This window comes from Hemiscyllium ocellatum, chromosome 14, assembly GCF_020745735.1.
Source record: "Hemiscyllium ocellatum isolate sHemOce1 chromosome 14, sHemOce1.pat.X.cur, whole genome shotgun sequence".
Lineage (NCBI taxonomy): Eukaryota > Metazoa > Chordata > Chondrichthyes > Orectolobiformes > Hemiscylliidae > Hemiscyllium > Hemiscyllium ocellatum.
Window position 1 is genome coordinate 1,100,569 of NC_083414.1, and position 144,179 is coordinate 1,244,747.

Here is a 144,179-nt window from a genome sequence, read left to right on the forward strand (position 1 = left end):
AGAGGGGAGAGGATTGTGGGAAGGATTCCAGGATGGTGATGCAGCGACGAAGGAACAGCAACATACAATCAGTCAGGAGTGCTGGTGCAGAATCCATGACAGTCAGTATCCTGGAGGAAAGCCATCCCAACTGTTTGAAAATGCTGCAACCTCCTGGCCTGAGTCCCAGGCCAGCTCTGCACCAGCTGATCCACTTGCTAAGCAATTTCAGAATTTATTGCTTTGCTCTAATCTTCATTATTTTTGGCACCAGAGCAGCAGCAGCTCCAACACCAACATCACTGACACTGTGGCGTCTGCCACATGGCACTGCACAGAAGAATAGAATACAACACCTTTGGAAAGCACCAACCAAATGTCCCTTCATAGCAGATTTTATCATAACCATTACAATAGAGAGGGCAGCATAAAATTCCTTTTTATTTCAGTAAAGCTGTTACAAAGCCCAAAATTAATCCTTGTCATTCTGATAGCTTGAGTTGAACAGTGGAAGTAAACGGGGGATGCGAGAGCCAGAGCAGAGAGAGCGAGAAAGGGAGTACGCCAATAGGGTAAACAAAGAGAAGGGGATAGGAAGTGATGGGGAAGACAGAGAGAGAGAGAGAGAGAGAGAGAGAGAGAAATAGAAAGGAACTGGTGAGGTGAGGGCACCGGAGCAAAAGTGACGGGGGGTGAGGAGGGGAAAAGAGAGGAAATAGAGGGATCAAGAGAGAGGAAGAGGAAGAGTTTGATTACTCGGGTTTTACGGGAATAATTATTTTAGTTTTGAGACAGCAGTGAAACTAGTTTTAAGGCATGATTGGACATTGCCCATGAGGGTGAATTGTGCCTGGCACAATTATATGTATTAACTGTACCCCTGACACCAAGGCAAATCTGTGCTCTAATCCACTGTAAACGAAACAGATGTGACATCTCACCAGCATTGCAAATCACAGGGGCCCAAATAATGACCATCAATCATTCACTTATTGAATTCATCAGCACTCTGTCTGCAAGAGAATCAAACCATTTGTTTAAATGGTAAATGGAGTGCAGTACAAGGCACTCTCTTCCAGCTCACACTTAACTAGAAATGTCAGAACAAGTGTGACCAAATACCTGAGGTGTCCAAACAACTTGCAACAGGCAATATCTGTAGCTGCCACTCCAGTCACTGACTGTAAACTGTCCCCTTTGTGCCCAAGCTCCTTAGGGCACTGACAGAGGTAACCCTGGGACACTGCACTGTGGTGCTACAAACATTCTGACTGCTCTTGGCTATGGCTGAGCACGGAACAGGTTCAGGACATCACACATCAGCGATCAGCCAAAGATGAGTAAATGTTCCAAACACTTGACAAGGTAATGAACCTATCTCAGGATTAACTGACAGGCTGCATATTTCTAGCACTGTCCCTTTTCATTTCTCCATATCTGAGATTTTTATGAAAATTTATCAGAGTACAATCAATTTACGTTGGTTCATTTTTCTGCAGCTTGATGTCTGTGTTTCACTCCAGATCACAGCCAGAGCTAAATCTGCTGGGTTCAGCAACGTCAGCAAAAGGGGCAGGAGTGGAAGGGGCTGACTATCCGAGTTTAATAAAGAGTAGATCATTTGAAAGCAGAAAAGTTGTCACTGCTTCAACTTGAACGCTGAACTCTGATTTTGAATTTTTTGGGCAAGGAACAGGAAGTGAGTTTCTCCATCACTCGTGTCAGCAGCAGCAAGGCCAGGAAAACACCATGACGTTTGGTAAAAGATTGAAGCATCTGGATGGAACTCAAGTGTCATATGGACATGTAGCACTTCAGATCTTTCCAGGATCCTCCTTCAGCATCACAGTCCTGTTAAACACCAACTGTAGAGGAAGAAACATTCACAGACGTTAACTTGAGACAGAAAATCAGACAATGCAGAAGAGACTAGATGACTAACAACATGAATACCTGCTTCAACATTCTCCATCCACTGCTAGTGCTCAGCAGCAGTGTGTGCTATCTATGAGATGCAATGCAGAAATTCACTAAGGCTTCTTAGACAGCACCTTCCAAACCCATGATCACTTCAATCTGGACAAGGGCAGCTATTACATAGGAACACCAACCCCTGCAAGTTCACCTCATCATCCTGAATTGAAAATGTATTGGTGTTCATTCATTGTTGCTGGGTCAAAATCCTGAAATTCCCTCTCTAAGGGCAGATGGACTGCAGCAGGTCAAGGCGGCAGCTCACCCCCACCTTCTCAAGGGGCAACTAGGGATAGGGTAATAAATACTGAGCCCAGCCAGCGAAGACCATATCCCATGAGTTAATTTGAAAACAGTCTGAGCATTTGCTGAATCTTGGGAGGCTGGTTACAACTATAATAAGTCAGAGATTGTGCTCGGGGTGGGGTACACACACAGGAAGTGATTTTAAATTGAGCATAAACTGATTTCCAGGTCCCCATGCAAATTGATGAAACAAATAGAAAATTGGTGAGTATCTCCAATGGGCACTTCAACTGGATGCATATGTCACCATGGGTGTATGTATGTATGCATGCACGGAGGTGACTATGAGGGGCCAGTGGTGACACTGGTATAAATACATTATCACTTTTACAAGACAGTTTCTCAAAATTGTGCAGTTGAAGCCCCACTAGTGAGCCTGATGAAGATACAAACAAACACTACACCAACCTTCTGGTCAGTGCTGTCCAGATCCACAGAGAAGTAGCCAACACGCTCAAACTGAAACTTGTCAAATGCCTTGGCATTTTTTACAGATACATCCAGCATTGCATCTTCAATAATCTTCAGGGAGTTCTAGAGAAAGAGAAATGACCGAGTTGTTTTCTGAGGCTTTTATTTGAGAGAAGTATCTGAAGCATTTTCAAAATGTTCAGGAACAGGTATTTTGGATTTATATAGTTCTAGCCCACATCCTCAGGACATCACAATGCACTTTACAATCAATTAATTATTGCTTTTGCACACAGTTACCCCCACATACAGGCAAGTGATGGTGATCATCTAAAACAGCCTCTGTTACAGCAAGTGGGAGTTTCCACACTCCTCAGACTACGATGCAGCTTACCATAACTTTGTCCAGTGCAATTAGGGATGGGCAGTACTGTAAACACTGACCTTGCCAGTGATGCCAACACCTCAAACAAATAAAAACTTGCCAAATTCTTTACATTCTTCCAGAAACAGAATGCAGATACAGCACGCCATGAAGTCAGACCTGTACTTTTTTGATCAACTTTTATATAAATGTCCTTGCACTTGACTCGAAGCCCTGGATCTCACATACCTTCTTCAGCCATTTCTCAATTGTCTCACCATCTTCAATAATTTGTTCACACATATCCCTATGTCTCATTGCTCCTGGAGCGCTTACAGAATTACAAACAGCAAACATTATTTAATCTGTATCTTACAAACTGGCACTCTCGATAAATTGGCAAACATTATACAACTCAAACACCACAAAATTTACTGTATTATCGCAATCTCTGCGATGTACAAGGAGTCAGTTGAGGGTTTAACTGAGAAGGTTCTCTTTATTTATGTTGTAAGTGTAACAGTGGTCTGCATTTGCCCTGCATTAGAACATAGAACATAGAACAATACAGCACAGAACAGGCCCTTCGGCCCACGATGTTGTGCCGAACATCTATCCTAGATTAAGCACCCATCCATGTACCTATCCAATTGCCGCTTAAAGGTCGCCAATGATTCTGACTCTACCACTCCCACGGGTAGCGCATTCCATGCCCCCACCACTCTCTGGGTAAAGAACCCACCCCTGACATCTCCCCTATACCTTCCACCCTTCACCTTAAATTTATGTCCCCTTGTAACACACTGTTGTACCCGGGGAAAAAGTTTCTGACTGTCTACTCTATCTATTCCTCTGATCATCTTATAAACCTCTATCAAGTCACCCCTCATCCTTCGCCGTTCCAACGAGAAGAGGCCGAGAACTCTCAATCTATCCTCGTACGACCTATTCTCCATTCCAGGCAACATCCTGGTAAATCTTCTCTGCACCCTCTCCAAAGCTTCCACATCTTTCCTAAAGTGAGGCGACCAGAACTGCACACAGTACTCCAAATGTGGCCTAACCAAAGTCCTGTACAGCTGCAACATCACTTCACGACTCTTGAATTCAATCCCTCTGCTAATGAATGCTAATACACCATAGGCCTTCTTACAAGCTCTATCCACCTGAGTGGCAACTTTCAAAGATCTATGTACATAGACCCCAAGATCCCTCTGTTCCTCCACCTGACTAAGAACCCTACCGTTAACCCTGGATTCCGCATTCTTATTTGTTCTTCCAAAATGGACAACCTCACACTTGACAGGGTTGAACTCCATCTGCCACTCCTCAGCCCAGCTCTGCATCATATCTAAGTCCCTTTGCAGCCGACAATAGCCCTCCTCACTGTCCACAACTCCACCAATCTTCGTATCGTCTGCAAATTTACTGACCCACCCTTCGACTCACTCATCCAAGTCATTAATAAAAATTACAAACAGCAGAGGACCCAGAACTGATCCCTGCGGAACTCCACTTGTAACTGGGCTCCAGGCTGAATATTTACCATCTACCACCACTCTCTGACTTCGACCGGTTAGCCAGTTTTCTATCCAATTGGCCAAATTTCCCTCTATCCCATGCCTCCTGACTTTCCGCATAAGCCTACCATGGGGAACCTTATCAAATGCCTTACTAAAATCCATGTACACTACATCCACTGCTCTACCCTCATCCACATGCTTGGTCACCTCCTCAAAGAATTGTTTTTATTACTTAGTGTGTGTTTTTACAATGATCACCTGGAACCCCTAATAGCCAGAATATTTGATCAACCAATACAGGGATGCTGGTTAATAAAAGGTTTGCTGTACTTTATTTTATAATCCCTCTCTCCATTCATTTTACGAAAATGCTTCACTTCACATTTCCTTACATGAAATTTCATCTGCCTCATTCTGATCATTCCTCCTACCTTCCATCATCCTTCTCACATTAGCTTTTGGTTCTCTATAGATTTTGAAATTATGCCCAATAAACCCAAATCCAGGTCACTGATATAGATCAGAGCCCTGGGCAATCCCACCTCCAATCAAAAAACAGCCATTCATCACTGCTCTCTTTTTCCTGTCACTCAGCCAACTTCATATCCACGAACCCACTGTTCCTTCCATTTCATGGGCTTTAGCTTTGCTGGCAGGCTGGTTCTGAGGCCCACTATTGTCAACCACATCAATCCCCTCTGTCACCTCATCAAACGATATCACGAGCTTCTTCAGTATTCTTGAAAAACTCCAGCAATTCTGTTTACAGCATTAGCAAAACAGGAGTCAATGGGAATGATGGGAGTGAGGGGAAATCTCTGTAGTGGCTGGTGTCTACCTGAAGCAAAGAAAGATTGTTGTTTTGGGAGATCAAACATCTCAGCTCCAGGACATCGATGCAGGAGTTCTTCAGGGTAGTGTCTGAGGCCCAAACCCCTTCAGCTGCTTCATCAATGAGTTTCCCTCCATCATAAAGACAGAAGTTGGGATACCTCTGATGACTGCACCATGTTCAACACCATTTGAGACTTAGATACTGAAGAGGACCATGTCCAAATGCAGCAGGACATCCAGGTTTGGGCTGACAAATGGCAAGTGATGTTTGTGCTACAAAAGTGACCATCTCTAACAAGAGAGAATCTAACCGTCATACTTGACATTGAATGACAGAGTTGATAGTGTAGTGCTGGAAAAGCACAGCAGGTCAGGCAGCATCCGAGGAGCAAGAGAATCGATGTTTCGGACATAAGCCCTTCATCAAGAATCTGATCATACAATGACATCGCCATTACTATATCCCCCACCATCAACATTCTGGAGCTTGCCATTCACCAGAAACTCAACTGAATTCGCCATATCAACACAGTGGCTACAGGAGCAGGCCAGAGGCTGGGCATCCTACAGCAAGTAACTCAGCTCTGGACTCCCAAGGCGTGTCCACCATCTACAAGATACAAGTCAGGATTGTAATGGAATACTCTCCACTTGCCTGCATGGGTGCAGCTCCACCAACACTCAATAAGTTTGTCATTGTTCAGGACAAAGTAGCATGCTTGATTTGCATTATATCAACAAACATCTACTCCCTCAATCCCCAATGTTCAGTAAGCAGCAATGTGTACTGTATTATCTACAAGATGCGCTGCAGAAATTATTCAAAAGATCCTCAGGCAACACCTTCCAAACTCACAATCACTTCCATCTAGAAGAGAAGGGCAGTAGATACATGGGAATGCCACCCCCTGCAAGTTCACCACTAGGCCACAGGTGGACCACTGGGCAAAATCCTGAAACTTCCTCTCCATGGCACTGTGGGCCAACCTACAGCACATGGACTGCAGCAGCTCATCCCCACCTTCTCAAAGGCACTATGGATGGACGTTAAATGCTGGTCTTGCTAACTACATCTACATTCCATGAATATGTTTGATCGACAATGATGGTAGATGACTGGAACACACTGCCAGGAGGTGGTGGAAGCAGACAAGCAAAGTTTCAGAGGCATTTAGATAAACCCATGAACAGATGGAAGAGGCGGGATACAGATTATGTGCAGGCAGATGGGATTAGCTTAGAATGGCATCATGATCAGCATGGATGTGGTGGACCAATGGATCTGGTCCTTGGCTGTACTGTTCTACGTGCTAATCCTCAAGCCTCCAGCACAGAATGATCCAGTCGACCCAAGGATAGCAACACATCTTCCAACTGTTCATTTCCAAGCATACACACATACCACCATTTACCATGAATCTCAAACCATTCCAAAGGACCCTACACTGCTCACTTTGCAAGTTCAATAAATCCTAGTCCAAATGTTCCACTAGTGGAACAGAAATGTAACCTTGGATAAGCATCAGTCATTGGGACACTCACTGGGTTAATATCACTGAGGAAGCCTCCTGGCACATCGCTGGGGTCCTCAGGACATTTATGGAGGAAGCTGCAAATACAAAATAAACAGGAATTTAATGTCAACTTCAGACAACAGCTAACAGTTCAAAAATAACACCATAAAGACCCTTTGAATTTAATATTGCTTTGAGGACTGTGAAAAAATCAAGTTATGTGAGCAGAACTGGAGTGATTCCTTTAAAAGAGGTGTTGAAACTATGGACATTGGAATTTTTAAAAAAAAGGCTGTGTGTAAATCATGTGACTGGCATTAACTGCTTGATTTTCATCAGACCCTCGCTGGGACGGTTTTGGAGAAGTTTTGCTTCATCTGGCTCAGTTGTGGGAAAGCTTGCTCAGAACAAGTTGGTCAGCTGAATTCTCCCATTGTTTTTATAAAAAGCCCTCTTGTTGAGTGCAAGATGAAACCTATCTGTCTGACCCAAAATCTACTGTAACCCCTGATCTTTGCACTTCCCTTAATGTGGAGAAGATGTTTGTCTATGTTACCTAAACCTCTCAGTCTTGTACACCTCTTAAATCTCCCATGCTCCAAGGAGAACAGCACCAGGTTTTCCAATTTAACTCAAAGTACACTGGGGATAATATGATGAAATTACAAGGATGGCACACACAGTTGTATTCCCTCGGGTTTTGTGATGAGTGATTTATATATATTAAATTCATTTTCTTTTCAAGAAGAGTTTGTATTTCAAACTAGTGTTTCTCTACTTTCTGATGAAGTTGTTTAACAATGAAATAGGCTAGTCTTTTCAAATCTATGAGTTTGAATCAGTGTATCAAAGAGCAGACAATTGCAGGTGTCCTAAAACATTAATGAAAGATGGTTTATGTTGTGAGATACACAGTGGGCGGCACGGTGGCGAGCACTGCTGCCTCACAGCGCCAGAGACCTGGGTTTGATTCCTGCCTCAGGCAACTGTCTGTATGGAGTTTGCACATTCTCCCCGTGTCTGTGTGGGTTTCCTCCGGGTGTACAGGTTAGGTGAATCGGCCATGCTAAATTGCCCGTAGTGTTAGGTGAAGGGGTAAACGTAGGGGAATGGGCCTGGGTGGTTTGCTCTTCGGAGAGTCGATGTGGACTTGTTGGGCTGAAGGGCCTGTTTTCACACTAAGTAATCTAATCTAATTTTACAACAGGCACAGAGAAAACATTAGTTCAGAAGCTAGAATGAGCACCTTTTATAAAAAGAAATGCTGTAAGCTTCTGAATTCAATTCAAAGGAGACTTGACTAAGTAAGATGCAAGAATAATTGTGTACAATTTACACTCCCTCAGATACAACTTACAGTCTCTCATAAAGTCGTAGCTCACAGACGAGAGGATTTGACACCCAGTGAATAAAGGCCTTCGGTTTCTCAGAAGTCTCCGATTTCGTGCAAGTTGCCTCCAACTCAACCACTTTCCCATTTTTATTCTGTTAAGTGCAAAATACAATTAAGTGAAACTTTTCCTGTTGATTGGATCCCACCAGTTTGAATCTCCCCAGAGGGGTTGTGACAGTCTTGTCGAATGAAAACTGTTAAACAAGTTAGACTGTCTGCTTTCTGTAATTTATAACCAACCTGAGGACCAGCCAACCTCCAAACATCACATTATTGCCGTCCCAAACAGCAGACACTACAGGCCAAGGGGAGCCCGTGTATGAGGCCTATGGATGATACAGCATAAACACAGCTGATAAGCACAACCCACTGAGGAGGGAACAGACTGCTACATGGGAACTAAGAGGCTGGAACAGAGGCAGAAAGATTCTTAGCTTCTGATTAAGAAACTATACTTCCCACGCTGCTGGTTGCTTCCACGGACATAACACTCCTTTCAGTCAGTGCTGTACTGTTCTGTGTTCTAAGCCTAGACCAGTCTAAAGAACTGCAGACAACGTCCATCACCAAGACCCAAGCCCATTGGTTGAGTGGTCTGTCAATTAGAATAGTCAGTGTCTAAAACAACCAGTCAAAGCAGACAATTGGGTGGCACAGTGGTTAGCACTGCTGCCTCAGTGCCAGAAACCCGGGTTCAATTCCTGCATCAGGCAACTGTCTGTGTGGAGATTGCACGTTCTCCCTGTGTCTGCGTGGGTTTCCTCTGGGTGCTCGGGTTTCCTCCCACAGTCCAAAGATGTGCAGGTTAGGTGGATTGGCCATGCTAAATTGTCCGTAGTGTTAGGTGAAGGGGTAAATGTAGGGGAATGGGCCTGGGTGGTTTGCTCTTTGGAGGGTCGGTGTGGACTTGTTGGGCCGAAGGGCCTGTTTTCACACTAAGTAATCTAAGCTAATCCAATTTGACAAGTGACCCAGCCAATGACTACTGTTCTGAAGCCTGTTTCCATGCTGTATGACTCTAAGGGTGGTAATTGGCCAAATAGAATGTATAAGATTTCCAGGTCTTTCCTTTTTTGACCTTATGTTGGACTATTCCATTAGATCTGGTTTAAAGTTGATACAGCATGAGGTGAGGCGAAGTACAACCTCGTATCATGCCTCATCTCTACCCTAGAAGGTTCTTCTCGATCCCCACCATCCACGCTGCATATGGTATTGTCTTGGGCTATGCCAATGCAACCCATCATTTCCATCTTCTCATTTACTCTCAATGACCCACTGACCCACACCAAACCCTGTATCCCAAACCAACCTCTTCCCACCTTCTCAAAATAAAAGCAAAGATGAGAGAGGGCAAGTGAATGAGTGGGTGGAGAGAGCATGCGAGAGAGAGAGAACCTGGAAACTGGTAATAATCTGGAAACCCATGTTTACACAGACACACTGAACCTGGGCAGCTGCTTCAGGGCTTCTTGCTGAAAGGGACAACAAGAGACTTGCAAGAAGTCGGACTGCTTTAGAGAAGCGGCAAAAAAGGTCATTTTCATTCAATAGAAACAAGAAGTGTTAGAACTGTTCAGCATGTCTGGTGGCACTATAGAGAGAGAGAGAGAGCGAGAGAGAGCGAGAGAGAGCGCGAGAGCGAGAAAAGACACACCGACACACACACGTGTCAGTCTCCCTGTTAGATTTTGGAGCTGAAATGTTAATCTTGTTTTTCTCTCTCCAGGTGCTGCCTTGACTGCTGAGTATTTCCAGTACTTTGCTTTCCCTTAATGTGCTGGACCCTTATAAGCATGGCTCGTTTCAATTTAAAACAAGCAAATCTTTATCAGTCAACCTGAAATCTAATTTTTGAGTTTTGCTGAAAGACGTCTGGCACTCATCAGGACATTTTGCAAGAATAACAATTCACGGGGAAAGCTAACACTTATTGTATGTGAGTAGAATGCCACTTGGTTAGTCTGTGAACTCTGACTGGTAGTGGGCTTTCCTTGGAGAATGCACACATCAGTGCTGATTGACAATTAACTGCCAGGAGAAAGTGAGGGCTGCAGATGCTGGCGATCAGAGCCAAAAATGTGTTGCTGGAAAAGTGCAGCAGGTCAGGCAGCATCCAGGAACAGGAGATTCGATGTTTCGGGCTTGGACGTTCCTTGGATGCTGCCTGACCTGCTGCGCTTTTCCAGCAACACATTTTCAGCGAATTAACTGCCAGGATTTATTTAAACCACAGGGTGTCTGGTTGGTCAGGAGGGCCAAATATATGTAAGTGCACCAGAAAGTGAAATAATCGGACAATCCTAAATTGTCAGCATAGGTCTTTGCGCACACAGAATTATTCAACAAGTGTTGTCCAATTGTGGAATCATACCTAATGTTTGACAATCTGTTGTGAGTTTTGAAAGCATGTGTGGGTTGGTACTTTGCTTACTGCAAACAACAAAGAGATATGCTTTTTGATATGATCTATCAGTCTTTCAGAGGTACAGCTTACATTCCTGACATCACACCAGCACAAAACGTATATTCTAGATTACCGATTTCAGAGATAGACCGAACATTGTTCTGCCTTGACAGCCACATCCTATTAGTGACAATCACCATTCAGTTCACATACTGCAGCAGTGTGACACAGCCATCGTTCACACGTCTGAGATACCTTACACTTACAAGGTCCATCGGAGGTGGGCTGGACACTTTTCAGGACCAAGTGCAACCACCTTTGGATCTTTCCTGAGTTTGTGAGTAATAACCGTCACCATGGTAACCATTCTGCTGCAGGATAACCTGGATGTGCTCTATTTCAGCATCACATTTTCATGGTAAACATATGGCCTGGCCTCTACTGAAAAGGTTGCTAAAAGGCCAATATTATGTGCAAGGAACTCTTGGTATCACAGCATGTATACTGGTTAATAATGTTCTGTTTTTAATAGACACCAGTAGAGAATCTCTAGCTAATTTCTCAGTTAGGACATTGAGGAAAGGGAGCTCCTTTGACCATATCGTTTCAACCATGATCCGTTTATCGAACTGAGTTGCTTCAATAGATGATCACATTGTAAACAGTACCCATTTAAAACACTCATTATAAACTCAGTTAGACAGATGTAGTTTGGCAATGTAATTACAGATACCACTAATCACATAAATCTCTCTAACCATACTTTGTCTCCGAGCATGGAGTCTGCCTTTGCACACAGTTTTAATTTTGGTCTGCTTTCATCCTTTATCAAACGGAAAAAGAGTTATTTGCTGAATTTGAACTTCTCGACTCCAAGCTATCCCACCACACACTCACGTCCATTGAACACGAGGAATCCCTGAAGGTTTGCCTATCTGATTGAGTGCGTGCATACTCTAGAATTCCAAATGACTTGTCCAATTTTCACACACGATGTAAGTGCCTGGCAGAAACACAACAAACAGACTGCAACAGTCATCCTTAACAAGAATGACTATACCAATCAATTACATGCTCTTCCGAATGACAGGTCTGAATTTGTATCCATTGGAACTGTCACGCTGCATGAATACAGACTCAACAGCAACTATTTGAGTTTTTTTTCTGGACTTTGCTGGCTCATTTCTCAGGGCAATGCTCCGAGTTAAAGTCAACCTGTCTGGTTTAACATTTAAATAAATAACATTTAAATTGGGGGCAGCACAGTGGCTCAGTGGTTAGCACTGCTGCCTCACAGCACCAGGGTCCCAGGTTTGATTCCAGCCTTGGGCGACTGTCTGTGTGGGTGTCCACGTGGGTTTCCTCTGGGTGTTCCGGTTTCCTCCCACAATCCAAAGATGCGCAGTTAAGTGAATTGGCCATGCTAAATTACCCATAGGGTTAGGTGTATTAGTCAGGGGGAAATGGGTCTGGGTGGGTTACTCTTCAGAGGGTTGGTGTGGACTTGTTGGGCCGAAGGGCCTGTTTCCACACTGTAGGGAATCTAATCTAATCTAATCCAAAGCATTGGTCAGTGCATTCTCCATGGCAACAACTCCTTCAATCAGAATCCATTGTCAATAAGGAACACACTTCCTTCATGCTGTACAAATGTTGGCTTTCCCCCTAAATTGGTATTCTTGCAAATCGTCCTGAAGAGTCCAAGATGAAAAGCATCAACAGAATGTTATTTACACCAATACAGTTGTGTGTAATTGTTTGCAAAGCCATGGTTGGAAGATGCATCATACAATCAAAGAGCTTTGTTAAAAGAGACACAGGGTAGAGAGGCCTGAGTTTGAGAGATATACCGTGAGTAATATCTGTCACCAGGGTAACCATTCTGCTGCAGGATAACCTTGATGAGCTCTATTTCAGCATCACGTTTTCATGGTAAACATATGGCCTGGGCTCTACTGAAATTTAGCTTCGCTAAATCTCCATAAACATTTCAAATCCTCAGTGACTATCGTTCCCAATCCTGAGCACCTAAAGATTTTTTTTTGGTTGGGGGTGGGGGGTGGAGGGGACCAAGAGAATTTTGGGGTGAGGGTCTGTATAGGCAAGGGTCAGGGATGCAGACAAGGGTTAAGGAGGCAGGAGAGTTGGGTGCGAGGGGGAGAGATGGTTAAGATCAGACATACCACTGCCCCATGATTTCTGTCCCTAGCTGTACCTGCGCTCACTGACAACAGACACTTACCTTGATAACTCTCTGCACTGAGATGACAAAGCCAGCATGTCGCAGTCCGACTGATTGCTCAGGGGTCAGTCGCTTATAGCCCTTCTCTGTCACCTGAACACAAAGCAAAAGTGGATCAATGTCAGTGGCATACAGAAAACACCAACTAAGAGAAACAGGAATCTCAGCCCATAGACTCCAAGTGATCCAGGCCACCATGTAACATATTACCAGAAGGCATGGTGCTCACGTGGAGGACTCAGTTGCTGCACAGATGAAGAATTGCAGCCTGACCAGGCAAGCTCGTAGTAAATCACCCAGTTACTGCCAAAGCTGATTCCGAGTCACGATCACTTGCTGAACCCAGAGCTTGGGTCAGCACAGCACGAAGAAACAGACCCCACAAGTGCAGTGCCTTACCTCCCGGAAATCAGACTGCTCAATGTAGATGGTGGAAGTGATCAGCACCGTGTGGAATCCCTTATTTTCATCTGCTGGGAAGTTTGGAACAGAGATTTTCAGTGGCTGAGGGAAAGAAAGGACAGTATCATGAGGAGCAGCAGCACAACATTCTCATACGGTTGCTGCCCTGAGGAAGCAATGCACATATACCTATTGCTCCGGTCAGTCTGGGCACGTGCAGACAGGCACACAGACAGATACTGGGTGTACAGAGTGGTCAAGGCTGGATCCTCAGGGTCTCAGAAAGAAGGGAACAAAGGGCTTGGGAGGTTGACAGCTGGGGAAGAGGATGAGTGGCTGGGTGAACAGCTATGTGGGGACACATTAATGGGTTGGGCACATGGGGATGAAGGAGTCAGAAGAATTGGCAAGCAAAGCAGCAGTGTTTGAAAAACATCACACAATGTCCACTTGCAATGTGGTTCTTGGTGCGTAACTATGCTAAAACATGGAGGCAGCACTACACTGCTACATTATTGATCATACATGCTCACTTGAAAATGCCTCGCTGGAATGCCCTTGGTTTCGGGGGCGGGGGAGGAGGTGGCGTGGAGAAGAAGTGGGTTGGTGGTGTTTGTATTTTAAGAACAACATGTACTGAGGAACAGGAGCAGACTGCCCAGCAACATAACACACAGATATTACCTGGTCAGATGGGAAGTTTGTAATAATCACTTTCAGTGGTTCAAGAATAGCCATTGCCCGAGGTGCTGTCTCATTTAGAATGTCTCGTACACATGACTCCAGCAGATGAGGTTCCATTGTTGTCTGAGCAACTGTTACCCCAACCTGTGGGAGAAAGAGGGAAAGTAACCATCGACTGACATACCATAGCAGCTGAGTTCCTCCAGCACCTCCTGCTTTTATTGCAGGTTGCTTTTAGTCAACAGAAGTGTAAGTCAGTCTGGGTGAAGCTAAGAAGCAACACAAGGTAAAAATAAATTAGTAGGAATTGTCGATAGTTCGCCAAACAATAATCAAGTCACCACAATCTTACCAGACCATAGGGCTGCTCTCTCAAGAGAGACAACTAGTATTGACTTAATCTGACAGCCACCACACATCTGGCAGGGGGAGGGGGTGGTTGAGAAGGAGAATCCTTCACGGTAACCCCTGCTGGTGTGGGGATTGAACCCACACTATTGGCATCACACTGCTTTGCAATACAACCATTCAGCCAACTGAGCTAAACTGGGGATGGAACTACGTAGGAAATATGAGGTGCATGCGACAAGAGTGCAAAAGTAATCATTCATGATTTTAACTATATATAGACAGGGCAAACCACAGCTACAATAATAATGGTGGAAGAATTCCTGAAGTTACACAAGATGGATTTTTAACCAAACTGTTAAGGAATCAACTCAGGGACAAACTTTCCTAGATTAAACCTCTCTCATTGCACAGAGTCAATGAATAATTTTGAAGTGAGAGTCCTTTAGGGAAAAAGTGACTGTAACATGATAAAATTTTTTTACTGGTAAAGAAACTGAAGTAATCCAATCCAACCTGGGTTCTAAATCTAGGACAATAGATAAACAGTTGCAACAGATAAAAGTGGATAGTGGATAGGCAATGACTAATACTTTAGGAATGAATGCATTGCATCAGTCATACTTTCACTTTGGGCTAAAGCACCCACAAGAAAAGTGGCTAACTATGTCTAACAAAACAAATTAGGGATAGTATTAGATCCAAAGAGCAATAATATTCCTAGAAAGTTGTGAGAAAAGTAGCAAGCCTGAGGATTGGGAGAAGTTTGGAATTCAGCAAAGGAGGACCCGGAGGTTGATTAAGAGGGGAGAAATAGAATGAGATTTAACTTCCAAAGTACATCAAAGCACAGGGCAACAGCTTCTGGAAGTATGTAAAAAGAAAAAGATTAGTGAAGAGAAATATAAGGCCCTTACAGTCTAAAGCAGGTGAATTGATAATGTAGAACAAGAAAATAGCAGATAAACAACTACTTTAGTTCTATTTTTATAAAAGGCAATAGAGGTAACTTCCAGGAATACTAGGGAATTGTCTATTAGAGAAGGCGATATTAACAGAAACTAGTATTGCTTTAAAAAAAGGTTGAGTAATTATTGGGACTGAAAGTTGCTAAATCCCCAGGGCCTGCTAATCTTCACTGCAGGGTGCAAAGGGGAAATGGTGGATGTACTTATCGTTATCTTCTAAAACTTTTATCTTTGTAAACTGTGGAACAGTTCCAGCAGATTGGCGGATAGAAATGTAACCCCAGTGTTTAAAAAAAAAGGAGAGTGAGTGAACAGAGGCTGATAAATGAGTTAGCCAAGGGAGGAGGGAATATGCTGGAATCCATTATAAAGGGTGTGATAAAAAGGACATTTAGAAGTGACAAATAGGATCAGACAAAGTCAACAGGATTTATGACAACAAACTCACTGGAGATTTTTCTTCTTAAGGTCATAACCAGGAGAATAAATACAGGTGAACCAATGGGTGTGGTACATCTGGATCCTTAGAAGGCTTTTGATCAAGTCCCATACTGGTTCCTGCGTAGTACCAAAGCTCGTAGGATTGTTGGTGATATATTAGCACAGATTGAAATTTGGATGTAGGTTTGCTCACTGAGCTGGAAGATTGAAACTTGAATAGCAGACAGGAATAAATGGGCCATTTTTAGAGGGGAAAGGAGCAGCTGGGGATCATTACCTGAGCCCCAGCTATTCACAATATATATCAATGATTTGGATGGGGGATTCACATGTAACATTTCCAAGTCTGCTGATGGCACTAAACTGGGCAGGAATGCGAATGGAGAGGTGCATATTATGAGCCTTCAAGGTGATTTTAGACAAATTGAATGAGTAAGAAAACACATGGCAGATACAGTACAACGTGGCCAAATGTGAATTGTCCACTTTGGTCCAAAAAACACAAACAGCAGAGTGTTATTTAAATGGTGATAAATTGTGAAGTGTTGATGTACAAAGGGACCTGGGTATCCCTGTACACCAGTCACTGAAAGCAAGAACTCAGAAAGCAGTTTGGAAGACAAATTGCCTTAATTGCAATAGAATTCGAGTACAAATTCAAGAATGTCTTGTTGTAGCTGTACAGGGCCTTGGTGAGATTACACCTGGAGTATTATGTGCAGTTTTGGTCTCTTTACCAAAGAAAAGATATACTTACTTGTCTCATGAGAGGGAACGCAGTAAAACGTCACCAGACTGATTCCTGTGATGGCAAATTTGATGTATGATGGTTAACTGGACCTGCATTCCCTGGGGTTTAGAAAAATGATCCCAATGAAATGTATCATAGGGCTGGACAGACTGGATGCAAAGATGATGTTTCCCCTGTCTGGGGAACCAGAACAAGGGGTCACAGTCTCAGGACACAGGCTAAGCCTGAGGTGAGTAGCAGTCTCTTTATTTAGAGGGTGGTGAACCTGCTCTATAACAAAGCTGTGGAGGTTAAGTCACTGAATAAATTTAGGAAAGAAAATGTGTGGGACACCATTAAGAAAGAGGATCAATCCTGATCATAGCAAATCGTACAGCGGGCTCAACAGATGAATGGCCTACACCTGCTCCTATTTTCTTCAGGCCAAATTACCTCAATCTGAGGGCTAGAAATCATTTAGAAGAATATCCCAAGGCAAAATGAACAGACCCTACCACTGTTGCTGACAATGGCTATTTCAAATTGTGCCTGACAGCAGTCGGAGTTAGAGTTGAAAAGTGTGGCACTGGAAAAGCACAGCAGATCAGGCAGCATCCATGGGGGGAGGACAGTCAACGTTTCGGGCATAAACCCTTCACCAGGAATGACATTCCTGATGAAGAGCTTATGCCCGAGCCATTGACTCGCCTGCTCATTGAATGCTGCCAGTCCTGCTGTGCTTTTCCAGCACCACACTTTTCGACGTTGACTCTCCAGCATCTGCATTCCTCACGTTTCCTCAGCCTGAGTTTCTCGGTCATACAGCCTCCAGTGCATTCAAACAGCAGTGGTAATTCAAGTTGTAAACAGGTAAGCAGGTCAGGTATCTAATAACATCGAACACCTCACCTTTGCACAGAAGCTGTTGATTGCCTCAGGAGGGAAGCCTCTCCTACGAAGTGCGGTCAGTGTAAACAATCGGGGATCATCCCAGTCCCTGCAGGAGACAAGACACAAACAAACAGGAACAGCTGTACACACAGCAGCACTTCCAGCTCCTCCTTTACTCAATAGGTTTTTGGTTTATTTATCAGATGGGAGTTGTTGACTAGGCCTGAGTTTATTGTCCAGTCCCATATGACAATGAAAAGATGATGGTGAGCCACCTTTTTAAACTGTTTCAGCTCTGTGTGGTGGGGGTACACAAACAATTGTTATTTGCCACTATTTATTGTTGAAAGAAAAAAGATATTGTCAAATTTTTCACACGACACTTGGAGTCATCAAGATACACAGCACATAAACAAACCTTTCTGTCCAATGCATCCATGCCGACCAGATATCCTAGGTGGCACAGTGGCTAGTACTGCTGTCTCACTGCACCAGGGACCTGGTTTCAATTCTAACCTTGGGCAACTGTCTGTGTGGAGTTTGCACATTCTCCCCGTATCTGAGCGGGTTTCCTCTAAGTGCTCCAATTTCCTCTCACAATCCAAAGATGCGCAGGTTAGGTGAATTGGTCATGCTGAATTGCCCAGTGTTCAAGGATGTGTAGGTTAGGTGCATTAGTCAGGAGTAAACATGGGGGAATGGGTCTGGGTGGGTCAGTCTTCAGAGGGTCAAAGTGGACTTGTTGACGTCTACTCAGTCATGGGTAGAATGTGAAAATTCCACACAAAGTTGCCAGAGGCTGGAATCAAACCTGGGTCTCTAGTGCTGTGAGCCACCGTGTCACTCAAAAAGACAGCATGGTCAGGAGAGAGAGAGTGCGTGCGAGAGAGTGAGAGGGGCGCACTCTCTGTCTCTCTCTCTCTGCGCGAGAGTGAGTATAAAACAATAGGAGTTGAGCTTGCAGAGAGCTGGGAGCTGAAAATTTCTTCTGCTTCATTGAATGAAAATTAATCAGAGCCAAGAGCCAGGGCAAAGATTTAACAAGAGCTGGCGTTAAGAGTCAAAGCATAAGTTTGTTTGCAAAGAAAATGGAAAAGTGACATTTTGTAATTTGTCCTGATCTTTTTAAACTAAAAGTGAACTATCAACACATCATGCACTCACATGGCTATCTGTTCCTGTAGCTCGTCAATATTATCTTCCATATTTTGCACATTTAAAGCAGATTAATACACCTTATTTATACTTTTAAAATATTACCTCACTCTGAACACAAAATCTTCTTGCTTCTTGTTCTAATGCCATGTGACTTTTTTTGCACCAAATACAATACCTTGTATACTTGTCATGCTGCCAATTTAGTTCAAATTATTTCCAATAATACTAGCAAACTGAGAGGGCATTGTTCCTGGTTCTATAAAGCTGCTACACATCCCTATTGCAAGAATATCAGAACTTCCCCAGAACTAGAAGTCCCAGCAATATGCATCCTCCGTCCAGAACCAGTCCTCTAGCAACACACCGTCTTTCCAGAAATAATACACTGACCCTGTTCAATCAAAGCAAAATACTGCAGATGTGGTAGCGGAGGTCATGAATGAAAACTTTGCTTCAGTATTCATTCTGGAGAAGGAGCTTGATGTTTGGGAGGACGGTGCAAAACAGACTGATGTCTAGAACAGGTTGATGTTGAGGTGGAGGATTTGCTGCAAATTTTGAAAAAACATAAGGTGGGATAAGTCCCCTCAGCCAGATGGAATATACCCAAGGTTCCTACAGGAAGCGAGGGCAGAGATTGCTGCACCTTTGGTAATGATCTTGGCATCTTCACTGTCCACTGGGGTAGTGCCAGATGATTGGAGGGTGGCAAATGTTATTCCCTTGTTCAAGAAAGGGAATAGGGATAATCCTGGGAACTACACACCAATCAGTCTTACGCCTGTGGTGGGCAAATTATTGGACAGGATTTTGAGAGACAAGATTTTATCACTTGGAAAAACATTGCTTGATTAGAGATAATTATCATAGTTTTGCGAGGGGCAGGTCATGCCTCACAAACCTTATTGAATTCTTTGAGGATGTGACAAAACACATTGATGAAGGTAGAGCAGTGGATGTGTTGGACATGGATTTTAGCAAGGCATTTGATTAGGTTCCCCATAATGGGCTCATTCAGAAAGTGAGGAGGCATGAGATACAGGGAAATCTGGCTGTCTGGGTACAGAATTGGGCAGAAGTGGGTACTGCAAATGCTGGAGATTAGACTCTAGACTAGTGTGGCCCTGGAAAAGAACAGCAAGTCAGGCAGCATCAGAGGAGCAGGAAAATCGATGTTTCGGGTAAAAGCCCTTCATCCCTGCTGTGTTGTTTCAGCATCACTAATCTGGATACAGAATTGGCTAGAAGACAGAGGTGATGATAGATGGAAAGTATTCAGCCCGGAGCTCGGTGACCAGTGGTGCTCCACAGGGATCAATTCTGGGACCTCTGCTCTTTGTGATTTTTAGAAATTACTTGGATGAGGAAGTGAAAGGGTGGGTAAGTAAGTTTGCTGCTGACACAAAGGTTGGTGGAGTAGGGGATAGTGTGGAGGGCTGATGTATGTTGCAACAGGACATTGAAAGGATGCAGAACTGGGCTGAGAAGTAGCAGATGGAGTTCAATCTGGAAAAGTGTGAAGTGATTCACTTTGCAATGTCAAATTTGAATGCAGATTACAGGGTTAAAGGCAAGATTCTTGGCTGTATGGAAGAACAGAGGGATCTTGGGGTCCATGTCCATAGATCCTCAAAATTGCCAACCAAGTTGATAGGGTTAAGGGAATGGTGTGTTGGCTTTCATTAGCAAGGGGATTGAGTCTAAGAGCCGCAAGGTTTTGCTACAGCTCTATAAAACCCTGGTTAGACCATACTTGGAATACTGTGCTCAGTTCTAGTGGCCTCATTATAGGAAAGATGTGAAAGCTTTCGAGAGGGTGTAGAGGAGATTTACCAGGATGTTGCCTGCACTGGACAGCATGTCTTATTAAGAAAGGTTGAGGGAGCTAAGGCATTTCTCATTGGAGTGAAGGAGGATAAGAGGTGATTTGATAGGGGTGTACAAGATGATGAGAGGCATAGACAGAGTGGATAGCTAGAGACATTTTCTCCATGACGGAAATGGCTATCACGAGGGGACATAATTTTAAGGTGATTGGAGAAAGGTTTAGGGGCAATGTCAGAGGTAGGTTCTTTACACAGAGAGTGGTGGGTCTGTGGAATGCACTGTCAGAAGTGGTAGTAGAGTCAGATATGGGTGTAGGTTTGCTCGCTGAGCTGTAGGTTTGATACCCAGACGTTTCATTACTTGGCTCGGTAACATCATCAGTGGCGACCTCCAAGTGAAGCGAAGCTGTTGTCTCCTGCTTTCTATTTATATCTGTCTCCTGGATGGGGTTCCTGGGGTTTGTGGTGATGTCATTTCCTGTTCGTTTTCTGGGGGGGTTGATAGATGGCATCTAGATCTATGTGTTTGTTGGAGTGCCAGGCCTCTAGGAATTCTCTGGCATGTCTTTGCTTAGCCTGTCCCAGGATAGATGTGTTGTCCCAGTCAAAATGGTGGTTTTTTTTCATCCGTGTGTAGGGCTACAAGAGAGACAGGGTCGTGTCTTTTTGTGGCTAGCTGGTGTTCCTGTATCCTGGTGGCTAACTTTCTTCCTGTTTGTCCTACGTAGTGTTTGTGGCAGTCCTTGCATGGAATTTTGTAGATGACGTTGGTTTTGTCCTTGGGTTGTACTGGGTCTTTTAAGTTTGTTAGTTTTTGTTTGAGAGTGTTGGTGGGTTTGTGTGTTACTAGGATTCCAAGGAGTCTTAGTAGTCTGGCTGTCATTTCTGAAACTTCTTTGATGGATGGTAAGGTGGTTAGGGTTTCTGGCTGTGTTTGGTCTGCCACTCCAACCACAACGCCATAAACAAACACGTAGATCTAGACACCATCTATGAACCCCTCAGAAAACAAACAGGAAGTGACATCACCCCAAACCCCAGGAATCCGACCCAGGAGAAAGATATAAATAGAAAGCAGGAGACAGCAGCTTCGCTTCACTTGGAGGTCGCCACTGATGATGTTACCGAGCCAGGTAATGAAACGTCTGGATATCAAACCTACAGCTCAGCGAGTAAATCTACACCCTAAACCTCAACCTGAGCTACAAACCTTCACAAACCTTGCAAAAAAAGTCAGATACATTAGGAACATTTAAGCGACTCTTGGATAGGCACATGGAAGATCTACAATGAAGGGGACGTAGGGGAGTTTGATCTTAGAGTAGGATGAAAGGTCAGCACAACATTGTGGCCTGAAGAACAGCAATGCACAGTGCAAGTTCTATGTTCTGTAGTCAGTTGGGGCCGAAGAATATCGCCCAATCCTTCTGTCTCTGGTCAATGCTCAGTGACTCATGTCATCACTGCTGTGTTATATGGAGCTCAGAATTTGGAGATGCCGGTGTTGGACTGGGGTGGACAAAGTTAAAAATCACACAACACCAGGTTTTAATCCAACAGGTTTAATTGGAAGCACTAGCAGCTACCTGTTGAAGAAGCGTCACTCCGAAAGCTAGGGTTTCCAATTAAACCTGTTGGACTATAACTTGGTGTTGTGTGACTTTTAACTATATGGTGCTCAGGCATTCTTTGTGTTTGACTAAGAATATCCCTCCAATGACAACAAGCAGGAGATAGAAGGCAACCTTCAGGTGATGATTAAAGAGACCCCATTCCTAAGTATCAAGGGAAAGGGTTCCTTGCAACTCTCAGATGATGAAAAGAAAATTGAAAAGAATTTCAACTGCACATTTCATGAGATTTGTTGCTCAGCAGGAACCCAGTGAGCTACCAGATGCCCTGAATATTTATTCGACACTCCAAATGACTGGGCGATGATGGAAGGAATGCTGTACCCCTCAGGGTCTGGTTGTGTCCTCTGAACAGGCTGGATTCAAAAGCTGCCCAGATTATGTGCGAGATTAGTATTGGACTGGTCAACTGGTGCCAGCTACTCTTAGACCAGCTTCATGTCAGAGATGAGATGTAATGATCTTATGAAAAATGTAGCTGCCAGAAAATCCCCCCAAATTAAAAGTTAAAATCCATATGCTCAAGAGCGTGTCCAGAATACTAAACCGTCGATAGGAAAGATCTGGGGAAAGTGCTGACATCTATCTGGGAAACAGGAGAAGAGGGAGTGATTGAGCATGTTGTCTGCTTTACCTTCACTTCATTGTGGGATGAAGACAGCTATTTACAGGAACTATCCAACTACTTCAAGACCACTCAATCTTCAACAGAATCTGGCTGTCCATCACAAATTAACACAAGTCAACTAAGCGAAGATTGGTTCCCTACAGGATCAGTCTCTTAGCAAATGAGGAAACAGGCGAAGATTTTTCTGCAATTCACCCAGTCTAACACGTGTTTGTGAAAACAACAGACTAACAGCTGCTGCAGATTTGCAATGCTTCAGTAGATGACAAAAGTATTACAAGACAATGTCAGAATTACTGGAGGAAAGGGAAAACAATATGCAGTTTATATTCCTGATAAATGCAATGCAAAACACATCAATAAAATGCATCTTTTTCCAACAGTATTCAAGGATTCTCAGTACTATTAGAGTGGAATGTAAAGACGTCAAGAGGAAGTAGTCTTGGCAAATCCTAAACTGAACATTGGTAAATATTTATTGTTGATTAAATATCACTTGATAGAATCAGAAGATGGTTGGAATTCAGACACTAACCCAAGGAACTCCTGCAGTGATGTAAACTGATGTCACACTAATCCGTGGGTCTGGATTTGTCTTATAATCTTACCACAGTACTCGTTTCATCACAACGTTCACTGTGATCATATTAACACTGTTACCATATCTTTATCTGTGACTTAAATCTACAGTGACTAAAGTGGTATTATCACTAATGCAAGGTGCTGCATTTTGGGAAAGCAAATCTTAGCAGGGACGTATACATTTAAATGGTAAGGTACTAGGGAGTGTGGCTGAACAAAGAGACCTTGGAGTGCAGGTTCATAGCTCCTTGAAAGTCGAGTCGCAGATAAATAGGATCGTGAAGGCGGCATTTGGTATGCTTTCCTTTACTGGTCAGAATATTGAGTACAGGAGTTGGGAGGTCATGTTGTGGCTGTACAGGACATTGGTTAGGCCACTGTTGGAATATTGTGTGCAATTCTGGTCTCCTTTCGATTGGAAAGATATTGTGAAACTTGAAAGGGTTCAGAAAAGATTTACAAGGATGTTGCCAGGGTTGGAGGATTTGAGCTATAGGGAGAGGCTGAACAGGCTGGGGCTGTTTTCCCTGGAGCGTCGGAGGCTGAGGGGTGATCTTATAGATGTTTACAAAATATGAGTGGCATGGATAGGGTAAACAGACAAAGTCTTTTCCCTGGGGTCGGGGAGTCCAGAAATAGAGGGCATAGGTTTAGGGTGAGAGGGGAAAGATATAAAAGACACCAAAGGGGCAACGTTTTCACACAGAGGGTGGTACGTGTATGGAATGAGCTGCCAGAGGAAGTGGTGGAGGCTGGTACAATTACAAAATTTAAGAGGCATTTGGATGGGTATACGAATAGGAAGGGTTTGGAGGGATATGGGCCGGGTGCTGGCAGATGGGACTAGATTAAGGGTCTGTTTCCATGCTGTACATCTGACTCTAATTAATCTAGAGATCTTATTTTTTGGGCAAAAAAAAAAGTCTGGTTGACTAATGTCCCTTAGGGAAGGAACTCTGCTGTACTTACCCGGTATGACCCACATCAGCCTCCACACCCACAGCAATGTGGTCAATTCTTAACTGCTCTCTGGGCAATTAGGGACAGGCGATGAATGCTGGCACAAACAACAACGCGCACGTGAATGGGAAAAAGCACCGCTCCCTGCAACTTGAATTGCAGCCAGTGCCCAGTACAATGTTTCTGTGTTACATTCTCAACCATAAATCGAATAGGATAAGTACAATCTGTTACCTTACAATACCAGACTCTACCAGCTTGATAATCTTTCTTTTTGATACGACTGTATAGTGCAGATTCAGCCGTCCATATTCCCACTGTACAGGACAGTACAGGTCCAGAGCATTACACAGCCAGTAGTAGGAGGACCGTCTGCAGAGAATACATTGGGTAAAGTCAGCACCTCAAACACAGTCTCCCACACAATTTCCCTTCCCTGTTAGGATATCAGTTTACTGTACAAGGAACCAATTCCTTCAGAACTGAGAAGGCATCAAACCAATGCTATCCTGATCAGACGATTTTGAATACAACAGCAAATATTACTTTAAAAAGTCCTTTCTGAACAATTTTAAAAGCCTGGCCCTTGCCACACAGCTCTTCCTTGATTGCAAGGAATGAGATGTTGTCTGATTAATTGTTCCTATCTAAAAACTGTGGACATTCATTGCAGTGGATTAAACAGTACAATGACTTTGAATCCAAGCTGTATGACAACATTAACATGGGATGTGAGGATTGCTGACTGGGCAGCATTTCTTGCCTGTCCCTAGTTGCCCTTGAGAAGGTGGGGGTGAGCTGCTTTCTGGAGTCCACGTGCTGTGGGTTGATTCACAATGCCATAACCAAGGGAATTCCAGGATTTTGACTCAGTGACAGTGACACTACATTTCCATGCCAGAATGGTGAGTGGCTTGGAGGGAAACTTGCAGGGGTTGTGTGTTCCCACATAGCTACTGTCCTTGTGCTTCAACACGAAAGTGCTGTCTGAAGATCTTTGGTGAATTTCTGCAGTGCATACTGTAGATGGTAGACACTGCTGCTACTGAGCGTGGGTGGAGGAAGGAATGGATGCTTATGGGGATGGTGCCAATCAAACAGGTTGCTTTGCCCTGGATGGTGTCAGGCTACTTGACTGTTCTTGGAGCTGCACCCATCACTCAAATGAAGAATACTCCATCACACCCTGACTTGTGCCTTGTAGATAGTGGACCGGCTCTGGAAAGTCAGGAAATGAGTCAGTTGCCAGTTTTCTTAGCCAATAAACAGCTTTTGTAGCCGCAGTATTCATATGGCTAGGCCAGATGGGTTTCTGGTCAATGGTAACCCCAGGTGTTGATAGTGGGGGATTCAGTGATGGTAACACCATTGAATGTCAAGGGGCAGTGGTGAGATCGTCTGTCATTGGAGATGATCGTTGCCTGGCATTTGTGTAGCACAAAAGTTATTTGGCATTTGTTCAAATGCAAAAGATTTGGAGAACATCAAAGCTTGGGCTGACATGGATGGATTCAGTGGATGTAGGTTTGCTTGTTGAGCTGGAAGGTTCATTTCCAGACGTTTCGTCACCATACTAGGTAACATCTTCACTGGGCCTACAGGCAAAGCACTGCTGATGAGTCCTACTTTCTATTTTTATGTTTAGGTGATTTAGGTCGGTGATGTCATTGCCTGTTCTTTTTCTCAGGGGGTGGCAGATGGGAGTCTAATTCGATGTGTTTGTTGATAAGAGTTCCAGTTGGAATGCCACGCTGCTAGGAATTCTCGTGCGTGTCTTTGTTTGGCTTGTCCTAGGATGGATGTGTTGTCCCAGTCGAAGTGGTGTCCTTTCTCATCTATATGTAAGGATACTAGTGAGAGGGGATCTTGTCATTTTATGGCTAGTTGGTGTTCATGTATCCTGGGGTTAGTTTTCTGCCTGTTTATCTAATGTAGTGTTTGTTACAGTTCTTGCACGGTATTTTGTAAATGACATTAGTTTTGCTTGTTGTCTGTATAGGGTCTTTCAAGCTCATTAGCTGCTGTTGTAGTGTGTTGGTGGGCTTGTCGGCTGCCGTGATGCCAAGGGGTCTGAGTAGTCTGGCAGTCATTTTCGAGCTGTCTTTGATGTAGGAGAGAGTGGCTAGGGTTTCTGGATTGGACTTTGTTTGCGCGTTTGGGTTTGTTCTGAGAAATCAGCAGACTGTGTCATTGGGTACTCGTTTGTTTTGAATACATGGTATAGGTGATTTTCCTCTGCTCTGCGTAGTCTCTCTGTGCTGCAATGTGTGGTGGTTCATTGAAATAATGTTCCAATGCAGCTTCATTTGTGGATGTTGGGATGATTGCTTCTGTAGTTCAGTATTTGGCCCGTATGTGTTGTTTTACTGTAGACGCTGGTTTGAAGTTCCCCATTGGCTGTTCACTCTACTGTGACATCTAGGAATGGCAGTTTGTTGTTGTTTTCCTCCTCTTTAGTGAATTTTATGCCAGTAAGGGTATTATTGATGGTCTTGAAGGTTTCCTCTAATTTGTTTTGTTTAGTGATGACAAAGGTGTCATCCACGTAGCAGGGCCAAAGTTTGGGTTGGATGGTTGGCAGAGCTGTTTGTTCAAGTCTCTGCATTACTGTCTCTGCTAAGAACCCTGATACCGGAGATCCCATGGGTGTTACATTGGTTTGTCTGTAAGTTTTGTTGCTGAAGGTGAAGTGGGTGGTAAGGCATAGTCCACTAGCTTGACGATACTGTCCTTGCTGATGAAGTTGGTGTTGTTTGGTGCATGTGTCTTTGGGTCTTCTAATAATGTAGTCAGTGTTTCCTTGGCCAGGTTAATGTTGATGGATGTGAACAGGGCAGTTACATCAAAGGAAGCCATTATTTGATCCTGGTTTGTGCAAAGATTTGTAGCTCGTTGTTGTGGTTCTGTTCGCTGAGCTGGAAGTTTTTGTTGCAAGCGTTTTGTCCCCTGGCTAGGCGACATCATCAGTGCTTTGGAGCCTCCTGCGAAGCGCTTCTTTGATGTTTCTTCTGGTATTTATAGTGGTCTGTCCTTGCCGCTTCCGGGTGTCAGTTTCAGCTGTCCGCTGTAGTGGTTGGACCCGATATACCAACCACTACAGCGGACAGCTGAAACTGACACCCGGAAGCGGCAAGGACAGACCACTATAAATACCAGAAGAAACATCAAAGAAGCGCTTCGCAGGAGGCTCCAAAGCACTGATGATGTCGCCTAGCCAGGGGACGAAACGTTTGCAACAAAAACTTCCAGCTCGGCGAACAGAACCACAACAATTATTTGATCCTCTTCTTTCTTAGGGTGTTTGATGAACTTCAGGAATTCTTGGGTGGAGTGGATGGAGTGGCGTGAGTCTTCTACTAAGTGTTTTAGGCTTTGGTGTAGTTCCTTGGCCAGTCTGTAAGTTGGTGTTCCAGGTTGCGAGACTATGGGTCTGAGGGGGCCTCCTGGTTTGTGAATTTTGGGTAATCCGTAGAAGCGTGGTGTATTGGATCCGCCTGGTTTCATTTTTTTGGCAGTCAGGGTTATTTATTTCTCCAGATTTCTAAAGTTTTTTGAGCAGGGCTGTGATTCGGTTCTCTAGTTGTGGGGTTGCGTCTATCGCCACTTGTTGGTAAGTGTCGGTATCTGCAAGTGGTGCGTTCACTTTTTCAATGTGGTCTCTTCGATTAAGAATGACTGTCAAGCGTCCTTTGACTCCAGGTAGGATAACAATGTTTTTATCTTTTTTTAGTCTTTCCAGTGTTTTCCTGTGTACTGAGTGTGTTTCCTTCCTTTTTTCTGCTTAATGTTGTTGTGACTACCTGTCCGATAGTTTGCTGGGTTTCTTCTGTGAGTTGGGTCTTTCAGTGTTGTTTCTAATGCTGCTAAGAAATCTTTCCTGTCTGCATCCTGGCTGTTGTAATTTAATCCTCTTACGAAGGCAGCTTTTTCAGTGTCTGTTAAGGGTTGGTCAGATAAGTTTATTATCCATGCTTCTGTGTTGTCAGTGCTGTTATTTTGTGTAAGTTTGTCTAGTTTTTTCATTTTCTGTCACTGTCTAACATCCATTGCTTGTTGTACTGAGTCTGTCCATTCATGGTCTGTTGCATGTGAGTAAAGATTTTCCCCGTTGTATTTACGGAGTCTGTTGTGGACTTCATTAATCATTTCTCTAAGTATTCTTCGGCCGTTTTGCTCTGCTATTCTTTTGGTTAGTGGGTATTAAGGGAAGGTTTGTTTTTAAGACCCATAGTCTCACTACCTGGAACACCAACTTATGGATTCAGTATCTGAAGAGTCATAAATGGCACTGAACATCGTGCAATCATCAGCAAACATATCCATTGCTGACCTTATGGTGGTGGGAAGGTCATTGATGAAGCAGTTGAAGGTGGTTGGTCCTTGGACATTAACCTGAGGAACTCCTGCAGAGATATCCTGGAGCTGAGATGACTGACCTCCAATTACCACAATCATCTTCCAATGTGCCAACTATGACTCTAACCAGCAGCGTGTTTGCCCAGACACCCAATGATTCCAGTTTTGCTAGGGCTTCTTAATGCCACTCTCGGTCAAATGAGGTCTTGATGTCAAGGGCAGTCTCTCTCACTTCCCCCCTGGAAGTTTGCTCTTTTGTCCATGTTTGAACCAAGGCTGTAATGAGGACAGGAGCAGAGTGGCCCCAGGGGAACCCAAACTGGGCATCACTGAGCAGGTGCTGCTTGATTGCAGTGTTGATGATACCTTGCAATCACATTACTGATATGCAAGAAAAAAAACTGATGGGGCAGTTTTGTTGGATTTGTCCTGCTTTTTATGTATAGGACAGAATTTGGAAATCTGTCAGATAAAAGCCAGTATTGTAACTGTACTGGAAGAGCTTGGCTCGGGGACTAGCAAGTTCTCAAGCACAAGTCTTCAGTACTGTTGCAGAAATGTTGTCAGGGCCCATAGCCTTTGCAGTATCCAGCACCTCTAACCATTTCTTGATATCACACTGAGTGAACTGAATTTGCTGAAGAATGGTATCTGTAATGCTAGGGACTACTGGAGGAGGCAGAGATAGATCATCTGCTTTGCAATTCTGGCTGAAAGTTGCATCTACATGTCGATCCTTCTTCTGTAACTCCTTTTCAGTGAAACTTTGCTTCTGTCTGATATCCCTTAAAAACATTTGGTGCAGCGTGGAAACGGCTGATATGAGGGACAAGCTATCAGATTTAGGCTGTAACAAGACAGGAGTTACATTACCTCATTTCCACCACAAATCTCCATTCCCAAATCTACTACCTTCTCTCGCCACTTAAGAGGATCCATTCTCTCCCTTACACACCTTAATTTACACTCATTTTACATCTCTTTCTCCACCTTTAACAACCCCTTTGTCTTGAGCTCAGGGTCTCTGCCTCTGTCAAAAATATATAAAAAAAGATTTTCGAACAATTTTCAGTTTAGAAGATGATTTATACCGGAGTCAAAAGTATGAACTATTTCTCTCCCCACAGATGTTGCCAGGCCTGCCAAGTTTATCCAGCATTTTCTGTTGATCCTGAACTAATCCCACTACTGCACACTTTCCCCACAGACTTCTATCAATTCCAAACTAATCTCTCTGCTCCATTCCATCCCCATAGATTTATATCAATCCCAAACTAATCCAACAGCACTGCTCTCTCTCTCGATAGTCCTGTTTGTCCTCTCCCTCACATATTTATGCAATTTCCCTTTAAAGGGTTAATGGTCCCTGATCTCAACCACTATCTGTGCTAAACCAATGTTCCATTATTCTTCTTGACAAATATATCCCTCAAAACCACTTTCCTGGTGACAATTTTAAACTGATGCTACCTCAAGCTCTAATCCTCACCACTTTCCCCACCTTCTAATAGTTACCAAGGCAAAACCTTTTAAAGGTGCCCCAAATCAGAAGCATTGCTGGGACTTCTGCTACATGTGCGCAGACACCTGCTGGTCAAAGTCTTTTCTCTAAACTATGACTTACCGAGCCTGGAATTCCTTGGTACAAAGTGAATGTGTGATGTGTTCAATGGAGTCACACAAACAGTGTGTGTAGTCATACGTGGGATAGATACACCTTAAAAAAAACAAAACAGGTAAAATCAGAATAAATTCAGGGTACATGGTACTCCTACATGTTACAAGCAACAAGATGCCTCAATGTTCTTCATATCAGGACATAGGACAGTGCAGTGAATGTTGAGCAAGAGGAGAAAGTGGAGTGTGTCAGATTAGGGCAACCCACAGCACGGCTGAATGGAATTGGATAGTTGCAGCTTGAGCGGTGTCCACTAAGAGTTGAACTCTCAGTGACAGCTTTTAATTCTTGGCACTTTAACACTATAAGACACCGCACCGAGTTAAGCCCCTCACTAGTGATACAGGAGACAAATGAAGGTGATGGTGGTGAGAAGAGAGACCTGAGCTTTTCTACTTAGCTGTAAGGGAAAGATAATCACCCAGAAGAGTCCATTCTGTTGCCAACTCCTATGTCCCCTTTTCCCACACCGAGCAGGGTCTCAAGTCTGACTCCTACTTTCAGAATGTTACTCTTTATATTTTACATCAGTTTGTCAGGAGGGGTCTGAACAGAGCAGAAAGGGAAATTCTATTCCCATTGGTGGATGCGTTGAGAACCAGTGGGCACAGATTTAAGGGAAGTGGCAAAAGCAGCAATGGTGGCTGGAAGAAAAATCTTTTCAAGTTGTGAGTGGTTAGGGCCTGGAAAGTGTAGTGCAGACAGACTCAATTGGAGACATTCAGGAATGAATGTAATTATCTGAAAAGGGAGAACGTGCAGGTTTCAGGGAGAAAGCTGTGGTGATTGCAGAATGTGAATCACTCTTTTGGAGAGCTAGCACAGCCAGGATGGGCTGAATGACCTCTGTGTGGTAACCATTCAGATTCTATTTACTGCTATTAAATAGCCATTCCTCCTCATCATGGCTTGCATTACAAGAACAACCTGCATTTATATTGCAGCATAATGAAATGAAACATCCAGAAGCACCTCACAAAACACGAGTATCAGACAAATTTAAACACCAAGCCAGGTGATAGAAAACTTTGTCTGACAGACAGTTCATAAAGGAGGCAGGGAAACTTAGATAAATAGGAGGTTGGGGTGTGGGAAAGCGATAGATGGATGTAGATGGGGGGTATGATGGTGATAGGTCAGAGGGGAGGGTGGAGTGGATAGGTGGGAAGGGAGATGGACAGGTAGGGCAGGTCACGGGGGCAGTGCGGAGTTGGAGGGTTGGGTCTGGGAGGAGATGTGGGAAGGGGAGATAAAGAACCTGGTGAAGTTGACGTCGATACCGCGTGGTTGGAGAATCCCAAGACAGAAGATGAGGTATTCATTTTCTAATCGGGTGGCTTGGATTTGGCAGTAGAGGCAGCCCAGGACTTGCATGTCCTTGGTAGAGTGGGAGGGGAAGTTGAAGTGTTCGGCCACATGGCGGTGGGGCAGGTTAGTGCATGCATCCCAGAGAAGTTCCCCGAAATGTTCCACAAGTTGGCACCCTGTCCCCCCCAATGTAGAGGAGCCCACATCTATAGCAAGGGCCACCCCCAACCTCCTGTTTATCTCTCAGCTCCTTTCCCTCCACCCACATTCCTCATGAAGGGCTTATGTCTGAAACACCGACTCTCCTGCTCCTCAGATGCTGCCTGAGCTTTTCCAGCTCCACACATTTTGACTGATTTCTCCAGCATCTGCAGTCCTCACTTTTCCAGTGAATAGCAGAGAAGGCGGCTGACAACCTGGACTCCTGGTAATGGCACCAAGGTCACAGAATGCTGGCATCGAGGGCTGGCATCGGGTCCTTGGTCCCTCCATTAGATAGTGATTGCTGGATCTGGCTCAGTAACTCTTAATTCATATAGCCGATTCGGATTTCACAGTTGTTTCTTCAACACAAATCGATTTAACGCAATTGAAGAATTTAGACCATTATTTGCAGAACATGAACATTCCTTATCTGGATTGGCTATAATGGAATTCTGGCCCTGTTAGTTTAAATGATGTGGCTATTGCACGATTTTCTTATAACGCAAGTTCACATGAGAATGGAATTATTGTGTTATATCAGAACCCTGTCTTCATGGGGCACCACAGTCCTATCAGACCATAGGCTGCTCTCTCATTAGACAGAAACAGTGAGGAGGTTAAGCCAAAGATCACCAGAAGGGGAGATATTGAGAAATTGGGATCTTCACGGTAATCTCAGCTGGTACAGGAATTATACCCACACTGTTGGCATTTCTCTGCACTACAAAACCCTCTGAGCCAGCTAAGATATCCAGAGCCAATGAGTGGATATCTCATTTGTGATGCAGACTGATGCCAACAGGGTGGGTTCAATTCCTGCACCTGCCTGAGGTGATCACGAATGACTCTCCTTCTCCACCTCTCCCCTCGCCCGAGGTGTGGTTAAACCACTACCAGTCGTTGTTCTCTTTACTGAGAGAGCAGCCTTATGATACTCCAGAACTACGTTGACTTTACCTGGCAGTGTACAACACACATTGCAAGGCAGAGGGAACAATAATTGGAACAAAACTCAACCAATGTAACCTCCATGGAGGCAAAGGAAGAGCTGGACAAACTGAACTGGGTGAAAGTGTGGAAACCACACAACACTCAAACCACTTTTAAAGAATCCAGCTGGTGCCAGAGTCATACCCTCCTGCTGTTGACATTATGTGAAGACAAACACAATGAGTGACATGCTTTTTGAAATCTAGAAACCTCAGGGTAAACACCACCGACAGTGCATTCCCTTTGTACACTGTGCTAACAGGAAGTGTGAGCAATCCCAATCTCCAGTTTACCAGCGATCTCCCGTACGATGGTGTGGGGTGTATTTGATTCTGTAAGCCACTGGATCCATCTTGCCATCCTCCATAATCAGCTTCATACGAAGAGTTACCTCACCCTCTGCAAACATCCCTTTTCGCATTTCCTGAGAAACAGCAGAGAAAGAATGGAATTTAGTCTCAAGCAGAATGACTAAAAACTTCAGTCAGGTTGATCCAGAAAAGTCCAGGAAATCTAAATATTCTAACAATGAAAGGTGGAGGCCAGTAATGAAAAAGCATCATTCTGCTGAGACCAGGTCTGGAGGGACTAGCTTACAAGGAGAATCAGAACGTTGGGGCTGGGGTAGTACGTAATTAAAGCAGGATTTGACAGTTTGTTTTCCTGTGAGAAAGTCTAGGACCAGACAACATAATTTCAAGATAAGGGGGTCACATATTGAAGACAGAGATGAGGAGGAATTTCTTCTCTCAGAGGGGAGTGAATCTGTGAAATGCTTTACCACTGAGGGCTGTCGGGGCTGAATCATTGGGCATATTCAAGACTGAGATAGACTTTTAACCAGTCAGAGAGGCATTTGTTACGAGGAAAAGGCAAGAAAGTAGAACGAAAGATTCTCAAGCCAGCCTTGAACTCATTGCAAGGTGGAACCTACATAATTCAGTCACTGAATTTGGGGAATTCAGTTTGATCCCTTGATTGTAACAGAATTGTGCGACTGACATCCCGATTACTGCCACTAGATGGAGCAGTTATAAGAAACTGATGTAATTTGGTGCAGCATATTGTTGAGAGTAAAGGGAACCACTAAAACTTTTACTCTCCCAGCTGAATCATGTAACAGTCACTGACCATAAGCACCAGGATTGACTCGGGATGATGGGTTTCAGGTTACTTTATCTGGGAGTTCATCTGGATAACAACAGATTCCCAAACCTCCTTAGTGATTAGAGCATGGCTTTCCCTGCAGTTACTGACAATCCTTGAAAAGTTTTTGTTTAATTTTGAAAGTAAAGGTGAGGTGGGGAGGGGCTGTGCACTGAGATGAAGGTGCTGTCCACTCCATTGATGGTGAGAGAGTGCTTTGCCAGGCTGTCTGGAGAATATGCCTGAAGAAGGGCTTATGCCCGAAATGTCGAATTTCCTGTTCCTTGGATGCTGCCTGACCTGCTGCGCTTTCCCAGCAACACATTTTCAGCTCGTGTCTGGAGAATATAGCAACAGTAAACCTCGAGTCTCCAGAAGCTGAGTAAAGACTAACTGGAAACAGAATTTTACAGTCTTTGTTGCTGCCTCCTTTTCTGAAAAACATTTCATGGGATGTAAGTGTCACTAGAAAGACATTTAATTGGCTCTAAACTGAGTAGTTTGCTAGTGTTGGGCCTGCCACAGTGGTTTTAAACTCTGATATCCAGCAAAGAACAAAGAGTTGACTCTTATAAACAATAATATTCATTTATTGAATACAATTAATACTAGACCAAATATACTACGAACTAAAGATGTACACAACTACTCCATCTGTTACTGAATTTTGTATGATCATATCCCACAATAGAACTTGGCCGGGCTCTACATGGCGTTGTCTTCCGATTGTTATTCTCGAGTTACCGCCCTGGGTGGGGTTTTGCAGTGATTCTCATCCCTCAGAGTCTTTGTGCCCTTTAGGGAGGGTTTGATTATCCTGACCCGGAGTTAGCACATTGATGGCTGGTTGGTCCTTAGGTGTCCATTACCGGTAGGTGCTTGGTGCATGTAGCCTCCTCCAAATAAGAGTGCTAGGTGCCACCGTGTCTAGCAAATGACTATGTTCTCAATTGTCTGGAGGGTGACATTCCAATGTCCCACTCAAGTCCAACTTCAGGTGTGTTTTGCAGGTCTGCAGCTGTCAGGTTTGTTTACAAACCATCGGTGGACAGCTGCAGCCTGTGGATTGACACTGTCACTTTGTTCAAGGCAGGCTTCCATTTCCCAGCATGCTCCAATTTTTGACCACTTTATCGAAGATCATAGAGCAATTTTTTTGGGTGGCTTGCCCAGTCACACTAGGATCATATCCAGGGTGACAAGTGCAGTTGAGAGTCAACCACACTGCAGAATCACATGAGGCCAGACCAGATAAGATTTCCCTCCTGAAACGACTCAGTGAGCCAAACTTCTTTTTCTGTCCCCAACAACTAATGATGGACCCATGGTCATACCAGGCTGAGTGTTCAGTTCCAGGTATTTTAGTAACTATTCAAATTTGAATGCCATCGTGGGATTTGAACCAACGTGCCCTTTCTGAATTACTAGTAACATTACCACTACCACGCCCCTTTCCCTTACCTCAAAAAGAATGAGAGACTCCTCGATGGGCCGATCTCTCCATGGGGATGGGGGTGGGTTATGTCCCTTGATCTCGTCCACCTTCTGGTGACATGCATATGCCTGACCCCTGCAGAACAGAGAAAGTAATAACAAGGTTCTCAAAACTAAACATTTCTAAAAATCCCTCAGTGAATCTGCAACTTAACTTTCCCATTTAATTGGCTGTTTCAAGGAGGAAATTATAACACCGACATGGCCTCAGATATTCAAAAGCACATTCCATAGTGAAACCCACTGGAAGGATGGTCAGTGTTGTTATGTAGGAAACAATTTGGGCACAGCATGATCCCACAAACTAATATTACTGATGAGACCATGTATTTTGCGATAAATTGCTCAAGGATAAATAATGAGGGGGGGATGTGCTGTTTTTCTTCAGAATGATGGCAGAGAATCTTTTATGTTGATCTGAGGTTAAGTACCATAGTTTAAAATTTTACCAAAAGATGAACTCTCTCTTCGTCTCTTCCTGCCCTAGTGGTAAACAGCCACAGACCCATTGCCTCACAGGACTTTCTCTGCCAGCTTGCACACACACAATGTCATTCACTTAGGCATGGATAAATAAAACGCTGCAGTACATTTGTGTACGATGAAACTCCTCCACCACCATTCTCTCTGTCTGGGGATCTACAATAAACCACAACCCCTCCCCCCACCTCCCATCCCAATAATGCTGGTTTTGCTACGTTGAACACGCTTATCACACGCCCTGTGCAATGTAACCTGTAAGACTCTAACCTTTTCTTTCACCCTATGACCTGGGTGTCCTTGCTACCAAAATCTGCCTGTACTGCTCGTAAACAATGCTTTTCACTGGAATTAGGTACACGTGACAATAAACAAATCAAATCAAACTAAACATAATGGCTTATTACTGACATAGTGATTCAGACAGAGTTTCAAATTCCATGATGACAACTCAACTGTAGATTACATAAATCTGGAATAAAAGCTTGTGTCAGTAAAGGAAAACCTGAAACTACTGGACTGAAACATAGTCATAGCAATTTACAGAATGGAAACAGACCCTTCGGTCCAACCTGTCCGTGCCTACCAGATATCCCAACCCAATCTAATCCCACCTGCCAGCACCCGGCCCATATCCCTCCAAACCCTTCCAATTCATATACCCATCCAAATGCCTCTTAAATGTTGCAATTGTACCAGCTTCCACCACATCCTCTGGCAACTTATTCCGTACATGTACCACCCTCTGTGAAAATGTTGCCCCTTAGGTCTCTATTATATCTTTCCCCTCTCACCCTAAACCTATGCCCTCTAGTTCTGGATTCCCTGACCCCAGGGAAACGACTTTGTCTATTTATCCTATCCATGCCCCTCATGATTTTATAAACCTCTATAAGGTCACCCCTCAGCCTCCGACGCTCCAGGGAAAACGGCCCCAGCCTGTTCAGCCTCTCCCTGAAGCTTAAATCCTCCAACCCTGGCAACATCCTTGTAAATCTTTTCTGAACCCTGTTAAGCTTCACAACATCTTTCCAATAGAAGGAGACCTGACCTGCTGTGCTTTTCCAGTGCCACACTTTTTGACTCTGATCTCCAGCATCTGCATTCCTCACTTTCTCATAAACCTAAAGGATAAAATGGCAGTCGTTAACACGACCCACCTTTTAATGAGTTCCACCGCCCAATCATACAGTTGGCCAAAATAGTCAGAAGCGTGGGTGACAGCATACGGCTTGTAACCTGGGGAGAGAAATGAAGTAACTGCAGTTAGGAGCAGCCCGACACCACTGTAGCCTTAGGGCACCCAGCCGGCATTCAATCACCACCAATAACTTCAATCAGACTGTCCCAAACGCAGGAATCTCTCTACTGTGTGTTATAACTGGATCTCTCACCTTCATTTTTACCCAAATATCAAACTGACCGTGGTCAAGAATCACCAGAACAAATCGACTTATCTTAGCCAGCTGCAGTTTCAAAGGGCTGTTTTCCCTTCTCAGTCAGACAGACAGGGGCACGGCCATGAGCCCAGTGCTCCCCTGGTTATACCACCAGAGGCATCTTTAGAGATGGAACTAAAACTTTCAGGCCACTCGTATGTACTTCAGGGTAACGGTTCATCAGACATGATGACACAGTTAGCTAATTACAGACAACACATCAGAAAATCAAGACTACTGTTCCAGCTCACCACCATCCACCAGCCCTGACCGGGAACCACACCCGACTCAAGTCAGAATCAGACTCAATGTCAACCCACAGTCAAAATGCCTGGACCTCATATTGGCTGTACACATGAAACAATTACTGGGTGCCTAGGAAAATGACATTTCCTTTACAACTGAGGGGAACAGGTCACTTAATAAAGGGTAGGAAACTGCACTGAATTATAGGGAACACAAACAAATTATCTGGGATGTGGAATCGGTGATCAGGGGTTTGGGCAGTGGGGGGAATTGAGCAGGGAAGAGGAGAATCCCAGGGGTTAGCAGTGTGACTTCTCTTCCAGGAGCCAGTTGAGGCCTAAGCCAGGACCAACACCGTGACTGCATGGGTCTTTGTTCTGTTACAAATCCACACACACAATTAAAATGTCCGAAAGATTCAGAACAAAAATAAACTGCATCCACCCAGGAATGATTTTCCACGTCTACCAGTCTCATTACATACCCAACCATTCCACCATGTCCCTGATGCCCCGGAAATATTTCTCCTCCTCTTTCTCTGGGTTTGTGTCATCATAGCGAAGGAAGCAGATCCCATCATTTGCCTGTGATTAATGTACAATTTGATAAATACAAATTCATAATACAGACCAGTGTGAGCCCTCAGCCCTAAGAGAAGCTGCCAAATGACAAAGGGGGATGTGACTGAAAACCTCACCAGAAGATGCTTCTGGTTCTGAGCTGAACAGGATGGAGATGAGAACAGCAGGTTAGTCGATTTCTTGTTCAACTATAGAATGTGAACTTCACTGGCAATTACCACCTTGTTCCTACCTCTGCACATGAAGGTGGTGCTGAGCCACATTCTCAAACTGCTGCAGTCAACAAAGTGTAGGGGCACCCCGTGCTGTCAGGGAGGGAATATGAAGACATTGACCCAGTGACAGCAGATGAACGGTGATATATTTCCAAGTTGTGATTGTGTGGAGGTGGTGTGGTGAGTAGCCGTAGTGCACTTTAGAAATGGCAGCAAATCAAGTGGGCTGCTCTGCTCTGCATCATGCTTCTTAAGTATGGTGGAGCTTCAGTCACCCACTCAAATAGTGAGCATTCTATCATACTCTTTACTTAGATCATACTCAGATTACAACAGGATCTGGACCAGATGGGCCAATGGGCTGAGAAGTGGCAGATGGAGTTTAATTCAGATAAATGTGAGGGGCTGCATTTTGGGAAAGCAAATCTTAGCAGGACTTATACACTTAACGGTAAGGTCCTAGGGAGTGTTGCTGAACAAAGAGACCTTGGAGTGCAGGTTCATAGCTCCTTGAAAGTGGAGTCACAGGTAGATAGGATAGTGAAGGCAGCATTTGGTATGCTTTCCTTTATTGGTCAGAGTATTGAGTACAGGAGTTGGAAGGTCATGTTGCGGCTGTACAGGACATTGGTTAGGCCACTGTTGGAATATTGTGTGCAATTCTGGTCTCCTTCCTATCGGAAAGATGTTGTGAAACTTGAAAGGGTTCCGAAATGATTGACAAGGATGTTGCCAGGGTTGGAGGATTTGAGCTACAGGGAGAGGCTGAACAGGCTGGGGCTGTTTTCCCTGGAGCGTCGGAGGCTGAGGAGCGACCTTATAGAGATTTACAAAATTATGAGGGACGTGGATAGGATAAATAGACAAAGTCTTTTCCCTGGGGTTGGGGAGTCCAGAACTAGAGGGCATAGGTTTAGGGTGAGAGGGGAAAGATATAATAGAGACCTAAGGGGCAACATTTTCACAGAGGGTGGTACATGTACGGAATAAGTTGCCAGAGGATGTGGTGGAAGCTGGTACAATTGCAACATTTAAGAGACATTTGGATGGGTATATGAATAGGAAGGGTTTGGAGGGATATGGGCTGGGTGTTGGCAGGTGGGACTAGATTGTTTTTGGATATCTGGTCAGCATGGACAGATTGGACCGAAGAGTCTGTTTCCACTGTACACTTCTATGACTCTATGACTTATGCCTTGTGGATGGCGGACATACTTTGGGAAGTCAGGAAGTGAGTTACTTGCCGCAGTTTCCCTAGCCATTGACCTGCTCTTGTAGCAGAAGTATTTAAATGGAAACCAGTTAAGTTTCTAGTCAATGATAACTTGCAGGATGTTGATAGTTGGGTGCTTCAGTGATGGTAATGCCATGGAATGTCAAGGTAATGTCAAGGGATGATGGCACTCGAGATGGTCGGATGCCTGGTATGTGTGGTACAAATGTTACATATCACTTACCAGGCCAAACTATAAGGCCGTAAGACACAGGGGCAGAAATTAGGCCTCTCAGCTCCACCATTCAATCCTGGCTGATAAATTTCTCAACCTCATTCTCCCACTTTCTCCCCATAACCCTTGATCCCGCAACAATCAAGAACCTATCGATCTCAGTCTTAAATATACTCAATAATATATACTGAAATATGCTCAAACCTGGGTATTGTCCAAATCCTGCTGTATTTGGGCATGGACTGCTTCAGTTTCTGTGGAGTCATAAATGATGCTGAGCTTTGTGCAATTATCAGCAAACATCCCTGCTTCTGACTTTATAATGGAGAGGTCATTGACGAAACAGCTGCAGATGGATGGGTCTAGTATACTGCCCTTAGGATCTCCTGTAGAGATGTCTTGGAACAGAGATGACTGATCTCCAAAAACCACAACCATCTTCCTATGTATTAGGTATGACTCCAACCAGCAAAGAGTTTTTCCCTCCAATTCCTATTGACTTTCCAGCTACGTTCAATATTCCACAAACAGGAATACAGATCCAGGGAGCTCTCACCTTAGCATAGCCAAAGTTGAAGTTGATGGCCTTTGCATGGCCAATATGGAGAATACCATTGGGTTCTGGTGGAAACCGTGTTCGTACCTGAAACGATGAGAGGAAGAACAATAAATTCATAAGCAGTGTAAAATCCAACAAAGTGAATACTCTTAAAGCCACAGAGTCTTTAATGTAAATACATTGCCATATGACAAACAACTGAAGACACCTGGCATGGGAACCAACTTTCACCCAATTACTGCGGAGTTAAACATGAGGGAGAATTTTTTTCTGGGGTGTGGGGGACAGTTAGTGGAGTGAATGAGGTACAACAGTGAGGTCTGTCTTTACCCATCAGGGTTCACTGGACCTGGGTGTCACTGGCTGAGACAGCATTCCTCATCCTTGAGGAAGTTATGGTGAACTGCCTTCTTAATGCCGACCATCTGCTGTGGGTACACTAACAATGCCACGAGGGAGGGAATTCCAGGATTTTGACCCAGCAACAGTAGGGGAATGATGATATCTTTCCAAATCAGAATGGTCACTGGCTTGAAGAGGAACTTGCAGCTGGCAGGCAGTATCTGCTGCCCTTGCCCTCCTAGATGGCGGTGGGCGTAGGTAGGAAGGTGCTGTCTGAGCTGCCTTGGAATGTTTGCAGTGTATGTTGCAGATAGTACATACTTCTGCTCCCGTATGTCAGTGAAGGGAGAGCACGTTTATGGATGGGGTGCCAAACAAGCAGGATGCTTTACCCTAAATAATGTCAAGCTTCTTGGATGTTACTGGTGGTCAGGCCTAGGATACTACCCTGAGGAACCGCTGCAGAGAGCTTCTGGAGGTGGTGACTGGCCTCAACCACAACTCCCATCCTTTGTGCCACATGACTCTGGGCCTCCTCGATGCCACACCAGGTCAAGTATAGTCTCGATGTCACAGGCTATCACTCTTCCCTCCCCTCTGGAATTCAGCTCTTTTGTCCATCTTTGAACTAAGGCTGTAATGAGATCAGAAGCTGAGTGGCCCTGGCAGAACCCAAACTGGGTGCCACTGAGCAGGTGCTGCTTGGTAACACTGCTGATAACCCCTTCCATCACTTGACTGATGATTGAGAATAGTGTGTATGTGGTGGATGAAGAGGAGTAATTGGCCAGGTTGGATTTGTCCTGTTTAGTGTACAGGGCAGAACGAGACAATTACCCAATATTGTTGGGTAGATGCCAACATTATAGCTGTACTGGAACAGCTTGGCTATGGATGCAGCAAATTCTGGAGCACAAGTCTTCAGGACTGTTGCAGGAATGTTATCAGGGCCCATGGCCTTTGCAGTATCCAATTCCTCCAATCATTTTTTTGATATCACATGGAGTAAATCAGATTGGTCGAAGGTTTGCATCTGTGTCAGCCACAGAGTTGACTCATTACGCCTGTGCTAGTGCAACTACTGCAGCCCCACCTTACCTCAGGGTGGGCAGAACCATCTCCTCCTGCGCTGCAATTACTCAACATTAATTGAACTCTTAAGTATTTTCCTTCTGAAGGCGCAAATGCTCACTCTTTCCAAATGGCCCTTCCACATGAAGAATGTTTTCCTCCCACTCCTGGTAAATATCCAGGTTTGCAGTCACAGATGTACAGCATGTGGTCCCTTTGGTCCAACCCATCCATGTTGACCAGATATCCCACCCCAATCTAGTCCCATCTGCCAGCACTTGGACCATATCCCTCCAAACTCTTCCTATTCATATACCCATCCAAATGCCTTTTAAATGTTGCAATTGTATCAGCCTCCACCACATCCTCTGGCAGCTCATTCCATACACATACCACCCTCTGTGAAAAAGTTGCCCCTTAGGTCTCTTTTATATCTTTCCCCTCTCACCCTAAACCTATGCCCTCTAGTTCTGAACTCCCTCACCCAAGACTTTGTCTATTTATCCTATTCATACCCCTCATTATGCCTCTATAAGGTCTCCGACGCTCCAGGAAAACAGCCCTAGCCTGTTCAACCTCAAATCCTCCAACTCTGGCAACATTCTTGTAAATCTTTTCTGAACCCTTTCAAGTTTCACAACATCTTTCCAATAGGAAAGAGACCAGAATTGCATACAATATTCCAACAATGGCCTAACCAATGTCCTGTACAGCCGCAACATGACCTCCCAACTCCTGTACTCAGTACTCTGACCAATAAAGGAAAGCATACCAAACGCCTTCTTCACTATCCTATCTACCTGTGACTCCACTTTCAAGGAGCTATGAACCTGCACTCCAAGGTCTTTGTTCAGCAACACTCCCTAGGACCTTACCATTATGTGTATAAGTCCTGCTAAGATATGCTTTCCCAAAATGCAGCATCTCATCTATCTAAATTAAATTCCACCTGCCACTCCTCAGCCCATTGGCTCTTCTGGTCAAGATCCTGTTGTAAGCTGAAGTAATCTTTGTTGTCCACTACACCTCCAATTTTGGCATCATTTGCAAACTTACTAACTATACCTCTTATGTTCACATCCAAGTCATTTATATGAATGATGAAAAGTGGTGGACCCAGTACCGATCCTTGTGGCACTCCACTGGTCACAGGCCTCCAGCCCGAAAAACAACCCTCCACCACCACCCTCTGTCTTCTACCTTTGGAGCCAGTTGTGTGTCCAAATGGCTAGTTCTCCCTGTATTCTGAGAGATCTAACCTTGCTCACCAGTCTCCCATGGGGAACCTCGAACGCCTTACTGAAGTCCATATAGATCACATCTACTGCTCTGCCCTCATCGATCCTCAGTTATTTCTACAAAAAACTCAATCAAGTTTGAGAGACATGATTTCCCACACACACAGCCATGTTAACTATCCCTCTCTGTACCGGATGCCACCCTGACCATACTTTAACAGACTGACTAAGCTCAATTATAACAATAATCTAGCAATGGTTTGACCACTCTCCGCAGGGATCAATAGTCTGCCCTAGGCATCATTTCGAAGTCATTTACAGCATGGAAACAAACTCTTCAGTCCAACTTCCATATGCCTCTAAACCCTTCCTATCCAGTTATCTTTTAAATGTGGTAACTTTACCCATCTCTACAACCTTCTCTGGCAACTCCATCCATACAAGCACTAACCTCTGTGTGAAGACGTTATCCCTCATAGAGGTCACAATGAGGCAGTCACATCCATTGCTGTGAATGTTACAGCCTTCGCAGCATAGAACCAGTTTAATCTGATCCTGCGCCATGTCAGCCTCTGCCAAACCTCTTCATCTAATCCCAGCAATTTATCAGGAACGTCACTACAATATTCATGGTCTCGGTCCTAAGTATTTGGAAGACAGTGAACAGTTGGGAACAATAACACAAAGCTGACTTGAGCCCCTCACACTGCTTCAGACAGCAGCATTGACTGGAGGGTGACAGTGGGACGCTGATAGATGACAGTAGACTGAAAGGAGAACAGCCTGAGGTGGTTGACTAAAGGCATCGTACCTGGCCTCCTGTAAATTTCAGGTGTTGCTGCAACAAGCCCATGGTGTTTGCAGTGACAGTGTAACCCTCAGTCTTAAAATTTTCACCTGGAATTGACAGGAGAAAAACACAAGACATTCCGCATTAGACAGTGAACAATCCAGGTGACAGGGTTAAATCTAGATTCATTGAAAACCGCATATCAGGAATCATGTGACCAGTGAAGTACACACAGCTTCTCCCTGCCCATTCCTAGACTGAATACTAACTCCATTCACATTATCCATCTCCATAGCCATGCATCAATTCCCAATGAGGTGGTATTGTACGCACTGATGGACTTAAAACCACACCAGTCCCCTTGCCCAGATGAATGGTATCCCAGGTTGCTGTAGGAGGTGAGGCAGGAAATCGCAGGGGCCCTGACACAAATTTTTATTCCCCTCTGGCCACGGAGGAAGAACCAGAGGATGGCTAATACAATTCCACGTATCAAGAAATGTAGAGATGAACTTGGAAATTATAGACTGGTGAGTCTCACATCAACGGTAGGGAAATTACTGGAGAAAATCCTGAAGGAGAAAATTCACTTCAAAAAGCACGGGTTAATTAGGGATAGCCAGCACGGTTATGTCAGACAGACACCCATGCCAAACAAATTTGTTAACTTGTGATCAAGTGTGTGGATGAGGAAAGTTCAGTTGATATACTTTATATGGACTTTAGCAAAGCTTTTGACAAGGCACCAAATGGGAGACAGATCGAGGTTAAAGCACAAGGAACTGAGAGAAACTTAATGAGATGACTCAGAAACTGATTTAGTCATAGGACACAGTAGTGGCAGAAGGCTGTTTGAGTGACTGGAGGTCAGTGTCTAGCAGTGTACCACAAGGTGCAGTGCTTGTACCCTTATTGTTTGTTTTATACATAAATGATATACAGGATGACCCCCATATCCACAGAATCATTTTCTGCGGTTTCGGTTACCCGTGACCCAAACATATCTCAGGGAACCTTCTGGAACCAGAGACACCAAGGCTGCCAGGAAGATACGTTTCCCATTGAAGTAAACAGGTTTGCTCCTATCTGCGGCTTTGGGCTTCCGTGGTAGGCCATGGAACATATCTCCCGCAGGTAAGGGGTGGGGTGTGAGGGGAACTACTGTAGGTGAAAACGTGGCAGAATGTCAAACAAGTTTGCAGACAACAAGATTGGAAGAAGGGTTTAGAGCCAAGAAAATGATTGTAGGTTACAGAAGGATATAGATGGGTCAGAGTTTCACCCTGATAAGTGTGAGGCGATACACTTTAGAAGAAGAAGAATCAAGATTAAGGAGTATTTAATGAATGTCAGGACATTGGGTAGCTCTGAGGAATCTTGGGTGATGATTCACAGATCCCTGAAATCAGCAGAGTGCGTGAACAGGATAGTTAAGGCAGCATGTGGCATACTTGCTTTCATCAGTTGTGGCATGCAGTATAACAGCAAGGAGGTAATGTTGGTGATGTACAGAGCGTTGGTTAGGTCACAACTGGTCACCTCACTACTGGAAACTTGTGAGGCATCTTAAGGGGTTACAAAGGAGGTTCACCAGGATGTTGCATGGGGTGGAGAAATTAAGCTATAAAAGGAGAGTACAAACAGGCTTGACTTATTGTCTTTAGAGCAGAGAAGGCTGAGGTGGGAGACATAACTGAAGAGTCTGGAGGGATATGGGCCGGGTGCTGGCAAGTGGGACTAGATTATCTTGGGATATTTGGTCAGCATGGATGAGTTGGACCGAAGGGTCTGTTTCCATGCTGCACATCTCTATGACTCTTATGAGGGGTGCAGATATGGTCAGTAGGGAGCAGCTGTTCCCCTTGGTTGAAGGATCAATTAAGAGGGGGCATAGTTTTAGGGTAACGGGCAGGAAATTCAGAGATTTGAGAAAAAAAACTACTCAAGTGAGTGGGAATCTGTATGCACTGCCTGGGAAGGTAGTGGAGGCCAGAAACCTTACAACCTTAAAAAATAAAATTTGGATGAGCACTTGAAATACTATAACATTCAAGAATATGGGCCAAGTGCAGGAACTTGGGATTAGCGCACCTTTAGTGATAGTTATGTCAGTATAGACCTGATGGGCCAAAGGGCCTCTTCTGCACTGTCTGATTCAATGACTCTAATTAATCCCAGTGTCATTCTCTCTCTCCCCTCCTAAAAAAACTAGTTACTGTTTTTATCTGACAGGTTTATTTGGAAGTAAAGCTTTGCTCTGTCAGGTAGCTAGTGGGGCAGGACCACAGGATATCAGAGCAGACTTCGGGATACACAATCACACAGGGTCGCTGAGCAGAGACTGATAGTCAGGTTCGGTACCCACGAGGACAGCCTCAGCCGGGATCTTGGGTTCATGTCACACTACAGGTGACTCCACTACACTATAAACTTTCACACACAAGCACACATACACACGATCACACTCTCACACTCACTCAGATCCTCTCTCATACACATGCTCTCTCTCCCAGATACACACTCACTCTCACAGGGATATACTATGTCACACCCATGCACACGCACACTGTCAAGCAGGCACACACAGACCCATCCACCCACCCACCCACACACAGACCATGGGGTGAATTTGCAATTGCTTATTTGTATTTGCAGATACATTCTATTTTGTTCAAAAAGCACACAATCTGTAGACACAGTCAATCCATGTGAAATTTTATAAATTCCTACTTCAGAAATAGACCTGAATTAAGGTTGGAATACAGACAGACTCTAACCGTACATGTTTCCTGCATTGTCTGAGCTGAGATGTCACTTTTCTTTTAATAAAACCTTAAATCATCTCGGGATGTGACTTGAAAGAAGTTCTGGGATTTAAATATTAATGAATCAAAACCTGCATCCCCATTCTAAGTGATTAAAGATTTAACAGTAATCTAGGTTTGTTCAATATCTAGGTTTGTACGTATATCAGTCACGTGACACTTTAACCTTTTGTTATAAATGTTGATTGCTATGATCCTGCCCCACTAGTTACCTGATGAAGGAGCAGCCCTCGAAAGCTTGTACTTCCAAATAAACCTGCTGAACTATAACCTGGTGTTGTGTACTTTTTAAACTTTGTCCACCTCAGTCCAACACTGGCACCCACATATCATGCTTTTACCTGGACTCTAATTTTGTACATGTATGAAACAAAGATAGCGTCTTCTGAGCTTTTCAACCACCACTCTCTCCAACGTACAGAATTATTAATGCTTGCAGACTTCTTCTGAACTCCTTACAACTTCCCCCAGAGGGCCTGACCATCCCACTTTCACAACTCCTCTTTTGAGTCCTGGCTTCAACTCTTAGCTGCTAATGCTCCTTCCTAAGATTATGTAAGATCACAGAGCCATTCAACAGCTCCTGGTGCATAACCTGCAAGCCAGCTAATAATTTTAATCTAAAGGAATCGCAACATGGTTTCTGCCTGTCTGCCCTTTCTCCAATTAAACAGTGTCGCTGGAACTGATGCTCAGAGACCAGACTAATTGCCCTGCCCCACTGTCTCGCTGTAACCATATATCAATCATGTAACAGTAGCTAACAGAACAGTAGGCAATCTCATGCTCCTGAGCACTGTGGTGAGCTGAGGGTGTGCTGAGTACAGTGAACAGTTTGTCAACACAGAAACAGCAGCCACCTGAGTGAGGAACCGCAGGCATGCTTCTCCTCCATGCTTGGAGGCAACAGCACGACCTCATCACACTGTGCAGGAAGAAGAATACCAGGGAGGCAAGAATAAACAGATCATTATCCCTGGTGTTATTGCAGCCAGTCCAAGTTCACTGGCCTTGCTCTGCCTCTCCCTTATTCAGACACAACAGCAATACACTTTGCAGGCATTAAATAGAGTTGAATGTTTTATTTCAAAGTGCATTTGAAAGTAGCTTGTTGGTTGAACATTCTGATGTTATATTGTGAACAATAACTGTTCCACTATGTGCCTGGCCACCAGTGATTCAGCATCCAGTTTAAACTAAAGCATTGAAAAAATTATATTTCTCTAGCTCCTTTTACTACCTCAGGATATTCCAAAGTGCTTCACAGCCAACCAATATAAACGGCAGCCGCTGCTGCAGATCAAAAACAGCGGTGTACAGTTATGGGATACCTAAACATCCCACTTTGAAATGATAGAAGGTCTGTGCCTTTGATGTTTCTAGCTGTATTCCACCAGCTCATCTATGGCTGGTTCACGTGGGGTTTGCTTTAAATAAACAAGGGCTTCTCTCATGTGCTTTGTTCCATTGGATTCAGGATCTATAAATATTTGGCTCAGCAACAAACTTGAGGTACAATTTTTAAAGATCTATGAAGTCTTCAGTGGAAAGCAGCATGAAAGGCTAATATGAAATCCCCATTGTGAAAGGACCACCAGACGGCACATCAACCTGCCAACATGCCAGCAAATCCACATCGACTCATTGCGAGTCAGAGTGCCACACAATACCATTTTACTGTCTCAGCATCATTAACTGTTTACTCATTGTGTTTACTTTATTGTAGTCGGGTGATTGGCATTAACTCTGAATTCACTTATATTCTCGTAGAAGTAAATTAAAACTTAGAGATTGTGTCCAGAACAAAAAGCAAGCTATATTGTAAAGAAGTAGGGAAATGGATAAGGATTGACCTTGTTTGCTTGAAAAACAAATTGCTGGAGAGAAAGTCAATCTGAAATGTCTATGAATATGGAGAAGCTTTGCTTTCATTCATTTGACAGTTTGGTTATACATATGAAGTCCAATTTTTATTTAAAAAGAGAGAAAGGAATCTATTAACTGTGTACAGATGGTGACATTAACTGCAGATTCACTTGTGTTTTGAGAACTAGGAAGAGACTGAAACGACACCTGTCGTGTTTAGAAGTGTATGTTTGCAACACAAAGATAAAAGCTTATAGAACAATACGGTTTAAGGCTCTGGCTCTGAAAGAGGTAAATAGAACATAGAACATAGAACATAGAAAAATACAGCGCAGTACAGGCCCTTCGGCCCTCGATGTTGCGCCAATCCAAGCCCACCTAACCTACACTATCCCACTTTCCTCCATATGTCTATCCAATGCCCGTTTAAATGCCCATAAAGAGGGAGAGTCCACCACTGTTACTGGCAGGGCATTCCATGAACTCACGACTCGCTGAGTAAAGAATCTACCCCTAACATCTGTCCTATACCTACCACCCCTTAATATAAAGCTATGTCCCCTCGTAATATCGGACTCCATACGTGGAAAAAGGTTCTCATGGTCATTCCTATCTAAACCCCTAATCATCTTGTACACCTCTATCAAGTCACCCCTAAACCTTCTTTTCTCCAATGAGAACAGCCCCAAGTGCAATGCTGAGGTTTCATTAGCTTCATCCAATCTGATCGTGTCTCTCAGTGTTTGAATGCAGAATAAATTAGTGAGGCCCCGGTGGAGACAAATGTGACACACTTGGCTCCTGATCGTTGTAATTAGGCCAAACTAGTTAATGATCGTATCCACTGCTATGATGCAATAGCTGGGACTGTTACAGCACAGGTATCTTTGGGCCAGAAGGTTTAAGTGTCATCTGTTTTGGAAGTAAGTGTGTCATAACATGCCTGAACAAACTGATTAAAATATAAGACATAAACATAAAGTATACCTCGTTATCTAAATTAATTGCTTCACTTTGTTAAGACTCTATAATTGTCTTTTTTCTTTGTTCATTCACACAATGAATGCATCACAGTCTGGGTCAGTATTTATTGCCCATTCCTAATTGCCCAGAGGGCAGTTATGGGTCTGGAGTCACATGTAGGCCGGGCCGGGTAAGGATGGCAGTTTCTTTCCCTAAAGGACATTAGTGAACCAGATGGGTTTTTCCAACAACTGACAATACATTCTTTCATTCCAGATATATATTGAATTCAAATTCCACCATCTACTGTGGCAGGATTCGAACCTGGCTCTCAAGAATGTTATCTGGGTCTCTGATTTAACGGTCCTGCGATTATATCATAAGGCCGTCTCCTCCCCCAGATCTATAGCGATCTATCATTGACAACAGACAGGCCTTTCAGCCCAATAGGAAGGAGAACTGTCACAAACCACCAACGTTTGGTAACCAGAAGACAGGACAAAGATTGATCCTAACTCTATCGCTCACTACGTGACTTTCTCGAATGTAACCACTTACCAGGTTTGTGGAACTTCATTGCCTCTCCACGCAACTGTTCCATGAGAGAGGCAGACTGCACCTCCACTTCACCTGCAGACAGCACAAGAGGAAGAACAAATATTTAGATTTCAGGAGGTCTTGGCTCATTGTATTACTAATACAGTAACAAGAGTAAGCCATTCAGTGCCTCAAGCCTGTTTGACCACATTTAGATAAAGCACGATCTATTTATCTGCCTTGATTCAGTAACCTTTAATGCCAGGCTAAAATTTCACATGCAGATTAATTCTGAAGAAATGTCCAGCTGGAACAATACAGGAAGTTTTTTTGAAAAGTCACGTATCAAAACAGAATATGTGAGAGGAACTCGTCAGCTAAGGTAGCATCGGTGGAAAGATGTCACTCTCACTGTCTTTCTCTGCAGTAAAAGCTGAAGCTTAAGCTGAATCACAAGTGAAGGGATAACTTATAATCCCAAACTAAATTAAAAATAAGATGGTGCTGCAGATAAACCAATGGCTGGAATAGAATGATAGGTATAAGGGTCTAACCAAAGTAAAACATTAACTAAAACTGTACAAACTAATTAAGGCAGAGAAATCATAAGTTATTAAAGTGACGGTGTCAGAACAGGACAGTAAGGAAGATTTTACAAATGCAGAACAGTCTGGTTGGGTTAGACATAACATGACATGAACCCAAGATAACAGTTGAGGCCACCTTCATGGGTACTTGGCTAACAGTTTCTGCTCGGCGATTCTGCAGTGTTGTGTATCACTGAATGACTACACAACAATATCAACAAATTTCACCCTACCATCAGACTTACCATGGTGGCTGAAGAAATAGCGGAGGTGTTGGTTGTAATCTTTCAAAAGTCACTGGAGTCAGGGAAAGAACCAGATAATTGGAAAATTGCTGTTGTAACCCCTTTGTTCAAGAAAGGATCAAGACAAAACATGGAAAGTTATAGGCCGGTTAGCCTAACTTCAGTTGTTGGTAAAATTCTAGAATCCATTGTTAAGGATGAGATTTCTAAATCCTTGAAAGTGCAGGGTCAGATTAAAACAAGTCAGCATGGATTTAGTAAAGGGAGGTCATGCCTGACAAACCTGTTAGAATTCTTTGAAGAGGTAACAAGTAGGTTAGACCATGGAAACCCCGTAGATGTTATTTACCTAGACTTCCTAAAGGCCTTTGATAAAGTGCCTCACGGGAGACTGCTGATTAGATCAGATTAGATTCCCTACGGTGTGGAAACAGCCCCTTCAGCCCAACAAGTCCACACCGACCCTCTGAAGAGTAACCCACCCAGTCCCATTTCCCTCTGACTAATGCACCTAACACTATGGGCAATTTAGCCTGGCCAATTCACCTGACCTACACATCTTTGTGACTGTGGGAGGAAACCGGAGGAAACCCATGCAGACACGGGGAGAATGTACAAACTCCGCAGAGGCAGTCGCCCAAGGCTGGAATGGAACCTGGGACCCTGGTGCTGTGAGGCAGCAGTGCTAACCACTGAGCCACCATGCCGCCCGAGTGAGTTGAGGGCCCATGGTGTTTGAGGTGAGCTACTAGCGTGGATTGAGGATTGGCTGTCTGATAGAAGGCAGAGAGTTCGGATAAAAGTTTCTTTTTCGGAATGGCAGAATGGTTTCCAGTGACAAGTGGTTCCCCGCAGGGCTCAGTGTTGGGGCTGCAGCTGTTCACATTATGATCTGGATGAAGGGACTGGGGGAATTCTGGCGAAGTTTGCCAATGATACGAAGTTAGGTGGACAGGCTGCAGAAAGATTTAGACAGTTTAGGAGAGTGGTCCGAGGATGATGAAATTCAGTGTGAGCAAATAAGAGATCTTACACTTCAGAAAAAAGAATACAGAGATGGAGTATTTTCTGAATGGTGACAAAATTCCTAAACCCAAAGTACAAAGGGAGTGCTAGTTCAGGATTCTCTAAAGGTTGACTTGCAGATTGAGTCCGTGGTTAAGAAAACAAATGTAATGTTGTCATTTATCTCAAGAGGGTTGGAATATAAAAGCAGCGATGTACTACTGAGACTTGAAAAAGCTCCTGAAGAAAGGGCTTATGCCTGAAACGTCGATTCTCCTGCTCCTTTGATGCTGCCTGACCTGCTGCGCTTTTCCAGCAACACATTTTTCAGCTCTGATCTCCAGCATCTGCAGTCCTCACTTTCTCAAAGCTCTAGTTAGGCCCCATTTAGAATCTTGTGTTCAGTTTTGGGCCCCACACCTTAGGAAGGGCATACTGGCGCTGAAGCATGACCAGCAGAGAGTCACATGGATGATCCTTGGAATGGTCAGCCTAACATATGATGAACGGCCACGGATCCTGGGATTGTATTCATTAGAGTTTAGAAGGTTGGGGGAGATCTAATAGAAACTTACAAAACAATGCATGGCTTAGAAAGGGTGGATGTTGGGAATTTGTTTCCGTCAGGCAGGGATACTACCCATGGGTACAGTCTTAAAATTAGAGGGGGTAAATTTAAAATGGAAATGAGGAGACACTTCTTCAGCCAGTGGGTGGTGGGCCTGTGAATTCATTACTACGGAGCGCAGTGGATACCGGGATGTTAAATGTCTTCAAGGCAGAGATCGATAAATTCTTAATCTTGCAAAGAACTAAGGGCTACGGGGAGAGTGCGGGTAAGTGGAGTTGAAATGCCCATCAGCCATGATTGAATGGCGGAGTGGACACAATGGGCCGAATGGCCTTACTTCCACTCCTATGTCTTATGGTCTAATCGCTAGACAGGAATGTCCCCTCCCCGTTGGGGAACACTTCAGCTGTCAAGAACATTCAGCTTCCAATCTTCGGGTAATCGTCCTCCCAGGTGGCCTGCGAGATACACAACAATGCAGGATTGCAGAGCAGAAACCGATAGCCAAGTTTCATACTCATGAAGATGGCCTCAACTGTTACCTTGAGTTCATGTTGTACTCCATGTAACTCCACCACACTGTTCTGCATTTGTAAAATCTTCCTTAATGTCCTGTTTTGGCACCATCACTTTGATGACTTGTTAGGATCTCTTCCCCCTAAATTAGGTTGTACAGTTTTGGATTACTTGTTACTTTGGTTAGACCCTCAGCATGTGGCTCTTATACCGATCATGTTATTCCAGCCTTTTGGAATGTCTCCAGCACCACCTTTTTTTTTTGTAATTATCTCCCTGCCTCAATTAATTTGATCGCAGGTTATCCCTTCACTTGTGATTCAGCTGTTGATACTTTACTCACACCGTCTGACACTTTTGATCACCTGCAAAGACTGGTTATTCAGCCTATTGACACTCCACTCACACTAATTGGTTGATCTTTTCATCTCAGTGCCTTTAAATTCTGCTTGTGTGCTTCGCTTCACTCTGAAAGTTTATTATTTCAAATAAATCTCAACTATAACCTAGTCTCACATGACCTCTGACCTTGCCCAGCCTCGTTCAACACCAGCACCTCCACATCACAAAGAAAACTAGTTGTTTTAAAGAAATAAGTCAGAGATTTTACAATTTGTGAACCAGTAACTTGGCACCTTGTGAAGAGGAGAAAAGGCATCCAGAAGAAAAGCTCAGAGAAACAAAGGATTTGCGAAACAAAAGAAACCCATCCATTACATTAGGAAGGCACTTGATAAGGATCCCCACGGTAAACTAATGGAGAAAGTGAAGTCACATGGTGTGCAGGGTGTACTAACTAGGTGGATAAAGAAATGCTTGAGCAATAGGAGACAGAGAGTAGTAGTTGAAGGGAGTTTCTCAAAATGGAGAAAGATGACCAGTGGTGTTCCACGGGGATCAGTGTTGGAGCCACAGTTGTTTGTGATATACAGAAATGATCTGGAAGAGGGCAATAATGGTCTGATCAATAAGTTTGCAGGTGACACGAAGATTGGTGGAGTAGCAGAAAGCGTAGGGGACTGTCAAAGAATACAGATAGACTGGAGAGTTGAGCAGAGAAGTGGCAGATGGAGATCAATCCAGGTAAATGTGAGGTGATGCGTTTTGGCAAGTCTAATTCTAGAACCAACTATACTGTAAACAGAAGAGCCTTGGGAAAAGTTGATGAGCAGAGAGATCTGGGAGTTCAGGTCCATTGTACCCTGAAGGTTGCTGCGTGGGTGGATAGAGTGGTCAAGAAGGCATATGGTATGCTTACCTTCATTGGACGGGATATTGAGTATAAGAGCTGGCAGGTCATGTTAACATTGTACACAATGTTGGTTCGGCCGCATTTAGAATACTGTGTACAGTTCTGGTCGCCACATTACCAAAAGGATGTGGACGCTTTGGAGAGGGTGCAGAGAAGGTTTACGAGGATGTTGCCTGGTATGGAAGGTGCTAGCTATGAAGAGAGGTTGAGTAGGTTAGGATTGTTTTCATTAGAAAAAAGGAGATTGTGGGGAGACCTGATTGAGGTCTACAAAATTATGAAGGGTATAGACTGGGTAGATACAGATATGATTTTTCCCAGGGTGAGCGATTCAAATACAAGAGGTCACACGTTCAAAGTGAGAGGTGAAAAGTTTAAGGGGGATATACATGGCAAGTACTTTACACAGAGGGTGGTGGGTGCCTGGAACGCTTTGCCAGCAAAGATAGTAGAAGCAGGCACGATAGATTCATTTAAGATGCGTCTGGACAGATGCATGAGTAGGTGGGCAGCAGAGGGATATGCTTTAGAATTGGACGATAGGTTTAGACAGTGGATTTGGATCAGCTCAGGCCTGGAGGGCCGAAGGGCCTGTTCCTGGGCTGTACATTTTCTTTGTTCTTCTTTGAATCCTAGGAGACAAGTGCCACTGAACTGTTTCCCTCGTCAATATGTCTTCCATCTACAACACAAGTGTAATTTAGTGTGCTTGCATCTACTTGTAGGGGTGTTTTACAAAAAGAGAAGGGGGTAGGGTTTAAAGCGTTTACATTTAACAGTTCAAAGCTGATTACGTGGAAACTAGCAGAAATAGGCCATTCAGCCCTTCTAACCCTGCTCCAGTATTCCATATGATTAGGGTTGACCCTCTATCCTGATGCCATATTCCTGTTACCTCCCCATACTCCCTGATGCCTTTAAAGTCTAAAAATGTATCTTTCCCTTTCTTGATTATATTAACTGACTGGGTTTCCTGTGAAGGAGAATTCCACAGGTTCACCAAACTTTTGGGCGAAAATGTATTCCCTCATCTCAGTCATAAACAGTCTACCCCGGACTGAGATTGTGCCCCTGTCCTAAACTCCCCAGTCAAAGAAAAAGCGGTCTCTCCATCCCGGTCATCTTTAGAATTGTACTGTGTATGTGTTTCAATCAGATTCTAGTGAATACAGGCCCATTCAAACTAATTTCTCCTCAGAGGACAGTACTGACATCACTGGCATCAGTGAAGTGAATCTCTGCAGCACTCGCCCAATGCCAAGTGTATCCTTCCCTTAGTTAGGAAGGTCAAAACAGCACGCAATACTCCTCATATAGTTTCATCAAGGTTCTGTATAACTGCAGGGAAAAAGTGAGGACTGCAGATGCTGGAGATCAGAGCTGAAAAAAATGTGTTGCTGGAAAAATGCAGGTCAGGCAGCATCCAAGGAGCAGGAGAATCGACGTTTCAGGCATAAGCCCTTCTTCAGGAATGAGGAAGGTGTGCCAAGCAGGCTAAAATAAATAGTAGGGAGGAGGGACCTCCTTTGGAACTCAAATCCTCTTGCAATGAAGGCCAGTTTACCACTGACCTTCCTAATGGCTTGCTGCAGCTGTTTGTCTACTTTCACTGACTGACATACAAGAACACTCAGATCCTTTTCCACAGACACGTCCTAATGTATCACCATTTAAATAATACTCTGCTTTTGTTTTACACGTATTTGAATCAGTTTATTTAAAATTAAGTGTTTTTTGTTAAATACACAAACCTTAACTATGTTTTCTGTTCGCCTGGTTCTACCAGACACGTAAATGGGGACTGTGCATTCTTGATAAAATCTTTAACTTTTATTACAACTCTGTGCAGAGCAGGGCTTAATTTACAGTGAACTTCCCCCAGAGAGGCATGATCCAGATTAGACCAGCAAATTAAGGTTTTACAGCCCCCACATTCACTAAGGAAAAGAAATGGAGAAAAACAGAACAGAAACTTCTCTGAAGTTTGGTATATGCTGGACATTACAGAGTAACAGGATTATAGTGCAGGGACTACCACTCATCGGCATTGACGTTCACTAACAGAGGGATCTAGTTTAAGAGCCATGAGGTTTTGGTGAGACCAACTTGGAATATTGTGTCTAGTTCTGGTTGCCCTACTATAGGAAAGATACAGAGGCTTTGGAGAGGGTGCAAAGGAGGTTTACAGGATGCTACCTGGACTGGATGGCTTGTCTTATGAGGGGAAGTTGACTGAGCTTGGACTTTTCTCTCTGGAGGGAAGGAAGAGGTGATCTGATCGAGGGGTACAAGGTAATGAGGGGCATGGATAGAATCGAAAGCCAGAGATTTTCACCACTGCAAAATTGACTGGCAGGAGGGGTCATAGTTTAAAGGTGTTAGGAGGAAGCTATAGGGATACGTCAGAGATGGGTTCTTTACGCAGAGAGTTGTGAACGCACGGAATGCGTTGCCAGCGGTGGTGGTGGAAGCTGAGTCATTAAGGACGTTTAAGAGAATGCTGGACATGCACATGGATAGCAGTGAACTTAAGGGAAGCGTAGGTTAGGTTATTTTATTTTAGATTAGGATTAATTCCCAGCACAACATAGTGGGCTAAAGGGCCTGTACTGTGCTGTACTTTTCTATGTTCTATTGTTATAACATTATTTCTGGGGACCTGGTGAACCACAAAGCCAGAGAGTTGGCAGAGTTTCCAACTAGAGGTGATTATGCTTTTTTCTCCACCACACACACGCCTGCCTCATCCACCCACAGAGATCTGTGACTCTGAAATGAAATGTATCAGTTGGTTAAATGCTATAACTCACCATTAATTGTTGATTCTTCTTTGCTTTCTGTTGCCACTTTTTGTGCCTTTTGCTTTGGAGCCTAAAGCAAATTAAAAACAACATGCTGTGAGAGACACCAAACTGTGCTGATACGGAGCTGGTTTGGGCCTGAAGGACCCAGAGATAGCGACGGATCTCTCCTTGCCCATTAATACCTCACCATGTACGAGTGAAAGATAGTGGACAGCAATTCATGTTACTGGCCCTGAAAAACCCAACATTCATATTTGCAAGATGTCAGATATCTCCATTCTATGCTAAAAAAATTATATAAAATTTTAAAATAATGACTTGTCATACACGTGGGATTTGGGTAGAACCGATGTATTGCAAAACTTTTAATTTGATTTCTGAGAAGTTATAAAATTTGAAGGAAAGACGTGCTAGTTATTTCCTGGCTTGCTGTCCGATATTGTCCTTGGATGCACCATTATTCCTAGATGCTGGAGAATCTTCTATAGCTAGAGGCAGAATGGAATAGACACTCAAAAGAGAAGACCTTACCACAGAATTTTGTGGGAAACGTTCCGAGGTCAGTAGTGAGCAGTCACTATGTCACTGACGGAAGAATTAAACAATTACACAAAGGAGCAGAGTGGGCCATTCAGTCCATCTAGTCTGTCCCACCATCAATGAGGTCATGGCTAATTTGATAATCCTCAACTCCACTTTCCTGCTTTTCCCCCAAAACCTTAATTCCATAATGATTAAAAATCTGTTTTTCTCACCCTCTTGAATAAACTGAACTACCCAGCCTCGAAAGCCCCCTGCAGTAAAGAATTCCACTGTTTCAGCACCCTCAGTGACAAAACTCTGCAGCTGAACCAGATCTATAATAAAGCAGCTCACATGATCTGCACTTTCTCCACCAACTTCAACATTCATTCTCCTATGATTAACGCAAGATGCCAACAGTAATATCATCTACAAGATATGCGACAACAACTCAACAAGGAATTCACTGACAGCACCTTCCAAACTAATGACCTCTGTCAGCTCGGAGAACAAGTGCCTTAGACACCTGGGAACTTCACCTACAAGTTGCCCTTGTCTCAGAACTAAATCGCTCATCCTTCATGATCATTGCCAAACTCCTGAGCTCCCTAACAGCACTGAGTGGTTGGACATCACATGCAGACGTCCAAGCATGGGGTGGTGCTATAGCACATGCACTTCAGCCGTTCAAGAAGGCAGCTCCCCACCACCTCCTCCTGGGCAACTAGGGAGAGGAAACTGTTGGTCTGGCCAGCGATACTCATAACCTGGCAATTATAGAATAGAATCAACACAGTGTGGAAACAGGTCAATTGATGCGTTGAGTCCACATCGACCCTCTGAAGAGCATCTCACGCAGACACCTCCCCTGCCTTCCTTATCCCTGTAACGCTATTCTCCATTGCTAACCTACCCAGCCTGAACATCCCCGGACACTATAGGCAATTTAGTATGGCCAATCCATCTTAACCTGCGTACCTTTGGACTGTGGATGGAAACTGGAGCACTCGAAGGAAACACACGCAGACACAGGGAGGTTGTGCAAACATCTCCCTGCACAGTTGCCCGAGGGTAGAATTGAAGCCAGGTCACTGGCTCTGTGAGGCAGCAGTGCGAACCATTCAGCAGCTTTGACAGGCAAACCGGCACAACTGTTTACAAAGATCACAGAGTGCAAAACACTGCAGTAACAGCAATACCTTCGCCTTCTTTTCCAGATCAGCTTCAGTCTTTGGACCCAGTAAATTCAAAACCTGAAAATCATAAAAAGTAAACATTAAAACATATTTGAGAGAGAGCATAATTTAACCATTAATCCAGGATTCCACCCAAGGCAGGCTGTTAACATACATTTGAACTTAGGCTTTGAACAGTTGACTGAGGTGATACATTGGGGAAAAAAAGTACGAGTTAAAGTTTCAAACAAGCATCTAAATTTCTACCTGCCGAGAGCAGAGAGAAACTTATTCCAATTCCCCGCTCTTGCTCAGACCCTTTAAAATGTACAAACACCTGTTTATGGTGAATTTTAGGAATTGGCTTTTAATGAACACCCAGACAGTAGTCTCAGTAACAGTCCATTCTGGATTCATAACAGAGACAAGAATCTGTCATTATCAACTAATGTGTTAAAGTACATGGAGATCACATGACCCTCAGGAGTATATACAAGGAATGGTGACTGGTGTTACTGAGTTATTATACAGGTAATGAGAACTGAATCAGGCTGTCAATCAGCTGTAGCTGAGTGGGCAGCACTTGCTCGCTCTCTCCTCCTCCCTCCCATGAGTTTGGAGATTCAGAGATCAAAGCCTACTCAAACAGCATCATGCAGAATAACACTCAACGCAGCGTGGGAGATGGCACTGTTGGGGCTGTTATCTTCCAGGTAGGATGTTAAACTGAGCATTGGTTTGAGCACAAGATAAATGGTTCACGTTCACTGACTAGAACAATCTGCAGCACTTACCTGGAGATCCACTTCATTTTTGATAATCTTCCCATCTGCCCACTTCAGTTTGTTTCTCACTTCACCTGGGAGAGACAAACCACAAACATTAACCCCTCCTCACAAACTCAGCAATTCACACATTTCTTGTGATTGTTATGAGAGCTGTTAACTCCATTCTCAATCTAGTTAGATTCAAAGAATTTACTTATTCAGTTAGACCACATAGTCTTAGAGATGTACAGCACGGAAACAGACCCTTCAGTTCAACCCGTCCATGCCGACCAGATATCCCAACCCAATCAAGTTCTACCTGCCAGTACCCAGCCGATGTCCCTCCAAAGTCTCTCGGAAGACTTCGCGACGGCTGGTGGGTAAGTTTGGTCGCTTATTTATTAGTTAAAAATTTAAAGTTTTCCTTCAAAAAAGCGGTAGCAGACCCGGAAGGCGCGCTAGGTTACCTGGGTAAGGTTTTTTTCTCTCTCCCCTTATTTAAACGCGGGCTCCGAGTTGTAGGCCTCAGTCTCTCGGAAGACTTCGCGACGGCTGGTGGGTAAGTTTGGTCGCTTATTTATTAGTTAAAAATTTAAAGTTTTCCTTCAAAAAAGCGGTAGCAGACCCGGAAGGCGCGCTAGGTTACCTGGGTAAGGTTTTTTTCTCTCTCCCCTTATTTAAACGCGGGCTCCGAGTTGTAGGCCTCAGTCTCTCGGAAGACTTCGCGACGGCTGGTGGGTAAGTTTGGTCGCTTATTTATTAGTTAAAAATTTAAAGTTTTCCTTCAAAAAAGCGGTAGCAGACCCGGAAGGCGCGCTAGGTTACCTGGGTAAGGTTTTTTTCTCTCTCCCCTTATTTAAACGCGCAGGCGACTCACCCGAGGCACTACACGAGTAGTGCCTCCCACCCTTCCACCTCCTCTAACCTAATAATAAGACCAATTGTGACTAGCGGGTAAGTGCTGCATTTTCCTTGTTTGTTTCTTTAGATTTAGTTGGTTTTTGTTGTTTTTTTTTAAGGAAAGCTTACTTTTAGAGGGATGGCAGTGCAGAGAGGGCAATGTTCCTCTTGCAACATGTATGAGGTGAGGGAAGCCATTAGCGTCCCTGCTGAGTACACTTGCAAGAAGTGCACCCATCTCCAGCTCCTCCAAACCCGTGTTAGGGAACTGGAGCTGGAGTTGGATGAACTGCGGATCATTCGGGAGGCAGAGGAGGTCATAGATCGGAGCTATAGGCAAGTAGTTACTCCGAAAGTTCAAGATAGATGGGTGACAGTGAGGGGGAGTGGGAGGAGGAAGCCAGTGCAGGGACCCCCTGCGGTCATTCCCCTCAAGAACAAGTATACCGTTTTGGATACTTGTGGGGGGGATGACTTACCAGGGGCAAGCAACGAGGTTCAGGCCTCTGGCACGGAGCCTGGCCCCGTTGCTCAGAAGGGTAGGGTGGAGAAAGGTAGAGCAATAGTTCTTGGGGACTCGATAGTGAGGGGTACAGACAGACGGTTTTGTGGGGGTGACAGGGACTCACGTTTGGTATGTTGCCTCCCAGGTGCAAGGGTACGTGATGTCGCTGATCGTGTTTTCCGGGTCCTTAAGGGGGAGGGGGAGCAGCCCCAGATCGTGGTCCACGTTGGCACCAACGATATAGGTAGGAAGAAGGGTGAGGATGTCAGACAGGCTTTCAGGGAGCTAGGTTGGAAGCTCAGAGTTAGAACAAACAGAGTTGTAGTCTCTGGTTTGTTACCCGTGCCACGTGATAGAGAGTCGAGGAACAGGGAGAGAGAGCAGTTAAATGCGTGGCTACAGGGATGGTGCAGGAGGGAGGGATTCCGGTTTCTGGACAACTGGGGTCCTTTCTGGGGAAGGTGGGACCTCTATAAAAAGGATGGTCTACACTTGAACCTGAGGGGCACCAGTATCCTTGGGGGGAGGTTTGCTAGTGCTCTTTGGGAGGGTTTAAACTAACTCCGCGGGGGCATGGGAACCAGGACTGTAGCTTTAGGGTACAGGACCTTGAGTGTAGGGAGGTTAGGAATAATGCAGCGATCTCTAAGGAGGGTGCCTGTAACCAGAAAGGTGGATTGAAGTGTGTATACTTCAATGCCAGAAGTATAAGGAATAAGGTAGGTGAACTTGCAGCGTGGGTTGGTACCTGGGACTTCGATGTTGTGGCCATTACAGAGACGTGGGTAGAACAGGGACAAGAATGGCTGTTGCACGTTCCAGGGTTCAAATGTTTTAGTAGGATCAGACATGGGGGTAAAAAAGGGGGAGGCGTGGCATTACTTGTCAAAGACAGTATCACAGCAGTGGAATGGACGATGGAAGAGGACTTGCCATCTGAGGTAGTTTGGGCTGAGGTTAGAAATAGGAAAGGTGAGGTCACCCTGTTAGGTGTTTTCTACAGGCCTCCTAATAGTCCTAGAGAAGTAGAGGATAATATTGCGAGGATGATTCAGGAAAAGAGTGAAGGTAGCAGGGTGGTTGTTATGGGGGACTTTAACTTCCCAGATATTGACTGGGAGAGCTATAGCTCGAGTTCATTAGATGGGTCGGTGTTTGTACAATGTGTGCAGGAGGGTTTCCTGACACAATATGTCGACAGGCCAACAAGAGGGGAGGCTATATTGGATTTGGTTCTAGGTAATGAACCAGGCCAGGTGTTAGACTTGGAGGTAGGTGAGCACTTCGGGGACAGTGACCACAACTCGGTGACTTTTACTTTAGTGATGGAGAGGGATAATCGTGCGCCGCAGGGCAAGAGCTATAGCTGGGGGCAGGGAAATTATGATGCAGTGAGGCATGACTTAGGATGTGTGGATTGGAAAAACAGGCTTCAAGAGAAGAACACTAATGAGATGTGGGGAGTGTTCAAGGAGCAGCTACTGCGTGTCCTCGATAGGTATGTACCAGTCAGGCATGGTGTAAAGGGCCTTGTGAGGCAGCCGTGGTTTAGTAAGGAATTGGAGTCCCTTGTGAAAGGGAAGAAGGCGGCATATGTAAAGATGAGGCGTGAAGGTTCAGTAGGGGAGATTGAGAGTTATAAGGTAGCCAGGAAGGAGCTAAAGAGGGAGCTAAGAGAAGCGAGAAGGGGACATGAAAAGTCTTTAGCTGGTAGGATTAGGGAAAACCCAAAGGCTTTCTATAGGTATGTCAAGAATAAAAGGATGACTAGGGTAGGTATCGGTCCAGTCAAGGATAGTAGTGAGAAGTTGTGTGTGGAGGCAGAGGAGATTGGAGAGACATTAAATCAGTACTTTTCATCAGTATTCACTCAGGAACAGGACACTGTTGCTGATGTGAATATGGAATCACAAATAATTAGAATGGATGCCCTGGAAATATGCAGGGAAGAGGTTTTGGGAATATTGGAAAGGATGAATATAGATAAGTCTCCTGGGCCTGATGGCATTTACCCCAGGATCCTATGGGAAGCTAGGGAGGAGATAGCAGAGCCATTGGCCTGGATTTTTATGTCGTCGTTGTCAGCAGGAATAGTACCAGAGGACTGGAGGATAGCGAATGTGGTCCCATTGTTCAAGAAAGGGAGTAGGGATAGCCCTAGTAACTATAGGCCAGTGAGTCTGACTTCAGTGGTGGGCAAAGTCTTAGAGAGAATGGTAAGGGATAAGATTTATGAACATCTGGGTAGGAATAACGTGATCAGGGATAGCCAGCATGGTTTTGTGAAGGGCAGGTCGTGCCTCACAAACCTTATTGAGTTCTTTGAGAAGGTGACTAAGGAAGTGGATGAGGGTAAAGCTGTAGATGTTGTGTATATGGATTTTAGTAAGGCGTTCGATAAGGTTCCCCATGGTAGGCTAATGCTAAAACTTCGGAGGTATGGCATTGAGGATACATTAGAGGTTTGGATTAGGAATTGGCTGGCTGGAAGGAGACAGAGGGTAGTAGTTGATGGATTATGTTCATCTTGGAGCGCAGTTACTAGCGGTGTACCACAAGGATCTGTTTTGGGACCATTGCTTTTTGTTATCTTTATAAATGATCTAGAGGAAGGACTTGAAAGCTGGGTAAGCAAGTTTGCGGATGACACAAAAGTCGGTGGAGTTGTGGATAGTGAGGAAGGAAGTGGTAGGTTACAGCGGGATATAGATAAGTTGCAGAGCTGGGCGGAAATGTGGCAAATGGAATTCAATGTAGCTAAGTGCGAAGTCGTTCACTTTGGTAGGAATAACAAGATGATGGATTACTGGGCTAATGGTAGGCTACTTGGTAGTGTGGATGAGCAGAGGGATCTTGGTGTCTATGTACACAGATCTCTGAAAGTTGCCACCCAGGTAAATAGTGCTGTGAGGAAGGCATATGGTGTACTGGGCTTTATTGGCAGAGGAATTGAGTTCCGGAGTCCTGAGGTCATGTTGCAGTTGTATAAGACTCTGGTGCGGCCTCATCTGGAGTATTGTGTGCAGTTTTGGTCGCCATACTATAGGAAGGATGTGGAAGCTTTAGAACGAGTGCAGAGGAGGTTTACCAGGATGTTGCCTGGAATGGTAGGAAAATCTTATGAGGAAAGGCTGAGGCACTTGGGGCTGTTCTCATTGGAGAAGAGAAGGTTTAGGGGAGATCTGATAGAAGTGTATAAGATGATTAGGGGTTTAGATAGGGTAGATACTAAGAACCTTTTACCGCTAATGGAGTCAGGTGTTACTAGGGGACATAGCTTTAAATTAAGGGGTGGTAGGTATAGGACAGATGTTAGGGGTAGATTCTTCACACAGCGGGTTGTGAGTTCATGGAATGCCCTGCCCGTATCAGTGGTGAACTCTCCTTCTTTATGGTCATTTAAGCGGGCATTGGATAGGCATTTGGAAGTTATTGGGCTAGTATAGGTTAGGTAGGATTCGGTCGGCGCAACATCGAGGGCCGAAGGGCCTGTACTGCGCTGTATCCTTCTATGTTCTATGTTCAAACCCTTCCTATTCATATACCCATCCAGATGCCTTCTAAATGTTGCAATTTTACCAGCCTCCATCACATCCTCTGGCAGCTCATTCCATTCACACACCATCCTCTGCGTGAAAAAGTTGCCCCTTAGGTCTTTTTATATCTTTCCCCTCTCACCCTAAAACTATTTCCTCTAGTTCTGGAATCCCACACCCCAGGGAAAAGATTTTGTCTATTTATCCTACCCATGCCCCTTATGATTTTATAAACCTTCCTAAGGTCACCCCTCAGCTGCCAACGCTCCAGGGAAAACAGCCCCAGCCTATTCAATCTCTCCCTATCACTCAAATCCTCCAACCCTGGCAACATCCTGATAAACCTTTTCCGAACCCTTTCAAGTTTCACAACATCTAGACCATAGGAAGGAGACCAGAATTGCACGCAATATTCCAAAAGTGGCCTAACCAATGTCCTATACAGCCACAGCATATCCTCCCAAATCCTACACTCAATACTCTGACCAATAAACAAAAGCACACCAAACACCTTCTTCACTATCCTATCTACCTGCGACTCCACTTTTAAGGAGCTATGAACCTACACTCCAAGGACTCTCTAGGACTTTACCATTAAGTGTATAAGTCCTGCTAAGATTTGCTTTCCCAAAATGCAGCACCTCGCATTTACCTAAATTAAATTCCATCTGCCACTTCTGAGCCCATTGGCCCATCTGATCAAAATCCCTTGTAATCTGAGGTAACCCTCTTTGCTGTCCACAACACCTCCAATTTTGGTATCATCTGAAAACTTACCACCTATACCTCTTATGCTCGCATCCAACTCACTTATGTACATGACAAAAAGTAGAGGACCCAGCACCGATCCTTGTGGCACTCCACTGGTCAAAGGCCTCCAGTCTGAAAAACAACCCTCCACCACCACCCTCTGTCTTCTACCTTTGAGCCAGTTCTGTATCCAAATGGCTAGTTCTCCCTGTATTCCATGACAAAAAAACTCAATCAAGTTTGAGAGACATGATTTTCCACGCACAAAGCCATGCTGACTATCCCGAATCAGTCCTTGCCTTTCCAAATACATGTACAGCCTGTCCCTCAGGATTCCCTCCAACAACTTGCCCACCACTGATGTCAGGCTCACTAGTCTATAGTTCCCTGGCTTGTCTTTACCGCCCTTCTTAAACAGTGGCACCACGTTTGCCAATCTCCAGTCTTCCGGCACCTCACCTGCGACTATCGATGATACAAATATCTCAGCAAGAGGCCCAGCAATCACTTCTCTAGCTTCCCACAGAGTTCTCGGGTACACCTGATCAGGTCCTGGGGATTTATCTACTTATGTGTTTCAAGACATGCAGCACGTCCTCCTCTTCAATATGGACATTTTTGAAGATGTCATCATCTATTTCCTGACATTCTATATTTTCCATGTTCTTTTCCACAATAAATATTTATGCAAAATACTTGTTTAGTATATCCCCCCATCTCCTGCTGCTCAACACAAAGGCCGCCTTGCTGATCTTTGAGGGGCCCTATTCTCTCCCTAATTACCCTTTTGTCCTTAATATATTTGTAAAACCCCTTTGGATTCTCCTTAACTCTATTTGCCAAAGCTATCCCATGTCCCCGTTTTGACCTCCTGATTTCCCTCTTAAGTATATTCCTACTTCTTTTATACTCTTAAGGATTCACCCGATCTATGCTGTCTGTACCTGACATATGCTTCCTTCTTTTTCTTAACCAAACCCTCAATTTCTTTACTCATCCAGCATTCCCTATACCTACCAGCCTTCCCTTTCACCCCGACAGGAATATACTTCCCCTGGATTCTTGTTATCTCATTTCTGAAAGCTTCCCATTTTCCAGCCGTCCCTTTACCTGCGAACATCTGACCCCAATCAGCTGTTTGAAAGTTCTTACCTAATAACGCCAAAAGTAGCCTTTCTCCGATTTAAAACTTCAACTTTTAGATCTGGTCTATCCTTTTCCATCACTATTTTAAAACTAATAGGAATTATGGTCGCTGGCCCCAAAGTGCTCCCCCCCAACACCTCAGTCACCTGCCCTGCCTTATTTCAAGAGTAGGTCAAGTTTTGCACCTTCTATAGTAGGTCCATCCACATACAATCAGAAAATTGTCTTGTACACACTTAACACTATAGCAGTCCCAGTCTATGCTCAGAAAGTTAAAATTCCCTAACATAACCACCTTATAATTCTTACAGAGATGAGATCTCCTTACAAGCTTGTTTCTCAATTTCCCTCTGACTATTAGGGGGTCTATAATACCATTTCAATAAAGGTGATCATCCCTTTATTATTTCCCAGTTCAACCCAATTAAATACCCTGGATGTATTTCCGGGAATATCCTCCCTCAGCACAGCTGTAATGCTGTCCATTATCAAAGATGCCACTCCCCCTCCTCTCTTGCCTCCCTTTCTATCCTTCCTGTAGCATTTGTATCCTGGAACATTAGGCTGCCAGTCCTGCCCATCCTGGAGTCATGTTTCTGTAATTGTTATGATATCCCAGTCCCATGTTCCTAACCATGCCGTAAGTTCACTGCCTTCCCTGCTGTGCCCCTTGCATTAAAAAAAAGCAGTTTAATTTATCAATCCTACCTTGTTCTCTGCTTTGTCCCTGTCTGCCCTAGCTGTTTGACTCAATTCTGTTCTCAACTGTACCAGTCTCAGATTGTCTCTTCACTATCTCCCTGGGTCGACAGCAGATTCAGTCAATTGTGTCAGTGCTGGCTCGTTGAGAAAGCTATTAGCCCCACAGCCCCTGCTACTGCTCTTTCAACACCCTTTCAAGCAGCTTGATACAGGTCACTGCATGTTGCTACAGATCAGCGTCAAGACATCTGCTTTATACTCATTCTACAAGTGACAAGCATCTGAACCCTACCAATACCATCCAGACAAGGTGCAGGACAAGGTATTTTCAATGAAGTAAGGAATTATTTTCCATTTCCCTTGCAGCAATACCTTGTTCTTCAGGGTCAGGGCATTTAGTAGTGTCTGTTGTAGTACTTCAATGGTCCCACATTGTCTCAAAGTGATTGAGATTTCCAACAGACATGTCTTTCGAGGTTACAGAGCAAAGCAACTCGCAGCAGCCTCACACTATTTTCAAAAACTTATCTAACAATGCTAGCTTGTTTATTGACTACCCCAGTCATCCAGAGGAGATGCCATCTTCACATATCTCTTCCAAGATCATCTCATCTGGAGCTCATCCGTCTATTTTTATTCTTTTTCTTTCCCTTCTTTCCTCTTGGTGACATCCTGAACTTCTGGCCTCAGCGCAGACTTGGATCCTCAGCCTCAGTGTGGACCCAGTGAAGCATCCTTTCCCCTTGGCATGGCAGTCACCACTGACTGGGACAACACATCCATCCTGGGACAAGCTAAACTAGCAGCATACACATGAAGTCCTAGAGGCATGGCATTCTAACCAGAACTTCATTAATAAACACATCAACTTGGACCCCATCTACCATCCTCTGAGAAAAAGAACCAGAAATGATATCACCCACACTAAGAAACCAAGACACATAAATAGAAAGCGGGATAGAACACTAGCACTTCACCGGAGGCTTACTGATGATATTACCTAGTATGGTGAAGAAACACCTGGGAACAAACCTTCCAGCTTAGTGTGCAAACTTACAACTATCAGGTTGTTTGTAAGAAACGCTGGAGAGAATGAAAGGTTTCCTCACACTCACCCATTATTAGCCCCATATTAAAGTGGTATCGGTCCAACGTGAGCTGGTTTCTGTACTTGTTGACTGTTGCTTCAACCTAATAAGGACAGAATACGAACGTTAAAACATACTCCTGTTGGCTAAAAGGAATGTCTGTATCAGAAACACTGTAGGCATGAAGCTATTATTCACCTCCTATCGTTTATTTAAATGACAGAGATTCCATATCAATATGGCCCACAACACGAGGACCCCAATCTCAAACAACAGACACACTTGAATTTTTAGGTTGTTCTTTAACTGTGTGGAGTATTTGAAAAGATGCTGACTCACTGCTGGATGAACTCAGAATCTGAATGCCAAGATTTCTTCCAATCAGAACCTTGAGAAAATTGGGATTTTTAAAAGTGTTTTCTTGGGATGTAAGGATCACTGGCTCAGCCATTTACTGCCCATCCCTAATTGCCCTTGAGGTGTTGGGAGGAGCTGAGCGATTTATTGTTGGTTTAGTGCAGGGATGGATTCTTGGAATTCTGAATTAAGCATATGGGCTTGTTTATGTGTTCAAAGTTAACAATTAGCTTTTAAAAACAACACCTATCATTCTAAAAAGCAAAGAACTGCAGATGCTGGAAATCCAAACTAAAAGTACAAATTTCAGAAGAAACTCAGCAGGTCTGGTAGCATCTGTGCGGAGAAAGCACAGACAATGTTTTGCATCCAGTAACTCTCTTTCAGAGCCAACTGTGGCTAAGAAATTGTGTTTATATATACTGAAGTTAAAAATCACAGCTCCAGATTATAATCCAACAGGTTTATTTGGAAGTACTAGCTCAGAGCACTGCTCGTTCATCACGGGACTAGTGGGGCAGGATCATAAAACAATCCATATAACATTTTATAAATTCCTCCTTTAGAACCAGTCTGACTCTAGACTGGGATACAGACAGCCTCTAACCTCATACATTTAATGCATTGTCTGAGCTGAGATATCACTTTTTTTAATAAAAACTTAAGTTATCTTGGGACTTAAAAGTAGTTCTGGGATTTACATATAGAACATAGAAGAATGCAGCAAAGAACAGGCCCTTCGGCCCTCGATGTTGTGCTGACCGGTGAACTAATCGAAGCCCATCCCCCTACACTATCCCATCTTCATCCATGTACTTATCCAAGGACTGTTTAAATCTCCCTAATGTGGCTGAGTTGACTACATTAGCAGGCAGAGCATTCCACGCCCTTACCACTCTCTGCGTAAAGAACCTGCCTCTGACATCTGTCTTAAATCGATCACCCCTCAATTTGTAGCTATGCCACCTCGTACAAGCAAATGTCATCCTAGGAAAAAGACTCACTTATCCACATTAATGAACAGAAACCTGCAACCCATTCTAAATGATAGACTTAACAGCAATCTAGGTTTTTTTTTTAAAGATTAGATTACATTACAGTGTGGAAACAGGCCCTTGGGCTCAACAAGTCCACACCAACCCGCTGAAGCGCAACCCACCCATACCCCTACATTACCCCTTACCTAACGCTACGGGCAATTTAGTATGGCCAATTCACCTGACCTGTTGGAGGAAACCAGAGCACCCGGAGGAAACCCACGCAGACACGGGGAGAACGTGCAAACTCCACACAGTCAGTCGCCTGAGGCAGGAATTGAACCCGGGTCTCCGGCACTGTGAGGCAGCAGTGCTAACCACTGTGCCACCGTGCCGCACACAAATGTTTGTTCAATACATTATTTCAACTGCATGACACTTTGATCTTTGGTCCTGCCCCACAGATACCTGATGAAGGAGCAGCATTCTGAAAGGTAATACAGGTAGACAACCCACTATCCAAAATCTGAAAAGCTCCAAAATCCAAGGGTTTCTCCGTGAAGTTTTTATCTCATTAACAAGGTTGTTTGGCATACAAATAGTTAACCCAACTCCCCACCCACTGAATGTGTCACTCAGATGCAACATTGGGCGTGGCCCGTTACTCACAGTGAGTCTGCTGTTCGGTAAGGTTTTTTAAAATGATCAAACTGTCACTTATTCTGAAATTTGAACAATTCTGAATTTCGAAAACCGCTGGTCTCCAGCATTTCAGATAAAGGATTGTGCACCTGTGCTTCCAAATAAACCTGTTGGACTATAACCGGGTGTTGTGATTGTTAACTTTGTCCACCCCAGTCCAACACCGGCATCTCCACATCATCTAAAGACAGGGGTGGGGTGGGGAAGAAAAGGAGTAAACAATAGGTGAAGATGGAGCCCAACAGAGAAAACAGCAGTTGGACAGGGATGGAGATGGGAGAGCCACGGAGATAGAAAATCTGCTAATGGGGACCATTAATGGGTGAAAATAGGTTGGCTGTGATGAAAGCAGCCATCAGTTCTGATGGAGGAGTTTTACATAGAGGGAAACAGGTAACATGGAACGTGCTGCCAGGGGAGGTGGTAGAAGCAGTTATGACAGCATCGTTTAAAATGTTTAACAGGCAGAGAATAGAGGGATATGGACTATGCGCAGGCATGTGGCATTAGTTTAGAACAGCATGGTCAGCACAGACATGGTGGGCCATGGGGCCTTGTCCTGTGCTCTGTGTTCGAAGGATCACTGGACCCAAAATGTTGACTCTGCTTTCCCTCCACTAATGCAGCCAGAGTTGCTGAGTTTCTTCAGCAATTTCTGTTTCTGACCCATAATTCCAAGGAGGATGAAGTAACACACGGCTTCTACCTAAAGAACTTTTCAGATCCTGGTTTTAAATTTTAGTCTCTGCTGGAAGTCATCCGAGAAGCATATATTTCAAGCCTCAAAATGGTGAGCTGTCTTTTGACGGAGTAATATGCTAAGCAGTATTCCTACGAAAAGGAGTTTAAAACCATCATATGAGAGATCCAAGATGGCGGTGACTCAGCAAGTCTGAGTCTACAGAGCCCTTCCCAAAACCTGGGAAAAGTGGGTTTCCTGTCCCCACCACACTTGCCAAACCACCCAAAAAATTTCTTTAATCTTAATTAGCTGCTGAATATTATATTTAAATAGTCTAATACTGAGTGGATAATGAGTAAATCAAAGGGACCCCGCAGCTCTCAGAAAACAAAGACCCCTCCCCCACCCTCCTCTCCTCCGGCTGCAGCTGATGTAAAAACAGGCCTTGAAGAGATGATTGCCAGGCTGGAAACGACACTCGTCAATTTCATCGCAGAATCCAGACAGAGATGGAACTCATTCGAAGAAAAGCTGCAGAAACAGAATCAAACCATGGAGGAGCTGCAGGGCCAAGTGAAGGGGGCGGAACTAAAGGCCACGACCTCCGAGGCTGCAGCTCAAACAGCTGCAGAACAGGTGAGAGCTCTGGAGCAGAGAGTCCGGGCCTTTGAAACCTACATGGATGATATTGACAACAGAAATCGGAGAAAGAATATTCGGTTGCTGGGCCTCCCTGAACAAGAAGAGAAGGGACAGTTAGCAGCATTTCTGGAGCGATGGCTGCCCCAGCTTTTAAACCTGGGGGCTGAAACTGACCAGGTAAGGGTGGAGTGGGCCTACCGGGTCGCAGTACGCGGATCTGGCCCAAACCAGCGCCCACGCCCGGTCCTGTTCCGACTGCAGAGTTATAGGGAGAGGCAGATACTCCTGGGTGCCTCCAGAAAGCTTGGAAAGGATCCTAAAGCTATGATTCATGAAGGATCCAAGATTATGTTATTTCAGGACTTCTCCCCGGCTTTGGCACGAAGGAGGAAGGTGTTTGATGAGGTGAAGAAATGTCTAAGGAACTTAAATATTCAATACACCTTACGCTACCCAGCGACGTTATGCTTTACCCACGAAGGATCCGAGTATAATTTTAGATCATCGGAAGAGGCCAAGAAACTTTTAGACTCGGTTAAATAAATTGTAAGAGACAATTTATGTTGGCTTGCCTCTCCCACACTCCGTGGGGAGAAATGGATACTTTATTCTACTTTACTTTTGCCTCTGGGAGCGGGGTTGTCTTCCTTGCTATGTTATTATACTTAACTGTAATCTGTTGGAGTTGTAATTTTATAGTTATGTGTGTTTGTACGTGGCATTGATGCTATTAGATATACTCAGGTATGGGTGGGGAGGGGTGGGGGTGCGGCGCTCACTGTTAACTCTGGCTCGATATTATATCTAAATCCTATTAAGGAGCCCCCGGGTCGAGGGTGGGACACTGTTTGGGAGAGGATATGGTGGAACGTTGGAAAGGTAGTAAGGCCCCCTGAGAACAAGGGGGAAGATCTCCATTCAAACATGTTTAATTTTTTTTGTTCTTATTGTTTGGAAATAGCTTCCTTTTTATCATACTGTTATGAGTGTATTAGAGAACATTTTCTCTTATTTGAAGGATGTAAGCGACTCAACTATACACTCTGGATGATTGTGGGTTAGTTGAATTTTGATGATTATATATTTAAGATCTATTTTTATATTAATGTTTGTGCTTGAAAATTCTGCTTATTTTTGTAAATTTGTCAAAATGTTAAATTCCCAATAAAAATATCTATAAAAAAAAACCATCATATATTCATAGAATAAAGAGTTATTTATCCCAGAACTGAGTGCCGGAGCACAGCAAGTGGAAAAGTTGTTAAGTTTTGGAAGTTTAAAAATTAACGGCAAGAAGGAATTGAAGCTGCATCAGGGATAATACAGCACTGGAATGAAGCTAAGTAACAGCATAGTAATAAAGTAAGAAAGATTTATCAATAGTTCCAGAGGAGTTGAAATGTTAATTTATTTTTAATATTTCAATGCTTGAGGAGTCTCTTCTCCCACCTCCTCCCTCCTCTCCCCCCAACCTCCTTTTCTCTCCTCCTTCCCCCCCATCTACACTCCCTTCCGAAATAAACTGAACTGGATCTTGCTAGAAGCACCAGATGTTCTTAGAATTGTAACAAAATTTGTAAGCTGGACTGGGTTATACCCATTCCAAGACAAAGCTGTAGGGAGTGCTTGGGTTATCACTGCAGATAAATTGGTCTACCCAACCAGGAGGAAGTGAGGACTGCAGATGCTGGAGACCAGAGTTGAAAAATGTGGTGCTGGAAAAACAGAGCAGGCCAGGCAGCATCCGAGGAGCAGGAGAATCGATGTTTCAGGCATAAGCCCTTCTTCAGGAATCCTGCTCCTCGGATGCTGCCTACCCAACCAGGTACCAGTTTGGGATTTGACTCATCTGGTACTAACATTATTTAGGCATAACCCCATATCAATTGTTATCAGTGAATTATAATACAGTCCATGTGCTGTAGGTAAACCTACAGTGCTGTAAGAGAGAGACTTCCAGGATTTGGACTTATTGACATTGAAGGAACGGTGAGTAACTTGGAGGGGAACCTGCAGTGGATGGCGTTCCCTTGTATCTGATGCCCTCGTCCTTCTAGATGGAAGTGTTGTAGGTTTGGAAGGTGCTGTCAAAGCAGTCTTAGTGAATTTCTGCAGTGCATCTTGTAGATGGTGCCCACTGCTGCTACTGAGCGTCAGTGGTAAAGCAAATGTATAATTGAATGTTTGTGGATACAGTGAAATTCAAGGGGGCAGCTTTATCCTGAAATGTGCCAAGCTTCCCATGTATTTCCAGAGCCGCACTTATCCAGGCAAGTATAGAGCATTCAATAACTCTTAACCTATGTCTTGTAGATGCATACAGGCTTTTGGAAGGTTATTCATTGCAGGATTGCTCTTGTAGCCGGAATGTTTATACAGCTCATTCAGGTCAGCTTCACGTCAAAGGCCACCCTAGGATATGGATAATGGAACTTCAGCTTTGTAACATTTTCTCCTGTTGGAGATGGTCATTCCCTGTACTTGCTTAATGTGTTACTTGCCACTTATGAGCACAAACTGGAACATATTGCCAATATAAATAACTTGACTGGGTTGGATTCTTCATTTTGTGTATTGGACATTCCAGAGTAATCGTGTCCATTTCTGGGCAGACAACAGCACTGTGGCTGGACTGGAACCGTTTGTTTAGCAGAATGGTTAACTCTGGTGGCCAAGCCCTCAGTACTGTCGCCGGGATGTTGTCAGCATTGATAGCCTTTGCAACATCCAGTGCTTGCATTGAATTGCCAAGACCTCAGAAGGAGGCAGAGATAGATCATCCACTCAACACTTTTTCAGTCTTATCTTTTGTACCAAACCTGTGGTTACCCAACATTGTGAAAACAGGGATTTTAATTATATATTTTGCAGCATATACTATGTCTCTAATTGTGTGAAAGTCATTCTCTAAATCTCTGTTTCTCTTCCCTCTTTTGGAGAGGCAATAAATACTATTTCCCAACCAAGGGTTTCCTACCCTGACCGTTAAAATATTGAGAGACTTGGTGTCAAATACTGTCCATACACATTCCTCTGAGGCTCCAGGCACATTAGACTGAAAGAACTATCCAAACAGAATCCCTACAGTGTGGAAGAAAGCCATTTGGAACATCAAGTCCACAGAGACCCTCCGAAGAGCATCCCACCCAGAAGCACTCCCCTACCCTATCCCCTGCAATTCCCATGGCTAATCCACCTAGCCTTGTACATCCCTGGATTACAGGGGTAATTTATCATTGCCAATGCACCCTAACCGGCACACGTTTGAACTACGGGAGGAAACCAGAGCACCTGGAGGAAACCCACGCAGACACAGGGAGAACATACAAACTTCACACAGTCAACCAAGAGCGGAACTGAACCGGATCCCTGCCACTGTGAAGCAGCACTGTTAACCACTGAGCCACCATGCCACCCAGAACAAATGATTACTTTGAAGACTTCTCAGCAATTGTGAATTAGAGTTGTGCTGTGGTTTGGAGGAGAGAATTGACACATTAAAGGACGCCCACTGCATTCAAATATACCCATCACCTGGCAGCAAGAATCAATCTGTGGGCCATCAGAGCCAATGTCACCTCCAGCAACCCCACACACAGGCAGCAAGCCACACATTGAGATGCTATCACAAGCAACCAAAGCTGACGATACTTAGAGTTTGAGAAGAAACACCCATTTCCTGCAGATTTTATGTTGCAACAGGATGGGCTGAGTCCACTCACCACTTCCTCAATCTGTTCCGGTGTCACCACTACTCCAATTCCACATTCTCTCTCAAAGTCTGCACTGTCAATTGGACCCAGCTGATGGTTTTTAATATAATCGAGAGAAGCTAATTGAAAGAGACAAAATAAAGTTAATTAATCTCCTTCCTAAATGAAGAAAGTCAGTTTCTGATTGGTTGGATGCTAATGTTTTGGGGGAGAAAGTGAGGTCTGCAGATGCTGGAGATCAGAGCTGAAAATGTGTTGCTGGAAAAGTGCAGCAGGTCAGGCAGCATCCAACAAACAGGAAATTCAACGTTTCGGGCATCAGCCCTTCTTCAGGAATTCCTGAAGAAGGGCCGATGCCCGAAACATCGAATTTCCTGTTCCTTGGATGCTGCCTGACCTGCCACTAATGTTTTGGGTCAGTGAGTGCAAAAGGAGAGATGAAAAGGAAACAAGGCAAAGAAAGTCCAAGGGAAAGACAAAAAAGCAAGTCTCTAACGGACTTGTTTTAAAAACCCAAATTGTCGCAAGAATTAAGACAATAAAGGATGCCATGTGGGAAGTCAAAACAAACCGGCACAAAGTTCAAAGGTATCAGTGTGTTACAGAATGGATATAGCTGGGATGGTTCCCCGAGCTGCGGAGTCTCTCAGCATGGGGAAGCCATTTCAGGCTGATAGGAGGAGGAATGTCTTCACTCAGAGGATGGTGGAACTTTGGAATTCACTATCCCAGAGACACATGGAGGATCGGTCATTGTACATTTCAAGACAGATTAATAGACTAAATAGTAGAACTCCATCAAAGGGCTGAATGATCGTTTAACGTTAGGAAGAGCAGTCAAATTCTTACTGAGCCCACAGCACCCTGCGCCACCTCTCCCCACCATTCACACACACACCTCATTGATTGTAATGTGTTGAGGGGTCTGGTGGCTGTGTAAAAACTCCAAATAAATGCAAGTCTTTCTTTCAGAGCATCAAGGCCATTGACTGTAGCTGGTGAAAACACACATTTCCGATCAAGATATGTGCAGCGTCAAAATGAGTTTAATTCTGTCCTTTGCAATGGGACTGTGCCAAGGTTATTAAAAAAAATCTATGCAACATCGAGTCATAGAGATGTACAGCATGGAAACAGACTCTTCAGTCCAACCCGTCCATGCCGACCAGATATCCCAACACAATCTCGTCCCACCTGCCAGCACCCGGCCCATATCCCTCCAAACCCTTCCTATTCATATACCCATCCAGATGACTCTTAAATGTTGTAATTGTACCAGCCTCCACCACATCCTCTGGCAGCTCATTCCATACACATACCACCCTCGGAGTGAAAACATTGCCCCTTAGGTCCCTTGAATATCTTTTCCCTCTCACCCTAAACCTATGCCCTCTAGTTCTGGACTCTCCAACACCAGGGAAAAGACTTTGTCTATTTACCCTATCTATGCGCCTCATAATTTTATAAACCTCTATAAGGTCACCCCTCAGCCTCCGACACTTCAAGGAAAACAGCCCCAGCCTGTTCAGCTTCTCTCTATAGCTCAAATCCTCCAACCCTGGCAACATCCTTGTAAATCTTTTCTGAACCCTTTCAGAGTTGTTGCACTGAATTCAAAACATAAAATCTGTTTCTCTCTCCACAGTTGCTGCCAGACCTGCTGAATTTCTCTAGCACTTTGTGTTTATTAAAGAGTTTAATCTTTTACCTTATATCTAAGAGATGATTAGAAGCTAACTATTACAAGCAGTTTGTTAGATACAACAACTATTGGACTCTCCTGCAGATTAGATTCATACATTTTCTGTCCATACAGCACCCCACAGTCAGTCACAAGGAGATTTCTGTCAGAACATGCAGAAGAAATTCATCTACAGCAACAAATCACCAACAGCTGATGTAGTCAGAGTGAGGCACACAGCCTGCATAGTTAATCGCCATTTTACCAATCAGCTTTCTGAAGCAGAGACAGACTGAGCTTGTTCATGAAAAGAATTCCCAGGCCAGGGGTTGACCTTACCATTGAGCTGTAGGTCTGAGGTCACTTCCTTTTTTGCAATGTACTTGACCAGGAAGCCCATGTGAGTCTGGTCCTTGAGCCGAGTGGCTGCATTATACAGAAGTGTGCCTGTTGCTTTGTCTGGCGTAGAACCCAAAATCGCCTGTGCCTGGTGTTGAAAAAGAGAGACAGAGCGAGCTATGAGTTGGGAGGACATCTGGAAGTTAAAAGGTTTTCCCCTCAATTAATTCCTGGAGATATCAGGCTGCCCTCAACACATGGAAAACCAAATGTGACTCAGAAAACACAAATACTGACTATTCAGCTCCTCAATGGAACAAACACTGACCCCATTCTTACAACCATGGCCAGCTTGCGTTCTATCAGTTACTGGGTCTCATTATTCCTTTAAAATTCTTACCCCAATATCATCCAACACATTTCTCCTTCATTAACTCGTGTATTTTCTTCTCAATCTTCCTGACATTTATGAAATGTAATAAACAATTATACCATGTAAAAGCTGGTTTGACAGAACCATTTATGACAGCATTCATTAGCTGATTAGCGGTCATAAATATTTTCACCTGAACTTAATAAACTAATTGCAAAAATGTTTACAAATTTATCAGTCCTAAAATTGATAGTGACATCACCTAATATTACGATAATGCTGAGCACTTAAACTGATTGTTGCTTCCACATTACCTCCATTTGAGAAGAGTATTCATTCCCAAAGCTAATATAATGAAAAAAATTGAAATCTAATTTGTATTTTTACAACACTATTAATGCTCAAACATCTGGGATCAATTCACACAGCGAGCTGCCTCACATCCCACAAAGAGTACTCAAACCATCAAATGCAAACTCTGGTTTGGCTGATATGGTTTATTAGAAGCATCGCCCAGATCTCCCACAGATTTCTTCAAAAGATGGTTCAGTACCTTACACACACTGAAAACGACGCACTGACCCTGCCGACAGCACGGCACTGACCCCGCCGACAGCACAGAGCCAGGCCATCCATAAACCCCTATATCTGACAGCACAGAGACGGGTCATTCATAGAGTAGGTCTCGCTGATGCTGCAACTGTTTGTATCAAGTGTTTTTACAGCATTGAGAGGGGCCATTTAGCCAATCATGTTCATGCATCTATTCATATCCCCATTTTCCAGCACTTGTATTTTATGGTTGCAAAGTTCTCATATGAATACTTTGATTTATTGCAGTGATGTGTACCTAAATACAGTGAAAAGCTTTGTTTGTGAGCATCACAGGCAGATCATAGTAACAAAGGTCATATAGATCATAGGGTGTTTAGACAGAGTAAGGCACACAGACTACACTGCACAGGAGGTGCACAAAGCAAGATCAATATGAACAAGATCACATCATTTGAAGTTAGAGAAAAGAACATGAGTAATTTTATAGCCTTGGAATTTAGATTTAAAAGTGTGGAGCTGTTAAAATTAATATTAGAATAAGGTCTGCTGTTGGGAGCTCGTGAGGAATCGCTTGGTGTTTCTATAAGATCCCCCAAAATTCGTCTAAATTCCAATAAATATAATCCCAGTCTAGTCCGCCTCTCCTCATAAACCATGCCCTCAACTCCAGAGTCAACCTAGTGAACCTCCTCTACACCCCCTCTAGTGTCAGTCCATCCTTTCTCAAGTAAGGAGACCAAAACTGCACACACTACTCCCGGTGTGGCCTGAACAACACCCTGTACAACTGCAACATAAACCCCCTGCTTTTAAACTCAATCCCTTTAGCAATGAAGGACAAAATTCCATTTGCCTTCTTAATTACCTGTTGTACCTGCAGACCAACCTTGTGATTCATGCACTAGGACACCCAGGTCCCTCTGCACAGCAGCATGCTGCAATTTCTTTTACCATTGATGTAATAATCCTTTTTACAGGTATTCCTACCAAAATGGATGACTTCACATTTATTAACATTGTAATCCATCTGCCAGACCTTTGCCCTCTCACTTAAACTACATCCCTTTGCAAAATTGCACAGTCCTCTGCACACTTTGCTCTACCACTCACCTTAGTATTATTAGCAAACTTTGACACACATGGTTCCCAACTTCAAACCATGTACATAAACTGTGAACAATTGCAGTCCTGACACTGATTGCTGAGACACACCACGAGTCACCGATTGCCAACCAGAAAAGCACTCATTTATCCGCATTCTTTGATTCCTATTAGTTAACCAATCCTCTATCTGTGCTAATGCATTGCCCATAACACCTTTGCATATTAACCTTATACAGCAGCCTTTTGTACAGCGCCTTGTCAAATGCCTTTCAGAAATCTAGATACACTTTTCCACAGTAAACACTGATGCAAAATGCTCGTTCAGTACATCCCCCATCTCTTGCAGATCCAGGCAAAGGCCGTCTTGCTGATCTTTGAGGGGCTCTATTCTCTCCCTTTTGTCCTTAATGTATTTGTAAAAACCTTTTGGAGTCTCCTTAACTCCATTTGCCAATGCTATCTCATGTCCCCGTTTTGCCCTCCTGATTTCCCTCTTAAGTATAATCCTACCGCTGCTATACTCTAAGGATTCACACGATCTATCCTGTCTATACCTGACATATCCTTCCTTCTTTTTCTTAACCAAACCCTCAATTTCTTTAGTCATCCAGCATTCCCAAACCTACTAACCTTTCCTTTCACCCTGACAGGAATATACTTTCCCTGGATTCTCGTTATCTCATTTCTGAAGGCTTCCCATTTTTCAACCGTTCCTTCACTTGCGAACATCTGCCCCCAATTAGTTTTTGAACGTTCTTGCCTCATTCCATCAAAATTGGCTTTTCTCCAATTTAGAACTTCAACTTTCAGATCTGGTCCATCATTTTCCATCAGTATTTTAAAACTAATAGAATTATGGCCACTGGCCCCAAAGTGCTCCCCCACTGACACCTCAGTCACCTGCCCTGCCTTATTTCCCAAGAGGAAGTCAGGTTTTGCACCCTCTCTAGTAGGTACCTCTACATACTGAATCAGAACATTTTCTTGTACACACTTAAATTCCTCTCCATCTAAACCCTTTTGGAATATTGTGTGCGATTCTGGTCTTCTTCTTATCGGAAAGACGTTGTGAAACTTGAAAGGGTTCAGAAAAGATTTACAAGGATATTGCCAGGGTTGGAGAATATGAGCTATAGGGAGAGGCTGAACAGGCTGGGGCTGTTTTCCCTGGAGCACCGGAGGCTGAGGGATGACCTTATAGAGGTTTATAAAATCATAAGGGGCATGGATAGGATAAATAGACAAAGTCTTTTCCCTGGGGTGGGGGATTCCAGAACTAGAGGGCATAGGTTTAGGGTGAGAGGAGAAAGACATAAAAGACACCTAAGGGGCACCTTTTTCACACAGAGGGTGGTACGTGTATGGAATGAGCTGCCAGAGGAAGTGGTGGAGGCTGGTACAATTGCAACATTTAAGAGGCATTTGGATGGGTATATGAATAGGAAGGGTTTGGAGGGATATGGGCCGGGTGCTGGCAGGTGGGACTAGATTGGGTTGGGACATCTGGTTGGCGCGAAGGGTCTGTTTCTGTGCTGTTAATCTCTATAACCATATCTACTGGGTTCACGTTGTGCACCATGCTCGTAATGTCTTCACAGAATTCCAGTAGCTTAGTTAAGCATGACCTGCTCTTCATGAACTCATGCTGCATCTGCCCAACAGGACAATTTCTATCTAGATGCCCTGCTACTTCTTCCTTGATAATAGACTGAAGCACCTTCCCCCTACAGAAGTTAATAAACCAGTCTATAATTTCCCACATTTTGTCTACATCAGGTTTTACATAGTTACATTTGCTGTTTTCCAACCTGCTGCAACTGCCCCAGTGCGGTGAATTTTGGAAATTTACCACAAGTGCATTTGCTATTTCTCCCACCATCTATTTGAGTACCCTGGGATGTGTCACATCAGGTCCAGGCAATTTGTCTACCCTTAGCTCCATTCGCTTGCCCAACACTTCCTGTTCCAAAATGATTATTGTTTCCTGGTCCTCACCTCCCTTTGTCTCTTTGTCAATTACTAGCATGTTATTAGCATCCACCATTGTGAAGACTGACACAAAATACCTGTTCAATGCCTCAGCCATTTCCTCATATCCCATAACTAAATCCCCCTTTCATCGTCTAAAGGACCAACGTTTACTTTATGCACTCTTATTCATTTTATATATTTATAGAAGGTTTTGCTATCTGTCTTTATATTCTGTATTAGTTCCTTCTTATAATCCACGGAGTGATTCAGCTCTGAAGGTTGACTGGGGTTGTTTGCCTCGGAGCAGAGGGACTGGTTGAAATGTACAGAATTCTGAGGGGCGTAGACACGAAGATAGAACATTACAGCGCAGTACAGGCCCTTCAGCCCTCGATGTTGCTCCGCCCTGTCATACTAATCTGAAGCCCATCCCATCCACACTATTCCATGTACATCCATTTGCCTGTCCAATGAAGACTTAAATGCACTTAAACCTGGCGAATCTACTACCGATGGAGGCAAAGCATTCCATACCCTTACTACTCTCTGAATAAAGCAACTCCCTCTGACATCTGTCTTATACCTATCTCCCCTCACTTTAAAGTTGTGTCCCCTCGTGTTTGCAAGTATGGGAACAGCAAAAAGGCTCTCCCTGTCCACCCTATCTAACCCTCTGATTATCTTGTATGTCTCTATTAAGTCACCTCTCAACCTTCTTCTCTCTAATGAGAACAGCCTCAAGGCCCTCAGCTTTTCCTCGTAAGACATTCCTTCCATACCAAGGAACGTCCCAGTAAATCTCCTCTGCACCCTTTCTAAAGATTTCACATCCTTCTTATAATGTGGTGACCAGAACAGTACACAATACTCCAAATGTGGCCGTACCAGAGCTTTGTACAGCTGCAGCATAACCTCCTGGTTCCGGAACTCAATCCCTCTATTAATAAAGGCCAAAACACTGTATGAAGGAGAAAGTGAGGTCTGCAGATGCTGGAGATCAGAGCCGAAAATGTGTTGCTAGAAAAGTGCAGCAGGTCAGGCAGCATCCAAGGAACAGGAAATTCGACGTTTCGGGCATAAGCCTTTCCTGATGAAGGGCTTATGCCCGAAACGTCGAATTTCCTGTTCCTTGGATGCTGCCTGACCTGCTGCACTTTTCCAGCAACACATTTTCGGCCCAAAACACTGCATGACTTTCAGGGATCTGTGTACATGGACACCGAGATCTCTCTGCTCATCTGCACTCCCAAGAATCTTACCATTAGCCCAGTACTTTGCATTCCGATTACTCCTTCCAAAGTGTATCACCTCACACTTGTCCACATTAAACTCCCAGCTCTGCATCTTATCTATGTCTCTCTGCAACCTACTACATTCTTTGTCACGATCCACAACTCCACCAACCTTAGTGTCATCCGCAAATTTACTAACCCCCTTTCTAAGCCCTCATCCAGGTCATTTATAAAAATGACGAACAGCAGTGGACACTACACCGACCCTTGCGGTACGCCACTAGTAACTGGACACCAAGATGAACATGTTCCATCAACTACAACCCTGTTTTCTTTCAGTAAGTCAATTACTGATCCAAACTGCTATGTCTCCCACAATCCCATTCCCCCGCATTTTGTACAATAGCCTACTGTGGGGAACCTTATCGAACACCTTGCTGAAATCCATATACACCACATCAACCGGTTTACTCTCATCTACCTGTTTGGTCACTTTGTCAAAAATGTCAATAAGATTTGTTAGGCGCGACCTACCCTTCACAAAACCGTGCTGACTGTCCCTGATCAGATTATTCTTTTCTAGATGGTTATAAATCCTCTCTCTTATAACCTTTTCCAACACTTTACCAACAACTGAAGTGAGACTCACTGGTCTGTAATTACCAGGGCTGTCTCTACTACCCTTTTTGAACAAGGGAACCACATTTGCTCTCCTCCAGTCCTCAGGCACTATTCCTGTAGACAATGATGATTTGAAGATCAATGCCAAAGGCTCAGCAATCTCTTCCCTTGCTTCCTAGAGGATCCTAGGATAGACCCCATGCAGCCCAGGGGACTTGTCTATTTTCACAGTCTAATTGCTAATTCCTCTTCCTTATGAACCTCAATCTCTTCTAGTCTAGATACAAGTATCTCTATATCTTCCTCGCCAACATTTTCATTTTCATTTTAATTTTCTATAGTGAACACTGTCAAAAAATGTTTATTTAGTGCTTCCCCTATCTCCTCTGACTCCACACACAACTTCCCACTACTATTCTTGATTGGACCTAATTTAACTCTCATCATTCTTTTATTCCTGACATACCTGTGGAATGCCTTAGTATTAACCCTGATCCTATCCACCAACAACTTCTAATGTCTCCTCCTGGTCTTCTGAGCTCTCTTTTCAGGTCTTTCCTGACTTCCTTGTAATCCTCAAGCGTCTTAACGGAGTTTTCACATTTTGTCCTAACATAAGCCTTCTTCTTCTTCTTGATCAGAGATTCCACTTCCTTAGTAAACCACGGCTCACGCGCTCTATATCTTCCTCCCTGCCCGACAGGTGCATACTTATCTAGGACACACAAGAGCTTTTCCTTGAATAAGCTTCACATTTTTAATGTGCTCATCCCCTGCAGTTTCGTTCCCCATTCTACGCTTCCGAAATCTTTCTTAATTGTATCGTAATTTCCCTTCGAGTAAAAAATGAGGTCTGCAGATGCTGGAGATCACAGCTGAAAATGTGTTGCTGGTTAAAGCACAGCAGGTTAGGCAGCATCTCAGGAATAGGGAATTCGACGTTTCGAGCATAAGCCCTTCATCGTAATTTCCCTTCCCCCAGCTGTAACTCTTGCTCGGTGGAGTACACCTATCCCTTTCCATCACTAAACCTGACAGAATTGTGATCGCTGTCTCCAAAGTGCTCACCTACTTCCAAGTCTAACACCTGGTCGGGCTCATTACCCAGTACCAAATCTAAAGTGGCTTCACCCCTTGTTGGTCTGTCTACATACTGTGTCAGGAAGCCCTCCTGCACACACTGGACAAAAACTGACCCATCTATAGTAGTCGTACTATCGTGTCTTGCAAGGATGCCTGTCTTGAAGTTTTCCTCCTCTCTCTACAAGAATCTCAGGGAGTCCCTCTCCCACTGCAACTACTCTATGCTACTCTCTCCCCACCCCCACCCTCCTCTAGCTTATCTCTCCACGCTTCAGGCTCTGCCTTTATTCCTGATGAAGGGCTCTGGCCCAAAACGTTGATTTCGCTGCTCCTCGGATGCTGCCTGACCTGCTGTGCTCTTCCAGCCCCACTCTGATCCAGCATCTGCAGTCGGTGTTGTTACCCGGTGTGATCCCAGTCAGTATTTGGAAAGCTGAAGTCCCCCATGAGAACCCCCCCAGTCTCTCTCAGTCCTATCGAGAACCAGGAGAGACCAGGAGGAACCTTTCCCGTTGGTGGCGGGTTTACAGGAGATGTAGGCTCATATTTAACACGTGCATACACCTGTCTCTGAGCTGCCAAGGGCAAGGAAATAGGATCACATCTGTATCCAGCACAAGACTCGATGGGCTGAAGGGCCGCTGTCCGTGCGGTAAAAGCTCTGGCCCCGCCACATGCTCCGGGGACCCTCTCTCCCCCCGGGACCCTCTCTCCCCCCCCCCGGGGCCCTCTCCCTCTCCCTCTCCCTCCCCCTCCCCCCCCGGGGCCCTCCCCCCCCGGGGCTCTCTCTCTGGCTCGCGCTCTCTCTCTCACCCCCCCCCCCCCCGGGGCCCTCTCCCTCTCCCTCTCCCTCTCCCTCTCCCTCCCCCTCCCCCCCGGGGCCCTCCCCCCCCGGGGCTCTCTCTCTGGCTCGCTCTCTCTCTCACCCCCCCCCGGGCCCCCTCCCACCTGCTCGATGGCCTGGATGAGGAGGCCGCTCAGCGCCTGGTTCCTCAAGGTTTCCTTCGCTTTCTGTTCGCTCAGGCCGATCCCGCACAGCAGCGCGAGGCCCGAGGCCGCAGCCGGAGCCGCCATTACCCACTCTGACCCCGCGCTGACCCTGCCCCAGACCCACAGGCCCCGCCCCCTAGGCAACTAGCCAATCACCGCCCCGCTACACGGTTCCGCTCCTGGGACTAGCCAATCACTGCCCCGCTACACCGTTTCGCTCCAGGGACTAGCCAATCACTGCCCAGTTTAAGATCCCGCCCCCTAGATGTGACCAATCACTGCCCGCTACACGATCTCCCCTCCTCAGAATTTGGCCAATCATTCCCCGAAGTAGTCTCCGTGCACAGGCAAGTCCCGCCCATTCCGGCGCAGATGACCAATAGCCACTCGGACTGTGGTCGAGCCTCTTCAAATCTGACCAATCACATTCGTCTTCCTATCCCCGCCCACTACTGGCCGTGAGCAACACGCAGATTGACCAATCACGCGCCGATAGGATGACGCTCTTATTTCTGATTGGCTCAAGATGATCAATCCTGGTATGACCCACCAATCGGAGTGACAGTGTATTGCATCAGCCTGCACCAATTAAAGGTACAGTGTCCTATTCGAGGCCGTTCAGCCCATCAAACCCATCCTATATTTTTTAATGCTTCTCCTTGTGTTTCAGACCATTTAAAGTTCATCACAGTCCCAGGTCCTACACGCTTTATTCATCCTCAGGTAATTTCCCTCCATTCCATAAAACATGGGAGCAGAAGCAGGCCATTCAGCCCATCTGCTGCACCAATGATGTCATGGCTGATCTGATAATCCACTCCACTCTCCTGTCCTCACCTTTAATTCCCTCACGGATTAAAAAAAGCCTATTTAAGCCTTCAATATACTTAATGACCCAGCCTCGACAGCCCCTTGTGGTAAAACAAATTCCACAGATTTACTCCCCTCTGAGAGAAGAATCTTCTAGGAGAAAGTGAGGACTGCAGATGCTGGAGATCAGAGCTGAAAATGTGTTGCTGGAAAAGCGCAGCAGGTCAGGCAGCATCCAAGGAGCAGGAGAATCGACGTTTCAGGCATATTCCTGAGGAAGGGCTCATGCCCGAAACGTCGATTCTCCTGCTCCTTGGATGCTGCCTGACCTGCTGCACTTTTCCAGCAACACATTTGCAGCTCTGAGAGAAGGATACCCACATTCCCCATCTCTGCCTTAAATGTGTGACCATTATTCTGCGATGATGTCCTCTGATCCTAAACTCACCCAAAAGAGCGAATAAAGCCCTTCAGCATCTATGGAGAAAGAGCATGGATGCTGTCTGACCTGCGTGATCTCCAGCATTTGTTATTTTCAGTACAGATTTCAGCATATGCAGTAAATCTTTTTCTTCTGTATCTGCCCTGTCAATCCTCTAATAATCTTGTATATTTCAATAAGGGTGCCTTTCATTCTTGGAGAAAGTGAGGACTGCAGACGCTGTCATCAGAAAGGGCTTATGCCCGAAACGTCAATTCTCCTGCTCCTCAGATGATACCTGACCTGCTGTGCTTTTCCACAATGCCTTTCATTCTTGTATATTCCAATGAGTACTGAGTCAATTTACAAAAAGTCTCATAAGACATTCCCTTCAGACACATAGTGAAGATCTCTGGACAGCCTCCAATGCTAGTATATACTTAGAAATGGGACCCAGAACCGTGCACACTATTCCAGCTGTGGTTTACTAGTGCCTTATATGTGTTTTTTTTAACAAAATCTTTCTGTTTTTAATACTCCTGGCCTTTGAAATAAAGGCTGGAATTCTATTTAGAATATAGAGACACTGGTCAAAAACAATCACCTAACAATTCTGATCCCATTTCCCAGCACTTGGCCCATTGGCTCGTATACCTTGGCATCACAAGTGTACATCTACATACTTCTCGAATGTTATGAGACTTTCTTCCTCTACTGCAGTAATGGGCATTGAATTCCAGATTCCAACCACTCCCCGGACAGAAATGTTTTTCCTCACATTTCTTCTAAACCTTTGGCTTTTATCTTAAATCTATGCCTGCTGTCAATGATCACTCCATCAAGGAGAAAGTTTTGCCTTCCCAATTATCTGTGAAATTTAGATGGTCGCCTTTCCTGGATGAGGACTCCTAAATCCCTCTGTCTTGTAGTATTCTGTAGTTGCTCCAGTTTAAATAATCAAGTCTGCAGCCCTCCACAATTGGATCCTTTATTTAAAATTGTCTTTCCAAACCTCTTTCCCACATCTTTCTCTGAATGTTATCACAGCTACCACATTCTGCCAACCTGTCTACCCTCTTGAATTTTACCAATATCTTCCATATTTTTTTGTGAACTGTAAGGAGGATAATGCAAAATTTCAAATTTGAAAGTAAGCTGCAATCTTTACCGATTATTTAATTTTTGTTGTTAGTCGTGTGATGGGCTCCCTCAGGATTGTTCAGCAAATGCTGCACAATCACAGGCTCAAACCTGACTTTATTCCAATTATGCAACCTTGGATTTAATTTTCTGAAGGTACAACGGTGCTGAGCTGTTAGAGATTCACAGTTAATCAGATGTAGCTTGTTAACTTCCTCTCTACTGAGCCGCTATCTCACTAACCAACTCTCTGTTTCACTCAGTTGCTGGTTATTCAGCATTTTCTTCACAATAAGCCTGGCCATGAATGGACTGGATCTCTCTGGCATGGACTATATTCTAAGGCAGTTCCGAAGTGAAAAAAACTCAGCGAGTCATCCCATGAAGCTGCATGTGCCTGAGGTTTGTGTGAACAATCTGTGATGAGTCAGCTGATTTGATACGGTGTGCCTGGATGAGTTTCAAAATGTCAGTATCTTTGGGGCAGTTCAAGGAGATAGGCCATTCAGCCTATGTAGCCTGTGCCAGCCCCCACACTAGCAAACGGGCCCAATCATACTCACCCACTTTCTGTCTTCCTTCACCTACTTTGCCTTCAATCCCATTCTATCCAGTTCTTAGTGTTATCATCATCTCCATCTCACTCTGGGAGTGAATCTCACAGCCTCTGTGTGGGGATGTCTGTTGTAAATCTTTGAACACTTAATCCTCTATCCATGGTCCCACTGTGGAAGCAATCTATTCTCCCCACTCTGTCCCATTCTATCATAATTTTAAACACTCAGAATCATAGAATCCCTGTAGTGTGGAAAGAAACCATTCAGCCCATCAAGTCTGCACTCACCCTCCAAGGAGCATCTCACCAGATCCCTATTTCTATCATATTGTCATGTGACCTGGGATGTTCTCACAGAAACAGAACCAGTTTTTATTGTCTTTTGTTAATATTTGTAGTTCCCCATTCCAAACAGGTGGTCATAAGTCTGGCTTAGACCCTGTGTAAATCCTTCACAATCTTCCTATAGCATGGATAACCCATCCCTCTAACTGAGGGCCTACTGAGTTCATACAAGCTCTACATCACCTCTCAGCTTTAACAATGTACCAGCCTTAAATTCCTTTCACCTTGTACTTTGTAAACCTGAGCTGTAGCCTTGGATTTGACCGCATTTCCAACATCCCCCTGCTTTTGCCCCAGTCACCACGTCGTCACCTCCCTCAGCTTGACCAGATGCATCACCGTGCACTTATTGACCCTGAATTCCTGTTGATACTTTTTAAGCCATAGTAGTCTACTATTATAACACCCTCCAATTGATTCTCAGCTAACCCCACTGCCTTCACTAGGCTCCTTCCCATCTCCATCCAGTGACCCAGCACACACAGAACTGATCTGTTATCTTTATCAGTAACAAGGGAACCTGGATTGGAAATAAGGATCTGTGAGAGTGGGAAGAGAGGTAAACAAAAGAATCTTTACACAGAGGGTTCTGGAGAATCGGTGGTTGCATCATCACCTACCACTTGGACTGATGGCCTTTGATGCTCATTTCATCTGGAGTTCAGATAAATGGGGGAGATCCCATAGAGACTTATAAAACTCTAACAGGAGTAACCAGGGTAGATGCAGCGAGGATGTTCCCGATGGTGGGTGTGTCCAGAACAAGGGGTCACAATCTGAGGATTAAGGGTGAACAGTTTAGAACGGATATGAGGAGACATTTCTTCACCAGAGAGCAGTAAGCCTGTGGAATTCATTACCACAAGAAGTAGTTGATACTGAAACATTGAATGTATTCAAGAAGCTGCTCGATGTAGCACTTGGGGCAAATGGGATCAAAGGTTATGGGGAGAAAGCAGGATTAGGCTATTGAGTTGGACAATCAGCCATGATGGTGGAGCAGGCTCAAAGGGCCGAATGGCCGCCTCCTGCTCCTATCTACTATGTTTCTATCTCAAAAAGTGCCTCAGTGAGTGGGAGTATCATCACATGAATTAATGAAAGGATCATGACTGCAAATCAGGTAGACATTCTGACTGACCAATGGTGAAAGAGGACTCTCTTTGGTGTGTGAAGCCAATTGGTGATCTTAAAATCCTGTGATGTCAATGGTTTATGATTGTCAATTCCGCTGGGATTGGCTGGAGCCTGGAGTTCCACTGACCAATCACAGTGCCTCAGACCCCAGTCAACGGTTGAGTTATCATTGTAAGGCCACAGCTGAGTGAGTGACGATCAAAATAACTTGACCAGTTGATGCCTGTGACACATTTATTTTATTCAGTCATGGGACATGGGTGTCTCTGGCTGGGCCCAGCATTTATTACCCGTCCCTAGTTGCCCCTTGAGAAGGTGGGGGTGAGCTGCCTTCTTGACCCGCTGCAGTCCATGTGCTGTAGGTAGACCCACAGTGCCCTTAGGGAAGGAATTCCAGAATTCTGACCTAGAGACAGTGAAGGAACGGTGATATATTTCTAACTCAGGATGGTGAGTGGCTTGGTGGGGAACCTGCAGGGGCTGGTGTTCCCATGTTTCTGCTGCTGTTGTCCTTCTATATGGAAGTGGTGGTGAGTTTAGAAGGTGCTGGCTAAGAAGCCTTAGTGAATTACTGCTATCTGATCCCAGTTAGATGTTGCTATCCTGATACCTGCCCCCACAATGTACTGCCAGTGATCGAGGCTAGACCAGACGCTAGACGAAGCTGTGAGCTGTCAGAGACTTATTGAGAGAAAGACCTTCAACCCACACCCGGGGAGGGGTCAGTCTGAACTCAACAACTACTCTCCTAAAGCAGACAGTCCTCTGGAGGTGAAATCAGGAGATGAAGACGAGGATCAGACATCACCAAGAGTTTGTGAGTGTAGTTTGCCCAGTTTCCCTGTGAGCACAGGCAGATCTGAGGTCCTGATGAAGGGCTTTTGCCTGAAATGTTGATTTTTCTGCTCCTCGGATGTGACCTGACCTGCTGTGCTATTCCAGCACCACTCTAACCTTGACTCTAATCTCCAGCATCTGCAGTACCCACTTTCATCTAGATCCTAGGTTCGTTGGAGTGTTGACTCTCCCAGCAGGGGGCAGCCATCTCCACAGGACCGTCCAAATGTTGCCCTGGAGTTTATAGTTAACGCTGTGCAACCAGAGAAAGGTGAGGAAGAAGAAGGTGGTTTTACAGAAGTCAGGATAGCCAGATTGCACACAGCAGGATTCCACGGAAGCACCACTGTCACTATAACTACATAACCAGTTGTTTAAGGGATAAAAACTGAAAGAACTGTGGGAGCTATAAATCAGAAATAAAAACAGAAGTTGCTGGCAGCATCTGTAAAGAGAAATCAGAGGTAAAGTTTTGGGTCTCATGACCCTTCCTCACCGGACCCTGAAACATTAACTTTGATTCCACTTCACAGATGCTGTCTGACTTGCTGAGTTTTTTCAGTATTGTCAGTTTGGTTTGAAGGGATAAAGATTGCTTAAGAAACAGGGGTCAACACCATTCCACTTCCTCCAAATATTTGCAACAAGCAACAACATCAACCTGACCAGCAGCAGGATCTGTTAAACCTCTCATCTAAAAGACAGCAGCTCAGAAAATGTGGCACTCCCTCAGCACTGACCCTCCGACAGTGCGGCACTCCCTCAGCACTGACCCTCTGACAGTGCGGCACTCCCTCAGCATTGACCCTCCGACAGTGCGGCGTTCCCTCAGCACTGACCCCCTCCAATATTGCGGCACTCCCTCAGCACTGACCCTCTGACAGTGCGGCACTCCCTCAGCACTGACCCGCCGACAGTGCGGCACTCCCTCAGCACTGACCCGCCGACAGTGCGGCACTCCCTCAGCACTGACCCTCCGACAGTGCGGCGTTCCCTCAGCACTGACCCCCTCCGATAGTGCGGCACTCCCTCAGCACTGACCTTCCGACAGTGCCCACTCCCTCAGCACTGACCCCCTCTGACAGTGCAGCACTCTCTCAGCACTGACCCTCCGACAGTGCGGCACTCCCTCAGCACTGACCTTCCAACAATGTGGCACTCCCTCAGCGCTGATCCCCTCCGACAGTGCGGCACTCCCTCAGCACTGACCCCCTCTGACAGTGTGGCACTCCTTCAGCATTGGCCCTCCGACAGTGTCCACTCCCTCAGCACTGACCCTCCGACAGTGCGGCACTCCCTCAGCACTGGCCCTCCGACAGTGCAGCACTCCCTCAGCACTGACCCTCCGACAGTGCGGCGTTCCCTCAGCACTGACCCCCTCCGATAGTGCGGCACTCCCTCAGCACTGACCTTCCGACAGTGCCCACTCCCTCAGCACTGACCCCCTCTGACAGTGCAGCACTCACCCTCCGACAGTGCGGCACTCCCTCAGCACTGATCCCCTCCGACAGTGCGGCACTCCCTCAGCACTGACCCCCTCTGACAGTGTGGCACTCCTTCAGCATTGGCCCTCCGACAGTGTCCACTCCCTCAGCACTGACCCTCCGACAGTGCGGCACTCCCTCAGCACTGGCCCTCCGACAGTGCAGCACTCCCTCAGCACTGACCCTCCGACAGTGCGGCGTTCCCTCAGCACTGACCCCCTCCGATAGTGCGGCACTCCCTCAGCACTGACCTTCCGACAGTGCCCACTCCCTCAGCACTGACCCCCTCTGACAGTGCAGCACTCACCCTCCGACAGTGCGGCACTCCCTCAGCACTGACCCCCTCCGACAGTGCGGCACTCCCTCAGCACTGACCCCCTCCGACAGTGCAGCACTCCCTCAGCACTGACCCTCCGACAGTGCAGCACTCTCTCAGCAGTGACCCTCTGACAGTGCGGCACTCCCTCAGCACTGACCCCCTCCGACAGTGCAGCACTCTCTCAGCAGTGACCCTCTGACAGTGCGGCACTCCCTCAGCACTGACCCTCCGACAGTGCGGCACTCTCTCAGCAGTGACCCTCTGACAGTGCGGCACTCCCTCAGCACTGACCCTCCGACAGTGCGCCACTCCCTCAGCACTACCCCCTCCGACAGTGCAGCACTCCCTCACCACTGACCCTCCGACAGTGCGGCATTCCTTCAGCACTGACCCTCCAACAGTGCAGTACTCCCTCAGCACTGATCCTCCGACAGTGCGGCACTCCCTCAGCACTGACCCTCCGACAGTGCGGCGTTCTCTCAGCACTGACCATCCGACAATGCCCACTCACTCAGCACTGACCCCCCCCAACAGTGCGGCATGCCCTCAGCACTGATCCTCCGACAGTGCTGCACTCCCACAGCACTGACCCTCTGACAGTGCGGCACTCTCTCAGCACTGACCCTCTGACAGTGCGGCACTCCCTCAGCACTGACCCTCTGACAGTGCGGCACTCCCTCAGCACTGACCCTCTGACAGTGCGGCACTCCCTCAGCACTGACCCTCCGACAGTGCGGCGTTCCCTCAGCACTGACCCTCCGACAGTGCAGCACTCCCTCAGTACTGACCCTCCGACAGTATGCCACACGCTCAGTACTGACCCTCCGACAGTGCGGCACTCCCTCAGCACTGACCCTCCAACAGTGCGGCGTTCCCTCAGTTCTGACCCTCCGACAGTATGCCACATGCTCAATACTGACTCTACGACAATGCGGCACACCCTCACTATTGACACTCCTACTGTGCGATACTCCCTCAGTACTGACCCTCCGACAATGTGGCACTCATTTAGCACTGACCCTCCGACATTGCGGCACTTCCCCAGTGCTGACCCTTTAATAGTGCATCACTCATTCACTGACTATCCGACAGTGCGGCACTCCCTCAGCACTGACCCTCCGACAGTGCGGCACTCCCTCAGCACTGACCCTCCGACAGTGCGGCATGCCCTCAGTAGTGAACCTCCAACAATGTGGTACTCACTCAGCGCTGACTCTCTGACAGTGCGGGATCCATTCTGGCTAATATGCTCAAGTCTGTAGAATGGTGGTGGAATATGCAATCACATTTTGTCAGGTTTGGGTGCTGGGTCCACTGCAGTTTGTCATTTATATCAATGATTTGGATGTAAAAATAGAAGGCATAGTTAGTAAGTTTAAAGATGACATCAAACTAGATGGTGTAGTGGGCAGTAATGAGTTTTTCAGAGTGCAATGAGACTTTGATTTGATGAGCCAATGGACCACGGAGTTGCTGATGGAGTTTAATTCAGGTAAAGGCAAGGTATTGCATTTTGGTAAGGCAAACCAGGGCAGGACTTACAGTTTTTAATGGTAGGGTCTTGGAGAGTGTTGCCGAATAAAGAGACCTAGGGGTGCAGGTGTATAGTTCCGTGAACGTGTAGACAGGGTGGTGAAGAAGGCATTTGGCATGCTTGCCTTAATTGGTCAGAACACTGAGTTCAGGAGTTGGGACATCGTGTTGCGGCTGTATGGGAAATTCAGGAGACCACTTTTGGAATTCTGTGTACAATTCTAGTTGTCCTTCTATAGGAAGGATGTTGTTAAACTTGAGAGGTGCAGAAAAGATTTATGAAGATGATGCTGGCTGGGGCTGGATGGTTTGAGCTATAGGGAGAGGCTGAATAGGCTGGGCATCAGAGGCTGAAGGAGGACCTTAGAGAGGTTTATAAAATCATAAGGGGCATGGATAGATTAAATAGACAAGGTCTTTTCCCACAGTGGGGAAAACTAAAGTGCATACGTTTAAGGTGAGAGGGAAAAGATTTAGAAGGCACCGAAGGGACAGTTTTTTCATGCAGAAGGTGTATGGAACGAGCTGCCAGAGGGAGTGGTAGAGGCTGGTACAATTGCAACGTTTCAACATTTAGAAGACATCTGGATGGGTACAATATTGGTACCACAGCTATTCACGTTATACATTCATAATCTGGATGAAGGAACTGAGGGCTTTGTTGCTAAGTTTGCAGATGATACAAATTTAGACAGAGGGACAGCTGGTGCTGAGGAAGCAGCGAGCTGCAGAAGGACCTGGACAGGCTGGGAGTGTGGGTAAAGATGTGACCGATGGGATACAGTGTGGGAAAGGGTGAGGTTATACATTTTGGTAGGGAGAACAGGGGTCTGGACTATATGGGGTAGGCGGCAGGAAAATGAGGTTGAGAAATACACCAGCCATGATTGTACAGAGACTCTATAAGCTGAATAACCCAACTCTGCTCCAATACCTTATGGTCTTCATGGGAACTTTTCTGAACAAAGATTTTATTTCTTGACTTTTAAATAGAATTGAAATTTTCACCTGCCTTGAAGGCATTTGAACCTAAATTCCAACCCAGTAACACAAAACTGCCTTCCAATTCTGACATTTACATTCATTGCTGAACTATCTTAATTTAAATTGTCTTGTTGCAGGATGGAGAAGTGAGACAGAGGCTGTCACAGCATCAATAATTTAAATCAGGCTGATTTCCTTGAATGGGACTGTAGTGACTGTTTCTCAGGGATGCAGTAACTGTATATTTGCAATCTTTTAGTCAATGAATGATCACAGCGAGTCAGGCAGCAGCAGTGGAGAAAAAGCAAGTTAATGTCTCAAGTCTGGATGGCTTCATCAGAGCTCCGATGCAGGAGTTGACCTCAGCTCTAAAGAAGAGTCATCTCGACTCAATATGTGAGCTTGCTGTCTCTCCACGGATGCTGCCTGACCCGCTGTGATCTCCAGCATTTGTTGTTTTCCGGACAGATTCCAGCATCTGCGGTGATTTACTCCTAGTTAACCAGTGGTCTTTAGTTTGGAAGTTATATTGACTTTTATTTAATGTAAACTTTTTATTTTGATTTCAGGTGTGTTTTAGAGATATGCTTAAACCCTGACTAAAACAATTAGCTTTTCACATACCAAATTCAAATTTTATAAATGATCTAGAGGAAGGACTTGAAAGCTGGGTAAGCAAGTTTGCGGATGACACAAAAGTCGGTGGAGTTGTGGATAGTGAGGAAGGAAGTGGTAGGTTACAGCGGGATATAGATAAGTTGCAGAGCTGGGCAGAAATGTGGCAAATGGAATTCAATGTAGCTAAGTGCGAAGTCGTTCACTTTGGTAGGAATAACAAGATGATGGATTACTTGGCTAATGGTAGGCTACTTGGTAGTGTGGATGAGCAGAGGGATCTTGGTGTCCATGTACACAGATCTCTGAAAGTTGCCACCCAGGTAAATAGTGCTGTGAGGAAGGCATATGGTGTACTGGGCTTTATTGGCAGAGGAATTGAGTTCCGGAGTCCTGAGGTCATGTTGCAGTTGTATAAGACTCTGGTGCGGCCTCATCTGGAGTATTGTGTGCAGTTTTGGTCGCCATACTATAGGAAGGATGTGGAAGCTTTAGAACGAGTGCAGAGGAGGTTTACCAGGATGTTGCCTGGAATGGTAGGAAAATCTTATGAGGAAAGGCTGAGGCACTTGGGGCTGTTCTCATTGGAGAAGAGAAGGTTTAGGGGAGATCTGATAGAAGTGTATAAGATGATTAGGGGTTTAGATAGGGTAGATACTAAGAACCTTTTACCGCTAATGGAGTCAGGTGTTACTAGGGGACATAGCTTTAAATTAAGGGGTGGTAGGTATAGGACAGATGTTAGGGGTAGATTCTTCACACAGCGGGTTGTGAGTTCATGGAATGCCCTGCCCGTATCAGTGGTGAACTCTCCTTCTTGGTCATTTAAGCGGGCATTGGATAGGCATTTGGAAGTTATTGGGCTAGTATAGGTTAGGTAGGATTCGGTCGGCGCAACATCGAGGGCCGAAGGGCCTGTACTGCGCTGTATCCTTCTATGTTCTATGTTCTATGTTCATAAATCTTTTTCAAAGGAGCTCAGGATTGGGATAAAGACAAAACTCCAAATACATTCAGAGCCAAATGCAGCAGACAGACTGCACCCAAACCACTGTGACCATTTTTCTCCAAGTTCTGAAGAAGGGTCACAGGACTCAAAATGTTAATTCCAATTTTCTGTCCACAGTTGTAGCCAAATCTGCTGAGTTTCTCTCTCCCTCCCTCTCCTCCCCCACCCACCCATCTGCCTTTTTGATTCTCTCTCACTCCCCCTCTCGGTCCTGCCACCCTCCCATACTTTTCCACCAATGACTGCCTCTGGCTGGTAACTTAAACCTTTCCTGTAAATATATTAGCTGAAGAATTAAAAACCTGGCATTGATTTACCACAAACAGATGAGATGTCATCTGTAACTTTTAAATGCCCTTCAGTGAATCTGGTTTAACTCATGCTAAAGCTGAAAGTGCCATTGCTGTACCTGCCCTGAGTGTTGCATTTATGTAGCACCATTCAGAACTTTATTTAAAGCCCTTTGCAACATGTTTAGTGTTTTTTCCAAAAAAAATGAAGGGAGGAATCTGGAACATAAACATTCTAATTTGTCATACGGTAACCTCCAACCTCAGAAAATCCTAAGAATAATCAGCTGCTCATGCTGGTGTGGGTATCAGTCTTCTACAGTCCAACCATCTTCTGAATCAGGCTTGGTGGTGGGAGAGTGTAGCACAAATCTGCTGATACTCATACCTACTGCTTACAAACAGCACTGTAATAAGGGGGTGGAGTGCATTACAGATGCATTATTGGGTGGTTAAGAATGTGCACTGAAAGTTTGGTGTCCCAAGATTGAGAATGTACTCCAGAAGTATAATTCTTCAAAATCGGTTTCCAGTCCCGTGGTGCAGTGTCAGTAACCAGAGGACACAGATTTAACGGAGTCAGAAAGAGCTTTTTGATGGAGTGAGTTGTGCTGCCTGAAAGGTTTCACTGATAACTTACAGCAGGGACTCGAAGGAATAATAAAAGAGCAAGCATTTACAGGACTATGGAACAGAGTTGCAGGAAGGGAATTTAAAGACTAATGGAGTAGCTCTTTCAAAGTCAACACAGGCAGGAATAGAGAGACAGACAGACAAAATGCTGAGTGAGCTGGAACAATTGCCATAATTTCACAATTTTTGGCTTTATGGAGGCAACAGGCAGTTGGGGAACAGCTCTGTACCCCATCACTGGAGACAATTTACACACAAAATGCAAATGTCGAAACAATTAAATTTTTAAGATAGAAAATTTATTCTGCTGAAACATCAGAGCAGAACACCATACACAAAGGAAATTCAATTTTAAATATTAAATAAATAGGCTAATCATTCTAAAGTAAAAAAATATTAATTTCAATCTGGCAGATCCTGAACACAAGATAATGTGTGTGATTTTAGTGTAGCTAATCTCTGCAGAACACCACACTGATCCCCTGAAATGTACCATCACCATAATGTGAATCAGGAAATTACCCTCAATGCAACACTTTACCGTCTGCACCCAGCAAATGCAAGGCCATACCCTTTCCAGACGGTCTGTATAATGTCACCATTCTCTACCTCACTATTATGACTGAGGCAAAGCAAGATCCCAGCCAAACACCCAAGGATGATTGGATGGTGCTGAAGGCAGGAGCTCCAGAAGGAATAATGTTCCCTGAGCCAATCAGAATCCCAAAAAGAAGGAATCTTCCAGATTATGGCTTTCATTTAGTCACCATCTGAGCTCCCTACAGCTGCCAAAGCACTGTAAACAAACATTTACCAATAAAATAAATAAATAAATAAATAAATAATTGGAGAAATAAAGGCCTGAAAACTCTGAGCATTTCCAATTTTATACAAACACACTGGCTTCATTGTAATGACCAGAGTTCAGCTTCTTCCATAGCAACTGTTGCTAGGGACACAGGTTATCATCCCATCAACACCCATTACATGATAAACCATTACATTTGTTAAAATGATACATAGATTTTTCTTGATCAGTCTTACCAGAGACAGACCAGTCCCCACCAGTACTGTACCCCAGTGTTATACAGTGACAGGCCTGTCCCCACCAGTACTGTACCCCAGTGTTATACAGGGACAGACCTGTCCCCACCAGTACAGTACCCTAGTGTTATACAGTGTCAGACCAGTCCCCACCAGTACTGTACCCCAGTGTTATACAGTGACAGGCCTGTCCCCACCAGTACTGTACCCCAGTGTTATACAGGGACAGACCTGTCCCCACCAGTACTGTACCCCAGTGTTATAGTGACAGACCAGTCCCCACCAGTACTGTACCGCAGTGTTATACAGTGACAGGCCTGTTCCCACCAGTACTGTACCCATGTAATACAGTGACAGACCTGTCGCCATCAGTACTGTACCCCAGTGTCATACAGTGACAGACCTGCACTCCTTGGTGATGAGCCTGTACCCACTAGTCACTGTCCTCTTCAACAGGAGTCCTTGGTAAAAGTCAAGTGTTCCAAGTAGCTCTCTGGCTATATAATGCCAACGGTAACTTCAGTCCCCATGCCAGTAAGTCTTCTGCTGCGCTCTGCTGTGGCATCATTCTGTGCCCTGGTGTTCACCCTGAGGGTTGGTGGCCCTCACTCTCTGCTGGGGCTACCTCGATAGGCAACATACATAGTCTGCTGCCTAGACTCAGCTTTCAGGCTCCAGCAGATCACAAACTCTCGTGGCTGGAGCTGTCTGATAGTTCGAGGCCCTTCATACTCAGTTCCTCCGTGCCCTGCTTCATCCATGGGTGAGACAGGATCTGGTCCAGCGTCGGGCGGTCAGATGGCCGGAGAGACAGACACCACTGGATGAGATCTTGACACTCTAACAAAACCAAGAGAAAAGAACTGTCAGATTACACAAACAGGAACAGGCCATTCAGCCCATCCAGCTTGCTGTTATTAATACAATCATGACTGGTTAACATTTACTCACCCCACTGACAATCAGAAATCTATCAATCTCTACCTTAAACATCGAGAAAAGGTGTGTGACAGAGATGCGAACACAATGTGAGGAGTTGACCCATTGTAAACAGCTAGTGTGAGCACCTTTGCTACTACTGGACAATGTATGAGACAGAGTGGGAAGCTCATTACATTGAGATGTTGTGGGATGTGAATGTGCTGCTGACTGAGTGTGGCAGCAATGTAGCTGACAAAACAGACAGTCACTAATAAATCCAATCCAGGAATCCAAGTACACCCCTGGTGCATGGAGAGAGTGGAAATCACTTCTTTAGTGGTGAAGAGGAGAGAGAGCGAGAGAGCGAGAGAGCGGCTAAAAATTAGAAGGAAGGCTAGATAAACATGAGAGAGAAAGGAGGACTGCGAGCAGAGGAAACACTAGTACGCATCATGGTGGCACAGTGGTTAGCACTGCTGCCTCACAGCACCAGACACCCGGGTTCAATTCCCGCCTCAGGCGACTAACTGTGTGGAGTTTGCACATTCTCCCAGTGTCTGCGTGGGTTTCCTCCGGGTGCTCTGGTTTCCTCCCACAGTCCAAAGATGTGCGGGTCAGGTGGATTGGCCATGCTAAATTGCCCATAGTGCTAGGTAAGGGGTAAATGTAGGGGTATGGGTGGGTTGCACTTCAGCGGGTCAGTGTGGACTTGTTGGGCCGAAGGGCCTGTTTCCACACTGTAAGTAATCTAATCTAGTATCCTCTGTACATTTCAAACTGAGACTCAATTGTTCAAGCAGAGAATGAGACTTACCTGCAGAAAGAGGCCACCGAAAGGGGATACTTCCTTGTGTAATCTCCTCATCCTGTTCAAAGGGGATGTCTCCAAAGACCAGATCATACAGTAGAATCCCAAGTGACCAAACTGTGGCTGAGCGGCCATGGTAACGGTGATAGGTGATCCACTCTGGGGGGCTGTACACACGGGTACCTGCAACACAACACACAATGCAGGTTTGACTGTACACTCAGAGGCTCACGCACAGTGATACTGAGCTGTTGTAGCATGTAAAAGTGAGTGTGCAAGAGAGAGAGTATTTACCATCAAAATCTGTGTAGACCGTATCCTGTAGCAATGCTCCAGATCCAAAGTCAATGAGTTTGAGCTCATGAGTGCGAAGATCCACCAGGATATTCTCATCCTTGATGTCCCGATGGACCACTCCACAATGGTGACAGTGTTCTACCGCCTCCAGCAGTTGCCTGAAGAAAGCACGGGCTGTGTTCTCAGTCAGTGCACCATGCTCCGTGATATAATCAAACAGATCCTGCACGGGCTCTGGCCGCTCCATGATCAGGAGAAAACCATCAGGCTGCTCATACCAGTCCAGCAGCTGGATCACCCCTCGGAATCCAGTTGACACCTTCTTCAGCAGCACGATCTCCAGAGGGACCACAGATCCATTCTGACCAAACAGACAAATTAGATCCTTATCAATTTCCCCCTTTTGCAAGATAGAGGACATTAACCTCAAATAAATTACCCTCAAGGGAGGACTCCAGGCACCATTATCCCCAGAGATGACACACTCATCTCCCCTCTATCCTACCCGACGAACCCTGCACCTCTCCCAAGGGGAGGCTCTGCCAGACATGGCCCATATCTCCCCAGCCCTTACTCAGAGCCACATGCTCCAGCCTCACCCAGCAGCAGGTGGGACTAGAACAGAGACAGAGACAATTTTGAGAAGATGCTTGATAAGGTAGAACACTTTTAGACTACTTAATAAGATAAGAGCACATGGTGTTGAAGGTAGTAGATCAGAATGAATATAACATTGGCTAACAAGTGAAAGACGGAGGATAAAGGGGGCATTTTTTCAGGAATGGCAACCCCCAAGTAGAATGCTTAGGACTTACTGCTGCAGGTATCCCCTATCCCCTATCCCTGTCCCTATTCCAGCCTGCCCTGTGAGATTCTCTCAGGATCCCCGCCTGGGCAGAGTGCTGAGCCACATTGAGCCTAGAGTCAGGAGGTTGAGGAGATGCTCACCAGCAGCTTCCAGTCGGTGATCCGGTCTCTCGAGACATATTTGATAGCGACCTGGACACAGAGAGGGAGAGGAACTCGCATTAAGATGAGACAGCATGGTGTGTAGTCCCTGCTCACTCCGTCACCCCCACACCATCACCCCACCCACCCACCCCCCAAATACAGTCAGACAGCAGGGAAACAAACAGACCCTTCGGTCCAACCAGTCCATGCTGACCGCCTTCCCAACCTGTCTGCTCCACTTACCCGAACGTCTTCTTAACGTTTCAGCTGAACCTGAATCTAACTCTCCCTCTGGGAGTTAGACAGGGGAACCCCCACCCCACCCCAGCCCCCCACCCTCCCAGGGTGGACCACCAGATACTCACCGCTGCTCCGTCCGAGAGGCGGCTGCCGGAGTACACCGTACCAAACCCTCCGCTGCCCAGCACCGGGCCCAGCTCATAGCATTCCGCAAACCGGGGGCGGCTTGTCCCTGGGGAGGGGGAAGCAGAGAGACACATCACCGTCAGGGTCAGAGCGACAGCACCCACACTCCCCCCACACACTCCCCCCACCCCCAACACACACACACACACACACACTCCCCCCACCCCCAACACACACACTCCCCCCACCCCCAACACACACACACACACTCCCCCCACCCCCAACACACACACTCCCCCCAACACACACACACACACTCCCCCCACCCCCAACACACACACACACACACACACACACTGCCCCCACCCCCAGGCAATCCTCTCACCCCCACCCCCCGGGCAATCGTCTCACCCCCACCCCCACCACACACACACCCACACTCTCCCCACCCCCCGGGGAATCCCCTCACCCCCACAGGGACACAGCTTCCAGATCACACCCAGCAAACACATTGCCCCCCCCCCCGGATCTAACCCCCCCCGGGGTGTACCCGGTGCTTACCCGGTTCCCGCTCCTTGCCCGCGCCGCCGCCGCTGCTCCGGATGAATCTCTGCACCTTCCGAGCCGGAATCACTCGGGTCGTGGCCATTCCGCCCGAAATCCCTGCTGCCCTCCGGGAATCCTCTTTCGCTATGATCCGGAATCTCCGGTGAATGGCTATGGCTATGGCTATGGCTATGGCTCTGGCTCTGGCTCTGGCTCCTGTTGCTGTTCCGCGGTTTTAATCCCGGAGCCGGAGGTGCGGCTCATTCATAGATTCCAGGGACCAATCACAGCCGCGGCTCCACACGGCGGCCAATCAGAGGGCTCCGAACATGTAGCCGCTCCCACTTTACACAAACAACAGCCAATGACAGCTCGCGTCAGTGTACCGCCCCCTTTTAGGATCGGGGAGAATCTCCTTCCCTGTCCTGGGAGTGGGAGACCCTCTGTCCTGAGAGTGACCCCCTGTCCTGGGAGTGACCCCCTGTCCTGGGAGTGGGAGACCCCCTGTCCTGGGAGTGACCCCCTGTCCTGGGAGTGACCCCCTGTCCTGGGAGTGGGAGACCCCCTGTCCTGGGAGTGACCCCCTGTCCTGGGAGTGGGAGACCCTCTGTCCTGGGAGTGACCCCCTGTCCTGAGAGTGACCCCCTGTCCTGGGAGTGGGAGACCCTCTGTCCTGGGAGTGACCCCCTGTCCTGAGAGTGACCCCCTGTCCTGGGAGTGACCCCCTGTCCTGGGAGTGGGAGACCCCCTGTCCTGGGAGTGATCCCCTGTCCTGGGAGTGGGAGACCCCCTGTCCTGAGAGTGATCCCCTGTCCTGGGAGTAGGAGACCCTCTGTCCTGAGAGTGACCCCCTGTCCTGGGAGTGGGAGACCCCCTGTCCTGAGAGTGACCCCCTGTCCTGAGAGTGACCCCCTGTCCTGGGAGTGGGAGACCCCCTGTCCTGAGAGTGACCCCCTGTCCTGGGAGTGGGAGACCCTCTGTCCTGAGAGTGACCCCCTGTCCTGAGAGTGACCCCCTGTCCTGGGAGTGGGAGACCCCCTGTCCTGAGAGTGACCCCCTGTCCTGAGAGTGACCCCCTGTCCTGGGAGTGGGAGACCCCCTGTCCTGAGAGTGACCCCCTGTCCTGAGAGTGGGAGACCCCCTGTCCTGAGAGTGACCCCCTGTCCTGGGAGTGGGAGACCCCCTGTCCTGATGGATATTCCATTGTCTAAGTATCAGACAGTACAGATGGTGCCATCAAGTCAGCACCAACAAATATATCTCTATATCTACACTGGATCCACTGTCTCACACTGGGAAAATAAGCCTTGGTGGTTATGACATTCCAAGTACTTTGTAAAGATTGTGAGGTTTCCTGCTTCAGCTCCCCTCCCAGGCAGCACATTTCAGACCCCCTCCACCGTCTGGATAAAACAGTTTTCCTCAAATCCCCTCAAATCTCTTGCTCTTCACCTTAAAATTATGCGCTTCTTGTTATTGACCCTTCAACTAAATGGAACAGTTGTTTCCTATCCCCCCGTCCATGCCCCTCATGTGCATAAACTCCTCTATCAGTCCCCCCTCAGCCTTCACCGCTCCACAGTATACAATCCGAGCTTATCCAGTCTCTCTCCGTGATGATCTATCCTGGGTAACATCCTGGGGAATCTCCTCTGTTCCCCGTCTAGAGCAATCCCATCTTTCCTGTAGTGCAGAGAGCAGAACTGTACACAGTACTCCAGCTGTGGCCCGACCAGAGTCCTGTACAGCCCCAACATCACCACTCTGCTCTCATCATCCATACAGTGACTGAGAAAGGCAAGTGTTCAGTACACCTCTTAAGTGCACTGATACCCTGCCCTGCCATCTTCAGAGAGCTGCGGACAAACACAGCAAGACCTCTCTGTTCCTCTCAGCGTCCTCGTGTCATGCCATTCATTGAGTACTCCCTTGTCTTGTTCCTTCTTCCTTACCCTGATCAGGGTTAAACTCCATTTGCCATTGATCTTCCCATCTGACCAATCCATCCACATCTTCCAGTAACCTAACACCTTCTCCCTCACTACCATCTGTATGGCTAATCTTTGTGTCATCCACAAACTTACTTTTCAACTTAGAAAGAGACCCACTTTCCTGGAAGGAGGAGACCCTTTGTCCCAGAGAACCGTCTGTTCAGAAAGGGGACACCCTCCGTATGGAGCTGGCATTTAGTCTTGGGGACACTTCCTGTCCAGGGAGTAGACAATCCCTTGTTTGGAAATCAGGTGATCCCTTTCTGTCAGGGTGATGCAGACCCTTTGTCTGGGTGAGTGGGAGATCCCCTGTCCATGGAGAGGTCAGGTCCTCACAGCTTCACCCACCTGAATGGAGTAAGGGAAGGAACAGGAGCAGGAGTAGACCATTCAGCCACTTGGTCTGTTTTATTCACTGTGACCCTGGCTGACATTCCCTCAAGCTCCTCAGATCCCTTGACCTCTCCAGCAATTGTCTTGGAATGCAATTCCTTGTGAGAGTGACTACCTTTGGCACATTCAGAATCAGATCCCACTCAATTACGCACATAGACAAATCCTCCCTATCACATATCAGTGAGATACTGGTTATAACAGACATTAATTGGGTGAAAGACTCAGAAGGGGTTAATGCAGTCTGTACCATTCTAATGAGGGCTGTCTGCATTCAATATGTATATAACTCAGCTTGACCTGTATGTCTGGCAATAATAACAACGATGTGGAGGAGACTGTGTTGGACTGGGGTGGACAAAGTTAAAAATCACACAACACCAGGTTATAGTCCAATCGGTTTATTTGGAAGTGCAGTGCAAACTTTCGGGCCACTGCTTCCTTGTCAAGTCGCTCATGGAGTAGGATCATACGACACACAAAGATCATAGTGTCATACACTGATGAAATAGATTGAACAAACCTAAATTGCTGTTAAGTCTTTCATCTTTTAAAGTGCATTTATATGACACCTTTATTGCAGTAAAATGCCTGACGGCATTTAACAGGACATTATGAAGTAACATTTGACTCTGAGTCACTGAAGGAGATATTGGAGCAGGTGACCAAGAGCTGAGTCAAAGAGGAAGGTTGTAAATTGTATCTTAAAGTAGAGAGAGGGTTGGGGGGTGGGGGGAGGAGGAGAGGAATAGTGAAGAATTGCAGACCTTAGATGAATTAATACTAAACACTATCACTAAACGAGATTATCTGATCGTTTGCGTCAATTATGCCTTAGGTAATTTGCTGTGCACACAATGTGTCCTGCATTACAATAGTGACTGTACTGTCATAGGCCTGAAGGGCACGATTAAATCCTAAATTCTTTCTCTGCAGCTGACTCTCAGGCATTCCAACTCGATCCACGTGACAGCAATATCAGCAGGAGTTTGAAATCAAACCTCTCCGGTTCATTGTAGTGTCGAGTTAAGATGAAATAAAACACAATTCATTGAAACAAATGCTTGAACAATGTCACAGCGAAAACAAAAGATATAAATAAACAAAGCTTCATGAGAGCAGCCAGCAGACAGGCTCCACTAGTACATCGGGAGGTTATTACCAGATTGCATGGGATGGTATATTCCTGAAAGGGTCACTGCCATCTCTATCATATACCATCATAGTCAGAGGTCACACATCCTACAGGTTTATTTGAAATCACAAGCTTTCAAAGCATTGCCCCTTCGTCAGGTAAAATCTCACGTAAGTTATAATTACTAGATACTGTCCAAGGGATAACTCTCAACAAGTAACAGAAATACACATAAATATAGACTTAAAGCAAATCAGAGTATCATTTTGAAATAATTTAATTCAGTGAAAACTGAAATTATAAAATATATTGTGATAGTACTTTTTAACTTTCCTTCCTCCCCCTCTGTTTCTGTGCTCCTCTCTGACAGAAGTAGTATTCTGGATATAGACTATGCTTGAGGGGAGTATTTTAGCTGGTCCCACATACGTAAGAAGTCTGGCTGATTTTCCTCTCTCTCTCTCTCTCCCCACCCGTCTCTCTCACTGCTTCCCCATCTCTCTCTCTCTCTCTATCTCTCTATCTCTCTAATCCAGGGATCACTGGACAGTGATCAGGAGCAGGAACCCTGGCTGATTTCCCCTCTTAGCTGAAAATGTGTTGCTGGAAAAGCGCAGCAGGTCAGGCAGCATCCAAGGAGCAGGAGAATTGACGTTGCGGGCATGAGCCCTTCTTCAGGAGCCCTTCTTCTGAAGAAGGGCTCATGCTCGAAACGTTGACTCTCCTTCTCCTTGGATGCTGCCTGACCTGCTGCGCTTTTCCAGCAACACATTTTCAGCTCTGATCTCCAGCATCTGCAGTCCTCACTTTCCCCTAGATGATTTCCCCTCTTACTCAAGGACAAGGCAGCCTCTTTGTAGCTTCCCCTATTTGAGCTGAGGACTTGGTCCAGTCACATGCTCTCCCTGCTTAGCTTGGTTGGTGTTAGCACTGGACAAGGAACCTCGTTCAGCATTGGAGATTTTGTCCTGTTGTCTCAGTTTTACACATTGCTAAAAAAAAACCCATGTCTAAACCAACACTGCATTGGCTTTACAGTAGGTCTGTCACTCCTGGGTATTTCCTGCATGATTCTGAATGTTAACTTATTCAGATCAAAGCTGTTTGGGGAATCTGGATTGGTATAATATTGCAAGCAACCTCTCTCTCCCTGTCACAATAAACAATGTGAAACCCTTGTGTGTTTCCCTAGCTCTTACCCAGTCTGACAGATATGAGTGAGTCCCCACAGCCGGTATTGGTGGGTGTCAACCTGCATTAATGTACATTATGCTGGTGTTAGCCTGCATTACGCTGCAGTATTTGGCCAGTTTTTCTCTAAACCTTCCCTATCCATATACTTATCCAAATGTCTTTTAACTGTACCTGCATCCACCACTTCCTCTGGCAGTTCGTTCCATACACGCACTACCCTCTGTGAGAAACAATTGCCCCTTAGGTCCCTTTTAAATCTTTTCCCTCTTACCTTAAGCCTATGCCTTGTGGTATGAACTCTCCCACTCTGGGGAAAAGATCATTCACCCTATTCATGCCCCCCTCATGATTTTGTGAAGTTTCATAAGGTCACCCCACAGCTTCCTAAACTCCAGTGGAAAAAAGTCCCACCCTATCCAGTCTTTTCTTATTACACAGACCCTCCAATCTCATTAACATCCTTATAAATCTTTTCTGCATCTTTTTCAGCTTAATAACATCCTGCCTAGAGCAGAGTGACCAATAGCAGCAGAGATGTGGAGAAACAGATTGGGAAACAGATTTTGGAAAGGTGCAGAAGCTACAGGGTAGTAGTCATGGGCGATTTCAACTTCCCAAATATTGATTGGAAGCTCTTTAGATCAAGTAGATTGGACAGGACGGTGTTTGTGCAGTGTGTCCAGGAAGCTTTCTAACTCGATATGTAGATTGTCCGACCAGAGGGGAGGCCATATTGGATTTGGTACTTGGTAACAAACCGGGACAAGTGATGGGCTTGTTAGTGGGTGAGCATTTTGGTGATGGTGACCACAATTCTGTGACTTTCACCTTGGTTATGGAGAGAGATAGGGTGCGCACAACAGGGTAGATTTTACAATTGGGGAAAGGGTAAATACGATGCTGCAAGACAGGATCTGAGGAGCATAAGTTGGGAGCATAGGCTGTCAGGGAAGGATGTCATTGAAATGTGGAACTTTTTCAAGGAACAGATACGACGTGTCCTTGATATGTGTGTACCTGTCAGGCAGGAAAGAGATGGTCGTGTGAGGGAACCTTGATTGACGAGGGAGGTTGAATGTCTAGTAAAGAGGAAGATGGAGGCTTACATAAGGTTAAGGAAACAAGGTTCAGACAGAGCGTTGGAGGTACAGGATAGCAAGGAGGGAGCTGAAGAAAGGGATTAGGAGAGCTAAGAGAGGGCATGAAAAATTTTTGGCGGGTAGGATCAAGGATAACCCCAAGGCATTTTATGCGTATGTGAGAAACATGAGAATGACGAGAACGAGGGTAGGTCCGATCAAGGACAGTAGTGGGAGACTGTGTATTGAGTCGGAAGAGATAGGAGAGGTCTTGTATGAGTACTTTTCTTCAGTATTTACAAATGAGAGGGATCGTATTGTTGAAGAGGAGAGCATGAAACGGACTGGTAAGCTAGAGAAGATACTTGTTCGGAAGGAAGATGTGTTGGGCATTTTGAAAAATTTGAGGATAGACAAGTCCCCTGGGCCTGACGGGATATATCCTAGGATTATGTGGGAAGCAAGAGAGGAAATTGCAGTACCGTTGGCAATGATCTTTTCATCTTCACTGTTAACGGGGTGTTACCAGGGGACTGGAGAGTAGCGAATGTTGTGCCCCTGTTCAAAAAAGGGAATAGGGATAACCCCGGGAATTACAGGCCAGTTAGTCTTACTTCGGTGATAGGCAAAGTAATGGAAAGGGTTTGGAGGGATAGGATTTATGAGTATCTGGAAAGACACTGCTTGATTAGGGACAGCCAGCACGGATTTGAGAGGGGTAGGTCTTGCCTTACAAGTCTTATTGAATTCTTTGAGGAGGTGACCAAGCATGTGGATGAGGGTAGAGCAGTGGATGTAGTGTACATGGATTTTAGTAAGGCATTTGATAAGATTCCCCATGGTAGGTTTATATGGAAAGTCAGGAGGCATGGGATAGTGGGAAATTTGGCCAGAAGGGTGGGTCAGTAAATTTGCAGACGATACGAAGATTAGTAGAGTTGTGGACAGTGAGGAGGGCTGTTGTCAGCTGCAAAGAGACTTAGATATGATGCAGAGCTGGGCTGAGGAGTGGCAGATGGAGTTCAACCCTGTCAAGTGTGAGGTTGTCCATTTTGGAAGGACAAATAAGAATGTGGGATACAGGGTTAACGGTAGGGTTCTTAGTAAGGTGGAGGAGCAGAGGGATCTTGGGGTCTATGTTCATAGCTCTTTGAAAGTTGCCACTCAGGTGGATAGAGCTTGTAAGAAGGCCTATGGTGTATTAGCGTTCATTAGCAGAGGGATTGAATTCAAGAGTTGTGAGGTGATGTTGCAGCTGTACAGGACCTTGTTAAGGCCACATTTGGAGTACTGTGTGCAGTTCTGGTCGCCTCACTTTAGGAAAGATGTGGAAGCTTTGGAGAGGGTGCAGAGGAGATTTACCCGGATGTTGCCTGGAATGGAGAATAGGTTGTACGAGGATAGGTTGAGAGTGCTAGGCCTTTTCTCATTGGAACAGCGAAGGATGAGGGGTGACTTGATAGAGGTTTATAAGATGATCAGGGGAATAGATAGAGTAGACAGTCAGAGACTTTTTCCCCGGGTACAACAGTGTGTTACAAGGGGACATAAATTTAAGGTGAAGGTGAAGGGTGGAAGGTACCCAGAGAGTGTTGGGGGCATGGAATGCGCTGCCTGTGGGAGTGGCAGAGTCAGAATCATTGGTCGCCTTTAAGTGGCAATTGGATAGGTACATGAATAGATGCTTAAGCTAGGACAAATGTTCGGCACAACATCGTGGGCCGAAGGGCCTGTTCTGTGCTGTATTGTTCTATGTTCTATGTTCTATGTTCTCACTGCATGACGTACTCCAAATGTGGCCTCACCAAAATCTTGTACAGCTGCAATATCAAATCCCAACTCCTAAAATCATTGAAGACAAGCGTGCCAAATGCCTTCTTCACCAACCTGCCTACCTCGGACGCCACTTTCAAGGAACTATGTACCTGCATCCCTGGATCTCGCTGTTCAACAACATTCCCCAGGATCTTACAATTAACAGTAAGTCCTGCCCTGGTATGTCTCATCAATAACTCACATTTATCTGAATTAGTCTCCATCTACTACTCCTCAGCCCATTGGCCCACTTGATCAAGGTCCTGTTAAACTCTGTAAGACTCTAATAGCCTGGGTTAACATCTGTTAGTCTGTATTTGTCTAGATTATTTTGTGTTAGTCTGGTTTAGTTGATATTATTCTTTTTGAGCCTGTGTTAATCTGCGTTAGGCTGTGTTAGTCTGTATTAGTGTGTGTGAGCCTGTATTAGCCCGTATGGATCTGCGTTAGTCTGTATTAGTGTGTGTGAGCCTGTATTAGCCCGTATTGGCCTGCGTTAGTCTGTATTAGTGTGTGTGAGCCTGTATTAGCCCGTATGGACCTGCGTTAGTCTGTATTAGTGTGTGTGAGCCTGTATTAGCCCATATTGGCCTGTGTTAGTCTGTATTAGTGTGTGTGAGCCTGTGTTAGCCTGTATTGGCCTGTGTTAACCTGCATTAGGCTGCGTTAGTCTGTATTAGTGTGTGTGAGCCTGTGTTAGCCCGTATGGAGCTGTATGGACCTGTATGGAGCTGTATGCCCCTGTCTGAGCCTGGGTTTATCTTTGTGGCCTGTGTATTGTGATTGACATGCAGTGTCCTCACTTGGTGTCTCAGAATCTCCTGCAAGTTGCCCAACCAAGGAAATGAGAGATGGTAGGAGTTTAATCGTGATTCAATGTTCGAGAGTTATCCTTTTTCACATCATTTCTCGGTGGGGGTGGGGGTGGGATTAGGGAGAAGGGAGTATATTGGAAACTGTTCCAAGCTGCCATTCCTGACAGTTGCAGGGAATTTGCTGCAGACAGGGTTAATCATCAACTCCCCCTGCCCTTCCAACCCCCCCTCCAAATATAGACAGGATCACAAGCCCAGCCAGAGGGGATTACACTGAGACTGAGTCACGGGGACCCACGTCACGCACAAACCGTGCGTCAGTCTGAGCTCAGCAGCTGACAGCTCAATGCCATGGAAACGCCCCGGATGGTTTACGTGGCCAATGATTAATGGGAGCGTTGGAGCTGCGATGCGGAATGTCAGAGTGAGGGAGAGAACGCATCCAAACAATGGAACTTCCTACTCTCACACAGAAAGTGAGAACAAGCAGCATCACTTGCTACTGTCACCATGGCAACCTCACCTACTGCAGGACAAATCAAATCACGTTCTGTGAGTAACTCCCAGTCACTATTCAACATGAAATCCGGAGTCAGTGTATCTTCACACTCACCCGCGACGAACATCACACTCACAGACACACTTGGATCACCCCACTGTGGGAGATTGACAGCTACTGCATCCACATCTTCACTCTGGCACTCTGAGTGCCACCATCCCCAGGTCACAGTCCCTGAAGATGCAGGGCAGCAATACACACAATCCCTACAGATCTCAGGGGAAATTGCCCAGTGGGGTGAGAGAGGGATGCTAAGTACGAAGAAGGCATAGGATGAGAGTAAATGAACTCCAACAGGGAAGGGGATATGGAGCCCATTCCTTTTACCAAGTCAATAAACATTCACCATTCAACTGGGCACAGAGAATAGTGGGGACTCCATAGTTAGGGCGAAAGATAGGAGGTTCTGTGGGAATGAGAGAGAATCACGGTTGGTGTGTTGCTTCCCAGGTGCCAAGGTTCGTGATGTCTCAGATCGTGTTTTCGGGATCCTTGAGAGGGAGGGGGAGCAGTTCGTGGTCCACATAGGTACTAACAACACAGGTAGGATAAGGAATGGGGATTTAAGGCAGAAATTGAGGGAGCTAGGGTGGAAGCTTAGAATTAGAACAAACAGAGTTGTTATCTCTGGTTTGTTGCCCATGCCATGTGCTAGTGAGGCGAGGAATAGGGAGGGAGAGGAGTTGAACACATGGCTATGGGGATGGTGCAGGAGGGAGGATTTGGACTCTTGGGCAATTGGGGTTCATTCTGGGGTAGGTGGGACCTTTACAAACAGGATGGTCTTCATCTGAACCAGAGGGGTACCAATATCCTGGGGGGGAAATTTGCTAATGCTCTTTGGATGGGTTTACATTAATCCAGCAGGGGGGGGGATGGGAACCTGAACTGTAGTTCGAGTGTAGAGGAGGTTGAGAGTAGTGAGGTCAGAACTAAATTTTCAAAATTGCAATAAGGCACCGGCAGGCAAGAAGTTGGTTTGAAGTGTGTCTACTTCAATGCCAGGAGCACTGGTGGGTGAACTTGCAGCATGGGTTAGTGCCTGGGACTTCGATGTTGTGGCCATTTCGGAGACATGGATAGTGCAGGGACAGGAATGGTTGTTGCTGGTTCGAGGATTTAGATGTTTCAGTAAGGACAGAGAAAATGATAAAAGGCAGGGGTGATGTGGCATAGTTAGTCAAGGATAGTATTACTGTTGTAGAAAGGATGTTTAGGGACTCGTCTACTGAGATAGTATGGGCTGAGGTTAGAAACAGGAAAGGAGAGGTCACCCTGCTGGGAGTCTTCTATAGGCCTCCGAATAGTTCCAGAGATGTAGTGGAAAGGATAGCAAAGATGATACTCGATAGGAGTGAGAGAGACAGGGTAGTTGTCATGGGGGACTTCAACTTTCCAAGTATTGACTGGGAAGACTATAGTTCAAGTAATTTAGATGGATCAGTTTTTGTCCAGTGTGCAGTATGGTTTTCTGACACAGTATGGAGACAGGCCAACAAGGGGCAAGGCCACATTGGATTTGGTACCGGGTAATGAACCTGACCAGGTGTTAGATTTGGAGGTAGGTGAGCACTTTGGTGATAGTGACCACAATTTGGTTATGTTTACTTTAGCGATGGAAAGGGATAGGTGTATAATGCAGCTGGGGGAAAGGCAATTACGATATGATTAGGCAAGACTTAGGATGTATTGGATGGGGAAGGAAACTGCACGGGATGGGCACAATTGAACTGTAGAGCTTATTCCAGGAACTGCTATTGCGGGTCCTTGGTAAGTATGTACCGGTCAGGCAGGGAGGAAGTTGTCAAGTGAGGGAGCCGTGGTTTACTAAAGAAGCTGAATCTCTTGTCAAGTGGAAGAAGAAGGTTTATGTTAGGATGAGATGTGAAGGCTCAGCTAGGATGTTTGAGAGTTACAGGTTAGCCAGGAATGACCTAAAAAAGCCAGGGAAGACATGAGAAGTCATTGGCAGATCGAATCAAGGAAAACCCTAATGTTTTCTATAGGTATATCAAGAATAAAAGAATAATGAGAGTAAGATTAGGGCCAATCAAGGACAGTAGTGGGAAGTTGTACGTGGAGTCTGAGGAGATAGGGGAAGCACTAGATGAATATTTTTTGTCAGTATTCACTCTGGAAAAAGACAATGTAGTCAAGCAGAATACTGAGACACAGGCTACTAGACTAGATGGGATTGAGTTGCATAAGAAGGAGGTGTTTGCAATTCTGGAAAGTGTAAAAATAGATAAGTTCTCTTGGCCAAATGGGATTTATCTGAGGATTCTCTGGGAAGCCAGGAAGGAGATTGCCAAGCCTTTGCCTTTGATCTTTAGATTAGACTTACAGTGTGGAAACAGGCCCTTCGGCCCAACAAGTCCACACCGACCCGCCGAAGCGCAACCCACCCATACCCCTACATTTACCCCTTACCTAACACTACGGACAATTTAGCATGGCCAATTCACCTGACCCGCACATCTTTGGACTGTGGGAGGAAACCGGAGCACCCGGAGGAAACCCACGCAGACATGGGGAGAACGTGCAAACTCCACATAGTCAGTCACCTGAGTCGGGAATTGAACCCGGGTCTCAGGCGCTGTGAGGCAGCAGTGCTAACCACTGTGCCACCGTGCCGCCCACATTGTTGTCATTGTCTATAGGAATAGGGCCAGAAAACTGAAGGATAGCAAATGTTGTTCCCTTGTTCAAAACAGGGTAATTATAGACCAGTGAGCCTTACTTCAGTTGTGGGTAAAGTGTTGGAAAAGGTTATAAGAGATAAGATTTATAATAATCTAGAAAAGGGTAATTTGATTAGGGATAGTCAGCATGGTTTTGTGAAGGGTAGGTTGTGCCTCACAAATGTTATTGAGTTCTGGATGTAGGTTTGCTCGCAGAGCTGAAAGGTTCATTTCCAGATGTTTTGTCACCATACTAGTTAACGTCTTCAGTGGGCCTCAGGAGAAGCACTGCTGATAAGTCCTGCTTTCTGTTTATAGATTTGGATTTCTTTGGGTTGGTGATGTCATTTCCTGTGGTGAAGTCACTTCCTGTTCTTTCTCTCAGGGGGTGGTAGATGGGGTCTAACTCGATATGTTTATTGATAGAGTTCTGTTTGGAATGCCATGCTTCTAGGAATTCTTGTGCGTGTCTTTGTTTGGCTTGTCCCAGATGGATGTGTTGTCCCAGTTGACAACATATAAATAGAAAGCAAGACTTATCAGTATTGCTTCTAGTATGGTGACAAAACGTCTGAAAATGAACCTTCCAGCTCAGTGAGCAAACCTACATCCAGAACCTCAACCTGAGCTACAAATCTTCTCAAAATTCACTAACCTTATTGAGTTTTTTGAAAAGGTGACCAAACAGGTGGATGGGGGTAAAGTGGTTGATGTGTATGTGGATTTCAGTAAAAGGCATTTCATAAGGTTCCCCATGGTAGGGTATTGCATAAAATACAGAGGCATGGATCAGAAATTGGCTAGCTGAAAGAAGACTGATGGTGGTAGTTGATGGGAAATATTCATCCTGGAGTCCAGTTACTTGTAGGTACCGCAAGGATCTGTTTCGGATCACTGTTGTTTGTTGTTTGTATAATGACCTGGATGAGGGCATAAAAGGATGGGTTAGTAAACTTCCGGATGACACTGAGGTCGGTGGAGTTGTGGACAGTGATGAAGGATGTAGTAGGTTACAGAGGGACATAGATAAGTTGCAGAGCTGGGCTGGGAGGTAGCAAATAGAGTTTAATGTGGAAAAGTGTGAGGTGATTCACTTTGGAAGGAGTAACAGGAATGCAGAGTACTGGCCTTATGGTGAGATTCTTGGTAGTGTAGATGAGCAGAGAGATCTCGGTGTCCAGGTACATAGATCCCTGAACGTTGCCACCCACGTTGATAGTGTTGTTAAGAAGGTATATGGTGTGTTAGCTTTTATTGGTAGAGGGATTGAGTTTCAGAGCCAGGAGGTCATGCTGCAGCTGTACAAAACACTGGTACGGCCACATTTGGAGTATTGTGTACAGTTCTGGTCACCCCGTTATAAGAAGGATGTGGAAGCTCTGGAAAGGGTTCAGAGGAGATTTACCAGGATGTATGGAACGTACTGCCTGCAACAGTAGTAGACTCACCAGCTGGTCATTGATAGGCATATGGACAAGAATGGAATAGTGTAGGATAGATGGGCTTCAGGTTGGTTCCACAGGTAGGTGCAACATTGAGGGCTGAAGGGCCTGTACTGTGCTGTAATGTTCTATGTTTCTATGTAACAGAAACCAGCAAATAAAACCCCAGCTTTAGTACTGACACTCCCTCAGCACTGACTCTCAGACAGTGCAGCACTCCCTCAGCACTGACCTTCCAACAGTGCAGCACTCCATCAGTACTAACTCTCCAACAATGTGGCACTCCCTCAGCACTGACCCGCCAAAGTGCAGCATTCCCTCAGCACTGACCCATCAACAGTGCGGCACTCCATCAGCACTGATCCTCCAACAGTGCAGCACTCCCTCAACACTGACCCTCCAACAGTGCAGCACTCCCTCAGGACTGACCCTCCGACAGTGCAGGAATCCCTCAGCACTGACCCTCCAACAGTGCGGCACTCCCTCAGCACTGACCTTCTAACAATGTCCACTCCCTCAATACTGACTCTCCAACACAGCAACACTCCCTAGGCACTGACCCTCTGACAGTACAGTACTCCCTCAACACTGACCCTCTGACAGTACAGTACTCCCTCAGCACCGACCCTCTGACAGTACGGTACTCCCTCAGCGCCGACCCTCTGACAGTACGGTACTCCCTCAGCGCCGACCCTCTGACAGTACAGTACTCCCTCAACACTGACCCTCTGACAGTACGGTACTCCCTCAGCGCTGACCCTCTGACAGTACAGTACTCCCTCAGCGCCGACCCTCTGACAGTACGGTACTCCCTCAGCGCCGACCCTCTGACAGTACGGTACTCCCTCAGCGCCGACCCTCTGACAGTACAGTACTCCCTCAGCGCCGACCCTCTGACAGTACGGTACTCCCTCAGCGCCGACCCTCTGACAGTACGGTACTCCCTCAGCGCCGACCCTCTGACAGTACAGTACTCCCTCAGCGCCGACCCTCTGACAGTACGGTACTCCCTCAGCGCCGACCCTCTGACAGTGGGGCACTTATGAGCGGAAGAAAGGATTGCTTGATTTCCTCTAGTTTGTGAGCCTAACATCTGTGTTGGTTAAAGTATTGGAAAATAATCTGAGTGATAGTTTGAATTTCCAGTAGACAGTCATTGATTAATGAACCTTTGGCTGGTTGGATCTGTTAAGGGTACAGCTTGTCTAACTAATGTGAAGAAATGTTTCAAGGAGTTTACAAGCCTGGATGAAGACAGAGGTATGTTCGATATTGGCCATTAGGTTTTAAACAAGCTCTGTTTCCCAGCCCTGAATGGAAGTTTCTATTAGATCTCCCCTCAACCTTCTAAACTCTGATGAATACAATCCCAGGATCCTCAGCTGTTCCTCATATGTTAGACCAACCATTCCAAGGATCATCCGTGTGAATCTCCGCTGGACACGCTCCAGTGCCAGTATGTCTTTCCTGAGGTGTGGGGCCCAAAACACAGTACTCCAAATGGGGCCTAACCAGAGCTTTATAAAGTCTCAGTAGCACATCTCTGCTTTTATATTCCAACCCTCTTGAGAGAAATGACATTACATTTGCTTCCTTAACCACGGACTCAACGTGCATGTTTACCTTTAGAGAATCCTCGACTAGCACTCCCAGATCCCTTTGTACTTTGGCTTTAGGGATTTTCTCACCGTTTAGAAAATAGTCCACGCCTGTGTTCTTTATCAAAGTGCAAGACCTGGCATTTGTTTACGTTGAATTTCATCAGCCATTTCCTGGACCACTCTCCCAAACTGTCTAGATCCTTCTGTAGCCTCCCCACTTCCTCAGTACTACCTGCCTGTCCACCTAACTTCGTATCATCAGAGAACTTTGCCAGAATTCTCCCAGTCCCTTCATCCAGATCATTAATATATAACGTGAACAGCTGCAGCCCCAACACTGAACCCTGTGGGACACCGCTTGTCATCGGCTGCCATTCCGAAAAAGGACCTTTTATCCCAACTCTCTGCCTTCTGTCAGACAGCCAATCCTCAATCCATACCAGTAGCTCACCTCAAACACCATGGGCCCTCACCTTACTCAGCAGCCTCCCATGAAGCACCTTATCAAAGGCCTTTTGGAAGTCTAGGTAGATAACATCCACTGGGTTTCCCTGGTCTAACCTACGTGTTACCTCTTCAAAGAATTCCAACAGGTTTGTCAGGCATGACCTCCCCTTACTAAATCCATGCTGAGTTTTCTAACCTGACCCTGCACTTCCAAGAATTTAGAAATCTCATCCTTAACGATGGATTCTAGAATTTTACCAACAACCGAGGTTAGGCTAATCGGCCTATAATTTTCCATCTTTTGTCTTGATCCTTTCTTGAACAAGGGGGTTACAACAGTGATTTTCCAATCATCTGGGTCTTTCCCTGACTCCAGTGATTTTTTAAAGATTACAACCAATGCCTCCACTATTTCCTCAGCCATCTCCCTCAGAACTCTAGGATGTATCCCATCGGGGCCAGGAAATTTATCAAGTTTTAGACCTTTTAGCTTTTCTAGCGCTTTCTATTTTGTAATGGCTGCCACACTCAACTCTGCCCCCTGACTCTCCTTAATTGTTGGGATATTACTCATGTTTTCCGCTGTGAAGACTGACACAAAGTACTTATTAAGCTCTTCAGCTATATCCTTATCTCCCATCACTAGCCTTCCTGCATCAATTTAGAATGGCCCAATTTGTATATTTGCCTCTTGTTTGTTTCTAATGTATTGAAAGAAACTTCAACAATCATGTCTAATATTACTGGCTAGCCTACCTTCATATTTGATCCTCTCCTTCCTTATTTCTCTCTTTGTTATCCTCTGTTTGTTTTTGTAGCCTTCCCAATCTTCTGATTTCCCAGTGCTCTTGGCCACTTTATAGGCTTTTCTCTATGATACATTTCCTGACTTCTTTTGTCAGCCACGGCTGTCCAATCCCCCCACCGGATAATCTTTTTTTCTTTGGGATGAACCTCTGTACAGTGTCCTCAATTACACCCAGAAACCCCTGCCATTTTTGCTCTACTGTCTTCCCTGCTAGGCTCTGCTTCCAGTCGATTTTCATCAGTTCCTCTCTCATGCCCTCATAATTACCTTTATTTTACTGTAACACCATTACATCCGATTTTGCCTTCTCTCTTTCAAACTGCAGACTGAACTCTACCATATTATGATCGCTGCCTCCTGAGGGTTCCCTTACTTTAAAATCTTTTATAAAGTCTAGCTCATTACATAGCACTAAGCTCCCTTGTGGGCTCCATCACAAATTGTTCCAAAAAGCCATCCTGTAAGCATTCCATGAATTCCTTTTCTTTGGATCCACCGGCAACATTATTTACCCAGTCCACCTGCATATTGAAGTCTCCCATGATCACCGTGACCTTGCCTTTCTGACATGCCTTCTCTATTTCCCGGTACATTAGATTAGATTACTTACAGTGTGGAAACAGGCCCTTCGGCCCAACAAGTCCACACCGACCCGCCGAAGCGCAACCCACCCATAACCCTACATTTACCCCTTACCTAACACTACGGGCAATTTAGCATGGCCAATTCACCTGACACGCACATCTTTGGACTGTGGGAGGAAACCGGAGCACCCGGAGGAAACCCACGCAGACACGGGGAGAACATGCAAACTCCACACAGTCAGTCGCCTGAGGCGGGAATTGAACCCAGGTCCCTGGCGCTGTGAGGCAGCAGTGCTAACCACTGTGCCACCGTGCGCCCCCTAATGTTGTGCCCCTGGTCCTGACCACTGTTAGGAGGTCTGTACACAACTCCCATTATGGTTTTTTTGCCTTTGTGGTTCCTCAATTCCACCCACACAGACTCCACATCATCCGACCGTATGTCATTCAGTGCCATAGATTTAATTTAATTCTTAACTAATAAGGCAACCCCTCCTCCTCTGCCCACCTCCCTGTCTTTTCGATAAGTTGTAAATCCTTGGATGTTTAACTGCCAGTCCTGACCCCCTGTAACCATGTCTCTGTGAAGCCTACCACATCATAATCATTCACCATGATTTGTGCCGTTAATTCATCTGCTTTGTTACAAATACTATGAGCATTCAGGTAAAGTGACTTAATGCTAATTTTCTTATCATTATTAGAGATATTGGAAATCACGAGATGTCCGAAGTTATCCTTCCTTTTTGATGCATTCCTAGTCTGCCAGGCGGCATGGTGGTTCAGTGGTTAGCACTGCTGCCTCACAGCACCAGGCTCCCAGGTTCAACTCCAGCCTCGGGTGACTGTCTGTATCGAGTTTGCACATTCTCCCCATGTCTGTGTGGGTTTCCTCCCACAGTCCAAAGATATGCAGGTCAGGTGAATTGGCCATGCTAAATTACTTATAGCGTTGGTCAGAGGGAAATGGGTCTGGGTGGGTTGGTGTGGACGTGTTGGGCCGAAGGGCCTGTTTCCACACTGTAGGGAATCTAATTTAATCTTAAACCCACCTGCACACATGCTAACCTGCTGCTTATCTTTCCATACTCCCTGTCGTTTTCCCTTTCCCTTCCCGCCCACCCATCCCCCAATGACTCAGAAGTTTAAAGTCCTATTGACCACCCTATTTATCCTTTTCACTAGAACACTGGTTCCTGATCAGCTCAGTTTGGAAATTGTCCCAATGGTAAAGATCCCCCTGGTTCCAAAACTGATGCCAATATCCCATGAAGTGGAATCCCTCTTTCCCACACCAATCTCTTAGCCATGTGTTTACTTCCCTAACTTTCTTATCCCTATGTCAAGGGTCAGGCAGCAATCCAGAGATTATGACCCTTAAGGACCTGTACTTCGGTTTCCTTCCTAATGCTTGATAATTCCTACACAGTTCCTGACCCTAGCTTTGCCTATGTTGTTAGTGCCAATACAGACCACAACAGCTGGATCCTCCCCCTCCCGCTCCAATATCCTTTCAAGCCGGTCAGAGATGTCCCGCACCCTGGCACCGGGCAGGCAACACACCATGTGAGACTCCCGATCCAGCTTGCAAAGGATACTATCTGTCCCCCTAATTATAGAATCCCCTATAACCACTACTTGTCTATTTGCTCCCCCCTCTTGAATGGCCTTCTGTACCATGGTGCCGTGGTCAGCTGGCTCATCCTCCCCACAGCCCTTTCCCTCATCCATCAGGGAGCAAGCATCTCATCCCAGCTGGACAGGGTCAGGAGCTGAGGCTCCTGCACTCAGAAACTGTCAGACACATTGTTGAGTAGTTTAAGTTGAAAAACCACATGGTGCAAAAGAGGAACATTTTTGTTAGAAGGTAAAGACATTAACTAAAGATGGAATGAGTACTGTCACAACTCAAACAAAGATGCTTCAAATAAACCTGTCACAACAAATCACGGTGAGGGTCTGTTCCTTTCCCTCCAGTAACAGGGAAAGTGTGACATGAGCACTAAGAGGCAGGGACAGGGGTGTTTATTGTGTGATTTCAGATCACGCTATGAGTTGGATTTGAGATTGACTGTTCGAAGAAAGGACAAAGTAAAGAACTGTCTTCAGGTTTAGACTTTAAACTAAGACTATTTATTACACATTTATATGAAACACTGCTGTACATGGTAATTGGAGATACAGCCATTCTGTCATACAATTACATTATTAAAGATTAAACAATCTTCTGTGTTGTTCATTTGAATCTTCCAATAAGAAAATGACATAGTCATGTCTAGGCTAATATCCTCCATTGGAATTCCAGATACATTCTGCAATTTATACTCAGTGATGTGCAGGTCCATGATATCATCGCAAGGTCAACCAGGGTCCGGACAACCTTACACAACAGGGAACTGCTTACACCTTTGATCTCTGCATTATATCAAGGACATAAATCACACTCATGAGGAGACAGTGGGAGTTTCCGAGGGTGTTGCTGGGAATGGAGAAGATTAACAATGAGGAAGGATTGGATTGGCTGGAGTTGCTTCCCTTAGGACAGAGGAGCTGACAGAGAGTGGATAAAATTTTGAGGAGCATGGACAGAGCAGATAGGAAGGACCCATTTCCCTTTATAGTGAGGTCACTAACTGTGGCAGGGATTTGTGGCAGTTCTTGCAAGAATCAGCAGTAGCAGAGGGTCTATTGGGAATCTGGAACTCACCATCTGAGATGCTGCTAGAGATAGGAACTCTGTTGCATTTAAAAATTTCTTGGATATTCACATTGAGCTATTGTGCTGGAAAGTAGTTTGGATATCACATGATGCATCCCCCTTTAGTACCATCGCTCTATCTGGATTCTATAATTCCTAGTACCACTGGGAATGTCAGCCTAGATCACAAACTCACATCTAAAGAAGTCATGATTTGGAGATGCCAGTGATGGACTGGGGTGTACAAAGTTAAAAATCACATGACCCCAAGTTATAGTCCAACAGGTTTAATTGGAAGCACACTAGCTTTCGGAGTGACGCTCCTTCACCTGATGGATTATAACCTGGTGGTGTGTTATTTTTCAACTTCACATCTAAAGAGTGGGATTTGAACCTAGGACTTCCTGAACTGGGAGATGGGAGAGTTCACTGACCATTACTAATGCCCCATCTGCTGATGGGTGAAGATGATTGGCTGTTCGTGTTTGATTGACAATGTGTGTGTAATGACCTGGTCTGTCCATCTGAAAACCAACAGGAAATGACCTGATCCAGCAATGAAGCCCCTCACGGTGCAATATCCTGCTGGTCCTCTCTGGCTGAACCATGTTTGAAGAATGATCATTTGGATGAGGTACTCATTTACAGAGTGGAAACAATGGAATTAAGATATTTGGCGCTATCACCAAGGCAGCTGGTTTTCGGTTTTGTGAAAAGTGGGTGAGAATGTGGAATAAAATTTCTCAGTGTCTGTATGAATCCCTGGAATTCCATGGATTAAAACAAAGCATAATTTATTCAGTTATTGGGATTAGATCAATATGAGCTGAAAATGTGTTGCTGGAAAAGCGCAGCAGGTCAGGCAGCATCCAAGGAGCAGGAGATTCGACGTTTCGGACATAAGCCCTTCTTCAGGAATGAGATCAATATGATCTCATTAGATCATTAGATATATATGAAATCATCCAGGGAAATAACATCTGACTTCACTCCCCAGAGTGAGATAGAGGGCAACACAATGACTCCTCACGGAGACATAGAGTGAGACAGACAGTGAAACACAGATTCGCCAGAGAGAGAGTGAGACAGAGAGTGAGGCACACTCTCCAAAGAGAGACAGAGAGCGAGACTTCAACACCGCAGAGAAAGACAGAGAGCGAGACACAGACTCCCCACAGAGACACAGAGTGAGACAGACAGCGAGACACAGATTACCTAGAGAGAGAGTGAGACAGAGAGTGAGCCACAGAGTCCCCAAAGAGAGAGAGAGACAAACCAGAATCATTGAGCAGCAGATGAAATTAGGAGGAGCTCAGCGAGGTGAGAGTTACAGCTCTCCCCAAGTCTCTCTCTTATATCACTAATATGCCAACAATGTGCAGCTCTAACCTGCTGCTGAGGGATCAATGATACCAGAGGGACTTATTTATAACTGGGAGCAGACAGCGAGATCACAAGCTGGGAAATCCAAACCACAGTGTGAACGTCGCTGTGTCCCATTACCCCAAAACCAAGAACTCCTCTGGGCAGTGCATTCTGAGCAATTACTGACATAAAGTCCTCCTGAATCACCACAACAACAACTTGTATTAATTTAGTTCCTTTAACATAATAAAACATCATAAGGTTCTTGACAGGAGCAAGTATCAAATTCTTTTGTAATTCACTTGTGGGAAGTGGGCATTGCTAGCTGCCCAGTATTTATTGTCCATCCCTAGTTGCCCCCTAAGAAGGTGGGGGTGAGCTGCCTTCTTGACCCGCTGTAGTCCATGTGCTGTGGGTTGACCCACAATGTCCTTAGGGAGGGAATTCCAGGATTTTGACCCGGGGCAGTGAAGGAACAGCGATATATTTCCAAGTCAGGATGGGGAGGGGCTTGGAGGGGAAGGTGCAGGGGGTGGAGTCTGATACTGAGCAAAGTAAGTTAACAGGAGACTGAAGTCCCAGTCAATGAGGTCTGTCCTGACATGGAGTCTGGTTGAGAGGTGGGTGGTTTTAAGGAGGCAGTTCTGGAGCTTGAAGTCACAGCCACCAGCAGCGGAGTGATGGGAAGGAGGAAATGTATGGGAAACTGGAACTGGAGATGCTCAGAGATCGTGAAGAGTCTTGGAGCTGGAAAGGGTGACAGAGGAGAGCAACAGGGAGGCTATGGAGAGATTCCAAAATAAGAATCATTATTTTAGCGTTGCAGAAAAAAAGAATAATTTACATTTCCAGATATTCCTGACCATTATTTCCATATGTCTCCAGCATCCCAAAATCTCTCCAGCCAATGAAAACCTTTTTGATATGTTGTTGCGGTTATAATGTGGAAACTACAGCTTCCAATTTGCTTAAAAAGTAATTCAGAGGGGCACAGCCTCAGAGTGAGGGGACAATCTACAAGTGCCTTCTACAAGGTGCACTACAGAAATTCACTAAGGCTTCCTACTGCCTTCCAAACCCACAACCACTCCCACCTAGAAGGACAAGGGTAGCAGATACATGGGAACACCACCCTGCAAGTTCCCCTCCAAGCCACTCCCCATCCTGACTTGGAAATATATCGCTGTTTCTTCAGTGTCACTGGGTCAGAATCCTGGAATTCCCTCCCTAAAGACATTGTGGGTCTATCTACAGCACATGGACTGCAGCGGGTCAAGAAGGCAGCTCACCCCCACACTCTCAAGGGGCAACTACAGACGGGCAATAAATGCTGGGCCCAGCCAGTGATACCCACAAGTGAATTACAAGAAAAATCATGACTGATATAAGGACAAATATCTTCCCTCAAACGGTTGTGAATCTTTGGAATTGTCTGTGCCAGAACATGTGGATGCTGCAGTGTTGAGTCTGGGATGCACAGAGCCTTGGTCTCTCAGGGAATTAAGGTGTATGAGTGCGAAAGTGAAGTTCAAACCCAAGATCAGACATTATCCTATTGAAACAGAACTAGCTAGATGGACCAAATGGTCTAAGCCTGCTTTTGTTTCTTACGTTCCAAAACTTTGGAATACTCAGCAGATCGGGTGAAGTCTGTGGAGAGTGTAAATGATATAGGTCAAAGGTTGGTGAAGAAGTAGCAGCTCGCGTCAGGTAATTACAGCCAATGGCTGGATTTTACTGAAGGTTCTCACCCTCTGTTTTAAATGCCTCGCTCTTCGCATCCCTCGTTATCTCCAGCCTCACAAATCTCCAAGATCTCCAGTCTCACAAATCTCCTATAATTCTGGGCTCACATTCATTTCTTGTGATAGGGATCACTTTTGGAGGATGCTGTCTAAGGATCTTTGGTGAATTTTTGCAGGACATCTTGTAGATAGTACACACTGCTGCACTGAGTGTCAGTGTTGGAGGAAGTGGATGCTGGTAGATTTGATTTTATTGTCAGGTGGATTTTGCAGTAAGAACATAATAAAATGCAGTGAAAAGGTTTCATTTGTAGCCACAATACGGCACCATTTTATGTAATTTAAGAGTAAGGAACAAAAGAAAGATATATTTGAAGAGAGTCAATCGTTCCTGAGCTGGCTCATCATCCATGATGGCTACATCACCAACCCTTTACCATCTTCTACACCAAACCCAACCAACATCAAAGTTGCTGATCTTCAGGTACCATCTTTCAACACTGGGCCGACCTCACCCACGTAACCTCTGCCCATTTGGCAGCCACCAACTCCAGGTCCTGCACTTGTCCTGGAAACAGGGGCTCACTTTCCTCCGCACTGCGTCCACTCAAGGTCTGTGTACTTGGCTCTCACAACTGATTCTGTCCAAACTCTGGACAAGTAAGTAAATAAAAAAGGAAAGAGAGGGAAAAAGTAAAAACAGAAGTGGTTAGAGTAGACGAGCTCTGGCACAAGAGCCCTCTCTGCTGCCATCTTAGACCAGAATTGAGGTTTCATATTCTGGGCGTGGGGCCAATCAAGCGGCTGCTTTGTCCTGGATGGTGCCGAGCTTCTTGAGTGTTGTTGGAGCTGCCCCCATCCAGGGGCAAGTGGGGAGGATTCCATCACACTCCTGACTGGTGCCTTACAGATGGTGGACAGGCTTTGGGGAGTCAGGAGGGGAGTTACTCACCGCAGTGTTCCCAGCCTCTGACCTGCTCTTGGAGCTGCTGTGTTTATGAGGTGAGTTAATTCAGTTAAAGATGCAATATAAATTCATGTTGTTGTTGGAAGAATGAATTAGTGCATGAGAGACATGGAGCCTCTGATTGATTCAAACTGGACAGTTTCCAGCTGAGGTCACTTGTTTGAAGTTGGATGGGGACAGGGATCCTGCCAATCCAGAGAACTGTCCTGGAGCGGGAACAGTAAATAGGAGAAAGTGAGGGCTGCAGATGCTGGAGATCAGAGCTGAAAATGTGTTGCTGGAAAAGCGCAGCAGGTCAGGCAGCATCCAAGGAGCAGGAGAATCGACGTTTTGGGAATAAGCCCTTCATCAGGAATAATATGGTTGTGATGAATGATGATGTAAAGACGCTGAGCAGGTTAATAACCGGTTAAATGAGTGGCTCCATGATCAAACTCTCATCAATCACAGCTTCTGCACAGCCCTGACTGAGAGAGGGCCAGGCTTGTTGCTGACCTGGGGAATGTGACACCTGTTTCTGTGGGGAGAGCAAGGCAGCTGCACCCAGCCAAGAGAGCCAACCTAGAGCAGGCACTTTGTACATATGCTTCCATCTCACTGGCAGGATCAGTTACCCGGGTTAAACCAGGACGCTGATCCTGGTCTCATCCATTTCGAACTGACTAGGCGACAGCATTTTCTCTGTGTTCACTTCATTCAGGATAGGTTTCCTAGACTCAGCCCTGGAGCGAACAGGTTACTTGATGAGGAAAGGCTGGACCAGCCCAGTGTGGCACAGTGGCTCAGTGGTTAGCACTGCTCCCTCACAGCACCAGGGACCCAGGTTTGATCCTGGCTTTGGGTGACTGTGTGGGTTTCTTCCCACAGCCCAAAGACGTGCAGGTTAGGTGGATTGGGAACTGTTAGGTGGATTGGCTTTGGGAACTGTTAGGTGGGTTGGCTTTGGGAACTGCTCAAAGTGTCCAGGGAAGTGCAGGCTAGGTGGGAAATGCAGGGTTACAGGGATAGGGTGGCTCTGAGTGGGACGTTCTTCGAAGGGTCGTTGTGGACTCGATGGGCTGAGTGGCCTGCTTTCCATGCTGTAGGGAATTCTGCGTGTTTGCAGAAGGCTGGGCCTGTATCCTCTGGAGTATAGAACAGTCAGAAGTGACAGAATTGGAACATGTAAAGAATCTGAGGGGAATTGAGCAGGTGGATGTGACAAGGTTGGTTCCTCTTGTCAGGGAGGTAACAACAATGACTGCAGATGCTGGAAACCAGATTCTGGATCAGTGGTGCTGGAAGAGCACAGCAGTTCAGGCAGCATCCAACGAGCAGCGAAATCGACGTTTCGGGCTGGTTCCTCTTGTCAGGGAATCTAGAACTGGGCACGCCCATTTAAACGGGATGAAGAAAGATTTATTTCTCTGAGAGAGCTGTGAGTCTTTGGAATTCCCTTCTTCAAAAGACATTTAATACAGAATCTTTAAATATTTTTAAGGCAAAGGAGATAGATTCTTGATGACCACGGGGGATGGAAGGTACTTGGGGAATATGCAGGGATGAAGGATTGAGGTTAAAAGTAGATGAGCCGTGATCTTATTGAACAGGGGGAACAGACTCGAGGGGCTGAGAGGCCTCCACTTGCTCCTTTTGTATGTAATTTCCCAATCTCAATCCTCATTCACCTGTCTTTCTGAATCTGCAAATCTTCCATTTCAAAATTACCATCTCCTCGTCTAAACCCCACCCTCCATCTCACCACTCCCACCCCTCCCTACCCCACCTCAAACCCACCCATCTCAAATCTTACCCCATCTCAATGCCAATCCATCTCAAGTGCACCCATCTCAAACCCTACTCCATCTCAAACCCTTCCCATTTCAACCAACCCACCTCAAACCCCCCCATGAGAAACCCTATTTTCCTGCCTGCTTCCCCTGGATCCCCCACTGGTGTTCGTAAGAGTCAGAAGTGACTTTGTTGAAACATTAAGATCCTGAGGGGGTCTGTCTGGGTGGATACAAAGAGAATGTTTCCCCCATAGGAGAACTTAGAACAGGAGACCACTGTTTGAAAGTCAGCTGTCGTCTGGTTAAGACAGAGATGAAGAGAAATGTTCTCACTCAGAGGGCAACCAGTCTTTCGAGAGATCAGCAAAGGGGAAACGTTTATCTCTCTCTCCTCATTTCCTTTTGAGTATCCAAGTACTGGAAAGAATTCCATTGAGATTGTCAAAAGTTATATGTTTTGTTAGAATTTTGGAAATGACTAATAAAGAACAAAGTGACACAGTCTCCTGCCTCAACAAAAAATCTTCATCTGGAATATTTCCAAATATAAATTATGCAAATATCCTTTTCAATGTTAGTGCAAAGTCACATCTGTTCTGACCCCCCCCCCACCTGTATTTAATGATTTAAATATCGGGAGGGTTTATCCCAGGAATATGTCTCAGGGTCTCTTTGCTGATACTCGGGCATTGTCCGACTTTGAGAACCCACCCTTACACTTGCTGTTCTACCTCAGCTTGTTTAAATAATGGGGGGTTGGGGGGCATTGGGGTGGGGGGTTGTTGGGGTTGGGGGATATTGAGGAATGGGGGGGGGTTCTGGGTGTTGGGGAGGTGGGGGGTGTGTAGGTGTTGGGAATGTTGGGGGTTGTGGTTCTGTTCGCCGAGCTGGGAATTTGTGTTGCAGACGTTTCATCCCCTGTCTCAGTGACATCCTCAGTGCTTGGGAGCCTCCTGTGAAGCGCTTCTGTGATCTTTCCTCTGGCATTTATAGTGATTTGTACCTGCCACTTCCGGTTGTCAGTTCCAGCTGTCCGCTGCAGTGGCCGGTATATTGGGTCCAGGTCGATGTGCTTATTGATTGAATCTGTGGATGAATGCCATGCCTCTAGGAATTCCCTGGCTGTTCTCTGTTTGGCTTGTCCTATAATAATAGTGTTGTCCCAGTCGAACTCATGTTGCTTGTCATCTGCATGTGTGGCTACTAAGGATAGTTGGTCATGTCGTTTCGTGGCTAGTTGGTGTTCATGGATGCGGATCATTAGCTGTCTTCCTGTTTGTCCTATGTAGTGTTTTGTGCAGTCCTTGCATGGGATTTTGTACACTACATTGGTTTGGCTCATGCTGGGTATCGGGTCCTTCGTCCTGGTGAGTTGTTGCCTGAGTGTGGCTGTTGGTTTGTGTGCTGTTTTGAGTCCTAGTGGTCACAGTAGTCTGACTGTCAGTTCAGAAAGGTTTTTGATGTATGGTAGTGTGGCTAGTCCTTTGGGTTGTGGCATGTCCTCGTTCCGTTGTCTTTCCCTTAGGCATCTGTTGATGAAATTGGGAGGTATCTGTTTTTGGCGAATACCTTGTATAGGTGTTCTTCTTCCTCTTTTTGCAGTACTGGTGTACTGCAGTGTGTTGTGGCCCTTTTGAACAGTGTCTTGATGCAACTTCTTTTGTGCGTGTTGGGGAGGTTGCTTTCATAGTTTAGGACTTGGTCTGTGTGTGTGGGGCTTTCCTGTATACCTTTGTGGTGAATTCTCCGTTTGGTGTTCTCTGTACCATCATGTCTAGGAAGGGGAGTTGGCTGTCCTTTTCTTCCTCTCAAGTGAATCGGATTCCTGTGAGTGTGGCGTTGATGATCCGGTGTGTGTTCTCTATTTCTGTGTTTTTAATGATTACAAAAGTATCATCTACATATCTGACCTAAAGTTTGGGTTGTATTTGCGTTAAGATTGTTTGTTCTAACCTTTGCATTACTGCTTCTGCTATGAGTCCAGAGATCGGTGAGCCCATGGGTGTTCCGTTGATTTGTTCATATATCTGGTTGTTGAATGTGAAGTGTGTTGTGAGGCACAGGTCCAGTAGTTTGAGTATGCCGTCTTTGTTAATAGGTTCAATGTCCTGTTGTCTGTTCTGTATGTCCAGCAGATTGGCTATTGTTTCTCTGGCTAGGGTTTTGTCGATAGAGGTGAGCAGTGCCGTTACATCGAATGAGACCATAGTTTCTTCCTTGTCTATCTGTATATTTCTGATGATGTCCAAGAATTCTTGTGTTGACTGTATAGAGTGTCTGGATCCGCTGATCAGGTGTTTCAGTTTCTGCTGTAGCTCTTTAGCCAGTTTGTGTGATGGTGTCCCTGGTAGTGATACTATGGGTCTGAGTGGGATGTCTGGTTTGTGTACTTTAGGTAGTCCATAGACTCTGGGGGTGTTGTTGCTTTCCGGTTTCATTCTTTGTAGGTCAGACCTGGTTATCTGTCCGTTTTTTTGTAGATTCCTCAGCGTGTTGTTTATCCTATTGGTGAGCTGTGGGGTGGGGTCAGCTTGACACCTAGAAAGGGGACGAAACGTCTGCAACACAAGCTCCCAGCTCGGCAAACAGAACCACAACAACGAGCACCCGAGCTACAAATCTTCTCCCAAATGTTGGGGGGGCCCAGGGGGTTTCAGGGTTGGAGGATGTTGGGGATGGGGAATGTCAGAGTTGAGGGATGTTGGGGGGCATGGGGGTGTTGTGGATGGGGGGTGTTTGGGGAGTCAGGGTATGTCAGGGTTGGGGGACGGGATTGTTGGGGGCAGGTGTGTTGGGGTTGGGAGGTGTTGGGGCAGGGGGTTTCAGGGTTGGGGGTGTTGGGGGGTGGGGAGGTGTTGGGGGTGAAGTGGATGTTGGGGGTGGGGTGGATGTTGGGGCCGGGGTAGATGATGGGGTTGGTGTAGGGTGTTTGGGAGGGATGGGATGTTAGATTTGGGGTGTGTTGGGGTGGGGAATGTCGTGTTGGTGGTGTTGAGGGATGGGATGTCGGGGGTGGGGGTGTTTGGGGGTCAGATGGTGTAGGGTTCAGGTGTGTTGGGGGATGGAGTTTTGGGGGCGGTGGATGTTGGGAGATGGGGTTTTGGGGATTGGGGGGGTTTGGGTGATGGGGTGTTGGTGTTGGGGGTATTGGGGGCAGGGGGTATTGGGGTTGGGGGGTGGGGGTGCCGGGTTAGAGGATGTTGGGGGGTGGAGGCAGGGGATGTTGGGGTTGGGGATGTTGGGGATGGGGTGTTGGGGGCGGGGGTGTCGGGGGTCAGAGGGTGTTGGGGGCAGGGTGTTGGTAGGGGTGGGGGTGTCAGGGTTGGGGATGTTGGGGGGCAGGTGGATGTTGGGGTTGGAGGTGTTGGGGATGGGGGATTACCAGGGTTGGGGGTGGGGGGCGGGGTTAGGAGGTGTTGGGTGGTGGGGGTGTTGGGGGGGGCAGAGTTTGGGCAGGGGACAGTTTGTAATGAATTCAATTCAGACTGAAAAAAACAAAATGATTGCAGGAAAATTGTAAGCTTATTGGTTGGTAAGAAGCTGTTGTTAGGGATCATCTACAACTTGCTGTAAATTAGAAAATTGTTTATTTTTGTATTAAACTAAGAACATTAGGGCCAATACAATAAGGTAATAAAAGTAATGTTAGCGAAATAAGGTCTCCAGAGACGTAAGGCAAGGACTTTGCATTGCCGTGGGAGCAGTTGGAGTGAATTAGGTCTCTAACATAATTATTATTCTTTAAAGGGAGGAACTAACAAGATTAATCTAAAGGGAAGTCATGGCAGCCCAGTTTGACCCCATGATGTGGTCCCCTTGCACCATGTATACCAGAGTGTGTACAGGTACAGCAACCGGCGATTCAGAGCTGGAGCTGTGGGTGAGTTCACTGTGGAGTATCGGTAACATGTTCAGTGAGATGGTCACACCATAGACAAAGACAAGACAGGCAGAAAAGGCATGAGTGGCCATCAGGCGAAGTACAGGTAGACAGGTTGTTCAGGCGTCCCCTATGTCTATCCCCCTCTCTAATAGATATGCTGTTTTAATTACTGATGGCGCAGATAATGTCACAGAGATAGCAGTAGGAGCCAGCTGTGTGGGAGAGGAAGGATAACTATCAGAAGGCTATTGTAAGAGGGGATTCAATTGTACAGGGAATAGAGACATTTCTGTGGCTGTGAATGCGACTCCAGGATGGTATGTAGCCTCCCAGGTGCTAGGATGAAGACTGCCTTCAGTGCAGTCTGAAGGGGGAAGGTGAATAACCAGATGGCATGGTGCCCACTGGTACCAATGACAAGGTAAAAAAGAGGAGGAGCTTTTACAATCAGAATATAAGGAGTTAGGATGTAAATTAGAAAGGAGTATCTCAGCATCACTACCAATGCTAGGGTAGAAATAGCAGGAGAGATTGGATGAATACATGGCTGGAGAAATGGTAAAGAGAGAGAAATTGGGACTGGAATTGAGAAAGATGAGACTGGTACAAATAGAATGGGTTGTATCTGAGATGGATCTGAGCTGATGTTGTCATAGGGCTGTTTGCTAGCGCAGTTAGGGAGTCTTTAATCTAGAATAGCAGGGAGCTGGCAACCTGAGCAGGGAGACAGAGGAAGGAGAAGCAAGGATAAGAACAAGACAGAAAGGTAAGGAGCGAAGGTGGAAGGCAATAGATACAAGGGTGACAAACAAATGGAGTCATAGTGCGAAATAAATCCAAGATGATAAATGAGGTTAAAAAGACAGGTCTAAAGGCTTTGTATCTTAGTGCATGGAGCATTTGCAATATGAAAGAAAAATTAGCAATGCAAATAGATATAAGCAGTTATGGTGTTATAGCAGTTAAAGAGTGACTGCAGGGTGACGAACATGGGAAGGGAACCTGCCAGGGTTTTGGTTATTTGGGAAGGATAGGCTAAAGTGAAAAGAGCTGGCATGGTGGTGTGCGTCAAGGATGTAATCAATACAATAACGAGGAAGGACATTGGCTCAGATAATCCTGATGTGGGATCTGTGAGTGGAGATCAGAATCAGCAAAGGGGCAGAAAACTTGGTTCAGGTTTGTCTTTAGATTGCAAACAGTAATGGCGATACAGCAATGAAACTAGAGTCACAGGTAGATAGGATAGTGAGGCAGGCATTTGGTATGCTTTCCTTTATTGGTCAGTGCATTGAGTGCCGGATTTGGGAGGGCATGTTGCAGCTGTACAGGACATTGGTTAGGTCACTGTTGGAATATTGCGTGCAATTCTGGTCTCCTTCCTATCAGAAAGATGTTGTGAAACTTGAAAGGGTTCAGAAAAGATTTACAAGGATGTTGCCAGGGTTGGAGGATTTGAGCTACAGGGAGAGGCTGAACAGACTGGGGCTGTTTTCCCTGGAGCGTCGGAGGCTGAGGGGTGACCTTATAGAGATTTACAAAATTATGAGGGGCATGGATAGGATAAATAGACAAGGTATTTTCCCTGGGGTTGGGGAGTCCAGAACTAGAGGGCATAGGTTTAGCGTGAGAGGGGAAAGATATAAAAGAGCCCTAAGGGGTGGAAATGATGACGGATGATACGCTGTATATGGAGGTTGGTGAAGTGGTAGGTGAGGGCCAGTGGGATTCTGTCCTGGTGGCGATTGGAGGGGCGGGGCTCAAGGGCGGAGGAGTGGGAAGTGGAGGAGATGCGGTGGAGAGGCTCAACATTTCAACTCCCCCTCCCACTCCACCAAGGACATGCAGGTCCTTGGACTCCTCCATCGCCAGACCATGACAACACGATGGCTGGAGGAAGAGCGCTTCATCTTCCACCTAGGAACCCTCCAACACAAGGGATGAACTCAGATTTCTCTAGTTTCCTCATTTCCCCTCCCCCCACCTTGTCTCAGTCCCGACCCTCGAACTCAGCACCGCCCTCCTAACCTGCAATCTTCTTCCTGACCTCTCTGCCCTCACCCCACTCCGGCCTATCACCCTCACCTTAACCTCCTTCCACCTATCGCATTTCCAACACCCTCCCCCAAGTCCTTCCTCCCTACCTTTTATCTTAGCCTGCTTGGCACACTCACCTCATTCCTGAAGAAGGGCTCATGCCCGAAACGTCGATTCTCCTGTTCCTTGGATGCTGCCTGACCTGCTGCGCTTTTCCAGCAACACATTTTCAGCTCTGATCTCCAGCATCTGCAGTTCTCACCTTCCCCTCTATGACTCTATGGCTGTTTGCACTTGGAGTTGTGGTGGAGAATCTTCAAAGTACCTCAGAGTACAATGGGATCTTAATCAGATGGGCCAGTGGGCCAAGGAGTGGCAGATTTTAACTGAGATAAATGTGAGATGTTGCATTTTGGAAAGGCACACCAGGGCAGGACTTGTAAGGTCCTGGGGAGTGTTGCTGAACAAAGAGACCTTGGGGTGCACAGTTCCTTGAAAGTGGAGTTGCAAGTAGACAAGGTGCTGAAGATGGTGTTGGTATGCTTCCTTTCATTAGTCAGAACATTGAGTACAGGAGTTAGGAGGTTATGTTACAGCTGTACAGGACAGTGGTCAGCCCACTTTTGGAATATTGCGTTCAATTTTGGTCTCCTTGCTAAAGGAAAGATGTTGTCAAACTTGAGAGTGTTCACAAAAGATTTACAAGGATGTTGCCAGGGTTGGAGGATTTGAGCTACAGGGAGAGACTGATCAGGCTGGGGCTGTTTTCCCTGGAGCGTCGGAGGCTGAGGGGTGACTTTATTGAACTTGATAAAATCATGAGGGGCATGGATAGAGGATAAATCACGAGAAGATAAATAGACAAAGTCTTTTTGCAAGGGTGAGGGAGTCCAAAACTAGAGGGCATAGGTTTAAGGTGAATTGAATTGAATTTATTGTCACATATACCAAGGCACGGTAAGAGGGAAAAGATTTAAAAGAGATCTAAGGGGCAACTTTTTCATGAAGAGGGTGGTGCGTGTATGGAATCAGCTGCCAAAGGAAGTGGTGGAGGCATTTAAAAGACATCTGGATGGGTATATGATTAGGAAGGGTTTCGAGGGGCGGCACGGTGGCACAGTGGTTAGCACTGCTGCCTCACAGCGGCAGAGACCCGGGTTCATTTCCCGACTCAGGTGACTCTGTGTGGAGTTTGCATATTCTCCCCGTGTCTGCGTGGATTTCCTCCGGGTGCTCTGGCTTCCTCCCACACTCCGGTTTCCTCCCACAGTCCAAAGATGTGCGGGTCAGGTGAATTGGCCATGGTAAATTGCCCGTAGTGTTAGGTAAGGGGTAAATGTAGGGGAATGGGTCTGGGTGGGTTGCTCTTCGGCAGGTCAGTGTGGACTTGTTGGGCCAAAGGGCCTGTTTCCAAAAGTAATCTAAAAGGGATACGGGCAAAATGTTGGCAAATGGGACTAGGTCAGATTGGGATGTCTGGTCAGTGCAGACGAGTTGGAGGAAGCGGTCTGTTGCGGTGCTGTATATCTCTGTGACTCGATAACTCTGGCCCATCCATAACCCTCTATTTCCTGCACATTTTTCTGTGTATCAAGGTGCCTCTTGAACATTGCAACATAAAACAGTCTTTCCATAAAACGGTCCTACTCCCTTAACATTTCCATAATCCAGAAAAATCCAAATCTAGGATTATGAGATAAATATGTGAATTTGACAATGACAATCACCTGATAGACAGCAGACAGCCAACGTTCAGCCAGCGTTCAGCCAGCAGACAGCCAGCGTTCAACCAGTGTTCAGCCAGCAGACAGCCAGCGTTCAGCCAGCGTACAGCCAGCAGACAGCCAGCGTTCAGCCAGCGTACAGCCAGCAGACAGCCAGGGTTCAGCCAGCGTTCAGCCAGCGTTTAGCCAGCGTTCAGCCAGCGTTCAGCCAGCAGACAGCCAGCGTTTAGCCAGCGTTCAGCCAGCATTTAGCCAGTGTTCAGCCAGCGTTTAGCCAGTGTTCAGCCAGCGTTTAGCCAGCAGACAGCCAGTGTTCAGCCAGCGTTTAGCCAGCAGACAGCCAGTGTTCAGCCAGCGTTAGGCCAGCGTGTTACAAAATTAAAAGGAGTTGAGACTTTCAATCTTCAGAGTTTGTTCACTCTGCAAGTAGTTTTCCACCCAAAATATCAATGTTAAATGACCTGTCTTACCTGTTTTCATCATGTTTGAGTGTTTGTAACTTTGGAATTGAAAGTGTATAGTTTAAGTTGAAGAAATGAAACGAAAACCAATTCCTGGAGACCATCAGCAAGTCTGGCAGCTCATGTGGAGAGAGAGAGAGACACACACACATTGTTAACATTTCAAGTCACACACAAACACACACTGGCTCTCACTGGGGTACAGTTACACACACACACACACACACACTCACTGGGGTACAGTCACACACACAAACAAACACACACTGACTCTCACTGGGGTACAGTTCGACACACGCGCGCGCGCGCACACACACACACACACACACACCCACACTCTCATTGGGATACAGTCCCACACACACTGACCCTCACTGCGGTACAGTCCCACACACACATTGACTCTCACTGGGGTACACTCCCACACACACTGACTCTCACTGGGGTACAGAACCACACACACACTGACTCTCACTGGGATACAGTCCCACACACACACTGATTCTCACTGGGGTACAGTCCCACACACACTGACTCTCACTGAGATACCGTCTCACACACACACTGACTCTCACTGGGGTACAGTCCCACACACACTGACTCTCACTGGGGTACAGTCCCACATACACACACACACACACACACACTGACTCTCAATGTCAAGTCAGTAAAGTGTGGCACTGTCATCAGTGTGGCCAGTCAAGCTGGATCTGAGGAGCAAGAGAGTCAATGTTACAGGCTTCACCCTCCATCAGGACCCTTCATTGTTAAGCATGAAACATTGACTCTCTTGCTCCTCAGATGCTGCCTGACCTTCTGAGCTTTTTCCAGCGTCACACTTTATCAACTCTAACTTCTTCAGCATCTGCGAGTCCTCATTACCTCAGCCTCGAGTGCCCTTCATAGAGTTTGACTGTTTTGACTTTCCCGGGGGTAGGAGCTCATATTGAATAAACACAGGTTTCTGCTGAATGAGAGTCAGCACGCAGGGACCTGCAGTTCAACTGAACTTTCTGGATGCTATGTAAATAGAAGTTGTTGTGTTTGATGATTTGGTGCTGGCCCAGGGGCTGCTCGCTGGGACGGGGAACAAAATGCCCGAGGTTTCCGGGGCAGGTTGTAGTGGCAGTGACCTTACTGTAAGGTTTCACTAACACACCTGCCCTAAAGCCAGGCTGTTTAATCCAAAAATGTGGATAGATTCAGACCATTTGGCCCAATATGAAGTTTGAGGAAAGGCAGTGGATTTTGTGGCCGTTGTCTGATTGGTCCCAGTGCTTTACTGATAAGCTGTGGATGGGACAAAGGCTCAGGGCAAACGCATCGTTGCTTTGCAAAGAAAGTGAAGAGTAAAATGTGTTTATTCTGTATCAGAACACCTTCCCCTCTCTGGGAATAACTTTGTTGCACTATTTGAAAGGAATGGCAAACATTTGGATCCTAGCAATCATCAAATCTCAAAGCAAATAAGCAGGCCATTCGCCCACTGTGCCAGTGTGTGCCCATTGAAAGCCTTGCCTCCTCCCCTCCCACCCATTACCCTAAACCCCACCCTTCCTTGATTTAGTACTCCTCCTTCTGGAGGAAGCACTGAGGGTGACAAGGACACAGGATATACTCTGGGTGGGGGATTTCAATGTTCATCACCAAGGCTGGCTCAGCAGCAGTACTCCTGATCGAGCTGGTCGGGTTCTGCCACACAGCACGCGCTCAGTAATAATCTGCTGAGTGATGCCCAGTTTGGCTTCCCCCGGAGTCACTCAGCTCATGATCTCATCACAGCCTTGGTTCAAACATGGACAAAAGAGCTGAATTCCAGAGGGGAGGGGAGAGGGACAGACTCAAGGCTGCATTCAACCGAGTGTAGCATCAAGGAGCCCTGGCAAAACTGGGGGCAAACTCTCTGCTGGTTGGAGTCATACTTGACACATAGGAAGATGGTTGTGGTTGCTGGGGGTCAGTTATCTGAGCTCCTGGACATCTCTGCAGGAGTTCCTCAGGGGAGTGTCCTAGGCCCAACCACCTTCAGCTTCCTTCTGTTATAATGTCAGAAGTGAGGATGTTCACCGATGAGTGCTCAGCATTCAGCATCATTTGCGACTCCTCAGATACTGAAATAGTCCATGTTCAAATACAGCAGGATCTGGACAATATCTGGGTTTGGACAACTCTCACCACCTCCCCCACAAGAGATAAAAGATACCATCACCCCTTGATGTTACGACTGAATCCCCCACGATCAACATCCTTTGAGTTTCATAAAATCCAAAATACAGGAAGGGAACCCCCATTCATGACTAATGAAGTACTTTACAGCAATGCTCAGTGGGTTAGGATCACATCCTCCAATTTGTACAGAGAGATCCCACAAACTGCAACAGAATGATGACCAAAATCTCTAGTTCTGTGTTGCTGAAGGAGGGGTCACTCATGATGGAGAGTAGGTCATTGACAAAGCAGCTGAAGATGGTTGGGCCAAAGACACTACTCTGAGGAACTCAGACACACCTAATGTCTGCTGATCACTGTTGATATACTCCCCAGTGTTATTGCTCTTGGCTTCAATATCCAACAATCCAGGTTCAAGGGCACTCCTCGAAACCACCAGTTGGTCTCTGATGGTAGAGTATTGCTAGAAACATTTGTGTGTACAATATCTCATATCTTAGATAAAGCTTTGTCAGTGGAAAGAGTTGATAAAGTGTGCCTTTGTTCTGTTATCTTTTGCCTGGAGTGTCTGAGCACAAGGTTTAAAATAAAACAAAACAAATACACATTCTTTCCACCAACTTTCTGAAGGACATGAATTCCTTTTTCTGTTTCTAATCCCAAAACGTCTCCTTGTGTCTCCTTGGAATTGTCCAGGTTTCTAATTTGGCTCCTTTGGGTTTACATTCTCCTATTGCTCCCTCCTCTCTCTCTCTCTCTCCCTCTCTCTCCCCTGTCTCTCGCTGTCCAGCTCCCACCTCCACCTGATGTTTTCTGCGTGTTTCTGAGGAGGCAGGTTCTAGTTTGATATTGAGGGCCATGTCTATCCAGGAGTTCTGGCTGATGGTGTGGGAGTGTTTGCGATGGGTCTCTTGGAGCCCCATCTCTGACTATGGTCAGACTGGAACAGCCACAGTCACAACTTGGGAAGCAAGAGGGGGCGGGGGTTGGGGGTGGGGGTGGGGGTGGGAGTTGGGGGGCAGTGGGAGGGGGTGGTGGGGAAGGTTTGGGGAGAGTTGTGTGCTGTGTGGGTGTAGTCCAGGTTTTGTGTTGAAGGTTATAACCAGGGACCACAACACTCAGCTTGGAAAAGGAACCTGAACAAGGGAGCATGGGTTTAAGGCGACCCTCAAATGTCACAATATGCGAAACAAGCAGCAAGGGGTAGGGTCTGGAGTCCCTGCCGCGGAATGTGGGAGAGGCACGTTCAGTTCAGGCATTGAAGAGGAGTTGGATGGTTATTTGGAGAGGAATAGTGTGTAGGGGTACTTGGAAAGGTAGGAGATTGACACTCAATGCAGGTATGATGGGCTGAATGGCCTCCTTCTGCCCCAGCACAATCTGGTGATTGTGTGGCTCAGTTACACAGATGCACTTTGGAAGAAGGAACCAAACACAGGAATCCTGAATGATTATCAGGACGCTAAAATGCTCAAAGGAACAGAGAGATCTTGGGTTTCTTGTCCAGAGATCCCTGAAGGTGGAGGGACAGGTTAATAGGGGAGTTATAAAGAAATATGTGTCACTTAGCTTTATCAATCGTGGCATAGATTATAAGAGCAGGGAGCTGATTTAGAGCTCTACGGGAATTTGGTGAAGCCACAGCTAGAGTCCTGTGGGCAGTTCTGGTCCCCACACTATAGGAAGGATGGGATTACACTGGGGGGTATGGGTGGGAGTCAACCAGGACTGTTACCTGGGATGGAGCAGTTTAACGATGAAGAGAGGCTGGGTAAGCTTGGGTTTTAGATTAGATTAGATTACTTACAGTGTGGAAACAGGCCCTTCGGCCCAACAAGTCCACGCCAACACACAACACCCCCAGACCCATTCTCCTACATTTACCCCTGCCCCTAACACTACGGGCAATTTAGCGTGGCCAATTCACCTAACCTGCACATCTTTGGACTGTGGGAAGAAATCCACGCAGACACGGGGAGAATATACAAACTCCACACAGTCAGTCGACTGAGGCAGGAATTGAACCCGGGTCTCTGACGCTGTGAGGCAGCAGTGCTAACCACTGAGCCACCGTGCCGCCCACAGTTGTTTTCGTTGGAGCTGGAAACGTTAGTGGGGACTTGTTAAAGGTGTGTGAGATTACAAGGGACATGTACAGTGTGAATAATCTTAGTTGAAGGGTCAATAACAAGAGATCATACATTTAAAGAGAGGAGTTGAAGAAAAACATTTTCATCCAGAGGGTGGTGGGAATCTGGAATGCATTGCCTTGGAGGGCAGTTGAAGTGGGAAAAGTCACAGCCTTTAAAATGTACACAGAGTCATAGAGATGTACAGCACGGGAACAGACCCTTTAGTCCAACCCATCCATGCCGACCAGATATCCCAACCCAATCTAGTCCCACCTGCCAGCACCCGGCCCATATCCCTCCAAACCCTTCCTATTCATATACCCATCCAAATGCCTCTTAAATGTTGCAATTGTACCAGCCTCCAGCACATCCTCTGGCAGATCATTCCATACGCATACCACCCTCTGCATAAAAACGTTGCCCCTTAGGTCTCTTTTATATCTTTCCCCTCTCACCCTAAACCTATGCCCTCTAGTTCTGGACTCCCCCATCCCAGGAAAAAGTCTTTGTCTATTTACCCTATCTATGCCCCTCATGACTTTATTATAAATATCTATAAGGTCACCCCTCAGTCCCAGCCTGTTCAGCCTCTCCCTGTAGCTCAAATCCTCCAACCCTGGCAACATCCTTGTAAATCCTTTCTGAACCCTTTCAAGTTTCACAACATCTTTCTGATAGGAAGGAGACCTGAATTGCATGCAATATTCCAATAGTGGCCTAACCAATGTCCTGTACAGCTGCAACATGACCTCCCAATTCCTGTACTCAATACTCTGACCAATAAAGGAAAGCATACCAAACGCCTTCTTCACTATCCTATCTACCTGTGACTCCACTTTCAAGGAGCTATGATCCTGCGCTCCAAGGTCTCTTTGTTCAGCAACACTCCCCAGGACCTTACCATTAAGTGTATAAGTCCTGCTAAGATTTGCTTTCCTGAATTTATTTGAATTAAACTCCATCTGCCGCTTCTCAGTCCATTGGCCCATCTGGTCCAGATCCTGTTGTAATCTGAGGTAACCTTCTTCACTGTCCACTACACCTCCAATTTTGGTGTCATCTCCAAACATACTAACTGTCCCTCTTATGCTCACATCCAAATCATTTATATAAATGATGAAAAGTAGAGGGCCCAGCACCAATCCTGTGGCACTCCACTGGTCACAGGCCTCCAGTCTGAAAAACAACCCTCCACCACCACCCTCTGTCTTCTACCTTTGAGCCAGTTCTGTATCCAAATGGCTAGTTCTCCCTGCATTCCGTGAGATCTAACCTTGCTAACCAGTCTCCCATAGGGAACCTTGTCGAACACCTTAGTGAAGTCCATATAGATCACATCTACTGTTCTGCCCTCATCAATCCTTTGTTATTTCTTCAGAAAACTCAATCAAGTTTGTGAGACATGATTTCCCACGCACAAAGCCATGTTGATGATCCCGAATCAGTCCTTGCGTTTCCAAATACATGTACATCCTGTCCCTCAGGGTTCCCTCCAACAACTTGCCCCCACTTGTTGAGGAGAATACTGAGATACAGGCTAGAGACAATGTGTGATTGAGATTCAAAAGGAGGTAAAAAAATCTGGTAAGTGTAAAAATAGATAAGTCGCCTGGACCGGATGGGATTTATCCTAGGATTCTGTGGGAAACCAGGGAGGAGATTGCAGAGCCTTTGGCCTTCATCTTTATGTTGTCATTGTCTACAGGAATAGTGCCAGAAGATTGCAGGATAGCAGATGTTGGTCCCTTGTTTAAGAAGGGGAGTAGAGACAACCCTGGGAATCATAGACCAATGAGCCTTACTTCGGTTGTGGGTAAAGTGTTCGAAAAGGTTATAAGAGATAGGATTTATAATTGTCGAGAGAGGAATAAGTTGATTAGGGATAGTCAACACGGTTTTGTGAAGGGTAGGTCATGCCTCACAAACCTTATTAAGTTTTTTGAGATGGTGACCAAACAGGTGGATGAGGGTAAAGCAGTTGATGTGGTGTATGTGGATTTCAGTAAGGGGTTTGATAAGGTTCCCCACGGTAGGCTGTTGCACAAAATACAGAGGCATGGGATTGAGAGTAATGTAGTGGTTTGGATCAGACATTGGCTGAAAGGAGACAGAGGGTGGTGGTTGATGGGAAATGTTCATCCTGGAGTTCAGTTACTAGTGGGTATGACAAGGATCTGTTTTGGGGCCACTGCTGTTTGTCATTTTTATAAATGACCTGGATGAGGGCACAGGAGGGTGGGTTAGTAAATTTGCGGATGACACTAAGGTCACTACAGTGGTGGATAGTGCTGAAGGATGTTGCAGGTTACAGGGGGACATGGGTAAGCTGCAGAGCTGGGCTGAGAGGTGGCAAACAGAGTTTAATGTGGAAAAGTGTGAGGTGATTCACATTGGAAGGAGCCGCAGGAATAAAGAGTACTGGGCTAATGGTAAGATTCTTGGGAGTATAGATGAGCAGAGAGATCTCGGTGTCCATGTATATAGATCCCACAAAGTTGCCACCCAGGTTGATAGGGCTGTGAAGAAGCATACGGTGTGTTAGCTTTTATTAGCAGAAGGATCGAGACCATGCTGCAGCTGTACAAAACTCTGGTGCGGCCGCACTTGGAGTATTGTGTACAGTTCTGGTCACCGCATTACAGGGAGGACGTGGAAGCTTTGAAAAGGATTCAGAGGAGATTTACCAGGATGTTCCCGATAGGGGGAAGGTGTTATGAGAAAAGGCTGAGGGACTTGAGGCTGTTTTTGTAAAAGTGTAGAAGGCTGAGAAGTGACTTAATTGAGAAATATAAAATAATCAGAGAGTTCAATAGAGTGGACAGGGAGAACAGGTTTCCTCAGATAGTGAGGGCTAGCATGAAGGGACATTGCTTTAAATTGAAAGGTGACAGATATAGGACAGATGTCAGAGGTAGTTTCTTTACTTAGAAGCAGAAGGGGCGTGGCACTGACCGATACTGCCCGGTGTGGCACTGACCGATACTGCCCGGTGTGGGTCTGACCGATACTGCCCGGTGTGGGACTGACCAATACTGCCCGGTGTGGGACTGACCGATACTGCCCGGTGTGGCACTGACCGATACTGCCCTGTGTGGGACTGACCGATACTGCCCGGTGTGGGACTGACCGATACTGCCCGGTGTGGGACTGACCAATACTGCCCGGTGTGGGACTGACCGATACTGCCCGGTGTGGGATTGACCAATACAGTCCAGTGTGGCACTGACCGATACTGCCCGGTGTGGGACTGACCGATACTGCCCTGTGTGGGACTGACCAATACTGCCCGGTGTGGGACTGACCGATACTACCTGGTGTGGGACTGACCGATACTACCTGGTGTGGGACTGACCGATACTGCCCTGTGTGAGAGTGACCGATATTGCGCGGTGTGGGACTGACCGATATTGCCCAGGTGTGGAACTGACTGAAACTGCCCGGTGTGGGACTGACCGATACTATCTGGTGTGGGACTGACCGATACTGCCCGGTGTGGGACTGACCGATACTACCTGGTGTGGGACTGGCTGATACTGCCCGGTGTGGGACTGACCGATACTGTCCGGTGTGGGACTGACCGATACTGCCCGGTGTGGGACTGACCGATACTGCCCTGTGTGGGAGTGACCGATATTGCCCAGGTGTGGAACTGAGCAATACTGACCGGTGTGGGACTGGCCGATACAGCCCGGTGTGGGACTGGCCGATACTGCCCGGTGTGGGAGTGACCGATATTGCCCAGGTGTGGAACTGACCGATACTGCCCGGTGTGGGACTGACCGATACTACCTGGTGTGGGATTTGCTGATACTGCCCGGTGTGGGACTGACCGATACTGTCCGGTGTGGGACTGACCGATACTGCCCGGTGTGGGACTGACCGATACTGTCTAGTGTGACACCAACCGATACTGCCCGGTGTGGGACTGACCGATACTGCCCAGCGTGGGACTGACCGATACTGTCCGGTGTGGGACTGGCCGATACGGCAGGGTGTGGGACTGACCGATACGGCCGGGTGTGACACTGACCGATACTGCCCGGTGTGGGACTGACCGATACTGTCCAGTGTGGGACTGACCGATACTGCCCGGTGTGGGACTGACCGATACTGTCCAGTGTGACACCGACCGATACTGCCCGGTGTGGGACTGACCAATACGGCCGGGTGTGGGACTGACCGATACTGCCCGGTGTGGGACTGACCGATACTGCTCGGTGTGGGACTGACCGATACTGCCCAGTGTGGGACTGACCGATACTGCCCAGTGTGACACCGACTGATACTGCCCGTTGTGGGACTGACCGATACTGCCCAGTGTGGGACTGACCGATACAGCCCAGTGTGACACTGACCGATACTGCCCGGTGTGGGATTGACCGATACTGTCCAGTGTGACACTGACCGATACTGCCCGTTGTGGGACTGACCAATACTGCCCGGTGTGGGACTGACCGATATGGCCAGGTGTGGGACTGACCGATATTGCCCAGGTGTGGAACTGACCGATACTGCCCGGTGTGGGACTGACCGATACTACCTGGTGTGGGACTGGCTGATACTGCCCGGTG

General features: G+C 45.8%; 2 protein-coding genes across 2 annotated transcripts; both read right to left on the reverse strand.

The window, feature by feature from the left end:
• Positions 1-400: 400 nt before the first annotated feature.
• qars1 (glutaminyl-tRNA synthetase 1) lies at positions 401-85,175 on the reverse strand. Its single transcript, XM_060835283.1, has 24 exons — positions 85,024-85,175; positions 77,137-77,284; positions 75,126-75,235; positions 68,071-68,146; positions 59,444-59,508; positions 58,674-58,727; positions 56,959-57,019; positions 49,994-50,065; positions 43,803-43,888; positions 40,338-40,424; positions 38,022-38,121; positions 37,013-37,091; positions 35,340-35,448; positions 33,026-33,156; positions 30,177-30,269; positions 24,431-24,568; positions 17,430-17,517; positions 14,034-14,177; positions 13,347-13,451; positions 12,948-13,040; positions 8,263-8,390; positions 6,934-7,000; positions 2,668-2,793; positions 401-1,844 (listed from the first exon to the last, which is right to left on the reverse strand). The coding sequence occupies exons 1-24, from the start codon at positions 85,147-85,149 to the stop codon at positions 1,794-1,796; spliced, it is 2,337 nt and encodes a 778-aa protein (XP_060691266.1). The 5' UTR covers positions 85,150-85,175; the 3' UTR covers positions 401-1,793.
• A 13,729-nt stretch (positions 85,176-98,904) lies between these two features.
• On the reverse strand, positions 98,905-102,214 carry LOC132822443 (serine/threonine-protein kinase pim-3-like). The gene is made up of 6 exons (XM_060835821.1): positions 102,127-102,214; positions 101,565-101,671; positions 101,197-101,247; positions 100,246-100,609; positions 99,958-100,134; positions 98,905-99,062 (listed from the first exon to the last, which is right to left on the reverse strand). Exons 1-6 carry the CDS (start codon positions 102,212-102,214, stop codon positions 98,905-98,907), a joined length of 945 nt encoding a protein of 314 aa, XP_060691804.1.
• Between the last annotated feature and the right edge of the window lie 41,965 nt (positions 102,215-144,179).

Bases quoted from the DNA above. Each gene is read 5' to 3' on its own strand.
- LOC132822443 (XM_060835821.1), bottom strand. From the start codon at position 102,214: ATGGCCACGACCCGAGTGATTCCGGCTCGGAAGGTGCAGAGATTCATC. The intron at 100,610-101,196 runs GTGAGCATCTCC...CTGTTTGGTCAG, and splicing joins TCACCGACTGGAAGCTGCTG to AATGGATCTGTGGTCCCTCT. The intron at 99,063-99,957 runs GTAAGTCTCATT...TGGTTTTGTTAG, and splicing joins TCGGTGGCCTCTTTCTGCAG to AGTGTCAAGATCTCATCCAG.
- qars1 (XM_060835283.1), bottom strand. From the start codon at position 85,149: ATGGCGGCTCCGGCTGCGGCCTCGGGCCTCGCGCTGCTGTGCGGGATC. The intron at 68,147-75,125 runs GTGAGTGGACTC...TGTCCTTATTAG, and splicing joins CGGAACAGATTGAGGAAGTG to GTTGAAGCAACAGTCAACAA. The intron at 7,001-8,262 runs GTAAGTTGTATC...TTGTATTTGCAG, and splicing joins CTACGACTTTATGAGAGACT to CTTCCTCCATAAATGTCCTG.